This window comes from Nothoprocta perdicaria, unplaced genomic scaffold (genome assembly GCF_003342845.1).
Source record: "Nothoprocta perdicaria isolate Ctin4 unplaced genomic scaffold, notPer1 scaffold_80, whole genome shotgun sequence".
In the NCBI taxonomy this organism is placed as follows: Eukaryota; Metazoa; Chordata; class Aves; order Tinamiformes; family Tinamidae; genus Nothoprocta; species Nothoprocta perdicaria.
This window is the reverse complement of record NW_020456088.1, coordinates 2522899-2656017: the sequence shown is the minus strand read 5'-3', so window position 1 is coordinate 2656017 and position 133119 is coordinate 2522899. Positions and strand designations below refer to the sequence as shown.

General features: G+C 43.4%; 3 protein-coding genes across 3 annotated transcripts in view; 2 read left to right on the top strand and 1 right to left on the bottom strand.

The window, feature by feature from the left end:
* Window positions 1-20434: 20434 nt before the first annotated feature.
* VILL (villin like) lies at window positions 20435-54941 on the top strand. The gene is made up of 20 exons (XM_026051935.1): window positions 20435-20530; window positions 32952-33033; window positions 34087-34161; window positions 37029-37225; window positions 38415-38523; window positions 39217-39327; window positions 40461-40660; window positions 40747-40825; window positions 41671-41769; window positions 43824-43977; window positions 45054-45154; window positions 45436-45573; window positions 46070-46228; window positions 47340-47519; window positions 48067-48212; window positions 48950-49094; window positions 49713-49901; window positions 51927-51995; window positions 52884-53132; window positions 54376-54941. The coding sequence occupies exons 2-20, from the start codon at window positions 32965-32967 to the stop codon at window positions 54487-54489; spliced, it is 2583 nt and encodes an 860-aa protein (XP_025907720.1). The 5' UTR covers window positions 20435-20530; window positions 32952-32964; the 3' UTR covers window positions 54490-54941.
* Window positions 54942-59119: 4178 nt separating this feature from the next.
* PLCD1 (phospholipase C delta 1) lies at window positions 59120-101620 on the bottom strand. The gene is made up of 15 exons (XM_026051937.1): window positions 101521-101620; window positions 95347-95511; window positions 84669-84897; window positions 80870-80999; window positions 77669-77897; window positions 76379-76580; window positions 74440-74584; window positions 73288-73437; window positions 65599-65766; window positions 63628-63784; window positions 63191-63307; window positions 62269-62447; window positions 61858-61990; window positions 60348-60497; window positions 59120-59968 (listed from the first exon to the last, which is right to left on the bottom strand). The coding sequence occupies exons 1-15, from the start codon at window positions 101618-101620 to the stop codon at window positions 59877-59879; spliced, it is 2346 nt and encodes a 781-aa protein (XP_025907722.1). The 3' UTR covers window positions 59120-59876.
* Window positions 101621-124035: 22415 nt separating this feature from the next.
* DLEC1 (DLEC1, cilia and flagella associated protein) overlaps window positions 124036-133119 on the top strand; it is a 37702-nt gene continuing 28618 nt past the window's right edge. Inside the window, exons 1-11 of the mRNA XM_026051917.1 lie at window positions 124036-124068; window positions 124419-124559; window positions 126198-126354; window positions 126986-127096; window positions 127955-128148; window positions 128480-128700; window positions 128969-129050; window positions 129480-129567; window positions 130371-130544; window positions 131281-131417; window positions 132516-132608. Coding sequence (XP_025907702.1) covers window positions 124036-124068; window positions 124419-124559; window positions 126198-126354; window positions 126986-127096; window positions 127955-128148; window positions 128480-128700; window positions 128969-129050; window positions 129480-129567; window positions 130371-130544; window positions 131281-131417; window positions 132516-132608 — 1431 coding nt within the window. The remainder of the gene's footprint in view (window positions 124069-124418; window positions 124560-126197; window positions 126355-126985; window positions 127097-127954; window positions 128149-128479; window positions 128701-128968; window positions 129051-129479; window positions 129568-130370; window positions 130545-131280; window positions 131418-132515; window positions 132609-133119) is intronic.

Genomic DNA, 133119 nt, shown 5'->3' with positions numbered 1-133119 from the left:
ATGTTAACCATTTCGCAGTTGCGACCTGTTGTACGTGAGACAAACCGTGTCATTAGTTTGCATTTCCGAGAGCAGCGATTTCACGAACCAGTTGCCTTAAGTCTGTGAATGAATGTTGATTATTAAAGTGTCTTGTATTGTTCTAAAATCCACATATAATGGACAACCGAACTTCTGTTTCGACATCTGAAAGAACTGTTTGGGTGACAGTGCAACCTCTGCTGCTCTGTACAACCATGCTCTGTATTATGTTTTGGCTCTTGAAATATTCCGAATTCCGGAAAGCACTTGTTCTATAACCAAGAAAAGCATCAAAATGATACTTGGTGACAAGTTTTGATTTGTGCTAGTATTTTAAGAGTATTTTGTATAGTTTCTGTTAGAGATTTCTAATCATGTTAATTCTCACTGCAGAACGAAGACTTTTTTTATTCCCTTTGACATAAAACTGGGAGCATTCTTCTAAGATCAAGTTTTGGCTTTCCTTAGTGTCCCTAATTTGGACACGGGATCATACTACCAGATTATGTTTATTTTGGCTCTATTTGTCATACCTAAAATTCCAAGTTTTAAGCTTGCTTGGTTATCTATATACTGTATATTTAAAGTTATTTAGATTTTAAAAAAAGCAATATAGTTACAACAATAAAGCCAGATAAATGAATAGAATGTTTCTAAAATTTATAATACGGGTATTTTGATTGCATTTTAAATACAAGTTTTTACAAATCAGAATAGGAAAAAGTATTATTTCCTTAATCTCTTGCGCATTCTAAAGTGCAGTTAATGCATGCAGGTCACCAGGGCTGTTACAAACCTTGGTTTTCAGATATATGGCTGGGTGTTATCATAGACCTATTAAAAAGTTTTTTCCAGTTGCTCTTTCAGTGCATCTAAAGAAATGCTGCCTGACCTGAAGTTCTCTTGTCCGTTTTATGTTGGGTTAAAAAAGGTTTTTTGCCTGTATAGGTATTTTTTTAAATTAAGCTGTAAGGCAGAATGCCTTAGTTTCTTGAAATTCAACTGAAGTGTTAATGATTAAATTGCCATTTGTAAACCAGGGCTGTGCACAAAATACTTGCTAACCACCAGGAAATGTGGCAAGTTTTGAATGGACGATCTTAGCAAATGTACAATATTGCTGTGTTCATCTAGGTAGCTTTGGAAGAGTAATTTGTCTGTTGTTTTGCCCTTTGATCTTCTTTTGAACAGCAAAGTTATACATCGAGGAAACTCAACACCTGGCGAGGTTTGGATATCGGTGTGTTCAATCACTTTATCACAGCATGATTTTGATTAGAGTGGTCGGGGACAATAAAGTTTCTAAATGACACTGGTGTGTGCTGATGTTGCAGCTTTTGAAATTTCAGTGTAAAAACAAGAAAAAGTGTAGCTCTGTAATTTACAAACACGTAATCCTATGTTTTGCAGGTTCTTTTTACTAATAAAACACAGTACCGCACAGCCCTATTTGTAAAACAAAACCAAGTTTGTGCCTCTGATTTCCAAGGTGCTGTGATGTATGCTCTGTGCGGCAAGGAGGGCAGGTGAGGCGTGCGTGGGGGAATTGCTTAAAAATCTCTGGGCTATCTATGCACAACCAGCTGTCAGTCTTTGTTTCACATGATATTGTAAAAATCCAGCTGACATTTCCTTTTTTTCTTTCTTTTTCTTTCTTGTTAAAGATCTGTTGGGAGCTTCTTAAGCGAGGAGTAAGCAATGCATATGTTTCATGGGGTTTGTTTTGGTTTTTTTTTTCCTCTAATAATGGAGCTGTTTACACTTTAATGCAATGAACAATCCAGTGATACTTGAGAAACGCTACAGATACCGTGTGAGTGTTTGCAGGAGGGAGAAGTGTTGTCAATCAGGTATTGAATGGTTTCTTTACTGTCACGAATAAAAAATTTTAACAATATAGTTACTTGTGCATGTAATACTTCTCTGGGGAAAAGAACTTCAGCCCCTCTCCTCTCAGTAATAGCCACTGCGTTGATTTGACAGGGACTTTATTCCTGCCATCAGCACATCTGTGTTAGATAGCAAAATCACCCATCTCTATTCCCTTCTCCTCCCCCTTTGCTCTTTTTAAATCATGTGTAGGTCTCCTCATTGACTGCCCCGGCACCTGCTTGTGCAAACAGAGCTGATGAACTAGTGATGAACTCTGCTAAATAAATTGGTGGTGACTCTGGCAGATGTTCCAGCTATTTAGATCTCGTGGATGAGATCATGCCATAATTTGTTTGAGCCTCAAAGCTGTGTGACTTCTTTTGAAGGGTTCACTTCAGCTGCTTGAATAGCGGTTCTTAAAATCATTGCCGTATCCAAATGAATATCTGAATAAAACACTTTATTTGGTTGGAAAAAAAAATCTATTTTGGGACTGTTTAATCTGACACAGTAAGACTTATGCAGAGCCTTTCTTTCTAGGAAAAGGCACATAGTATTGATGCTTTATGAGCAGAAAACCTTAAGCCTGTTTCACTAAGCAGCTGGCTCAAGGTTGCACATTAATTGCAACAAAAAGCAAAACCTGAGACTTTTTTTTTCTTACCTCTGCTTTTTATTCCTATGATCATTTGGAAAGAGCTAAACTGCCTTTGTTATCGGTGGGTCTTTTGATTTTTTGTGTTTGTTTTTAAATAAACATACCAATCTCCATAGCTGCTGCTCAGCATAAAGCTTCCTTTCTCTTAGTAAAGCAAGTATTTCAAAATTCATAAACAGTTAGCTCTTTTATGTAGGTAAGAAAAAGATACTGTTCTGTTCTGGCTGATGAAAAATCAGCATCTGCAGAACTGACTCTACTGTGCTCTGTACATCCATTTGCCTTCCAAGATCTTTTTTTATCTTTTTCCCCTCATCCTTTTTATTGTGCTCCAGCTCAGATGGAAAACCAACCGTCCTGAAACTCCTTCCGGAAGGATGGGGCTCTTCCCAGTGGGATGCAGCTCTGGGTCCCTGCGGTGTCCAGCGGTTTGTCTGGCAAGTGAGTCCCGCTGTTGGGCACCCAGCAAAGCTCTTGTGGGCTCCTTGGGTCCCCCCGCCAGGAGCTGCTGGAAAATAAATGATCTTTGGGTATTGGATTGGTTTTGACAGGTTGGCCAAGCTCCACCCTGGACAGCTTCCAAGCAAGTCGGGTTTAAAGCCTCCTTGAGTGCTAATTGGGAAGGGAGCCGTGGGGAAGAGCAGGTTGTCTTATAATTGTCTCACATGGTGTCAATGCGGCGCATTTCTGATGCACAGGGCACACGCTTGTAACGTCCTGGGCTTAGCAGAGAATTGATTTGACTCAGTAAAATAGAAGGGCAACTGGAATTAACACTGCTTAGCCTTTCAGCGTTTTAAAAAGGTGACGTTTGGTCGTTATTTAGATGAGCAGCAAACAAGGTTGGAGGTGACGGCTGTGTCAGCTTAGTCATGTCCCCTGGACCCTGGGGAAACCTGTCAGCCTGCAATTATGTTCTGCTGCACCTTTCTCTGTGCTTATCATTTAATTTTTGCAAGCAACCATCCTCAGTCTAGTAATGTAGACACATTTGATCAGGATGTACATGAGAGTGCTGGGGACAGAAAAGTATTTGTGTGTCTTTCACAGAAATCTGCTTTGTGTTAGCTGTCAAAAAATGGAAAATTGAAAAAAAAAGGCAATTTACTGTTCAACCTTAGCAGTCATGTCATGGATTGGCCTTGCTCGGACCCATCTCGACTTGAAGGCGTGGGGATGATTTGCCTCTAAGCCAGAATCATTTCTCACCCCTTGGAGAAGCTCTGTTCTTGCAGGTAATCAGGGTTGGTTATTTCATCCTTGCAAAAGCAGCTGTGCAGCACCTATGAATTCCCAGCATTTCAATAAATAGCGCGCTCCAGGATTTTGCGGTTTGCTTCAGGAGCTAATGGCTTCAAAGTTCAGTTCCTTTGTCATGATTTTGTAAGTTATGTAATGAAAACCAGATTTGTTTACAGTGTAACTATAGCTTTGATTTTTTTCACGCTTTGAATTCAATTTGCTAATAAACATTGTACTTTTTTTTTCATCTTCTTCATGTTTGATAAAGCATATATTAAAATCCCCCAGAAATCCCCTTCCCTTCCCTACACTATTCTGCTTAGGGGAAATATTGGGAGGAAAAACGACGACTTTACATCATCAAAGCAGAAATTTCTCCTTGTTCCGCTCCTGTTTGAGTGTCCTAATTTGCTAGGCTTTAATAAAAATCATAGCTTTTAACTGCTAAGCATCAAGGGCTACTTTTTCCAGAAGCATCTTCTGACAGGGCACTTTTTTTTTCCCCGTTTTTCCTCCTAACTTACTGCAAATTTGAATTAAAAAAAATCTTTCTGCTTCCAAGGTTTAGCCACCTTCAGCCTTGTAGATAAATTAGACATGAGAGGGGAGTAAGATAGTGGATCCTGCCATGAGGATTAAAGTATTAAGAAAAAAATGGAAATGATGCAAACTGAATTGGTTTCCTGTACAACTGTGTTGGTTCCTGGTGCAACATCCCTCCTTCTGCATCCAAGGACAGACTCTGGAGCATTGAGGATTCTTCAGGTGATGGATATGGATTCATCTGATTAGTATCTCCCTGAATGTGTGTATTGGAGGGGAGCAAATCCTATTCCCAAAACAGTCATAAACGGTGGCAGGATTTTTTTTTCTTTTTTTTCTTTGATTTTTTCTTCCAATGAAGACTTGATACTGGTCCTAGTGACTAAGCTAAGCTTGGACCTGGTGCCTACCAGTTTACAGCCAAACCACATTTGGCATGCATCTGAGCTCAGTCTTAACTAGGAATAAAATTACTGGTGTCTTAATATTGCAAAGAAAATCCTTTAGAGCGTTGAAAATGTTTGTGGAAGAAACTGAAGAGATGTTCTGCTGATGACTTTTACTGGTATGAATTGGGCATGTGCTCGCATATCCCCCAGGAACGCTGGTAACACATATTTCCATGCATGTTTTTCCCAGGAAAATCGTTCTAGGAATATTTTGGGAGGTTATTTTTCTTCCTAGTCTCTGCTTAATGACCTGTTTTTTTACATGCCAAACTGTGGAAATCAGAACCATGGATACGTGTAAAATCAGCGTGTATTTTTTTTTTATGCAGCTAAACTTGTCAGACGTTATCTGGTGAGTTGGGAAGAAGACTTGTCGAGAGGTGAGCCCCTTTCTTGCACAGTTAGGGACATTTGCTATCTAAAGTAGTTGGGCTAAGACTCGGGGTGGATGAGTATTTTCCCTGTCTCTGTATAGCACAGGCCTGTATCAGTCTTGGATGTCCTTTTTCCTGCTGGAAGGCCCTGGAGATGGCCCAAGGCACAAGGTGACACTGCAGCCCTACACCTGGCAGTGCTCGGTTTTTATTCTCCATCATGTTTAAGGCTCTCCTGGAACTCGGAAGGGTTTGCACTTGTCCGTGCAGGGCTTGGTGGGACCACGAGATGGTGCAACTGAGCTCCAGAAGACAACGCAAGGAGAAGAGGCCTCACCTGGAGGAAGAGCCTCGTGGAGGCCTTGGTCTCCTTCAGTCTTCCTTCAGCTGGAAATCTCCCTCCGAGCTTCAGAGCCAATTCCTTCATTTGCTCCATGAACGCTGAGCTTCTTTTCCATGAGGAACTGGTGTCCACCGAGCTGGATTTGAGCTAGGGGAGCATCTGTACACGTTGTGTTTGCTGTCTGTTTGATCCATGAAAATGCAGCATCGTCTCACAAGTGCACAAAAATAAAGTGAAAAAATCAGCATTTCTTGAATAATCCAGTTTTAAATTTTGATGACCTTCTCTACCATGGTTCCTCCCCCCCGCCCCCTCCAAATTTTCAATCTTCTAAGCATAAAAACTTCAAATTGCTTGGGATTTGGTTGAGGAACATAAAGAGAATTGTGGGTAAATATTGATCTATGGGAGGAGGAACAAATCTGGTGCCAAAATGCCACGTTTAGAAGGAGGCAGCACCTCCAGAGCTGCACCGAGCTGCAGGGACTCAGCTGCATTGGACCGAGACATCTGCCAAAGCTTTGGGGCACCGAGAGATGAAAGATGAAATTCTAGGTTGGGATTCAGATCCAGACATACAGAAATTCTCTTTCGTCCAAGCCTTACATTATTTACAAGTGCATATTCCCCATGACACCCAGAATTAAGGTCAAACTGGATTAATGCAACTCAACCAATGTGGAGAATTTAAATTAAACCAAGCAAAACTCCTTGAGCTGCATCTCCCAGTGTTTGTGGTGAATAATGAACAGCAAAAAAAAAAAAAGGTCAGTTTCTGCTTAATGGATCAATATAAAATTTGGCCCTGGTTTCTCCTTGAATTGCTGCAGTTGTTTAGATGCTTGCAGGCATTTTCTTACTTTTACAGAGAATTTGCGAGAAATACCATTGTCTGAAAGGTTAAAAAATCAAATCCATAATTTCTTGTATCTTCTATGAAGGCTGCAGCCCTTTCTCGTATGGTTCTGTAACATTATGGTACCTTTTGGAAATCCAGGCTTCAGGTGAAAAGGGAATAAATGCATTTCAGCAAGTCAACTCTAAGGTGGCACCAGAAACCAGCGTTGCTAGCTCCGTCAGGTTTATTTAAATTAAACTTCAAAGAGAAAACAAAGCTTTTATTTAACTTGTTTTTCTTAACCAGGCTGTCAGTTCTGATGCTTGCTTATGCTTTTAAAATAACGCAACTGATGTGCTTTCTGTCAGGCAGAGTCACCATTTTTGTACCTTCTCCCACACCTTTAGGGATGTCACTACAGAAACGGGTTTGCAGTTTGGTTTTGGAGCAGGTTGGAATTGTTTAAGCAAAGTGACTGATTTGTCCTAATAGGCAGTGCCCTTTCCTAATGTCTTTTGAACTTCTAGAGCAGTTGTCCCATGAGAACTATTGTGTGACATTAGCAAGGCAGAAATTGGCTCATTACAAACCTCCCTAATTAAAGAGAACGCTGGTTCATCCTCCGGTAAGACAACTGGCTCAATAAATGCATAGAGCAGCTCCAGCAAGTGAAGTAATTCAGGACTTAGTGGAACTTAGCCTAGGGGGAAGTGAAACACTGCCTAGCTCCTGTTCTGGTCAGTGGTGAGAAATCAGATTTGTCTCCAGGTCTGGCTGCCTTTACAGTAGAAGAAGGTGGTCACAGCTTCATAACATCAACGTACGCTTTGTGAGAAATGTCTTGCTCAACGGAGAAATTTGTGCGTTGTTGGCCTAGTTGGAGGGAAACCAACACACTCGCCTCACAGGTGAGAAGTTTGGGAGCAGTAGAGAAGAGATTGTCCTAAGCCACCGACGTGACCTGCAGGAGCACAAGGATGTTGGAATGGGGTCCCTCACGCCCCACTCTGAAGCTCACCCACGATGCTCTCCTCTCTTGTACCTCAAGACACCATGGACTTCCCACATGGCCCCTCTGCAAAGGCTGCTTGCAACGAATCACCCTCAGCTGCTGTCAGAGCTGGGTCACTCGCTGACACGGTGGAGTGCAGACCAGTGGCCACTGGTCTCCCAGGCCTGTGTTTTCAGAAGGCAGTACAAAACCTGCTTCAGGTTCACAGCTCATCTTCCAGTTTTCCAAACCCACTTTTGAGGCAGAACTGCCGAAGAGCTGATGGTGCTCCTTTGCTCTCTCTTCTCCCCAGTGAACTAGCTATGCGTCAGAAACTCCAACAACTTGGGCCTCTCTGTAGGTCGTTATCAGGCTTTCTGTCACCAGAGGCTGAGGACTGTTTGTTCTATAGGCAACTGAGCAAAATTCATATAAGCTTGGGGTCCAAACCACATAAACCTGCACGGAAAGAACATTTCTGGTCTTAGACAACCTTTCTCCACCTTCATAGGAGAGCGATACCGTTTGAGCTCTGTTGTGCTGCTCCTGCTCTCGTGAAGATTGCTTTGCTGTGGGACCAGACTAACTGAAAGAAATCCTGTCCAGTTCATTGGACTGTGTCTTGGTAAAGTTCAAGGGCTTAAGTCATGAGAGAAGTAGATTATTTAAAGCTTAATCTTACTTACATCTCTACATCCCACCTTTTTGTCTACTTTGGTTTGAAGATAATGAATCTAAATCACCCAAGCTGTGACAGAGCTTGAGTTCACTGCTCAAAATAAAACCTCTAAATCTGGCAGGAAATTTAAACTTGCTCCTGTCTCTGCTTCCCCATGGTTGTCAATTCCAGATGCTGCATGTCCCGCCAAGGTGGCTTGTGTACCAGCATTTGCAAACCTCCCATCTCTTGTCTTGTGACAGGGATCTGCTCTTGATGAGTTATTTCCAGCAGAAGTTCTCTTAGCTGATCTGGCAGTCTGGAACAGCAAATTCAGGGGTAAATCAAGGTAGCTGTTGGGGATGGAACAAATACAATCGTCCTGAATCAACCTGATGGCTACGGTGAAGCTCGCCTTGAGCAAGCACATCTCCTGCACGAGGACAGAGTGGGATAGAGGTGTTTGCTCCTGCTGAGCTCCAGCCTGAGGGATCTCCTTCACCCTCACCTCACCCTTTGCACCAAAGCAAAAAGCACCCAAATCAGAGCCTGCAACTCCAGGGTAGGGGGAGCAAGGATTCCACATTATGTCAAGCCCACCATACATTCAACGCTCTAGGGAGGTTTCTGTTCCGTGAGGACAAATAGAGATGGTTGGAAGAGTTTGGAGCTGCTTTTTGTTAACACCATTCTTTTGGCAAAATAAATTGCAAACTTATCAATCCCTATGAATTTTCCATTCACCTTTCCTATTTATATGGTCAGTTGTAGAGCGCTCAGAAAATGTCTGATTATTTTTTAAATTACATTTTCAAAGCTTCAAACAGTTGTATGACTATTTCTTCTGTTCTTAAGTGAGCAACAACAGTAGTCTAATTGCTTTTATTTTCTAACCATCTGGAGACCTGTTCTCTAGATAACCTCTGAATGGCTTTTAAGAAAACAAATCTACCCTGAAGGTTCTTATTAAGAACATCCATGGCGTGGTAGAAAGAGATAATATTTTTAGCAGGCTAATAAAGGTGGGAGCAGAAGGGGAAATGCAAGATTTTGGGTACCTATTGCCTTCAGATCTAAAACAGAAGCAGCAGTTTCACAGCATTTCAATAAAAAACTTGTTGTTTAAGTTGGAAACACACGAGATTAGGAACAATGAAGTCAGATATTTTTTTGATGGGAAAAGGAAAAGATTGATCGTGGGAGAATTCCTTCACAGCATAGGTGGATCCAAGCCACGGGGTGGCCATGGCCAAAGGCTGTGTGTTCTTGGGGGTGTTTTCCCTGCTATTATCTGCTCCTGATGCTGTTTCCCTTTCCCTTTGCTAGCCTTTGTTATTGCACGTCCAGACGTTGGCAATGCTGCTTTGGTCATCCTCCATCTCCCCCATCCTGATCCACGCAGCTCAGCGGGAATTCGGAACAGAAATTGCTTCATTTGTGCTCAAAGCCCCATGGAAAGGAACCAAGCTGCCCCATTCCACGATGTCCTCACCAAGGAAGGAGGGCTTTATGGAGCTTTCAAAATAACCATTTTTGGGTTTTGGTTATTTTGAACCATTTAAAGTGAGAACTTTCTCCTGGGTTGTTTTGGCCACTGTGCTCAGTGAATGGAATTATCTTGCTAGAGGCACAGTTTTAAACACTGTTGTTTTTCTGGGAGAGTTGCTTGCACCAAGTTGAGAGCCATTGATGGGGTCATATAGATTGCTGTGGTCCTATCAATTGATTGATTTCACCATCAAACTGGGAACACAGCCCAACAAGGGGTCTCCAAAGCCACAGGTCAATGAGCTGCCACAGGCCACTCTCTCCAGATGAAACAGGGCATAGATGCCCACGACCAAGGGCTGATGGAGACCACTGCGGGGACCAATTAACCCAACGACACGTTGAAACTGCTGGGATCAATGATAATACCATGAAGGGGGTGTTTTGCCTTGCTGGATAGTTATCCTGAGGACAGGCTGCGAGGAGTTTCATGTACTTTTTCCTCTGGTTTCCTGGTTTTATGTAGCGCTGGAGAGCAGAGGGTGGAGGAGACGTGGCAGCCTCCTCTCCACTGGTCTGGCCTTCAGGTGTTTTGAGAGGTGAGAGTTCCCAGATGGGACTAAAATGAGAGCTGTGAGCAGAAAGGCTGCATTTGTCTCGCCTGCACGGAGAGTATGTGCAGATCCAATGTAAGAGCAGAAAGCGGGAGGCGGCCTGGAGGGGAGCCACGCTGCAGAGGAAAAGCTGGGAGAGGCAGCGGATGGCAAGTACAGCTTGGGTCGCTGTGCGATGCTTCGGCAGGAAAACAGCCACAAGTGCAAAAAAAGCAAACCACATACTACAACAACAACAACAACAACAACAAAACATTTTCCTTCTAGGAATATACTCAAAAAGAATGTCAGATCTGGGAAATAATTGCCAGAGGAACTTCAGTTGCAGTTGTGTTCAGTTTTGGCCAGTGCACTTTAAAAAGAAAAAAATATATTGATAAACTGGACTGAGTGCTGCAAAAGTGACATGGAGAACATGCACAAAACATGTGCTAGGAAAGCAGCGTGGAGAGAGGATTTCTTCCTGATGAGAGGAAAATGGAGGTTGTCAGCATAAATAGTTTTTTAAGTAGGATGTCAGTCAAATTTATGTCAGGTCTAGAAGAAAGAAAAACAGCTTTGTGCTCAGCAAAAAGAATTTTCATCAACACATTGGTGCATACAGCTACATACTAGCTGTAAGGATCCATGACCACTGAAGCAGGATACGTAAACTCATAATAGCTCTAGGTATCCTGCTTCAGTGGACATGCTTCCCTTATTCAAGTTCTCCTTTAGCGGAGACACGGAAAAACAAATCCAGCTGTCCAGAAGTGTACAAATATAAATGTGGCTAGGCATGAATCACACTTATAATCTCTGGTTTAAGTGGAAGCACGTTTTGTCTGGATAAATGCAGTACGCACCGTGCCCACACCGCGGTGCTGCAGGAGATGCCTCTTTCCTTTGGCCTCACCAGCGTCTCCAGGACCACCATGAATTTCTGCTGGAAGAAAAACCCCCTAACTGCAGATATATGCCCATCCATCTCTTCTGGACAGGCAGGAATGATCATCAAAGCAGGTATCGTGGAACTCCCTGCGCCAAACATCAGAGCAGAACGTGAACCTGCTGTGACTTGGTGTCCAGCAAGCGTGAGGTGCAAAGCCCCATGATGAAGCAGCTGAAAAGGTGTCCTTGGGATGTGCAATCCATCCGGGATGTGAAATCCATCTTAGGAGAGAGGGAGATGGGGGAATGTAAGGAAAGAGATTTAAATTTAGGTCATCAGAGAAGATCTAAAGCATTTTGGACTTTGACTGTGGCGACTGAGACCTATGGGTGCCTCTTTTTGCTGAAAATCAATGGTTTTTATGTAAAGTAGAAAATGTTCCAGAGAGCACTGGCTTCCTCAGCTTGAACAATTCGTCACTAAATAAGGAAAAATAAATAAATAAATAAATAAATAAATAAATAAATAAATAAATGGCAGTTCTGGAGGGCTATTCTCCTTTCTGCATTGCCTATGTACAAAAGACAGGAAAACTCTTTCTTCTCCAGCAGGTCAGGTTGTTTGGCCAGCAAGCAGCATGCAGTCCTGTGGAGGAAGCAGAGCCACTGACACAACTGGTTCTTCTGAGAGCTGCAAACAGGGACATTGCAGGGTGTTAACTACTCCATCAACATGATCTGGGAGCTGGAAACCAGTCCATCCTGTTCAAATCCCCTACTCGCACCATCTCCTGGCCTCGGTGTGCTAGTGATGGACTTTTCCCCTGGGAAATGATTCATCCACCAGCCCAGGAATGCAACCCTGAAGGTCACTGCTTGCGGTCGTCTCCCAACAGGCTCTCAGGAGCTGTATTTCTGGACGGATGTAGCCTGGAAAAGGTCCCTGCATCTTACTTACATCTCAGTAAAGAGCAATGTCCTGCCTTGATGGAGCCCTTGCTGGGAAGACAAAACCTCCCCAGACTGTGGGTACAGCAGATCTGCCTTGAGGACCAAGGAGGAGCATCCTGGTGGAGGCTGCAGACTCAGCATCATCTTCCTGCTCCCGCTCGTAAAGGGGATGATGTTTCTGATTCCCAGCAGAGTAAAATTAGAGTTAGTCCCTGCAAAAAAAATGGCCACGAAGCCAAAGTCTCTCTGTGTCGTGATGAGGTCTCTGTGACCTCCCTGGCATCTCTTTACCCTCCGTCTCCGAGCAATTTTGGTAAGAAATGGAAATGCTCGTTGTATTGTGTGGACACCTACGGATCAGAACCTGCACTATTAACTGGCTACTAATGAGCTCTGTGGGACGACATGTATAATGCAAATCAGTGAAGTCATAGGTCTAAAAGAGGCAATTTTGTGAGTTCTGAGGCCTTCCATTTCTACCAGAGCTACTAAGAAAATATTGTGATTTGCAGAATGGTCTCTTTATGCAAGTGCTGCTGGCTGCTGTTCAGAAAAGCCAGGAAACATAGGAAAGAGAAACACTAAACTGGCCTCTTTCTCTTGGGAAGCAGCACAAAGATGCCCCAAATGTGACCTCTCCCTCCCAGGAGAAAGCCCAGCGTAACACAAGCCGTGCTTAGTAAACACTAAGCAAGGTAACCAGGACAGCCCAGAAAAATGCTTTCAGCTCATATGAGCCGCTCACCCAGTGTCGATGCTCCGACCTGCTAACCATGGGTGGTGTCAATATTTGTACTGACTAATAACAGAAAGGATCTCAAAACAGCTAGGTGCATCAGCCTCGATTTTTCCTGAAAATAGCCTCCAAAGCAGAGTATGAGGAAGACCATAGCTCTTTGGCATCCCAGCTTGTGACCAGCATTGCAAGTGCAATGCGGTAGCGAGTGTGGCCCTGTGAGTGGTATGAGGGGCCCAGGAGACCTGGATTTCAGCCCTGGTTTTGACTTCCTGAGGCCCTTTTCTGGCAGGCACCTTAACTCTGCACTATAACATTTCCTAAACCTTGGCTGCATGAATTCCTCAACTGCTGAAGCAGCTGCAACTGCACAAACCAAGTTGTGTTCCCCTCGAGCAGTTCTTGTGGCCCTTGTTTCCCATTTTCTCAGAGAAGAAGACCAGCTGGATCCTAGTTGACAGCAACTGCTCCAGCTCTTGCTGTGTTTGCCCTCCTATTTGGATCTACACACTGTTCAACAAGGAATATAAGGAGATTGAGAAGGCTGCAGGCATCAGAGAAGCGTCCACAGTGCCCAGACCAGGGACTGATCTTCACTCATCATCTGAATTGAAACTAGTTTGAATATCGGTGCCCACATTGTGCTTGTTGCACCGTGTTTGAGTCCCTTCCCGGAGCACAAGGTGACGAACATGTAACACAGGGGTAATGAACCAAGTGTGAGCACGAGGAGTGGAAGGTGCTCTGCACCCTTTGGGCACTCTGAGAAACAGGGAGGGGCAAGATTTAATAAGACAGGTATTTCTCAGCATTTACAGTGATTGGTTTTTTGTTTTCTTTTTTTTTTCTATTTCTTTCCTGGTTGGCACATTGAGGGATGCATTCCTGCGAACAAAAGCTCTCTGCCAGGCAAGCCCTGGCCTTGACCTGCTCTAAGCAGAGACCCATAGGGATAGTCTTGGCTCTGCTTGTTGGTCCCAGAGCTCAGTGGCTTGCGTGATTTGTCATTGGACCCCTAAAGATTCAAAACTCATTAGCCACATTCAGTAGGTCTGAATGTCAACACTTTATGAACTTGGCTCAGCTACTAGACAATCCCTGGAAAATTTTGCCCTACTTCTAGGAAAGCCGTGGGCTGCTGTAGCTATAATTTCGTCGGAGGGTCCTCAGGTATGTCGGCAGCAGATTAGAACTCCAAGATTTTTTTACCTTCCCCTACAGCTTTGTGAGGAAGAGTTTTGTGCAGTCACACAGATAGTCAGATCACTGAAATGAGGGGGATTAAAAATTAATCTCGGAAGAGAGGGTGGAGTTATTTTGTGGGCATTCAGGTCTAGTCACTAAATGTCAATAACCAAGTCACCACGGGGGTGAACACTGCCTGTTTGTCTGAATGCTGAAGAGTAGAAAAATATTAATAGAAAGGGTGGAGACTCCAGTGGTTTTCACCACTGAAGCTCAGGTGTCCTGTAAGTAGAACTTCTGATGCCCCAATTATTTAACCCCCAATAAAACCATTGGGATTATTATTTTTTTTTTTTTCTGGGACTGGTCTTGTATCCTGTGGGAGGCAAACCTAGGTCACATTTCCTGCAGGTGTATGTTTGCTGTTGGGGACCTGGGCCAACTTTCTGGTTCTTGTGTGGAATCCACCTGCAATTCTGCCTGAAATAGCATAATCTCCCTTTGCTTCACTTCCATGTGACATATGAACATATGAGGACAGCTCACTAATCCCTTGTCTTGCTGGTGCATGGTGCAATTCCCATGGAAGGACAGTCATGAATGGCTGGGATTTCAGGGGGTGTCCCTGCCGTGGGACCAGCGGTGACTCTACCATGCAAGGCCTCCTTCAGGCTAAACTTTGCCAACCTCTAACACCCATTAACTAGTGACTGCCCCGCTGAATCTTCCCTAGCTGCTCAGCCTGTGCTATGAAATGCATCCTTGCTGCTAGATTCAGCTGACTCCATAAATTACAAATGCTCTGCTTGATGACCCCTGACCAAAGTGTCCTGGAATTTGCTGGGTTTCGGAGATTTTCACTAGGGCTCGGCAGAGTCCCTGAGGTTTTGTGAAACTCCTAAACTATTTACACAGCTCTTTGCAAAGCTGTCTCATTTGTAAGGTTTGTACTTTCGGTCTTCCTCTTTGGCTTCGTCTTCAAGTTAAGTGTGCATCTCTACCTAGAGGAAACACCTACCTAGAGGAAACACCTGCAGGATGCTCGGTAGGTTGGTCTTCATGACTGAGTCACCAGGCTGGTTCTTGGGTGATCCCAGAGCCTGTGGTGATACTGGTCAGGACACCATATCTGCTTGTAGCCTCTGCATCCTCCATGATTGCATTCCTCTAACGACTACTGGTAATCTCTGTTGCCATTTTAAGATTGACATGATACAGGTAAACAACTCAGCTCAAACTGTATGTTACTCTGCTGAAAAGCGTAGATAATACCATTTTAATTGTAATGATAGCTCTCTGTAGTGCATTTATCTAATATTATTAGTTGTCTAGCTAAATTCTCATTGGATAAATGCCTTTTTTATGCCTAGAAATATTGTGTAGACTAGCTCTACATACTCTAGATGCAGGATCCTGTGGTAGCATAGTATGGACTTATGAATTCAAATGTCTGTAAATCATCAACATTTGTTTTGTAAAGGGGAGAATCAAGATTTAAAATCTCCAGAACAAGACTGTCATTTTATAATAGTCATAAGAAGCTGACAATCCAGATCCTCATCTCAGCAGGCTGTAACTTATGAAAAACTGATGAAAACACCCGGCAGAGTGGGAATTTTGCTCTTCTGTGTATCATTTATCCAGTAAATTACATTCTGGGAAGTCCACCACATTGCCTCGATGTTCATCCCATCAGCCTCCATCATTTTACCTAAAGGGCCCAGTCCTGGTGAATCTTCATTGACACCAACTGCTTCCTTAAAGATTCTTTGCACTCTAGAAAACCAGACCTATTTTCTGAAGCAATAGAAAATGTTTTTTGGTTTTTTTTCTAGCACAAGCATCCTATCAGATAGTCATCCAATAACCCAAGAACATAGCTTGTAAAATATCAACTGCTCAAACGCTAGCTTCAATGGCAGGGTGTTGGGCACTAGATCCAAAGATGATGTAGTGTGAAGGGTCTGTTGGACTTGGGAGCTTCTGGAAATCCTCCCACACAAACAAATGGTCTGAGCATGGCTAGATCCAAACTGGAGGCCACAGTCCCCGTCTTCCTTTATCTCTCTGGAAGGAAGCCAGCACTATTGTTTGCCCATGACACGTCACTATCCCACCTTGGCTATCCGGTTTTCTCAGGGTACCTGTTAATTCTTGGCAGTGGTGTGAGTGAGCAAACGGAGAGGGGCACAGAGGAACCCACACCCTCAATGCACACACACATGGCCAGCCTTCCCCAGAGATTAGAGACTCGCAAGCTGAAGTGAGCAGCAAATTTCCCCTTTTGGGCTGCAATTTTATACCCAGTGATTCATGCATTAACTTTCCCTGTCTGGCAACCCGAGTTTTTTATGGTGGTACCACAGTCCTTACTATCTGTAACTTACCATTTCAGTGGGTCTTCTCCAGCTACCACTACACAGACTTTGACTCTGAGCCCTCAGAAATAGCTGCAAGAACTGTCCTGGGGAGGAAGACATGACTTGTGCTGGAAAGCACTTTGGAATTTGCATGGGGTATTCCTCCTTCCAAAAACGAGAGAGTTTTGCTGATATTTTTAAATGAAATACTTAAAATTAAGAGCAAGTAGAGATTACATTTGTGCCTCCCATTTTCAAGACCATAGATATTTTAGGTTATAGAGAGTCAAGAACCCCTGGAAAATTATACATTGGCACTAGAAGACAAATTTTTCCCCACAGTCCTGAGAGAATATAAACATCATACCCCTAGCTCACAGTCCACAATAATCAGCTTAGAACCGGAGCTACACTAAGATTAGCAGGTAACGAACTGAAGCAACAGGGTACAAGTTTCTTCTGCCTCAGCGCTCTAACCCCTTTGCCAGGGAGATGGCTCCTGTCTTAACCTGCTGCAAGCTGTTGCCTCCAGGAAGGCAAAGTGAATCTCTAGATCTCTCTTCGAAACTATTCCAGCTTGAAATCAGTATTTACCCTTGTGTCCTTGTCTTACCAAGGCCAATCCTTTCTGTAGAATTCAGAAGAGAAGTATTGGCCTGGCCCATCCTGGCTCAACTACATTTGCCATTTGCGTGGCTCTATGCAAAGCAGTGATCATTACCCAAGAGCTGTGATGGAACAGCTCTTCTGTGGAACCAAAACGTGCTAACAGCTATCGGTTATCAACCCAAGCAGAGCGGAAGAGGGATGCAATGACTCAGAGCCACTAAAGACGACAGTGTCTTGGTCAACGCAACGCAATTTTACACCACATGATCTGCGGTGCAGGGGTGCTGCTCACTCAGGTGTTCGGGAACCTTTCTCTGCCTCAAGATTGTTCTATTTTCTGCAGTTAAACATTAACCAGAACACAATTGCCCATCAGATGTGGCTATATGCTCCCTAGTAAGGTGGTGCTTGCCGAATGCTCCCCTATTAAATGGTTTCCATGCCAAACCCTGACCTCAACTGGCCCAGCCTAGGCCGAGAATGTAAAAGTAAGCTTGCTTTTCCTCATAGCAAAGAGCCTTCCTTCAGCCAAAGTCCTTTTGAAAAGAACTGGTCCAAATCCTGCAACTGGTGCTCAGCCCCTTGTATCTGTTGGTGTCCATTTCCTTGCTCATCCTTAGATGCCACCAGAAGTTCTTCTGGGGGAGTAACTTCAGGGAGCTAAAAGTCTCCAGTCTTTCTATGTACAGAACTATCAGCAGGTCCATAAAAGTGTAGATTTTTCTTTGGCCATGATGATATCACAGAGTAGAGAAGTGCCTTATGGAGGGTTAATGAGGAGCACATAATAAAATGTCATATGATTTGTTTTTGGATCAGGGAAAGTTCTCTTGTAATATTATCAGAAATTTAAGCAATCTTCTACCAGTTACAAGTCAGGACATTTAACCTCACATATACAGCTTTGGGTCTTTGCATTGGTCTCTTAAGCAGCCTGTACATTTTTTGATGATTCTGCCTCCTTCTTTTGCTTTTCCAAAGCATGAGGCCCCCCTGTGTTATCTCACGCACAGGGTTTGGCCCTTCTCTCTTCCCCTGGGAGCTCCATACCAGAGAGCAGAATGGACATACCTTTGCAACGTGTCATTTTGCAAACACGATTTTGGCAGAGCCTGTTTCCTCCTACACAGTGTTAACCTTCTCCACAGGCACATGGGACAAGCAAGAGTGAGACAGATGGGGACCTCTCTGTTTTGCACTTTGGCAGAATCTTCCTTCCAGTAGCTTCTTTACGCCTGTATCTCCTTCTAACAAGGTCCTCAATGTTTTAGCACTCCACTGGGTCACTAAAACTGTTTTTCATCTGCCATCTGCACACATGAAAAAAATTCTCACTCTGGGAATAATAAGTCATGGCTCAGGACTGGAGTATGAAAGCGACATGTCATGCATGTGGAAAAAAATGCTGGAAATGAAGACCTGAACAGGAACATCTTGGACCATGTCCTGTTAATGAAAGTCAGCCATTCTGATTTCCACCAGCACTGAGTTAAACTGCTTGGAAATAATATTTTCTGCTCTGTAATTGCATGACATGGCCAGACTTGGAGGAAAACAAAAGTGCCTATAGCTCAGCACTAAATGAGCTTCTGTTTTGTGAAAAAAATGATTTTTTTTCCCTTTGGCGCCAATTGTTCTAAATTGCTTTACAAATATTTCTACAGACTCGGTGTCCTTTAAAGCTCACCAGGATTGTTACTTTTTCACCGTGAAAATAAAAAAGAGTTGGGAATAGTGGAACACCAGCCATGAGATATTTTCAAAATTCCTTACATTACAGGTCTCTCAGCCCAAAAAGGTCTGAGATCTGTGAATACTCTGAGTTTGATCCCACTTCGATATCTGGAGAGATTTATCCAAGGAGCTGATCCATACTCAGCTCCAGTTGTTGTGGGTTGCATGAAAAATTAAGAGAATAGCATGAAAAACTTAGTGGAAAAAGAACTTGGATGGTTCCTGCCTGAGTAAGATTGTGGACTCTCCGTTCTTGGAGATATCCAAAACCTTTTTTTGACATGGTCTTTGACAACGTCTCCTAGCTGACCTGCTTTGAGCAGCATGGTCAAAGACCTAAACTAGAGCACCTCCTGAGGTCCTTCCATACTCATTCTTTCCCACATATCTCTGGCATGATCTTCATGTCATGATCTTCATTCTTATAAAAGAAATAGTCTAGTGACCATTTTCCTCTGCCTCAAAAAGAGGGAGTAGATTTGATATGCTTGTGCCATAGATGAACACTGGAGACAGGAAGGACTGATGGTCAAAGCCCTATTTCCCAAGGAAATGAAAAGAAATCTGATTTCTGAATTTCTCCAAAGATCTAGGTCTAAGTAGACTTGTGCCTGAAAGCACACAGGAAACCAGTAGTGTGAGACTGAGAAGAGAGGCCTATGTGAAGGGCAAATGCCTTCTCTAAACCAACAACCTCAACTCCACAGGCTTCATCTCACTGTAGCAGTGCCTTGGCTCCCAAAGGAAGAGGCACCTGGTTGACAATCGTATCTGAACCTCTCTCTGGAAAACGATGTTCCCTTGGCCAACTGCAAGCAGATCGATGCAAATGTCAGGCAGGAATAGTTGGGGCTGAGAAGACACGATGTGTCTTCAGTTAGCCCACAATCAGTGGCATCATTTTTGGATGGGGACAACTTCATTTTACCCTTGCAGAAACAGTTTGACTTTTCTTAATGAGGAGCTATGATATCGCAATATGTATCCCTGTATGCATTTCTAAACTTCTTACAAAGGAGGGATCATCCTGTTTCTGCTCACGTGTGCTGACATCTGAGTGGGCTGAGCTGGAGGGAAGTAACGAACAGAACCAGAATGAGAAACTCCTCCTTGACTGGGCGTCCTGAATGTCCTGCCATGATGTGATATGTCAACCTCTGATAGTGGGAGACGTAGAGCCCTTTTTTACCATCTGCCATCACTTCTGAGCTGTCAGCTACAGCCTTTCCCAGCAAAGAGGAGAGCTTTCTGCTGTGGGAGGTGGCGACAGCAAACATTGCCAATCTGGCTGGGATTTTCTGGTTTATCATTATTTTTCTCCTGGGAGGGCAGCCCAATTGCATGCTCTAATACTCTGCTATGTGCTCATTCTGGCCAGTAATCTTCCCAGCAATCCTCACCCCTGCTCCACGTTTCCCTGCTGCACAGAAGGCTCCAGCCTGCGGGCACGGGGACGCTGGAGGGAACACGGGAATAGGTTGTCTCCCTTGGGACAAACTGCGTTTCAGCAGCTGACTGCTAGGTCTTCTCCTTGCAAAGTCAGTACCTGGAGCTGGGAACGCCTGGGCCCAACTTTTAATGCAACTCTGAAAATCATAGCACCTCATTTTGCGCAAGAGAGCAAAGAAAAGGGGGGGAAAAGGGAGAAAAACCACTCCAAACGGAGTATTTGGAGAGTCTAAATTCCTACTACTTGCTGCTCCATGAACTGGGAGTTGGTGGCTGTTGGATGCAAAGATTAAATTTGTCGAAACTCCTGTTCCTGCTCCCTCTTTGTCGCTCCGCGAGCCGGGGAATGGGTGTGATCTTGGAGGAGGAGTGTCCCTGCGGTTAAGCAGAGGATTGAATTACCCAGCGCTGCTGTTCCCGAGCTGACAAGGTAGCAGAACAGCAAACAAAAGTGCCTTGAAACTAGCTCGCCAAAGCGGAGAGAGGGCTGTGAGCTGAGCGGCAGGAGGAGGGACCTGCGGGAACCCTGCGCACTTTCCCCCAAGGTAAGCAGCTTCACCGCAACCCTCTCCGCTTTATTTCTGAGGGCCATAACTTCTTTATGTCTAATTTTATTCTGTGAGATATATAAAAAGTTTTAATAGAAAAGAAACCACCAGGATCTCTGCACCAAAAAGAATGAGGCCATCTTGATTTCATGGTATCTAGGACTGTACTTGGATTTGGAATAAGTGGATATCTCAGATCTCTGAAAATCTGGCCAGTCTACATATCAGCCTACACTGCTCCAAGGACACATGCTTCTCGTTTAGTTCTCTGCAGAGAATGGCTTTGATTTCACGCAACCAGCAAGGCGTTGGGTTTTCACCCGGTTTGTTTTATGCTTTGCTGCCATGGGGATATCTGCTTGGAGCTTGAATGCTTTTGCAATGTGGTCATGTTCAGACAGCAAAAAAAAAGTCATTGGAAGTTCTTATGGACAGATCTAGTCGATAAATCTGCTAATGGCTGAACTGCACTGTTTTGCTCTGTAAGTGCAGGGTGTTTTCTTGTCCTGTTCATTTGAGATGCAAATTGCACTAAGAGAAAATTGAGTTGCAATGGAGTTAAGCTGGAGACTTTCCTAGCAGTGTTTTTCTTAGGCGTGTCTATTAAGAGCATAAATATTTAACTCAAAGGAGAAGAGATATGAATTAGCATCTGCAGGAGGTTCGCATTTGTTCAGGGCTGCCCTTGCGCAGATGCAAACAAGCATTACAGCTGCTAGAGCAAACTGGCCCCACAGGAGTCACACTTAGGTGGTGAATCACCCAGGTGCTCTTTACACACGGCAGCTAACTGGGGAGATTAGAGCCCGCGAGGCAGAGATTAGAGAATCGGAGTGCATCCGCCTTCCTCTTCAGCAGGGTTGTACAAGAGCCTCTTGCACGGGCTCAGTGCAACGTGACTGCTGGTCGCTTGCAAGACGCAAGGACGGGCTGCAGCTAGTAGAGTGCGGATCAAGGAAGCGCTGCTTGTTCCCCCAGGTTGCTCTGCCCGAGCCAGGTGAGCTCCCCCCGCTCCCTGCACAAACAAGCTGCCCTTTTCCTGCTCTGGCTCCCTTCCCTCCGGCAGCAGTGTAGGTCTCATGACGTTGTTTGCCAGGTCTTTGTGGCAACAGTTGCCAAGGTCTCCCAGCAAGCAAAGATTTCATTCCATGACTGCGAATGGGATCGTCTCAGTCTTTTGCCTTCCCGGGATCTTGGGACTCCTGCTCTTGAATGGTCAAGGAGGTCAAGGAGGATGAACTGGCACATGTGGAAACTCTCTGTGACTTTCCTGATTTCGGATTTGTTTTCATGGCGGCATGGATCCATCCTGGAGTCTATCCCTCCTGCACTGCCCTTACGGTGCTGTTCATCCCCAGCCAGGGAAGTGATCAACATCTGCCTCGTGCTTGGAAGGGAAATGTGCTGTTGGCCGGGTTAAGATGCTACTGTTTCCAAAATGCTCAGCTCCCTAGCATACAAATCCTGATGGACCAAAAACCTTTGCTTTTGATGGAGCTTCACATACCTTTTTTTGATCCAGATCTCTTTGCAACAAAGGGCAGTGTGAAGCACAGTGAAAGCATTTTTGCTACCTAACCAAGCTTTTTTTAGTTTCTCCTAGAAAATGAGTATGTCATAAATAGTCCTCCTTGAGGTCTTCTGTTCATCATAGAGCTCTCTTGCTTTTTCAGCCTTCTGAAATGTGTTCTGTGTGGCTGAACCAAAAAAAAATCCTGAGTTTTACAGTCTGCTCTTGGAGCTGCTCTGCTATATATGAAAATCCAACAATTAAAGGAAGCAAATACTTTTATATGGATAGCCCATACCTAAAATATCTGTACTACAGTTCTTTGTTTATTCACATCTATTCTTCAGCTTCTGTAGGCCTCTCAGGCAAATATACATTGCACAGTCACGTGGGGATATGTGTACCTAAGACTCATTAAAATTTCTCTTGTCATGTTTTCCCTTTCCACATAATACTACCCTGGAAATGGGCCCGATTACAATTTATCTTGCCTGACTATGTCTTTCCACTTACTATTTTTCGTGTAAAAGGAATGCAGGAGGGGGTGAATATTGTCTGTAACTCTTTGACAACCTCCTGACTGAAATGTCCTCTCAGAGGTATTGTTAATTTTCAACATAGAATGTTGTGCATTTACTCCAGTTGCCTGGATTTCCAAAGACCTTTGCTTGAAACAGAAATCCTACCTTTATTTTTTTTTCCATTCTTATCTAAGCTATTCATGTTTATCAGGTGCTGTGCTTGGTAGAGTAACAGTGAAACTCATTATTTCTCTATGGCCATGTCAAAGACACAAGACATAGGGGATGCTAAATTGCATGGTTGAGCTCTGTTCTAGGCAGTTCCTGTGGAATGAGCTATTCAGAGCAGCTGACCTCTCCCGCCTAAAAATGTCCTGTTGCTGTGCCCTGGAAAGGAAGAACAGGTTTCTGGATGATCCTTTATATAAAACCACTCTTTCAAAAGCAGCAAAACAAGGTAGGAAGCAGGCAGAAATCATATTATATTTTGGGTGGATGAGAGTATAGAAATATCCACCTTCTCTTTGGGACAGTGGTTTATTATTGTATATTTTTTCTGTCTACAAAATAGCTGCTTTAGTTTGAACAAAGCCAACCCTCCTGAATCTTTCAGATGTCTGATACCCTCCTCTGTTCTCAGACAAAGCCCCTGTTGGGCAACAGGAAGTCCTGGAGGAAAATTTTTTTCTTAAGGCTCCTTTAGACAATGTGAAAAGCCCTCTTTGGGATTTTTTTCTTTAACTTATGTCTCAGGTCAACAATTGCAGTGCAGCCTGTCCCTTTTGTGGGCTAATATTCACCAAATGTTTAACCATGACCTCCTGATGGAGGCATCCTCTTTTCCCAGGTGATTTGCCATCTACATGCACTACCTGGGCTGTTCAGTGTGAAGGAAGGTGAGCTTGAGTGTGCCCAGTCAACATGCTGCAATATCAGGAGGGCTGAGCAAGGTCATTTAGTGAGAGTTTTGTTTGCACTCTTTGCAGCAGGCATATTTTGTTCGTTTGGTCTTATGCAGTTAGCTTGCTAGCCGTTCAGAACTGCCTTTATTTTGCGAGATGGGATTGCCCAGTTTCCTGTTGCATTTACATAGCGGGTCCTGCATGGGCTGTGTTTCCCTTTTTACGCCAAACAAATGTCAGTGAGCAGACACAGGTGGACAGCCCCGTGGGCTGGACCTTTGCTTCGTGCCCTGCAGCGTCTGTCAAGATCATTGCCCAGGAGTACAGAGCACACAAGCTCACAAATTTGTGATGCACCAGTACCATCCATCACACAGCTGGTGGGATCACAAGGTCCAAGCTAAGCATCTTCACTGGCCTGTATCCATCTGCCCCTTGCTTCCGTAATCCATCCCATTTACCTCTTTTCTCCCAACCTCCTTCTTACCATCACAGAGAAGAGCCACCAACAGATCATCTCAGGAAAGGACACAAGCAGGTGTTGGGATAGTGGGAAGACACCTCCTCAAGGAGCAGTGAGCTAAAGTGGGGTGATACAGGTACTGACAATTCACCAAGGAAAACCAAGCATGATCTCCCAACCCACTCTGTATTTCCAGACTTAACAACTCTAGTAAGAGAACTCACATAGTGGTTCAGCACCATCCTCTGAATGTGGATGCCTACATTGGATCAGTTGGTATCTCCTTGCCTCGGTACAAGCAAGATGTTCGTGCCCAATAATACAAATGTCCATAAGACAAAGCACAAGCTTTCCTGTGCAGCTGAAGACGTGAAGCTGCCTCCTGAATAGAGCCTCCTGCTTTGTGCCATGCCAGCCAAGAAAATGCAAAAGTACCTACAGAGAGTCCCACTTGGGTACAGGTCATTTCTTTTGCAATCCAAAAACTAGACCTGTTTAATCCAGAAGTCTTGGGTCCTCCGGTCCTAGTTTGACGTCTTGCTTGCAGGTCTAAACTGGAACAAGACTGGAACGGTCCCTTCCATTTGATAGTTAATATTAATCTTGCCACTTGCAAGCTAATGCTCTGGGAACCAGTTCTTCAGCTGGTCTGAATGGAACCACAACAGCCTCCTCTTCTGCAATGCAGTCAGGCAAATCTCCTGATAACAGAGACTTAATCAACAGCACTTTCATATAATGCAGCAGGGAAAACCTGCTTTCTATCTCATGCACACACACATATATGTGTTCATTCACCTATATGCACATATACACAATGAATAAAAAAATCTTATAGGCAGCAAGCAAGGATCATAACTCTTGGGCCAGCTTTTCAAAGGGGATGGTGCAGATGAGCACTAATGCTCACTGTCTGAAAAATGACTCTTAATTTCACAGATAATTACCAATAAGAATGTAAAAACATGCAAGCAAGATCTTTGGGCACAACAGATGGGGCTGGGCCACCATAAGAGAGATGAGGGACAAAGGGAAGGCTAGGCCAAGGCCCAAGTCTGGGCCATAAGCCAAGGTTTTCCTTATGAGACTGAGGTGTCATTGCATCCCACCTGGCTGATATTCAGCAGACTTGCCTTCAATTCTGCGAAAGGGTGGGAGGAGCTACCCTGGAAGAGTCTTCTTCAGACTTAAGTACCTGAGATATCAGACTGAGAGTGGATGAATCCTTGACCTCTTATCTAGTCTTTCTCCAAAGGGATGTAGTTATCCTGCTTTGGCCAGCTTTGTCTGACTCTCTATAAGAAGCAGTGGCCTGATTGTTTTTCCCCCAAGATCTAGATTTTTTTATTTTTATGCATCTTCAAAAGATGAGTGTCAGCTGTCAGCTGAATAAGAACCAGGTCCTCCATTTCAGGTGGGAAAATACCTGTATTGAGGGCCTCAGCTGCTGTACCCTCCCTGTAAACCTCTGCCATTCGGGTGCTGAGGCTGAGGAAACTCTTGTACGCATGACCAAACTTACATGCCCTTTTCCTGGTTATGTCAGCACTAGGTTGTTCTTCCCCACAGCCAGTAGGTTAAATAATACTCTATTCAAATGCTAATGTGGGAGAGGATCATAATCTTTTTCCTGGAGGTGGTGAATAATTACAAGTTTCTGAGAATGTTTCTAACCTGAGCTACTCTGGAATTAAAATGGCTCCAGCTTTGTTTTCCTTCAGTAGGCATCTCTTGCCTTCACTGTGACACGAAGCCCTGCCTTTGGAGTAGCGTTGGTCCTGAGCCAACGATCTTTCCCTTTCACCAGGGTAGGAAGGTCTGAAAGAAAAGACAGATTTGTCCGTAATGAATTGGCAAGCTTCGTGCTTGCCATTCCCTTGGGACGGCTCTGTACCCTTACTGACTGGCCAGCCTCATCGTGAGAAGCCGAAGGTGCAATGGATACCTTTGAAGCAGACTTGAGTCAATCTTCGTTTCATTATCTGAAAGGAGTGCACGTGGCACCTTGCCAAGGGCAATGCTGCTGCAAGGCCCTTGCACACAGCAGGCTTTTAGAGCTTCTTGTGGTTTTTTTTTTCCTCTCTGGTTCAACAAGAGCTGGTAGGTTCGCACTGAAAGAGCTCAGTGTTGCTCACTGGGTCTGATCAGCAGAAGTCACCTCCCCATGCAGGGATGTTGCCTTCCTTGAAGAGCCTGCAGCTTTCCAAGAGATCCTTAAAGAAAGCCAGGAGAGAATGACTTAATGGGAAAGCAGTCAGCCAAAAGCAGGGTGGGTGCTCAGACCTTCTCCACGAGACGTCATGGCCCAAACTATCTGCCTCCATGTTTAGCCAATTTGATCTCCCTTTTTTAGAGCCAGTCTCAGCTGAGCATTGTGGTCTCTCCATTCAATAGCATGAATGTGGAAACTCAGTCTGCATGACTTGGGAGTGGTGGCTGGTATTAAGACTTTGTCATTTAATCGCCGTTACATAGCTCTTATATTGTTGAAAAGTTTGTTTGGACAATACAGCATATTCCCAGTAGAGCAAGGAAAACAGTCAGTTGCTAAAATTTTAAAGGGAAGATGCTGAAATGGAAGCAGTTTGGGAAAATCTGCTCATACAAACCAGTTTCCAAAGACCATCTGCTTGAAGATCAGAGTCCTGGAAAGCTACCAGGAATAAGATCAGTAGAGAAGACAAAGGAGGTTGTAAAGGGAAGTGAGCAGAGATGAGCAAAAATTTCTGGATGGAGCAAAGTGTTGAGCTAGAATTTATGGCAGGTGGAAATGAGGCAGCTGCAGGAACTAGTCAAAGTCATAGGAGATAATTTGTGAGCTGCCTGCCCTTCTAAATCAGACATCCTCCAAGGGATTTGAAGAGACAGATGAGGTACAGATTGAGAGCTTTTGCAACTGAGAAGGTGGTTGTTTCCTAGTAACATCTTACTTCTTTGCTCTTTCCTTTTAAGTAAGAAGCAATAGTATGTTCAGAGGATTAGTGCAAAACCCAACTGCAATATGTGGCTCACAAGGGACTCATAGGATCAGTGAGTTTCAGGGAAAAACTGTATGAGCTACAAAGCCACAGGTGTCAGAAATGCATGAGGGTATTGGTTATAGGAAAGGACACTGCGCCAATGGTCTGCTTTTTGGGACTGCTGTTGGAGTGACAGACCTTGTGTCAGACTGACCAAATTGGTTTTTCCTCTTGGAAACCCAGAGAAGGTATTATGTTCCACTCAGATTCTTGGCCAGACTTCAGTTCAGGAAATTCATCCCAGTCCTCACCTTACTTTGCCTCACTTTGCCTCAGGAGCAAAGAACTGAAAAGTCTTGTCTCCTGTGATGGCAGATAACTGTTTGGGCAAGATTTGTTCTGTTGATCCCTGACAGCCATTCATGGAGAAAGGTGAAAACCTGCCAGTCTGAGCTCAAGGGAAATTTATTCTGAGCTCCAGATTCAGTGCCCTGGGAAGGTGAGCAAGAAATTTCTTCATAACTTTAGTTCCCCTTGCCTAGTGCCCCATCTCAAGCTTTGATTGATCTCTACATATAAGAAGACTTTAAAAGCCATTCAAACTCCACATAATCCAACCAGATGATTTGGAATCAAGGACAGGAGGATCTTTTTTTTTTTTTTTTTGACCTATGGAGGTGTCCAAGCAAAATCCTGAAGCATGAGGTTTAATTGTCTATTGTCTTAATGCCAAATTGAATGGTTTGGGGGTGAGCTGAGGCAGCAGGTCTTGCTGTTCTCCTCAGACCCCGTTAACAAAGCATGTAAGCATGTGCCCTTGCTTTTGCAGACCTCTCCGATCCAAGGCCAGCGAGCACACCCTCACCATTTAGCCATCTCATTTTAAAGACATTAGGCAATGGCAAGCCTGCCAGCTTCCCTAATAAGCTGTTCCAATATTTAATTACCCACTGCGATCAGAAATAGCATCTTATTTCAAGGCTTATTTTACCTAATTTTAGCTGCCAAGCAACAGCCCTTTTCAAGAAGGTTGAAATGTTCTCTGCAATCAGATTTCTCCTGCAGCCATAGGTGCCTGTGCATAGCTCATTCTTCGACATGCTGGACACACTGAGCTCCCGAATCTGGACTTTATGGGTCCTAGAGCTGTCCAGAGCTGTGCTTCTTTCCTTCCTATTGCACTCCAACGCACATTTCCTATTCCCTGCCTGGTCACCATATCCCAGCACATCCGATGTGGACAACGGTTCAGCTTCTCTGGTTGAAAACCTTCTTGTGATTGTGTGAGAGGTGAGGAGTTGTCACCAACACACACACAATGGTATATATGTATGCACATGTATGCGATAGGAGCTCTCACCTATGTAAACTCTTCCTTTTAACCAAGAGACTGGAGGAGGATATTCAATAATGTGAGTGATTGTGTGGCAGCGTGAGATAGAAGTCCCACTGATAGACTTCTATACTAATCGTTTCCATGTGAGATGAAAGACAAATTTTATCTACTATAGTAGTAAAATAAAGGATAGATTAGCTTGCTTGGGAACTCTGCTTCTGGACAGGCACTGACTATTGTTGAACTTTCAAAGAAACAGTTCCAACCAGGAGCACGTGAGCCACACAAGGTAACTCATCCTTAAATGTAATTCCTAGGAGCAAAACAGGAGCTAACTGCTGTCCTTTATGCAAATGAAAAATGGCACCTATTTGGACCCAGATTCCCAGCTACAATGAAGACAATGAAAGCAATTCAGCTGCCTGGTTTACCTCATCTGATGCCAGCCCAAATATTCCCAATAATTAGGCCTTTCAGCCTGGAAAGGCTGGAGCCACAGCTGCTTCCGATTTTTCCAAGACTGTACAGAGCATTAGTCATCTCACTGGGGTTTTTTATTACCGTGACTGCAGACGAGTAAACGTGCCGCCAAAACTCAGACAAGCCAAATCAGGCTTAATTCAGAATGTCTTTTGGGAGTTTGAAACGATCTCCTCTCCCCCTTCTGAGTCCTGATCTTCCCTCCCCACCCAAACAGCCTGAATCTGCTTGAAGAAATATCCTACTAAAGCCTCTTTCTCAACATCTACCAGGCTGACCAAAATGAAATTGTGATTGCTGGCATTTCCACCCGAGTTGTTATTTATTAACTAAGCTTGGGAGGGACCTTGATACTTAATGCATCATCTGCTTCTTGGAGCAAAAGCTCTTCCCTGCACCGCGTTGGTTAGTGAGGAGATGGAAATTAGAGTTAGCAAGCAACCACAGACCTATCTGCCCTGATCCAGAAGCTTTGTTATTTACGTCAAGCTGTGGAAGACTTTGATTTTAGCTCTGAAGCCTTCAGGTTCAGTCCTAGCAGTAACATCCTGCCAAGACATTAGCTATTTCTTTGGTTCTAAGGTCTCTGCCCCCACCATCCAGAAGCATTTTGCTCTTTGCAATTTAATTGATAGCATCTTAATCAAGAGCTGTTGATGAAAGAGAGCAGCTCCAAGGCAAAGGTCCCTGATCTGGTCATGCCTCGACTTGCACTTCCAGCGTGAACTTAACTTCTCTTCCAAGGTGCAGGAGGCTGGAAGAAATAGAGTAGCTGGCCATGGAGGTAGAATAGTGTCTTTGCCTCTACTATCTCTCCTGACCATCTTTCCTGGTAAAAAAAACCCCACAACATTCCTGTGTATGAGGAAGCAAATAACCTTCCCCTAACTGCCTTTTGTCCTTTGAAGCAGTGTCGGCCTTTTTTGGTGTATTCCTGCCCCTGAGGCCGCTGACTCATGCTTCATGTTGGTTCATGCTTCACCTAGCACTGGACAAAACCAGTTTGATTGAGGAAGGAACTGACCCGAACATCACTGTTCAAATCCTATAGGGAACCCAAGTCTCCTAAAGTCTTTTTCTTTCTTGTTTAAACAAGTTTCTAACTTTCTGGGCATTGGGACAGATGAGAATTTTGTACTCCATAAATACTGGATTTTGTGTCTGGGCAAGAGTTGATTTATGAGATCATTTGATTAGAAATCCACATTAAATAATTGAAGAAATGAGCTGTCTGATTAAATAAGTGATATTCCTATTATTTCTAACTTGGCCAAAAACTGAAAGAAACAGGAAAGTCCAAAGAACAAACTGACCTTGTCTGTGTTTCACCTATCTCCTCAGTTTAATGACTAAGGAGAAGATGATGGACACCATCGCTAAGAAGAGTGTGGACCAGGCTAACAGGGAGGTTTCTGACAGAGAAATGAGTCCCAGGAGAGGAAGAGGTTGAGAATACCTCTTTCGAATCAGGGATTTGCATGGGAATCTCTAAAGTGTAGCTGACTTTCAGATGTCTTTATCCAACAGGATTGCCTAAGCTCGGAGGAATCTTTGGATCCTCTGGGTTAAATTCTTTTGTGAGAGAGGTTGGAGGATTGGGAGAAGCGTGAAGCCAGCTGTATTTCACAGCTGGCCAGCTGCTGGTTTCCTGTGCTGCTAGGAAGCAGACAGGACACCTGTGCTTTCCAAAGGGACCACTATCAGTTTTACTGAAAAACTACTTAATGCCCTGAATTCTCATTCATACATAGTTACAAGCATCTTTACTAGTTTATTTTAAAGTTGTTCCTGCTTTGATATTAGACGGGAAGGAAAAATAATGCGCTAAATAAATTACAAAGATGGCTGAGGGAAGAAGACGGCACTGAAGTTTTTCTTTGTCAGGAACCTTTCAAATGCCATATTGGAATGAAAGGAAGATCTTGCTTAAGAATCGTATTTCTGGATTCACTTCCTTAAAGAGAGATCCCACAGGAGGTGAACCATTAAGGTTTTCACTCAGAAAAGTGTTTAGTTCCTGCTTAGGCACTGAAATATATATGTATGTATAAATATATTTTAGTCTGTGTGGGCCTCATTTGGCTTTCCAGGAACTGAGATGAAAAATATGTTTTTTCTCCTTGCTATTTTTCTTCTTGCCTGGAAGATATTTAGAGAAATTGAAAAGGGATGCAGGTTGACAAATTCACTCTTGGTAGATACATGAAGCTGTAAGGGGTCAATTTTCCATGGTCCTTCAGACATGTTTGAAAGGACAATGAGCATTTTGGACTCCTTCTACCCAAGGCTGTCCAACTGTGGGTGCCCTCCCAGGTAGTGCAGAGGTGTCAGGGCTGTGATCTACCACCGTTATAGATACCTGCTTCTCTCTACTACCTGTGGAAGGAAACAGGGTCCAGCAGCTCTGGACGGTGGAAGATCAGGATGGCCCAAAGGCCCTGCATGAAACCTCAAGTTTTGTGCTCTTACTTGGTGCACAAACTTTCCAGAAGAAACTTTCCCACGACTTAGTGGTGCCAAGGGCAGCGTATTTCTTCATGCTATCATAACACAAGCAATAAACACGACTTCAGGCACAGGATGGCCTGTATTTGTGCTTTTCTCCCTCAGAAGGAACTTCTTCCATGTTTTTTCTTTTTTTTTTTTTTTGTCTGTTTGTTTGTTTGTTTTCCTCTGTATCTTCTTTTACTTTTCATTTCATTGTGGCTCAGATTTTGTGCCAAGTTCATGCTCAGCAGTAGTACCATTTCTCCAACAGCAGGCACTTTCTTACAGCTGAACAGAAGCATATAGGAGAGGCCATGGCCTACAATCAGCACAGCTTTGTCATCTGGCGGCAGAGAAAAAATGCAGTCAATCAAGTTGTTTTTAACATAGTACAATAGTTGAGTCTGTTATAAACAAATGTAAATCAGAGGAGCGGACTGCTAAAGCAAATGAATGCAAAACACAGAAAAGAGTGAGCCATGTTTTCTCTCAAAGCTGGGCCCTGATTTGTGGGCAGGATTGACTCATACTGCAACAGCTGATATGGTTGTCACCCCTACACCAACGTCTGTGCCATGGACAGTGCAGGAGAGCTGAGCTGCTCAGGAGGCAACTGTTGGGCCCCACGGGCCAGCCAGCTCTGCCAGCGTATAACCCCGTGTTTTTATATAAGCTGCTTGTGTTTATGATTTGCTTCAGAAGGTTGCAATGTAAACAGCTATCTCTGAGAGTTACTTCTCAGGCAAAACCTGTTATCCAAGCAGTAGGAATGGGGAGCCTACTTCTCGATGGGGAGTCCCTTCCTCTTTTCATAGCTGGCAGATATTATAAAGGATGAGTAGAGACCTTTCCCCTTCAAGAGTGGCAGCTGGAGATACCCAGAGCATCTCAAATGTCCCTAGAGACCTCTCTACAGGCATCTGGCATCTTCCTCTTCCTCATCAGGCAGTAGAACCTAGGGAACTGCTCTGCTGTATGTAAAAAAGATCTCTGGATCATCAGCTGAATCATGCCCTATGCTCTGCTGACTGTTTAGGTCTCCATTGGTTTTAATGGTGTTTAAAACCTGGTTCTCCCTACCCTGAGACACCTACATGTAGCTGTCAGTTTAGAGCTGAATCTCACCCTGAAATGGAAGAGTTCCATTCACTCAGGCCCCTGGCTTCCCCTCCAGTGGCTGCTTTAGGAATGCATGAGTCTTCTCTAGGTCTTTCATGGCCATGTCACCTCTTGTGCAATTGTGGGAACAAAGCAGTACTGATGCCAGGCTGAGCATCTTGCTGGATTCTCTCCACCTGTTTAAACTCTTGTAAAATAATCTTGTACAAGAACAATGGTATCCAACCATGTTTTGCTGGACTGTGATCCAACACTTTGCTTGTTCTACCACCATAAGCATGAATATGCTGGAAGAGTGAGTTCATCCCACCTAACACTTGATGACTACAGTTGAGCTGAACTGCCCTCTTTTTGCAGTTGGTGGAGAGATGAAGATCTCCAGTACCCAAGTCTCCATCAACTGTAAGAGGAATCTAGATGATGAGCTCATGTGTAGATATCTGCACTTGGTTGGATGAATCCCACCTTGGTGAGCCCAGTCCTTTGCAGCGGTAATCAGGAATCATAAGTGTCTATATCAAACAGGTTTGGCAAGTACATCCAAAGCAAACAAGCTTCAGTCTCAGCTTATTTAGTGTTGCATCCAATTATGTAGTTATTTATAGATATTCTGTTTTTCTGTTCTTATCTTCCCTTCCAGCTCTGAGGACAGGATGACAGACGGTGACTCAAATCTTCCAATTATCGAGAGAAAGCTGGGACTCCAGATATGGAACATAGAGGTATGACAAGAGGAGAAGGTTGTGATACATAGTGTGCATGTGTTTCAAGAAAGAGATATTCTTGAAGTTGTCTGGGTAGCAAAATATGGTCCTACAGGACAGGAAGCAGGAGACCCAATTTCTAGTTTTGTCTTCCTCCCTTTGAACTTTCAACATGTTATTGCTTGGTGGTTTGGTTTCCTTCCCTTATATAACTTGGATAACAGAGACTAAGAAACACTAATTTTGTTGGGACTGAATATATTCTGGCCGTGCATCCTCTAGCACCAGAGGCTCTCTTGCTTCTTTGGGAATTGTTGCATAGCTGCTTTAGCAATTTTGAAGTTGGTGTTACTGCTGACCTGAAAAATCTCTCTCGTCTCCCCCTAATTTCCCTTGCACCAATGTTGCCCTTAGTCTTCATTCACTCTGGTCTAAGGAGTCCCAGCCAGTATGGGTGTGCATGGTTTCCCTGTGCAGCTTATTCCACAAACACTAATGAGTGACCTTATCTGGGCATCTCCTCCTTTCCACACAGTCCTTCCTGTCTGAACTCTTCCATTTCCTAGCTGTTATACACAGAAGTGGAAATGGGAAGTTGTGAGTTTCATTAGGATGACATGTTGCAGTGCTAACATAGAGATGTTTGAGCTGCCAATATGGCATTTTGGTGTGTGGCTGCCAAACTAAACCATGATTCATCCTCCTCTAAATAAATAGCTTTCAAAAACCTATCAACAACTATGACAAGGCAAAGTAGTATTTGTATCCTCAAACCCTATCTGGGTTTGGGCTACAGGAGATGTAACCCTAATAGCAAGTAAATGTAATTATCAGTTCCTTTTCCAAAATGACACGTAAGTTGTCTACTCTGGGATACTCCCTGATATTGGCTGGGAGCCTGTGAGCATGTAACTGCCATTTGAGATCCCTGATCCTTTCTTCTCTGAACCTTCATTGTCACCCTAGTGTTTCATGCATCCCAGCTTCCCTGTTTCATACTCATCAACTTCTGGCTCTTGGAGTTCTAGCTACAATCTAAACACTTTTTTTTTTTTTTTTTTATTTAAACAGAATATGAAGATGGTTCCTGTTCCTGAAAAGGCTTATGGGGCATTTTTTGAAGGAGACTGTTATGTAATTCTGCATGTAAGTAGGAGAAATATCAGTAGGCAAACAGATTCTCTAGCTCCAGCCTGATCCCCAGATGCTCTTGCTTGTGAGAGAAGCATTACTGGATAAAAAAGGCTGTTTCTCTGTGTTCACTATCATGTGATGATACACCTGAATTTAACATTGCCTGTTGCAGCAATATTGCATGTTTGTGTAACCAGAAGGACAGAAAAGTCATTAAATCAGCAATTTGCTTAAATGCTTTTTCTTCGGATCAGCTGAATCATGCACAGAGATGGCAAAACGGCCAGTATATTCCTGGGAAACTAAAACAAGGCCAAATTTGTGTGACTCAGAGGAGTAGTTTGGAAGTGTGAGAGATAGCCAGCTGGAGGGCTTTGTTTTCAGTGGATGATATGGGTTATGGAAGTGTGCCACTTAGTGACATATGAGCAGCAGAGAGGGTCTACAGCCCTTCTCTCTCTCCCTGTTAGGACCTCATCCATCCTGCCCAAATTTGCTCCAGATCTATTTATAACAAGCTGAACCAGCTTAGCGAGAAGCATGAGGAACTTTTGAGAACAACCCTACAGTCTGGGCTGCACAAAGTGCCTTGCTTTCCTAAGGCTGTCTGGGAGGATGATGTATCTCAGCGAACTGCTGAACCTCCTTCCAAATCACTTCATATCACAGAGCAATCCAGGTCCCATTAGTCCACCCTATAGAAACCAGAAGCATTTCCCACTTCCTGTGTCAGAGCATCCCCTCTGCAAATATTCCCATGAGTCAAGCAACAGCAAAGTCTCTGCTGTCCCACAATAACCAAAAACACATAAATATACACCTGTAATGCAACCAAGGCAGAGCCTAATTCATGCAATGATTGAATCATATGAAACAATTTGGGTTTCCTGTACCTCACCAATATCTAACCATTGAATAGATCATCAGGTAAGATATTCAGTGAGGACATGTGTGAGCCACTTTTATATTCTTCGTGTGTTTTAAGACAAGAAACTTGAATGTAGGTCTCCTTTGGTCCACAAGTTCATCACTGAAGTATTTGTGTAGGTTGCCTACTTTTAACCCTCAAAAATGTTTGCAGGATAGAGAAAAGGTTGTCTGCATACCCCTAGTGGATTCAGCTTTAAACAGAGTTTTGCACCATTTTAAGGGCCTTGAAATATCCAAGATGTCAATGCATGTCCTGCAGGTATGACACACAAGACCTACATCTCTTCTAGGGTAGTACCTGTAGACTGACTTAGGTGATACAAAACACCCCATATCTCCCCAGGGTCCCAGCTAAGACACTTGAGTCGAGTCTCCTGTTTGTGGATGTAGCATAGACCACAGTTCTTGGAAGATTTCTTGAAAAATCACTTTTTCTTAATTTTAAGAGCTTGATTCAAATTCCTGTACTTTCTAGAGGGTGCTCCACTTGGCTTCTAGGCACAGATGAAAACACAGAGAACCTGTCCATCTTGTGTCTTCGATCTCCATTTACTCTAGTGGAAGCTTTGACCTTTCTCACATATAGGACCCTAAATTTAGGGACAGAACTGAGATGCTTAAAGATATGCTGTGAGTATCTCACCCATCCTGCAGCTATTGCTTTAGAGTAGCACACATGCTATTCATAAGCCACATCTGCTTAGTGCAGAGGTCTTGGATATCTTTTAAAATCTCAAAAAGCTCATAAATGCCATTTTTTTTAGGCAAATGAATCCTCCAGTATCCAAGATATGCTTAGAGCAGAGTAGGAGTGTCCTTGTGAGGCACTGAACACAATCACTAGAGATTTTGATACTCACAGACTCAGCTTACATTGTAAAAGCTTCCACATGTAGAAAAAGCCTTAATCACGCCCGCTTTCTCCCTCAATCTCACATAAAATAGAGTAAAAAAGTGCTCATCTTTCTGCTTCTTGACTGGAGGCTCTCCAAGGGAAAGTTGTCTGCAGGACAATGGGACTTTGATCATATTCAGTGACAGTCAATTAAACAGAGCGATTTTGCCACAAATTAATCATTGGTGCTGAAGGAGACTGGATTGTATTTTGTTCAAGTTCGAGTGTTTTTTACTGTGGTACCACTACACAAAGCAAATAAACAGATCTTAATGTCAAATCCAGTTTATAAAATGAGCCATTATTATCTTTCACAGACATGGATGATAGGGTTTAACAGAAAGTGCTGAAAGATATCTGTCACAACTCACACAACAATAAGCACACCGGTTCTCATACCCCCTTGCCTCTTCTTTCTAGGCTACTGGATCTTTCTGTAATAAGATGAATCACAGCATGCACACATAGGTTCAGCTTCACTTGGAGTTATGTCTGTTTTGCAAGTCAGTAGGAATTCAGGGACAGTCTGTGTTACTTGATAGTGTGATGGAAAAGGAAAGAGAGTACCTCCAGACGAATAAATACAGGTGCATATTGCATTCAAAGAAGTGATCTATGAAAAGAATGTCCCTCAAGTTGGGATGTCAAACTCTACAAAAGTAGGACAGGTTGAACGCATGGATTTTTGGAATTGCGCAGGTGTTCTGTTTCCATGATAACAAGGATCAGAAAAGTACTTAAATCTGCTTTGGTTCGATATGTAGTTAGGCCTTACAGGTGCTCTGCTGAGTCAGGGTCTTGGGGCCTGAGCTGACTCTGCCCTGCTTTGCCTGAGAGTCACTGCACTGTCCAGGCTTTGGTTGTAGGCCTCAGCCCTGCCTCATCTTCCTCAAGGAAAACGCAAGAGTGGAAAATCCCCTGGAAAAGGGCTCTGTGATTGCCTGTTCATGCCAGGTCTTCCTGGCCAGTGCTGTTGTTTGCCAAACTTATATGGGCTTCATCTTCCCAGTGAGGGAAAATGCCTCCTGAATCTCCTCTTTCCCACCTCTTCCAGAACAAAAGAACCTCTCATGGCATCGCTACAGACTTGCATTACTGGATTGGCAAGGATTCAACCCAGGATGAGCAAGGTGCTGCAGCCCTATACGTCATCCAGATGGATGATGTGCTTGGGGGGAACCCCGTGCAGCACCGGGAAGTGCAGGGACATGAATCTGAGACCTTCCAAAGCTATTTCCGGAATGGCATTATGTGAGTACTGTAAAATACCCTATGATGACGCAAGTTGTAGTCCCTGGTGTTTCCTCAGCTTCTGTCTATCCCAAAAACATCAGCATTTCAAAAATTTGAAAAACACGGGCCAGTTTTGTAGTTGGTCAAAATGCAAAAGAAAATTATCTTATAAAAAGAAAACTTAAAAAAAACAGGCATCTTCTCTATCTTAGCAAGTAGGCTAACCACCAGAGTACCCTTCTGTGGGTAAGTACTACTGGATCAGACATGTCTGAAATACTGTTACCTAACCACTGATGAGCCTATCCCTTCTTTCCAATCATTTCCAGGCTATGATGAAATATATCATGCCCTTATGGATAAAAGGATAAAACTCCTAGCAGTTCTCTCTCCTTCTCACACATTGCACCTTTATCGATTCACTTAATGAGAGGCTTGACACATGAACATTCGATTGATTTTCTAAATTGCACTAGGAAATGCAGAAGGGGGATAGAATTGTCCAAAACCCAGTGAAAGGGCTCGAGAGCTTTCTTGGAGGGACCACCTCTTCTCACAATGTAATTGCACCTTCCTTGCAAAGTAGCATGGAAAGGAAGAGAGAGTATCGTGCAGTAACTGGGTTAACAACAGGCATTGCAAAGTGCATGTTCAAGAATGAAAGCAAAACTGGTGGATTAAATCTAAGAAGATAGTGCCTGCATCCCTTTACACTGGCATTTTGTACTATCTATATCAATAGCTTTCTGTTTTACAACTTTTGAATACAAAACCAAATTTTAGCAATATGATCCATACTTAATGCAAAACAAGCTTCTTAATTGAATGTCTGAGGGATATTTCCATTCTGAGATATCACTGCCTTTCTTGATGAGATTTTCAATTTGGTTGTGTCATATTTCCCCTGCCCTCTCTGACTTGTCTGTTCAGCTACATATTTTCTCCCAAGAACACAACACCCATAACAGGTGGAATTAAACCATGAGGAGCCATGTTATTAGTGGAAACCATGAATGATAGAATCAAATAACAAAGAAACACTTGGCATTCTATTTTGGCGAGTCTAAGAGGATATTATCCCTAAATTTTTATTGTCACCATTTTTTTTTTCAGAGGATAGAGGGGTAACTATTTTCTAACTGGTATGAACTCTTTGGGCAAATATTTTCTAATCAGCATGAACTTTTTTTATTCTGTTCCACACCAGCTACAAGAAGGGAGGAGTAGCTTCAGGATTCAGGCATGTGGAGACCAATATGTACAACATCAAGCGTCTTCTTCACGTCAAGGGGAAGAAGCACATATCAGCCACAGAGGTAAGCACAGAAGCCCTCTCTACTTATGCATCATTTGTCCTTGCATCCATTTTCCAGCAGGTTTCCTACTTAGATACCTCATCTCTGCTAAGCACACAGGACAGAGTTCAAGAACTTGATGTGGGGATAGGTATTATCCTAAAAGAAGCCCTATGGTTCGGTGAATGGATGTGTACCACCCCTGGACACTTTCTTTCACAAGGTAGTTGTTCTCACAAAATAATTTGGAAAACTGGAACTCTTGGAAAGCAAGTAAAGACAGACTTTTAGACCACAAACATCTCTCTCTCCTGCATTAATAATCATCTACATCTCTCCCTGCATTAATAATCAAGAATCACAGAAAGGTTGAGGTTGGAAGGGACCTCAAGAGATCATCTAGTCAAATCCCCCTGCTCCATTAGGAACACCCAGAGCACAGGGCACAGAGTGGCATCCAGGCGGGTTTGGAAGATCTCCAAAAAAGGAGACTCTACAACCTCTCTAGGCAGCCTATTCCAATACTAAATTAATAACAGCAGAGTTATTCACATTCACTCAAAAAGAAAATAGATATTGCAGTCCCAGTATCATTACTGAATCTAACTAGAAAAACAAAGCACACCACTGCAGACTGGGGCAAGTTCCCTATGACTGTGACCTTGTGGCTCTGATTGTATCACCAAACTAAGCTGTTTCATTTTCTCATGACAGGTAGAACTTTCCTGGAACAGTTTTAATAAGGGCGATGTTTTCTTGTTGGACCTTGGGAAAGTGTTGATTCAGTGGAATGGACCCAACTGCAACATTGCTGAGAAATCCAGGGTGAGTACAGGTACCTGGCATATTAGAGGTATTTTCTGATGCCTGGAATGAGACCAAACACACACACACACGCACGCACACATGCACACAAATTGACAAATGCTTGCAAAGTGAAGTGAAAAATGTTTGCTCACAGTAGAACTTAGAGATACACAGGTCAGAGAAAAAAGATATCTAATGAGTGATCAGTTCAGCTACAGTTATCAGAGAAAATGCTGGTAGGATTCTACTTTCCTGTCTGCTGAAATCAGAGGCCAGGGATGTTCTCTGCTCAAACCTCCAATCAGGTGTCAGGAGTGTCCTTGGACACATCACTAACTCTAGCTTCAGAAATTCATCTAATTCCCTCTGAAGACGCATGCCTCCAGCGCTCTGCGTCCTGAAATGTGGATAAAGTAGGACTAAAAGTCAGTAGCAACTGTTGATCTAACTGCAATGACTTCCACAGGGGTAACAAAGAAGTTACCAGGACACAAAGGAAGGGAAGCAGGAAGACAGAAGGTTGCTTTGAAGAACAGGCCATGGTTCACTTCAATTCTGGCAATCAAACAAATCACTTCCTAGGCCTAGCAAAGGGAGCCCCTTCCAAAGCTATTGTCATGAGATGATGGAAAAAAAAATACACGTTATCCATTTATTCATGCAAAACTGAGATTCCAGCCTAGTTATTTGGCTTTTAACAAAGCCAAAAATGTTTTTTGTCCGAGAAAACCTTTGTGTTTTTGAATGCTTCAAATATTTACATTTAAAATGTCATCCCTGTATATCCAGGATCCTGCAGTTCTGCTGCCTCTGGCTTCTATTCTGCTCAGCATGTGAGCATCTCACTTCCAGACCATGTTTTTGGATTTGCTTATGTAAAGATGCACATGTGCAGTGTTTGTGAGCACTCCACACTTGTGCCCTACTTGAGCAAATAGCAGGAATGTTTTCCTAGGAGTTAAGTCCATTAGCAGGCATAGTGGGTACATCCACATTTGTTAACAGCTAACTTTGCAAGACAATAGCAGCTTTACAAAACTGTAGTAATCTATCTTAGACTACTAGTTCTCCATCATTACTAGAGGTCTGAGGAAATGCTTGCTGAATTAACTGTGTGGATCTGGATTTATCCCCGTGTGATCTTTGTGCAGGGCCTAGCATTGGCTCGTAGCATCAGGGACAGTGAAAGAGGCGGCCGTGCTCAAATCGGCATTATTGACAACGAGAAGGACTCTCCAGACCTCATGCAGATCATGAAGATGGTGCTGGGTGAGAGGCGTGGGGAACTCCGAGATGCCATCCCTGACACGAAGGCGGATGAGCTGCAGAAGGCAAATGTCCGACTCTACCAGTAAGTCTCAAGCAGAGCCCCCAAACCCCAACCTTTCTTATAGAGGTCTCTGCACAGCCTGATTGCTTCATGGCTCTTTCTTTCAGTGTCTATGAGAAGGACAATGACCTTGTGGTACAGGAGATAGCTACTCGACCCCTGACACAAGACCTGCTCCAGCACGAGGTGAGAGAAAGACTTCAGTCCTTATAGAGGGAAACGCTGCTGTGGCCTCTTCTGTTTTCAGCTGAATACCTATTTCTGTGAGATATCCTATCTGCAAAAAATTATCAGCCCTTCTATCCTTTAAAAGTGCTGGGTGTCCTCTAGGGCACCTCAGCATCCCCCTACAGTCATGGTGCCTGGAGGCCATGAATTAATTGAAGATGCTTTAGCAAAAGGTGACAAACCTGCCCTCTCAGCTAAGAAATATATTAGGTTGTCAATCATTAGAAAAGGAGAGTCAAGGCGAGGTGGGTAGAAATGGACCAGGATTAAATTCCAAGTGGAAAACAGACTTTTTGACCATCCTGTAAGGATATTCCTTATAGGCCCCCTGTCTGAAAGAACTGAGAATAGAAAGGTCTTCCTAGCATCCTTCTGGCTAAAATTCCTCAGAGAATTGCTCCTCCTTGATTCTTTGCTGCACATAAGGAGCAGCTCTTGTGCAGCTGTAATGGCAAGCTGGGAAAAGTGGCTAAGAAAAATACATACTTTATTTCTTGAGAGCTAAAGAGCAGCTGCTACTGGGATCAGAGGTGTTCACAGGTCAATGTACTCAGGAAATCAGGCACTGAGGCAATCATAGCCCATTAATGCACCACGGAAAATCTATCTTCTGTTGCATCTGCTAATGGTTACATCAGGGTTAGCAGTCTGCAAGGCAATGAAAAAAAGTTAGATCTAGATCTCCAGCTGGGGTCAACCTAGATATAAGGCACGCAAGTGAGTGCCTTCCCCTGAAAGAGAAAGTTTATTTACATCTGTTCTTTTTTGTTTGTTTTTTTTTTCTTTTTTCTACTTGACATCAGGACTGCCACATTTTAGATCAAGGTGGTTTTAAAATCTATGTTTGGAGAGGAAAATTATCCAGCCAGGAGGAGAAGAAAACAGCCTTCAGCCGAGCTTTGGTGAGCTGTGATATACTGCAAAAAAATGTTGTGGAAGGGTAACTAAGTGCTAATCTGACCATTCATTATGAATAAGTGTGGGTCTTAGGAACTGGCCTGTGTGATAGCAGGACTTTAACTTTGAAGGGTGGTGGGATGTAGTAAACGCAAAATTGTTCTTCACCAAATTGCAGTAGAAATTGGACCTGTCACTGAAACTAGGAGAAGGAGGTTAAAGACAAGAAAACAAAATACAAAAGAAAATACTTTATTACACGAGACAATTAACTTACAGAATTTGTGACTTCAAGGAATGGTGGATGCTGATGATATTAGCATATGCAGAATGGGATTGGAAAAAGTTATAGTCAGGTATAGTTAGGCAGGTCTGTAAACAGATATTAAAGGGGATAGCATCTTCTGTTCTCTCTAAAAGCCAAGACCCAATATTGTGGCTACTGAGGAGAGTGAAGGGATCAGACAGTCAGCGGGCTTTCTAAAGAGTCTCCTACAGTCACTGCCCAAAGCAGCATGGACCACTTCTTTGACCTGGAAAATCATTTTTTTGGTTCCTAATGAACATTGTGATAGTTCAGGGAAGTCAAAGGGGAATCTAATTGTTCTCTGAAAAAAAAAAAAAAAAAAAAAAAACAGGTCTTATATGTAGATGCTAGAGGTCCATCATGATCAATACGATGAACAAGATAATGTAGATGGGTTTGAGTTCAAGTTGTGTGTGTGAATTTGAAGCTGATATGGGTATCTTCCACTGGGTAGAATGAAGTTTTTCATGAATTCAGACTGGCTTCCATGAGATAAAACCATTACATTACAGGTAGAGTGCAGACAAAAGTAGTCTTTAAAGAACCTAAATGAGTAAGACTTTGGCAGGACTTTTTACAACTTGGCACATTGAAATGAAGAGTGGCATTTAACTCAATTGACTAGAACCTTATTGACTATCTAATGACTTATTTGAAGACCACAAATGACCTCACCTTCAATGAGATTGTTGTCGTGGGAAAGAAAAACTTAGACAAACCTTGACTTAAAATTATCTCTTCATCCCTTCATCCTTTCAAAAGGAGATGTTTTTTAGTAGGCAATCAGCTTTGCAAATTCTGGCCTTGAGCTACAAATGTAGAACAAAAGATATCTCTTTCAGCATGGCAGGTGGGAGGGATGAGAAGACCATCTGCTCTGCTTTTCCCTTGAGGTAGTGTGTGGCTGTGGTATTTACAGCACAAAATGAATGCTCAGAAACCCACACTCCTTTCCTGAACCACGGCTGTCAAAACTGTTCTTCTGGGTCATCCTGGAGCCTGCTGAGATAAACACAGAAGCAGTTACTGAAAACTGAGCAATGACTTCGACGCTCTGGCAGAAGACATGATAATTTTCTTCCTCTCAGATGTATCAAGCACCTATTTTGAAATATTTTCTTAACTCCATAGCTGTCATATTTGTAAGTGTTCATCTCTTCAGAAAATGTCACACATTGTACTTAACTGCCTCCATCCCTTTACTGTCTTGACAAGTCATGTGATTTAACATGCAAAAGGGAGGACACACTTTTTTAAAGCAAGATGAAAAGATTTCAGTGAAGTAGAGAACGCTGAAGAAGAGTGAAGAAGAGAGCTGTGCTCTCAGGTCATGGGCACATGCCATCACCACTCCTTTCTCCCAACTCCTCACTAGAACCTATCTACAGATCTACAGAACCTATCTACAGAACCTGTCTACAGATCCATTGGATGATGTTCACTTCAAGATGAAGATGCCGTTTAGAGACTAGTTTTAGAATGTGATCTAGGGCAGCAACATTGGGACACAGTTCAATTGTCTAAATACAAGAATAAAGACAGAGACTATAAATGGAAGCATGCAGACATCTCCATTTATACGTCTAAATGCAAGTGCCTTGTTCTTGAACTGAATGCTGACATTGGTCATGCTGCTGTGCTCAGCTGCAGGAAGATGTTTTCTCTTTGGATTCGCTCAGTTCCATGTCCTTCTTCTCAAGTCTGTAAAAACGTTGATGTGTTCCAACTAAAGTCCATTTGTTCTTCCACTAGGGTTTCATCCAAGCCAAAGGCTATCCTCCTTCCACCAACATTGAAGTGATAAACGATGGAGCAGAGTCAGCCATGTTTAAACAGCTCTTCCAGAAGTGGACGGAAAAGGAAGAAACACAAGGGCTGGGAAAAGCCTACAGTACTGGAAAAATTGGTGAGTAGATTCTGACAGCCACTACTTGTCCCAGATTTGGCTTCGCTACTTGGTCACCTGTGCTAAATGATACCTGAGGGAATATCATTCACATTAATTGTCTCCTATCCTCAGCATCTTGAAAATGTCCTTTTCATGCCTTATATTTTCTACCTTATTCAGTAGATATAAATCTATTAGTAACTGAACAATGTTCACAACTGCCAAAGCTTGTCATGTCAACCAAAATCCTGTTTATTCCAAATGTAAATGTTGATCAATCTCTCCTGAAAAAAAAAAAAAAACACAAAAAAAAATCATACTTAAAACTTTTTACAAAATTTTCTTTAGAAGGGGCAAATAGCAAATCTAATAAGGAAGTGTTGAACAACATTCTGCTCTCATTTACGCTGCCATTCATCCAGGACCCACCTGACATCAACAGAATTATTCTATACTTACACCAGCGTAAACAACAGCTCAATATATCATGCTCATAAAGTGAAAAGTGCAATATATTAACCCCAGAGGGAAAATAATACTGAAGAGAAGGAATGAGAAGACAGTGACAGACTTTCTGAAAATCTCCATCAATGATAACTTCACAGACACAAATCTCTCTCCTCCTTGCAAGTATTCTCTCTTCTTTCCATCTCTTTCTCTGTCTCGTCCCTGCATACTGTCTCTCTCTATATCAGGGACTGGAGAAACATGTCCTTTTTATTTTTGAAAACAACATTTGAAAAGGAGGGAAATAAGTACAAATTTGGAAAATAATCATAAATTTTCAGTCAAGAGGCAACTAATATTTTTACCAGCCAGTCATCACAACTTTACTAGAATATGCTTTATGGTCAGTTGCTAGCCCATAACATAGATCAGCATCAGTGTGTGCATTCTTGTGTATTTTAAAAGCATTTGCTTACTAGTGGGAAGACTGGCTTCATGAAACTGTTAACCATGTTTCTCTTATGTGTACAATAATTGTGTGTGTGTGTGTGTGTGTGTGTTTGTGGTGCTCAGGGTTTGCATGGTTTATACACTTTGCATGCATTGAATAACTTGTGTTTGTGCTTTGATTGTGGCGCTAAATCCAGCCAAGGTGGAGCAAGTGAAGTTTGACATCACTCAGCTTCATGCCAGACCAGAGCTAGCTGCTGAGCAGAGAATGGTGGATGACGCCTCCGGGGAGGTACAGGTGAGAGAGATCCTTTCTCTGGCAAGTGATGCAATTCTCAGAGTGTTTCCAAACCCCTCTGCCATACAGCAGCTGTGCAGAGCAGTGAAAACACGCTCAGCTTTCCTGAAGAGACATAAATTTGCCCCAGCCTAATTAAGTTGGGGCAACACAGGCTGACATACTAAGGAAGAAAGGAAGACTCGTCTTCCTAGCTGCAGATCTGGGTCTGCTTGCAAAGGGACTGTGTTTTATCTTCATATTAGCTCCACTGCCACTCACCAAGATGTTTCTCTTACTAGGTATGGAGGATTGAGGACTTGCACATGAAGCCAGTGGATCCCAAGAAATATGGACAGTTCTATGGGGGCGATTGCTACTTGGTGCTGTACACATACATGAGATCAGGCAGGCCTCACTATGTCCTCTACATGTGGCAGGTAGGTCAAACCAAAGAAGAGGAGACTGTGCTGTGTCTGCTGGAAGACTAAAACTAGTGTTTTTTAGAAGCTTAAAATTGACAGAAGCAATTTTATCCCAAAATCTAACTGAAACATGCCAAAGAATTCAAAAGTCCTTTGCATATCAGCTATGATCTTGCATATGCTCCAAGCTCTGTCTCATAAGCAACATGGACACTTTGAGCCCAAACTACCATCGAACTCAGAGACGGGAACATAAAACAGAAAGCATGAAGAATTATGGGGCTTACCTTCTCTTCTAGTTTGCAGAGAAAAGTTTTGAAAATGAGGTTTAAAGGGTCAAAGACTAGAATGCAAATTTAAATAATGTAGTTTGACTTCTGATCGTATGATATCATAAGCAGGCATCTCGGTTGTGATTCTAGGAAGCTTGGGACTGTCAGAAAGTTACACTGTGCAGAGGTTTATACCCGCCACCTCATCATGATACGGATGGTATCACTTTCTCCCCTAGGGCCGCCATGCCTCTGTGGACGAAATCACAGCCTGCGCCCTCAATGCCGTGGAGCTGGACAAGAAGTATGGGGATGAGGCTGTGCAGGTGCGTGTGACGATGGGCAAGGAGCCAACGCACTTCCTGGCAATCTTCAAGGGCAAACTCATCATTTATGAGGTAACGTGCATGCATGGGCAAGGTGCAAACCTTGAGCATGGAGTGGTAGTACAGTGGAAGTAGTTAAGAGTAACTGGCTGATATTAAGGAGATGTGTCTGCTAGGACTGTATGGGTTGGTTAGGGAAAGAATGGAAGACTTTGAGCTCTCTCTCTATGGTACTTATCTAGCCACAACAGCTGCACTGTTTTCAAAATCCCCTTTCTCACTAAGTGAAGCAATTCTGTTCACTTACTCATAATAATGGGTAAATACGACGCACAAAGTTAAGGGCTTCTCAGCCACCAGAAGTCTCTGGTGGAGAGGGAACGTTTCAGGACCTGTAATAATTTCCCAAGTAGGCTGAATACGGTAAGTACTTAAGGGAGAATAGTCGTGGTTTGAGCTGGACTCGCCTATCTGCACAAGTCCAGGATTTACATGTGATGTTCTTTCAAATTCTATCCCAAAATATTTCGCAGAGGTGCAATAGAAGAATTGTAATAGAAAGAATGCTAGAATTGCTATAAGTTTCAGATACCATGATCCTTCGGGTTCTGGCCTCCAGAAAGAGTCCCTCAAAATACCCTGCAAAATGTTACATTATTTGAATTATCTCTGCAATTGAATTTCATCTTGTTAACTTTTAATCCACTTCACTTGCTGCTTTGGTTGCGACCATCTGTTGTAGAAGCTTTTTAAATGTCTGGAAAAGAGCAGGATTGCTCTTAACACCCGGTGGTGGTCCAACCATATGACTGCACAGGAGTCATTCAGCCAAGCTCACCACAGTTGAAAATGAGTCCGTGTCATGTAAATGTTTTATCTTTTTTACATGTCAAAGGCATAACCGATCCTAAGGTCTGTTAACATTGAACTTGAGTGCCTTAACAGGAGTTTGTTGAGACTTAGATAACTAGAGAGGAAATTTAGAAGTTATGACATGTTGAATTTATTCCGAACGTTTTTTGTATTTACTGATTTGGTCCATTTGGGATTTATGCAGGCCTGGGGTCTCTCATTGAAGCCGTGTGAGGAGCTGTGCACTCAGTCATTCTCCCCTAGCCCGACCCATTGAATTTTCATGTGATCCTCACCTCCTAGCGCCATCTTTCCCTGTGTTTCCTTGCAGGGAGGCACAAGCCGAGGCCAGACAAGCATGCCCGAACCTACGATTCGCCTCTTCCAGGTGAGGGGCACGGATGAGATGAACACCAAGGCCACAGAGGTGCCAGCCCGGGCCTCCTCTCTCAACTCCAATGATGTCTTCCTGCTGGCAACCAGCCAGGTCTGCTACCTGTGGTGTGGGAAGGTAAGACTGCAATGTGCTAAGGGGGACAACTTGAATCTTCCATCTTTCACAGAGCCAGGGAGGTATATCCTTGAGCAAGCAGTGGGTGTAGCCAGGAGAAGGTCCTTTCTAATATGATCAGCAGGAACACGGTTTCTCTTCACAGAAGCTCCTGCTTCCCAGAACTGTGGCATTCGCTTCACCTCTGCAGGCTCCAAGCCTGTCCAGCCACTTGTGGGAAAATAGCCTGGATTAGGACAAGTTCATCTGACTTATTTCAGGCATCTACCTTAGGATGAGGTGACTTGGGCCCTAGAGGCCATTGGCAGTACAGAATTCCAGGGATTAAGTTTGGAGTTTTAGTGACCAGCTCAGATGGAGTCAGTAAATCTCAGTCCACCTGCCTACATAACCCACTACAGGTTACGATCCTCAAAATCATTAAGCAATTCTAAAACTTTTGAGAAGAATGCGGAGTCACGCTAGTTCTGTCCTACAAATAACTTTTCCAGTCTTCCCCTAACTCTTCCTATTCATCTATCCTAACATTCATCTATCCTGAATGTAGGGTTGCAGCGGAGATGAAAGAGAGATGGCAAAGATGGTTGCTGACGTTGTCTCAAGACGGGACAAGTTGACTATTTCAGAGGGACAAGAGCCAGCAGAGTTCTGGGAGGCTTTGGGAGGCAAAGCCCCCTATGCCAGTGAGAAGAGGTAACAGTGATCTGATTGTTCCTCTGGGTATTGTCATGCAATATTAAGCAAAAGATCAAACTTCTGGAAGATCGTGAGGAAGAATTTTGATACCATATCCTCATCACAGAGTACACTAGGCCAGAATATCCCCCATATAATGGCCTGCCACAATCCATACTGGAAACCCCACTGAGATGTTTCTTTTCTAAATTTTAGATGGTCCATATCCAAATCCAGCAGGCAAAAGTCCCTAAACCATTCTTTCCCTGCAGGAAATCCATCTGGATTTCCTGACTTAGGACATGACTGTCCTAGTGTTACATAAATGACATATTAATTTCCACCCATTACTAGACTTATGGCCAGTCCCAAGAGATGTTAAACTTGATGGTGAGCAACCTGGATTTCTCCAGGCCTCTGGACAGGTGGTAAGTTCCTTTGCAACCCAGTGGGCTGATGTGGCTTTCACCTGACAGTAGGCTCCTCTCCATGAATAGGGAAGGATTCTGCTTTTACCTTCTTTGGGTAGAGAAAGAGTTACCTTAAAAACCGTTTAAGACTGTGCAAGAATTCCTTGAGAACTGACTTTACCAACTTTCAGGCCCAATCATATTACCAGCTCATTCATCATGATCATAACTAGTAGTTTCTGGGCCAGCGGTAAACCACAATGGAAAAGGTTTCCATCTCTCCTTTTTTTTTTTAATTTATTTTAATTTTCATTTTTTTTTATTTCCCTGCCATGTGTGTGAAAGGTTTCAGGAGCGGAACACCCACTACCAGCCTCGCCTCTTCGAGTGCTCCAACCAGACAGGGCGGTTCATCATGACAGAAGTGGTGGGTTTCTGCCAGGAAGACCTGGATGAAGATGACGTCATGCTGCTAGATACCTGGGGAGAGGTCAGCATGAACCCCCCTCCCCTTCCCTCTAGACCTGGCTTAGTAGCTTTTATAATCCAGTATTCAACCCTAACCCTAATCTGTCTCATCTCCAAACCCTCTCTGATGGTTTGATAAGTGGACGTATGTCTCACCTTCTCCATCCAGTCACCAAGCACTTCAGTGAGGTATTATTGTTGGTCCTGTTTCAGAAGTGGGGAAAACTGAGGCACAGGGAACAAAGGCGTGAGCTCTCCTGCCAACAGGGTGGCACCCAGCAACCTTCCCCCTCATTTCCCAGCACCAGTGATGAGAAATTGCTTTAGCTTCTCAGAAACAGACTCCAAGCAGTTTGCTTGGAGAATATCTGAGTTTTTGATCACTTAGGGGCTAGGTTTAACTGCCTTGAAATGTGTGAGAGCTGTTTCCTGAAATGTTTAAGCTGTGAGGCTGTCTCAAAACCAAAATCCTTCTTGATTTGGAGCAAAACTAGGATTAAAATCCCAGGGAACTATTTAGCAACAACAATTCCAGTCTTATCTCCACTTCAATAGGCAGGTAGAGCAAATAGCTGTCTGCACAGGCCCTAACTTCTTGCTGATCTTCATTGCAGATCTTCATTGCCTTCTCTCATTGCAGATTTTCCTTTGGGTTGGCAAATCCTCCAATGTATATGAGAGGAATGAGGCAATTGCCTCAGCTAAGGAGTATCTCAAGACCCATCCAGCAGGGAGAGACTTGGCGACTCCGATAATCCTGGTGAAACAGGGCTATGAGCCCCTCAACTTCACAGGATGGTTCAATGCTTGGGACCCCTACAAGTGGAGCGTAAGTTACTGAGAAAGCCCCATGGCGTGCACGTGTGCCCAGCAGCACTTTAGGAGTGTCACTGTCAATATCCACAATGACATACAGAGGAAAGCCTCGCTGCGACATCTCTTGAACTTCGTGGCTCCCTGGCACAGGGCTACCTGTCCAACTTTTGTTCCTTCTCCAGGAAAAAAAGCACCTATTTGATGAAATAGAGGGCTTTTGCGAATGGAAGTATTTGTGCTTTAATTCACATTGTTCACATTGTTCACATATTCCTTTTAAAAACATCGGATCCCAAATCAGATAGTCTGGGATTTCAGCAAATAAATATATATTTGGGTGCTTCTGATAGTAAAATCAAGTTTAGAGGCTCAACAGAGGCATCCCACATCATAAGGAGAATAAAAAAAAATGTTCATTTTTCAAAATGATATCACAGGGATAAGTTCATGACCCATCTTTTAAGGACAAACTCCAGTAAAATGAAAGATGTGAACAGACAGGTCTCTTCTCCAGATTTTCAGGCAGCCCATCAGAGCCCTGACACTGGACACCCTTCAGAGGTCTCCTTCACCTTTGCATCCTATAGAAAACCCATCTTCTGAAAATCTGATTTATAAATACCACCTATGCAGAAAGAGAAACCTCCCTCTGGAGCTGCCTGAGAAAGACAGAAGTCGTTCCTCCCTCACCCTCCTTTAATACACACAGATTTCAAACCTATACACCTGCCACCTGATGGCACTGGTGTGCGTGAGATAGGAAATAAAAAGCCCCATAATGATGGAGATTTGGGTAAAATCTCAGCTCCCAGGTGATATTTTCCCAGAGCAGGCTTAGGCAGCACAGCTCAGGGATCAGAGATCTGATTTTTAAGAGGAATGTGTGAACTTTGCCAAGCAGGCTGCCTCTGATCACCTCTTCTCTGTTCTTTTTCTCCTGCAAATGCTGGTGTTCATCACAAGCACATTCGTTATCTGGTTGCCTAAAAGGCTACGAGACGAGACCTGCACTGGAGCCTGCAGGGTGGACAGGCAGCAGGGGTGAAGGTTGCCAGGGGCTTCACATTATAGGAAATCTCACACAGAGCTAGTTTTACCCTGAATCTGGATGTGTCTCCTCTTTCTTTGCAAGCTGGTGTGGTGGTAAAAAAGTCTGCCTTAAGAAGCAGGGTTTGGACAAGTAAGATAATAGCTCCCAAAGCGCTGAACTTCAAAACAATGTTAGTGCTTGGAACAAAGGTCGAAAATGTGGGTCTTTTTGATGAATCACTGAAAAACAAGTATACAGGACAAAAAATAAAGGCCCCTGAAAAACATCCCCTGTAGGTAAACTCAGCAACTAAAGACAAGCAGTTCAAACTGTTAGCATCCCAGGAACATCTGGTGTGTGTGTATTTATTGCTCAGTTTTGGGTTTATATCTGTTTGCTCTGCAGTCCATGTGTTTGTGTTGTTTGTTCTTTTTGGGGAATTTTTCTAGATCGTGCTGTTAAGAACTGACATCTCCTGGCTGCTTAGGAAAACACAGTCAACAGCTTTGCCAAAATATCCAGTATATTCCTTTTTAGGAAGTAAGAAATATCTGTTAATAATAAGCCTAGAACTGAAGTTTTCATTTTGAAAAATTGGTACCTTCAGCTGAATTTAACAGGGGATGAAAAGACAGCGGGAAAAAAAAGCTTATGCTATACTTTCATATATTGCAAAATCAGTTTAAAATTTAGAAGATTAAAACCAAGTGGCAGATAAGGTTTCTTTTGGTTTTCGTCCTTCTCTATGGAGTCTTTAAGTTTCCTGTTTTTATGTTTCCATGTATTGTACAAGTGCAGAGGCTGAAAACTGCTTCTTTGTTTTCAAATGAAAGCTCAAATTCAGGCCAAATCTCCTGATTCCAGGAGTTGGGGATCAAACACCAGCTGCTACCATAGATGGCATCTCCACATCTTTAAAATTTATGTGATCTCTCAGCCCGACTGCAGAACAGGAGCATGTCCTCATTAAGGGTGACCTTGTCTTCTCATGTCTCTCTTTGCCTTTAGGATGGCAAGTCCTATGAGGAGATGAAGAACAGCTTGGGAGATGTGTCAGCTATATCCGAGATCACAGTGGTGAGTGGCTCCTACACCCTGTGAGTGGGAAATGTCAGGGCACTAAAACCACAGTGCTCCCCAACCTGGTCACAGGAAGGAGAGGGCACAAGGACAGAGCAGGTACCAGGAGCTCAGGATCTCAGGAGCTGTTCTCCTCCAAGGAAAACCCGATAAGATGTGATTAATAGTCCATAAATATATTCAGATCTCCTGAGATTCTTCCAGTCCTGCAAGAGGCATCTGTTGGCAGGAGACTGGACAGCTTATTTCCAAGCTACACATACAATAAAAGCATAAGGATCTTTGTAAGAGCAGCCTGCAGACCTGGGATCCCAGAGGCCCAGGGCTTTGGCTAGGGACACACAGGTGCCACAGGCTAAGGGGGAAAGAGCCCAGAGGGAGATCCCACAAAGCATGGCCAGCACAAGGTCCCAAAGGTGCCAAACATGACTGTCCCAAGGGATCAGTTCTGCCCTGCTTGGAGTCAGGCTGGAAGGAAGTGTCAACGACTTTAATCCAGGGGAGGGAGCAGGTCGGTGAGTGGTAGTGGGGGAATCTTCAAGCTTTAGGATGGTTAGGTATCTATTCTTACCCTTTCTGCTCCCCTGTGAGCCTTCCCTTGCCTTTTCCCTGAGAAATACTAGGCTATGTAAGTTCCCCTGGTTAGTTATAGAGGGTACAACCAATGCTGTGGTTTTATTATTCCTAATATCATGATATAGCGTTGGTGATGGACTAATGTCATAGGTTGAGCCATTTCCTTGTAGCTTTAGTTCTCCTGAGCTGAATCATGGCCTATACCATGACCAGTCCTTCCAGGCCAGCAGGGAGAAAGAACCTGGGATGATCCCTCCTCTGTTGCACTGATAGAGCGTGTTGTCTTGACGTGTTCTCTTTATTTCACAGGATCTTAATAACATCAACCTGAACAAGAGAAACATCAGTGTGATCAACTCAACTGTTTCAAGTACAAAAAGAGTCTCCTCTGAGTATAAAACACACCTCAACCACAGTGACAGCAACATCTACAGCAACAGCAACTGCAACAGCAGCCCATCTCCAACGTCCAATGGTGAAGGAATTTACTCCCGAGAGGTGCTGATGAACAAAACGGTGGATGAACTTCCAGAAGGCGTGGATCCTGCTAAGAAGGAGGTGATAGCACTGCTGGTTTCAAACCTAGTACTTGTGTTAGCTAATTGCATTAATACTTTAAGCTATTAAATCATACTTCGAAAATTATAGTCATTTCACCTGTGTTTTGACTCCATATTGGACCAAATATTTTAAACTAATGTTTAGAATTAAGAAATCAATTTAGGAAAAAAGGAAGTTTAAAAAGCTGATTTTAAAAATATTTACTTTCAGTGAGATTGTTTTGTAATGGCACTTGACCTCTGTCCTTGGGGGACAGAGCCTCAAAACTACAAATCCTGAAAGACACAGTGGCACTGTGCTTGAGTGTAACTGAGAAAGAAACCAGGAGTTTCATTCTGGCTGGGCCCTAGATTTCTGTTTTCAGTCAAAACTTTTTTAGAAATGATCTTTTGTTTAGTTTCTGTCTGTTTGTTTGTTAGAAAGCTTAAATTCCAGCAAGGACCTTTTTGTAGGGAGGAAAACAGCTGCATTTCTGCTCATTCCAAGGATTTTGTCAACATCTGTAGCTAAGCTCAAAGCAAGCAGAGCGGCTGATTTCCTTTGCTATCTACAGCCCATGATTGATCAGCCCATGTTTTCTTGCAGCAACAGATGTCCTGGCAGGTGCCAAAGTCTGTAGCTAAAGAAATGATCCACAGTTGGACCAGCAGCTCTGCACTGCAGTGGTGCTACCTCTCCTCATATACTAATGATGATATTTCGGCTGATCTTTACATAAGTGCTTTCTTTTATGCAAAATGCCAGCAAAAACCCAATTTCCACTTCCCATAGAGCTTTTCTGAGTAACACTGATAAACTAGCTATCTATAAAACATTCTGTCTTTCTGGCAATGGAAGAGAACATTTTCAGCCAGAATACTGTTTGGAGAATTGCTTTCCCTGTAAGTTTTTTCTTGAAAAACCACACAGTATTTCAGCCAGCAGAACTCCTCTGAAATAACATTAATTGTCATGGCCTTGGTGTTGCTAATGGGGCAGAGTTCCAGGCAGAACACACTAATCCCAAAATGATTATGTCCTTCTGGAATGGTGGGCTTATAATCCCTCTTAGATTTGGGAAGCAGGATGGAGAACAGCTGCTGGGATGTTCCACTTTCTCATCATGAGGACAGGCAGCAGGACAGGAGATGTTTACCTAAAGGGGCCTGCACTGGCATGGTAAGGCAGAGATGCTGTCTAGGGAGGTGTCCTAACCTCTACAAAAACAAATCTGTCTACTTGCTCTCTCTTCTCATTGCAGTACTATCTCTCTGATGCTGATTTCCATGATATCTTTGGGAAGTCCAAGTATGAGTTCTACCAGATGCCCAAATGGAAGCAACAGAATGAGAAGAAGCAATACGGACTCTTCTAAGGCTACAGGGACCTTCTGGCATCTCATGACTCTGGGACCAACCTCGATCTCTTAGGAGCGGCAGGGAAGCAAGGCTGATATTTGTCAATGTACCCAACTTCATCTCAACCAAGCCAAGCCCCTGTACAGTTCTTCAAGCAGGCACTGTTCAGGGGAAAGGTTCCTTTCTCTTTGCAAAATCCAAAACGTAGGATGCAAAATTTTTTCTAGGAGTGACTTTACAAGGTTTTCTTGCCTTTTTTTTTGGACATTTTATTGCTGATAGTCACAAAGACAAGTGTGTCTCACACAACCATAGTGTAGCCTGTTCTCTCCTCTCCCCTAACCAAATTTCCACTTGCATAAGTTCAGGGTCTTCCTGAAATTTGAGTTAGGAATATTAGGAAATTAGAAATTTAAAACTAGGCAGGACCAAGACTACTTGCAGTGGATGTGTAAGTGCTGGGTTAGGAGAGGAGAGGAAGGCACTAGAGGGATAGTGGGGAGTCTTGGGGTCAGGAAAACATACTGCATGGGGTAGTTTATGGAGTGAGATTGGCCAGATCAACTCCTTAACAGCTTGCAGAAGAGATATTCCCCGCAGAAATCAGTTGTAGACTAATATGCACTATTTGATGCAGAAAAAAAAAAAAAGAAAAAATACAAAAAAAAGGAAAAAAAAAGAAAAAAAAAAAGAAGAAAAGAAAAAAGAAAAAAAAATAAAGAAGCTGGCTTGTAAAAAAATATTTAGAACATATTTATTAGCCAATTTATTTTAAGAGGCTGATGAGATTTAAGGCTAAATGCAGGATTTTGAGTGTCAGACAAGACCATATTTTAGTTTTTTCTTCCATTGAGAAGATATCTCCGTTCTCACCTGGTCTCTCCGTCCATAAGCAGGTGCGGGCGAATATCTCTTCATACAGACCAGGGACCTGGAGAAGCCAGGGGGTTTTGGGAAATTACTTTGTCCGACTGCAGCATTCGTCACAGAGCTCCTCCCCTGTCATCTCTGTGGGGCTGGGAGGGCACGTTCTGCAGTGTGAGCTCAATCTGATCAAGAGATTGGGGGGCAATACTAGTGATCAGTGTTTAAGGGATATCACTGTAAACAGAAGGACGAAGCATGTACATTTGAAGAAACCCAGAAGACTTGTTTTTGCAGCTTTATTCCACTTCCAGCCTAATCGCTGATTTCAAATAAACAGCCAACAGCAGCATGAAAACTGTCCTTTATCAGCAGGTGGGGTAGGACAGTGGTGGAGAAAAGCTCTGCAGGGCCACAACTCCTTCAAGCAGCTGGTCGTTAATGGGGTTTGGGACATTTTTAAAAGAAAAGGACAAACACAGGTGGTGCAGGCCTCTCTGTCCTCAAAAAAACACACAGCAGGTGCCTTGGCAGCATTTCTTTCCCTGTGCCGATGCCCCCTGCTCCTGAAGGCTCCTGTTCCTTGCAAACAAGGCCACTTGGCTGCCCTTCTTTTGTACTCAGCAGCTGACCTGATTGTCCATCCCTGCTCCAGGGATGCAGTGTTCATGGGCTTAGGAGCTGCAGTTGACCTAGGAACAAAGAGTTCTCGAGCAATATCCAGGACTAGTAACAGTGCAGTAGTGGTGAAGTGTCACCATCTGGCTGTTCTGGAGGCAAGCACCTTAAGTTTTTGTGATTTTCTGCAGAAATCATTGCAATTAAGATCTGCAGGCTACTTTACACAAGCTGCAATCTCGTCATTACCTCTATGCTCCCTAGCAGCTGCTTGGCCCATCTATGCCTGAGGGCCCAGCGCAAAAAATCCATTGAAACCCTGTGCAGAGTAAGGTAAGAGTCAAGCAGAGACACAAATCAGCCAAATTATCTGCATGATTGCCCCTGTTGTGTTCACACTGGATACAATCAGTGCACATTATCCCTGTTTCAGCCAGCATTGCCACAGTTGGAAGCAGCAATCCACATACAATATTTATATCGCCCCGCTGTGGCATGCTCCTGTCAGCTCCCACATTAATGAGTTGCATGAGCTACTTGATAAAACTCAGCGACTCCATATATAAGCCCTGATTGTGGGCCTGAAGAGTGGCATTCAATCAAATGGAGAGAGGTGGAAATGCAATCGGATTAGGGAGATTAGCCTGGTTCATGACATGTTGCTTTCATTCCTGCTTCCATGATGCTCACCAGCAACTGTGCGTGGAGAGCTCATGCCAGGACTCAGAAAACAGCATGAGACTTTACAAATAAAAGGTCTTTGTGATATTTATGAGCTTCTTATGGGGACAGTAGGTTTTACTGTCTACCTCTGATTTATAAAGGAAATGGCAGTTTCTCACCGGTTCCTCCTTCTCATACCACGTGCTATTTTGCACTGCAATGTCTACTGGATCATGTCTCATTTTTGCTGCTGCCCTGGTGCCTCTTTTCGCTAGATCTCTTCCCTGGAGTGAGGCCACAGAAACTCCTATGCAGCCCCGAGCTGAGGTCCCTCGGCACCAGTGTAGACCATGTTCCTTTGGGGAGAGACCTTACGGTGGTGTCTCCTCATGCTCAGGTCCATCTCAGCTAAGTCACAGCTGGTCCAGTTGTTTTGTCCCAACTCTGTCAGCTGATCTGAGCAAGGCTGTTCACTCTTCCCCAAATCTTGCCTGTCTTTATTTAAACACACAAGAGGCAGAAGAAATCCTGACTTCTCCATATAGTCCATTTAAGGCCTTCATCATGGGTGGTGTGCTCTTGCCCTTGTCCACATCTATTTCTCACCTTGCAGTTCCCCACTCCTCTGTTCTTCTAGTGATTAACCTTATCTGGTAGGCGGGAGGGTAATTAAGTTCACTGATCCAAAAGACATCTAACTTCACAATGCAAAACCCAAGTATAATCTGTTCCTAGACAACACAACTGCTCATCTAGCTCATCACACAAGATTGGTCACTGATATGAGAAAGGGGGTAGAAATGTCACTAATCACACCAGTACTCAGGTGGCATGGTTCAAGCTGCCTGCATTGTGTGGAGGAGTCAAGGGTATCCTTTATTCACACTTTTTATCCAGTGGCTCTTATAAAAAGAGGTGCACAGAACATCCTATCAGCAGGACCAAACTGAGCCTGTCCCCTTCTAACTATCGTGTTCTGCACTGGGCTTCACAGACATTATATGCCAGACATCTGGTCACTGAATGGTCCACAGAGGGAGCTACATGTCCTGCTGTGTCAATATTTGTTGATAAATGTCCTTCCTTTCAGAGCTGGGAGCAGTCAGCTCTGTCCCTGCTCTGTCCTTCCTGGACAAGTGCTGTTACCCTTAGGCTGTGGTAAAGAAGATGAAAGTTATAGTCAGGAAACCACTGGGCTTACCAGGATACCCAGTTTTTGCATCTCAGTGGGCTTTGATTGGAGGTAGGATCCTTGTATGACCTAGGTCTGAGCACAGGAGCAATGTGTGGACATTTGGGGGACTGCTCTGGGGACACCATCATCCAGCTCCAGTGCCCAGAGTGAGAGACTTTGGTTACAACTCAGTTTTGTGGTGAAGAGGAATGGAGACACATTTCAGTCCTCCTCTGACAAACTTCCCCTGGGGAAAAGGATATTAGGCACTTGCTGCACAGAAAATTGTATTTTTTTCCCCAAATGATAATGCTGCAACCCCAGGGAGGTGGTGAAGGAGCAAGAATAACAGTTAAGCCCCATCACATAGGAGGACCACCATGTGGGACCTTCATGGCAGCAGAAGACTGCATGTGACCACATGACACTGCATGTGTCAAGAATGCTCCCACCTTGGCTTTCAGTTGTGTCTCATGATGCAACCTGCCCCATCTTAGAGGTGAGCTGAGAAGCAACCCACATCACTGCATGAAAGCTCTCTCTGTCTTGGTAATGTCTGCCTGGAGCTCTTTGGATCACTGGGAATTAATTCAGTTTGAGCCTTTGAGGTGTGAATTAAATTCACATTTAATCTGGCAGTGGTTTACAACATCACACAGTATCATAGTGAGGAGGAAAAGTCAACGTGTCCAGCAGTGATTACTGCAGCATGACAGACTCTGGGCTGGACTAAATGAAGCCCAGTTTACAGTGTGCCCACTGGTTACTAAATCCTGACTATTTTGGATTAGGAAAGAGATGGGGCAAGGAGCGCACTGGAATTTATTCAGAAGGACATTAACCTCTTTGGTAGCAGCACGCCAGTCTTCACCACCACTAGGCATGATAAACTCCAGAGAGATTTAGACAAATTAAACAGGTCTATCTCCAAATTCACGTGTGTTGCATTCAAGCAAGCCAAAGAGGCAAATAGTGACAAGTAATTGGACTTTTTCCATTTTTTTTTCTGCTTTTAATACTCTAACATATAGTTAGTAACACAGCTGGTACTTCAAAAATATATTATTTTATTTCAACAATATTCCCCTAACTCTGTAGTTGTACTTGGGAAAAAAAAAAAAAAAACCCTTTTCCCATAAATACTGGATTACTGTTCAAAACACTTTTGCCTGCTTGTGCTAAATTATGCCTATAGTGCAATTGGGATCAAACTAACATTTAAAGAGGTTTCTACTGCCACTTCCTCCATGGTTAAAAAAAGACATTTTTTTTTTCTAGAAAAACACAAACAAAAAAGATTTACGGCACTAAAAAAAAAAAAAGCCTTACTGTCAGTTCAGTGTATTTCCACTGTCAGTTGTAAAAGACATTCTCTGAGGTCTCTCTGAGTGGGTTTCACTTTGCGTTAGAGGGAAATCTGCCATTTGGTGGCTCCTTTCTCCTTCACAGATTTGGAGCCAGGCTTTGAATGCACTGCAACCTGGCTGAGAGCCAGGCACACAGGCAGAGTAGTGTTCATGTATTTTTTATTGTAATACAAAAGGTGAGTCAAGTTATACAACGGGGGCCTGTGTAGTGCAGCTTTCTCTTTTAAGAAAGCTTTGTCCCTGTTTGGGACTTTGTATAGCAACATCTGCAGTAGTGTGAAGTCCACTGGTTTCTGACTGCTGGGTTCCAGGGGTAGGGTGTGCTTTTTGGCACAAGTGTTAGGTGTTTTGTCCAGATGACTGCCCAAACTCAACCCAAGAGCTGTTTCTTCGGCTAAAAAGGAGTCCCTATGCTCTCACTAAAAGCAGAATTAAAAATCACATGAATTAAAGTGAACTAAAAACATGTCTGGATTGATGGAACAGGTACAAAATGATTATTCTCAACAATCCCAATAGGATGTTTCCAGCACACAGAAGGGAGAGGTTCGATGGCTATTTCACATCACGGGCCCTATGGGGCACCACATGTTGCTCTGGAGAAGGCACTGGGGACTTGACGGGATCCCGCTGTAGGTAAATATCGCACGAGACGTCGCACGCTGAGGTTCTTCTAGGTCTGTAACAGGCTTCACTGCGCCCAGAAAGTGTTGAGCCGCTAATCACAGTCCTGGATATCGACGTACACAAAGAGGGTGGAGGAGGAGTACGGGTCCCCATTCTTAGTTAGAAGATGGATGTGGCGGTAACCTGGAAGGAGAACCACAGACGGAAAGCAGCCCTTAGTCTTGTCAATAAAATGTTTGCTAACATTTGCCAAGGCCCCTCAGTAACACTTCCCTTTTTGTAGCTGCCCCCAAGTGTTTTGCTCCGGGTGCCTCACAGAACAGGTAGGTTGGATAGGTACAGCTTCAGGCACTGGGAACATAAGGAGGGACCCCCTTCCCTCCTTAGCTGCTGCTTATCCAGAGACTGTGTTGAGCACTCAACAAGCCATTTACCATCTTGGCCAGGCCCCGGAGAGAAAGTCTCTTGGGACTTCCAGTGCAATGGGCTCTAGGCATCACCTAGGGCACAGGAGCTTTTGAAAGGGCTCAGGAGGTGCAAGGAAGTGGGAGCAGGGCCTTACCTTGCTTCAGACTAGTGAAGGGAAGGGTGTACTGCCCAATGAAGTCATTCTTGGTTGACATGTCAAAGTCTTCTACCACAAAACGCACGAGGGCAAGCTCAGGAATCTCTACATCAAACATAAACTCTTCATCCCACTTGGGGTTAAAGCCTAAGCAACACAGAAAAGGATGGAGATCAGAACTGGTTGCAGAAAAGGTTGGAGGTCAGAGATGCTTCCAAACTGATGTTACCTCTGCTTGACTACCAAATTAAGATGACTCGTGACAAAGGTCGTGCAGTCAGTGCTGAGACCCTTGTTCCCAGCTCTGACAGCAATTCGCTATCTGACCTTAACAAATTTTACAGTTTAGGCTGCAGCACATCCTAACTGCAGCAGACAAATCCTAGGCCCACTGTGGACCTCAACACTTGGGTCTCTCCAGTGGATGCACAAGGGCATCTCAAGTAGATGTTGGACCAGCAACAAATTTGTACAGCCTCAAACCAGAGCAGAAGAGAGACAAGAGCAGGGCCTTTATACTGTGGTGCTCTTCTAGAAGGTGCAAGTTTATGCCTCCTCATTCATCAACACCCTGTGCCTCAGTTTCCCTGTCTGCAAAAAGGGTTAACGAGGCATGTCTATCTATGCAAAACACTATCACATACATGGAGAAGATGCTTTACATCTCCTCATATAAGGGCAGTGCCTGAGAGAGCCAAACTCACTCCATTTCTGCTACAGATCAGGAATAGCTGATCTAGACTCACAAAGCAAACACAGCTAAGATTGTAGTATCAGATGATAAGTGCAGGTGCCTTGCAGACTCCCTCCAGGTGACCTTGAGTGCTTTCTGTAGTTTCAACAAACCATTCACCAGAAACACTCAGGAGGAAGGGACACTCTGTTCAAAACCCTGATGCCGTCAGCATAGCCTGTCTACCCTGACAGGCCGAGGACATTAAAACACCAGGCCAAGCCTGCTGGTCACTAAGGATCTGTTGACTATTTGACAGGAGGCAGAGGGTTTTCAGATCACCTACACTAGATCCATGGAACACTCATTCTGGGACGGCAAATTTTATTCTGCCATTCACAGAAATAGATCCACTGGACTGTTCAGATAACACATATCTATCCCTGAATCCCTTTATCTTTTGAAAAAAAGACCTTTAAAAAAAAGTCTGATCTTCCTGATCCCAGGGAAACAGAAACCATGAAATCATCTTAGAAACACATATTTTAAAGTATATGTCATTTTGTAGGATATTTCTGTGTCTAAATGCCTTGGAGGGACAAAAAGTGGACGACCTCATGAAAGAGAAATCCCAGAGGAACATGAATCTGTGGGGCTAAATAATACCACCAGTAGGTTGTAAACAGGGTCCCTGAAGTCAGGCAGGCCCACAGCATGTCCTATACCCTCACAATGTGGACAGGCTTGGATTCACCCAAAGCACAGGTTTTGGTGAGGAACACACTGCCATGTGTGATGCTCCAAGGGAGCTCTAGGTGGAAGAAATTCCCTTACCATTGTTTTCAATGACTTTAGTCTGTTTCTTGTTGTTGTCTTGCTGAATGCCATGGATCTCAACCGTTACCTTAGGATCAACAATGGAGTTTTTGCTTTTGTTCACCTTGGGCAGCTGCTGACCAGAGATGATCTGCAAAAGAAACAGAGGAAAAAGTCAGACTGTCAGAGGAGGGGGTCTACCTGGCAAAATTTCCTTCTCCTTCTGCAGGAGTATAGAACTTGTTGTGATTAGTTAATTTTGGTACTTTATGGTCAACATTGTGACAGGCCTGAAGCAGAAGTTGATCACTGGAAATCAGTTGGGTTAGGATAATGTTGCTCAGGTGGGACCAGTGAAAAAAGGAGGTATAACCTGCAGCCCCCCCAAGGTGGATGCTAGTGATACAATTTTTGAAATTCTATTCTTACTTTAAGCAGAAGTTTCTTCCTTGTTCCCCATGTTCCTTCTGTGATGGATTTTGGATTGAATGTGGTTTGCTCATCCCGGAGGAATTCTGGCTTTAAGACATATCCAGAAAACCCATTGTCCTGGAACCGACCCTGGTAGACATCCATTTCTGTGCCTGCTGTCTGGAAATTTAGGGCCACTGCAATATAAATAAATAAATTCAGTTACTTTCAAGTAAATCAATGGGAGTCTTCTTATACTCATTCTATCCACCCAAAATGGCACTTCTGGATATAAACACTGGTTCTTCGATGTGCACAGATCAGTGATATACCCCACCCCTCACTGCCTGCTTCCCCTGAGGATTTCACACATTCAGCACTATTAGAGGCAAAAAGAGCCATTACAGCCATTCCAGTTATCCAGCTCCTTGGCACTGGGTCAGTTGGCAGTTGAGTCAAAGAATATCCTGAATTTATATCATCTGGTTGAACAATCTCATCTTTCAAATAAACCCATTCATTTCTGCTCAGAAGGCATTATCTCCTGCAGTGAATATAAAGAATTCTTTGGTTGCCTAGTCTCACGATGAAGCCTCCCTTCCAGTTCAAACTTAACAACCTCTTTTGCCATCCTTAGAGCCATTAATACCTCTGCTTGTTAGACCAAAGAGCTCTTCACTACCTGAACTCTTCATAGAGGAGTACAGATTGCTCTTTAATTTGCAGAAAAGATCTTCTAATGGTAATGAGGTAGGCCAGAATATGCTCTATGTAAAGGCAGTGAGCACTGACTGAAGAGCTGATTTCTCTAGATGACCATTGAGCCTCTCTGCCAGAAAGTGGCTTGAGACCACCCATCCACCTCAGTCAAAGTCTCACCAAACCAGATTATGGGTGACTTGGCTATGTTCACCATCTTGCAGCTCCCTGTTGCACTCACCGATCTGGCATCCGACATTCCACAAATCGATCGGGTTATAGTTGGAGGAATCTGTCCTCCAGCCTGCAGGGTAGATCCGACTCAGGTGCCTGATATTGTGATGAATAAAACTGTTTCCTATGGAAAAACAAAAATAAGAATAAAGAAGAAAATGTCCCTTTCAGTGACGGGGGCTCTCTTCTTAATGCCATATATGCAGCTTCTTTGCCTGGAGGGTCTGACTGTATGTGAGTTGCCTGTATAAAATGTCCTTCTTGGTAATAGCTTCTATAGCATAAAGTTTTTCTCACTGTTTCTCATCATGACATGCATTGCCAAAGAGACTGTGACCTACATCTTTGGAGATACCATCCCCCTACACTTGACTATCAGTAGCTGTTGTCTTTATAAGGAATTGGGACAGAGGACACTCCTTTGCCAGGACAGAATGTACATACCAGATTCCTGAGCTAGCTTCAGAGCTTTGCTCTCTGAGAACGATGACATCTCATAGAAAGCCCGAGGGTGATTGGGGTCTCCAAAGCCATTGAAATGGACACTCTTGCAGTAGACAACTGTGTCTGACAGTTCCTTGGCCAGCTTCAAGGTGTCACTCTAAAAACAGGAAATCAAGAGATCTGTGGGAAGTTTCTGCAGTCCTGCTCAGAAATACTCACCATGTCATGTCTGTGATCCCTAAGGTTCTTCAGCCTCTCCAGCTGAAAAGGATGCCTACTACCAACACACAGTGACATCCTTGCTCAGAGGGACAGCAGAAAAGGGAAAGGCTGTCCTTTCCATATCGCTTTTCTTCTTTGTAAAGTGTTAAATCTCTCCACTTGGAACATCAATTGGGAACACCACTGACACCATTTCACCAGTCTGTACACCAGCTGGTCCAATGATAACACCAGCTTCCCAAGCGTTACCATCCAGGATATTTCACTGCATCTTGGTCATCGTTCCTTCTGCAGTTATTTACATGCTGTTATGTGAATGGCTATTACAAATTATCTCATTATATTATGGGGCTCATAAGTGATCAGGGCTGCAAATACGGGAATAACACATCTGGCGTGTATTGCTGAGCTAAGAACAGATTTCATACAGCAGATGCTTTGGTCTCCCGGCACTATTGTTTCATGATGTCCTCTAGATGGATTTTCTCACTTTGTTGGTAGGATACCTTTTCTACTGCTTTCTGCATAATCACTTGTATTTCAGCACCAATGTCCTTCTCCAGAAGCTAAGCTTTACAATTGACCTTTAGCAATGACTTTCCACATTGTCACAGTGGCAAACATGCAGAAAACAATGGGAAGTGAATGATGCTTGGGCTTTCATAGAGCTTGGGTCTGTTTGCCTTCAATGAAGAAGACCCCAGATTGCTTTCACAATGCTCTGGTTCCTGCTACTCTACTGTCGCATTCATTTGTGCAAGGATTAAGTAAGAACTGCCAGCTCCTATTAGACAAGGAAAGAAAATAACAAACTTCAAAATAATACATATTGCCGACTACACATAAAAGAATGAGATGATAAACCCTTCAAAGAACCAAGTGAGTCAGCAAATTGAATCTGGAGGCAATGTCAATCAATTTTAACATCAGTGGGACTGAACGAATTTATGTCAACTAAGAATTTGGTGTCTGCCATACAGTATAAGGCTTTCACAGGCTGCAAGAATGAGCATCCTCACATTGGGGAGTGAAACACTGTTGTGAAAACCATCTTTTTCCCACCAAAATAGTCATCGTGATTATATTAGTAACTTTTCACTCTTTTCTCGTAGCTCTGTAGTTCTATCTCCCACACAGGACCTGTAAAAATGACCAGTGAGCATGAAGGTATCTCTCAAAGTTTGAGGAGATAAACATCAGCTTCTGGTTCGGAACAATGTCATAACGTTTCCCTGAGATACAGATGTCTGCAAATGAGGCAGAGATGGAGCACACATGTTGTCCCCTAAGGCTTCCATAAATACTACAGGGTCTACCCAAGACAAACAGTCCTCCCACCTTGTTTTAGGACAAGAAACCAACCTTCCTCCTTGAATGGCCCTGTGAGATCTCTGTGCTTGTTTCTGGGACAGAAATCATTAATCTAAGCAAGGATCTGGACCGTTACCTCCAATGCTTTCAGTAACCTATTCAGCTTACCCTACTCCTGGTAGAGAATCTGAAACCATATTGGAAACTGGCTTAAATGGGACAAGATTTAAAGTACATTTCTACCAAATCTTTTTTCTTTGAACATGGCACATATTCCACCTAGAAAGTGGTTTGCCACCGCAAGATATGAGATAGGCAAAAAGCTGGGATTTCCCCAGATCCTCAAAGCCTTCTGCAATAGGGAAGAATCTATTTTATAGCTCTTTGTCCCTCTCTAGGTCTCCCAAGTTCAGGAACTCAGCAATGTCTTTGACTCACCTTCCCCTTCTGCTCCACTTCCGTCTTTACAGACTCATCTTCCATTTCAGCTGCTTCATCTTCATCAGAGACATCCTCAGCCTCCAAGTTATTGTTCCCGTTTGTTCCAGTGGGATCCTCTTGCCTGCTCAGCTTCTTCCCTTTCACAAGGATCTTCCCTTTTAATTGCTGCATTAGGAACAATGTACAGAACGGCTGGAAGTTACAAAGGATTCTGACTGCTCCAAAGGAGCAAGGAATAACAGCTCTGGGGTTGTAATCAGGGCAAGGGCCCTTTAGAGTTTCATCAGTTACTGATTAATTATCCGCAGATACTGGTAGAAAGTACATTTGTTCTGCTGAAGCTTTGCCCTGCCTCTGGCCAGCCCCTGAGACTCAACCATGAGTTGAAAATCCTGGATAGTCCATTGATTCTCCTCTAGTACAGACCATTGATCCCATCAACAAGATGACCTGAACATCAGTGCTATTAAAGTTCAAGAAAATATCTTATTCTTTCCAAACTGAATGTAGCGCAGTGAACAAGGGCAATCTGGGGGTCCGGACTTCATGAGAGGTATTTATGACACCATTATTGACTCTCTGTATGGATATTAAACAGCCTCTGCAATGTATGGATATAAATGCTGAACAACTTGGAGAAGTGTGAGATCCATGCATGGACTGAAGCAGTACAGCCCTGTGCATCACAAGGCTATTTAATGAGGAGAGGTCCATTAAGCTTTGAATCAGTGCCTTGTCCCTAGCAATCAAGACATTTTAATAGGGATGGAAAGCACTTGAGGGTGTTGACAACCTAATGAAATATTCACAAATCAGAGAAACCAGAGATCTCTCCTCTTCTATGAGGGACGCCTTCGGCACTGCTACCACAGTGAGACACAAATGAGAACCCTGAAGACACTTACAGACTTAAAAGGCATTTTAGAAGCAATGGTCCTAGAGACCAGCTGCTGAGATGTATTAAGCAGTATTAAGCAGTAAGCAACAGGAGGCCTTCGAGTGAGGGTGAATGTTTGGTGCCTTACTGGAGAAGGGCTGCAGGAGATTTACTTTCTCCTCGCCCACTTCCACTATTTCAAGGGGAACACTGACGCTTTCACACAGCTCTGCTGGACTGCCTTTAACAAAACAAAACCTTAGGTGCTTGCTGCTTGGCCTGCGTAGAGCAGCATATGCCAGTGTAGCACAGTTGGCTGCTCGCCCAATCCAAGGAGCATGTTTCTTGTGCTGCATCTTCTCTCTTGAGCCTCTTTCAATATCTACAGGAAGCTCCCAGGTGAAGCAGAAAAAATGACATGACTCCAGTGCCAGGAATACATGGTGCCCTCATACAAACATACCACCACCATGGCCCAGAACTTGCACCAAATCTGACTGCAGAAGGAAGGTTGAGACCTTGAAATGACTGATTCTGAATCCAAATGAGGCAGAAGGGAGCAGCGCTGAAGAGGGTGAATGCCCAGAGGCCATTTTCAGGGGAGCAGGCATGCCTCAAAAGCAGTTAATTCAGACCAGGAGCACTCCTAGACTCCACTACTTCCAGTAAAATCAGTGGGAGGTCTACTGCGTTTCCTGCTGACACATGGATGCTTTTGGTATTCTTGGCTATGGACAGTGTTGCTTAATCCAGCAAAATGCAATCTCAGAATTAGCAAATAGAATTCCTCAGTCTGTGTGCAGCACGTTCTCCCTTCTTTCAGTGACATCCTGTATTGGCCCCTTCCACCACAGTAAACGCAAAAATCCCCACTGTTCTCAAATGACAGGGCTGTAGAAAACCAAGGATTTTTGTTAAATCAACACAGATTTTTGAAGAATGCAATTGCCTCTTTGTGGGTGCAAGTAAATTGCATCATGTCTCAGTAGACCAGCCTAACCCCTCAACACCCAGCCAAGCTATGCATAAAATTTGGCTTGAGCTGAAATCTGACCCAGGCACCTGTAGAAGCAGCCAAGAGCTTTTTCTTACAGCTACCACAAATGATATGTTTACATTGGGGCACTTTCCCTGTCATGCAAAAGCTGCACAAACGCATCTGGGAGGAGGCTACTGATTACTGGGTAAGAACTGATTGGGAGAAAAGATTAAAAGGAATATTTAGAGCATAGCAATGTCCTCCTTCCCACAACCAGATGATTCTCAACCCACCCAGCTCCTCAGCCCTCTTCTAGGCAGAGGTTTACCTCCCTTCTCCACATGCATAGATGGGAGATACAATGGCTCATCTTAAAGTTTCACTTCAAAACCACTGTCTGTGGTATCCACATTCCACTCTTCTTGCTTCCAGGATCCAGCTCTTTTCTGTGCTTCCATAATACCCACTAGCAGCTGGTGAAATCTAGCTCTCTGCAACCTTCCTGACTCCATTCAATGCTTTGGATAGACTAGTTTAGGGGGTTAAGTTGGTGGAGGGACCCAGAGAAGCACTGCTATTCCTTTGCAGGCCACAGACAACCTCCTGCTATACATGATTTTTCTCTGCATCTGCTTTCTAATGTCTCCTAAAGGATGTTTCAATAAGCTTGCCACTCTTAATTTCACAGCCCAACAACAGAAAACTAGAGATAAAGGTGTTTAGGGCAGATTGCTCGATTCATTATTATGAAACAGAATCCTAACCCATGTTAAGCTATTAAAATTCAGAACAGACTATCTGTGGGAGGTTGTGATTTCCAGCACAGACCACCCTAAGTGACTGAGTAACATCAGCAGTGACAGTACAGCAAGTTGGCCTTCACTTCGGGTCCTAACCACAGCCAATACTGGCTAGGGCTGCCAGTAGCGCCTCCTCAGTGCTACTCTTACCCATGGACTCAGCCTGGGTGCTCAATACGGTGATTACACCATAACAGTGGTCCCTTCAGGCCTTGAATGCTAAAGGAGTCCTGTTGCATTATAAAGGTTTAATATCCCTCATTGCAGGTGATTTCTTTCACATCTATGGGGGAGAGCAGTCCATGTATGACCAGACCCACGACAAGATGCATTGGCTCACTGGGCTCCACAAAATCTCCCTTCAGAGGGGTAAGATTCACACTAAAACAGATGTAGGATGTACACTTCCTGCAGGAGGTGCTGCTCTATAGTAGCAAATCCACCTTGCAGAAGTTGCCACTTGTAAGCATTGTCCTCTCTCATTTCATAATATGAGTAGCAGGAAGCAAAGTGAAAGAAATTTCAGTGCTTATCTCCTTTAATGAGGTTTTAAATCAGTAAATACACAAAGGCAGAAGCACACACATACACTCATTCTAGCTCTCTTAGTTTTCCTTCACGTGACATTAAGTATTTCAGGCCTAACTTTGCCTGAGGGGACAGACAGTTCATCAGTTCAGCTCTGCTGAGCAGATCCCATCTTCAGGAGAAGCACGAGTGTTCCTGAAATACTCAGCAAATATTCTCCAAATAGACCATAAAGCCATTCCAACTGCCTGGGGCAAGCACTAGGTCAAATAAGACCTAAGTCAACAGGAACGGTTACAAGAACACTGGATCAAGAACATATAGTATGGTGACTGCTAGAATAGGGGCAGTTCTTGCCATTTCTTATATACCTTGGAAGCCTTATTGCCTTAGCTCTCTGCAAGAAAAGATCCCTTCTTTCTCCCTGCCACCTTTCTTGTTGCACACCAGCAAGCCTGGCTCTGCAGGTGCAATTCCGACACCCAGATTTGTCCCTTTGGAAGTCTGGGATTTGAGGTACGGCAACCATCTTAAATCAAAGCACTGTTTATTTTATCCAAAGGTGAAAAACTGTTAAGACCAGATCTTCACACATGGGTTCCTCCTACCTGAAAGTGTCTCACTCCTAGTGGCAGCCTGTAAACCATGTACCTATGGCCTGATTTCCTACTTTAATCTTGGTGGGAGAGAGGAGATCCACCTCATCAAACTTTCTGTGCTTTCAACACCTCCTTTAGAGTCAACAGAGAGAACTAAACACTTCTAGGGTGTGATTCGCCCAGCCTCTTTAGATAAACACTTAGGAGGAGGTGAACCACACCTCACACTCCCCTGGTTGTGTTACTTAGCTTCAAAAGGAGCCCAAAGTGACTTGCTAGAGTACATGGATATACAGTACCTGAGCAGTGCCACCTTACATCTCCCCTTCAGGATAAAGAAATCCATCTCCCTAGATTTCAGAGTTGTTAAGACTATCAAATTAGTGTTCATAAGGGAATATATAGACCAGATGTTCTAATTCATATCACACCTCCATCTGTGAGTGTCTTTCAGGCCACCTCTAGGCTGTGGTGTAGCAAGGTATCTAATGAGTGTTTAATACAGAGGATGGGTCTTTAATATAGAGGATGGGAGGAGGAATCAAAAAATAGAAAGAAACACACTATCAAAGGCGATTTTGAGACATATGAGGGAAAAAACTTAAGAATTTCAGCCAAGAAGATGCACTGTAGTCAAGGCCAATAAAGGCTGTGCTAGCATTAGGGAAAGACATGTATGTGGAGTTAGGAATGAAGTCATGGAACTTGAAGCCACACGCACTGTAAGCCAACACAGCATATATCCTACTGGGTGGTATCTACTCAATAGCCTCAGCCCATGGTGCAAAAGCAGATTGGGCAGATGGCTCTTGGGATCAAGTCCTGATTTAGATTGCTGTGACTGCAGCTGGTTGGGACTTTGCTGAACCAAATCTAGAGGCATTTGCTCCATTGCCCTGAGCACAGTGTGCCCTACAGGACGGCCACCCCTGCATTCATACTGGTTGTGCCGTGCTGTGATGCTGCTGCTGCAATGGGGGCAGCTCCTGAGCTAAGAGACTCAAGAAGAGATGCTGAATGTGGGCAACAGAAGCAGAAATGGAGGCAATTAATGGAACAGATGGTGGGACGGTGGAGGTATGGGATAGTGGAGTCCACAGACACAAGCCTTCCTACAGGCGAAAGAAGAGACAGAGCCCTTTCAAGGTCACTGAACTGGGCTGCAGATCAGGGAGTTCATGGTCACACTGCCAAAGCAGGTCTGTTAAGTCAAAGATCCATCCTCACTGAAAACAAGGAAGTCCAGCACAAAGAGTACAGAGCTCTCTTGGATTTCCACTGTATTAGAAGTCGCATGCATTGTTGGTAACTGTTTCAGTCTCATTTCAGTGTTGCTTTCTGCCTCATATCTGATTGGAAAGCACAGATGTGGGGAAAAGGCCCTAGCAAACCTCTGTATAGAGCAGGGATGAGACAAAAGGACCTGAGAAAAGCAGTCAGCAGCTCTCCTCTAGGACCCCAGTGCTGTTCCAAAGCTTTCCTGAAGCTTTTCCATGGCTTTTGAACATCATACAGACTTGGCTTTTTTGATCACACAGATCTCAAATTTGTTATTGGGACCTAAAGATAGTGATTTAAGGGGGATATTTAGATTTCTCTGTATAGCCCAAACCTCCGACCATGTACAGATCCTAATAAATCAGATCGGACAAATCTGCCCTGGGCTGCAGTGAGAGTCATTAGTGTGAATCCAAACTGTGCTGGTTTTCTTTTAATTACTGGTACTGCCCTGCTTACACACTCCACAGCAGTGTGTTGCCTGCTTCTATTTGCAGTTTTATAGCCCTCTTCCTAGTGGCAGATCCAAGTCCCACCCTTTTTTTCTTAAAAAAAAAAAAAAAAAAAAGCTTTCTAGCTTTTCCCATGCCAGCTCTACAAGGAAGTGGAAAATCCAAAAGGTTTTTCTTGTTTTTTTCCATAGTGTTTCAGGTTCAAGGTACTTTCCACAAACGGTTAGCAATTCAGCCCTTCACACTCCTTTGCTTCACAAGGCAGGCAGGCACAGGAAAAATACCAGAGAAAAAAAGTGTTGTTTTCACTACATTGCCAATTTTTTTTTTTAACTAAATGGATCAACCCCTCCACTGGAGCATATTATCCCAGATCTATTCACTAAGGTAGATTCAGGCCCTTTTGTTTCATTTGGAGCCACATGTTCATCTGCGCAAGCAGAGCAGCAGAGATGAGCCCAAGAATGGGAAAAACATCTTTAGGGAGGCTGGGGTCATTTCCTTGTACACATCACACATTTCTTCTCCTGATGTTTTTCTCCTTTCGAGTTTTCATATTATTCCCCTGGCCTGCAAAGCATTAACAGTGCATTGAAAAGTTGTCAGCGGCTTTCCAGCACTAAAGATAAATAACTAGCCAAGAGGCAATACTTAATGCTTTGATTTTCCAACTCTGTACTAGCCTGCAGAGATCTGTCTCCATGCTGGGTGTATCCTCATCCTGGGACAGTCGCTGATTAAAAGGAGGCAACTTTGTGCCAGTGTAAAGGTCCTACTGAAGCAACAGCACCAAAATTATGATTTATCCTATTTCTTGCACCTAGGGAGCAACATGGATCTGTTTACTCTGCAAATCTATTGGGGTGCAACACTCAAACAAAAGGGGAAAACCAGAAAAGAGAAAAAGGGAGAGGGAGAAAAAATATGGAAGATATGTTGAGCAGCTCTTTTCTCTTCCCTTCTCCCCTGATAACTGCCAGCTTTGTCCCACGCACAAACTCCTTCCAGCTCCAGCTAAGCATTCCTGTGTATTTTTTGGCAAATCATTTCTCTAATGAAGAAATGCAATTTAAAAGGAACTGCAGCTACTTTAGCACATGCCTGATTCTGCAAAGTGCCTAGGAGAGAATAAAGAGGTTAAAAAAGTGGAAACAGGCAAATAGTACAATATGCTTTCTTCTTAACCTTTTTTTAATACATCTTTTTCATATCATTAATCCATTTCTACTTTTCATCTAGTTGTGAGATAATAATTTTACAGTGGTGCAAGCCTATTTATGGCGATATCTCTTCTTCTGCCTACATGGCCCAAGCGTGGTTCTCTGCTTTCCCTGCTTCACTGGAATAATGGGGGCATCTGCCCTGCACAACCTCCTGGGTCCCCTTGTCCTTCAAGGATGCTCCACGGTAGCACAGCACTGCTGCCATACCCACCATTGTCCCAAACCAGGCTGTGCTCAGTGTGATGATGCTCTGCTCTTTATTCTTGACACAGTCTGAGGCTACCTGTGTAGGTTTTTTTTTACCCTTAGGCTTTGAGGGAAAAGCAATCATAGCTGTCCTGCTCACCATTCCCAGCCTGGATCTTCACAGCAGAGTATCCAAGGCATTAAAGGGAGAGGGGAATATATGCTGTGTCCATCAGCACAGAGCAAAACTGCCCATCCTTCAGGAAACAGCCAATGTCCAGCCCCATTGCATCAGAAACACAGAGGACTTGTAACCGCTTAGCTTGTATCCTTGTATGTGCAGTAACCTAACTGTGCTTCAGATTATCAGCCTAAAGAAGGCCATATGCAGCTTTGTGGTGATCCAAGAGAGATCCTCAGTACTCAGCTGCCCTGAGACAACCCACAAAAGCAACCTCCTCAAGGCACTAAGTGCATTGCTTGGCTTAGTAAATGGACTAAGAATGCCTTCAGTCCTTCAAGGATGTCTCCTCTGAGAATTCCAAACTGTAAGCAAATAGAATAGGGCTCAATGGGCATCAGCTATTTCTAGATACTCCTATTTCTTATTTCACTGCTACCCTCAGCAAGCTTTGTTCTTCTGTGGGGGCACCTTTCTCCAGTCTAGGTGTATTCTCCCCAACCTGGTGACCCAAAAGCCCAGGAAGAAGATGTCTCCTGTCCCACCCTCAAAAGACAAAAAGTGCTACAGTGGCTTCACTCACCTCTGGAGAGGGGAAGTGGGATCTGTTTCCATCTATCGGTACGACCAAGAGCATGTCCTGCAGGATTGTCGTCATGTGCTGAGCCATGACCTTCTGCTGGTCAAGGCTGCAGTGGTTCTCCAGGGAGATGATGACAGGGTATGGTGAAGTCTAGAAAATACAGTAACATCCATCATCAGTGAAACTGCAGATTAACCCCAGTCTCACTAGAAGTTATAAACTGCATATTTTCTCTGGAAACTGAAGTGTCTAGGGTTCTGCTAAAGTGAGCATTTATTTAAAATGTCATATTTGGCTGCATTGTAGTTATCTCTGTTCATGTCTCCAAAAATGACAATTTAATGGACAAGGCAGTGAGCTAGATCAAGCAACCTGTCACAGACTTCCCAGAGCACTTTGATGAGGCTCCCTGTGCCACCATTCTCCACCTGCATCATGTATGAGCATCTCCCTAATTCAGAGCAAGGCCCAGAAAAGGAGGCTTTGTAAATCACTCGGTTTGCTCCGATCTTTAAGTGACTGAGATTTCACACCACTGAATCCTTTCTTGCAAAAGCCTGATCTGGTTCTCTGTAACCCCCTAGACATTTGCTGAAGACATTGTCGTTGTAGCCCTGAAGCAAACTTGGTGTGGATCTCAACTTAATTGTACTGAAGGAACTGCCCAGCACTTAAAATGTAAGATACCAGACCTGCTCATTTCTTTTAATGCAAGATAGAAGTACTCATACCTGTTCCTCCAATGCTCCTAAACATCGGTACTCCTAAACTAGGGATGTACCCTGAGATATAAAAGCCATGCAAACAACAGGCCCATTTGCAGTTTCCACCACAGTTCTTGTGGTTCTTGAAGTTCTTGTTCAAGACTTTGGGCATTATTTTCATTACAGTGGGATCCAGGATGCAGCTGGTGCTGGTAGATTCACACTCAGTCCCAGACAGTGCACTGCCTAACGAGTAACTCACAGAAATGGATCTCTGAAGAAGGCAGAACACGGATGCCCAGCCAGAAGGACGTATCTTCTACTCACGAGAAATGCTAACGTGCAAACTTATTTTTTATGGTCTCTGCTTAAAGGGCAGAGACATGCTATGTGTCTCAAATAGTGCAATACGAGAAATGTTAGAGGGTCCAAATTCCCTCAGCCTTACTTTGAAAGCATAGTTCTTGATGGCCTTAATGACATCACTGAAGAGGATCTTGGAGGTGAGAGTGTAGCCATGATAAATGACAGGCTCCGAGTTAGGGCCGTCCCAGCAATCCAGTTCCACACAACGGCAACCTTTGGTGAGGGCTCTGGAAACAAAGAACCGAAGTGGTTGGGTTTTAAACCTTCCCCTCCATTTCAAAATGAGACTGTATCAGGCACAGATATTTCTTGGGAAGGTTTACAAGGAGCTTGGGATCCGGAGAGAAAAGAGGAGATTGGAAAACTGGAAAAGCAGATGGAGAAAGGGTAAAATCAGGAGAGCTCAGAGTCAGTGAAGAGAGCTCAAGGCCAAGCAAGGAAAGTACAAAAGGGGTCTGAAGACAGAAGTCATGAAAGTCCAAGGTAACTGACAGAAAAGGAGATAGTGAGTGCCAGATGAGAAAAGATACTCATATCTGTGCCCAGAGACTGTGCCCAAAGATCATAAAATGAAGAAATTACGCAGTGGAAGAAAGACAATAGGTCAAGGTCAGCCTTAGAAGTGAGCTCACAGAGCCTGGATGATGTGCCTTCTTCAACTAGATTTGATAAGACATGAGGGATGAATCCTCAGAGTCAGGGAGGAAGCTATGGGAACTCTGCAATGATGTTTGTTGAGAGCCAGTGTGCAGAACTGAAGCTATAGACTGAATTTCCCTTTGGAAAGTCCTGCCTGTGAATATCCACACTTGCATTTTCTTTTTTCTTTCAAATGTAGTTCCCCCTATATGGACCCCTCTCTAGAAGATCATTTTGTCTCTTTTGCAATAACTCCCTGTATATTTCAGATAACACAGGTCCTTTGATTCATTGCAGTAAGAATCGTGGGAATCTTTTTTTTTTTCCCCTAGTCAAAACATAATTCTGTAATTTTCAGATACTGCAAAATGAATTCATCCAGCTAATGAAAATGCAAGTCGTGTCAGATTTCACTCTCCACTAGTTTAAGCTTATGACTCTAGACAGTCATAATTTCCTGACAGATAAGTAATAAGCACAGGAAGAACTGCAGTTACCAGCCTGCTTATAAGAAATCTTTGTCTCAATAACAGTGCTGTGTATATGTCATGGAAGAAAGAAGATATGGTGTTTGTGTAAGTTAATGGAGGCCACTGCAGGCCCCTGGTCACAAGTTATCAGGCACAACATTCATCATTAAGGTCAGAAGCAGGTAACACCTAATATTCTGTCCAGAGATGCTATGGGAGCATCTAAACTGATGAAGAGAAAAACTGATCTAAACTGATGAAGAGAAATCATGCATGAGCTTCTTGATCATCCACACTTACTCATTAGCTCACATCTCAGCCCATTTTGTGGACTATTGCAGCAAGTTTGCCCCAAGATAAACCTCAGCACGGCTCTAGAAATAGTTCATGTCAGGGACTACTCACAAAAAGCAATATGGATTGTTAACATTATAGTAGTACCCATCATTTTTGGCTCCCTCCATCCCCCTGTGCAGTTCTCCAGCTCTATCCCAGAACTATTTGCATCCTATGAATCCTTAGTACACTTGATCTCATGCCATATTCTGTGGCACACGATAGACTCCCTGAGCTTCACACTCGGAAAACACCATTCTACAGGGCTGCAATCCAACCCCTGTATTATTGCAGATAATTTAAAATTTAAAAAAATACACACACATAAAGAATTTAGCAATTGTATGCCTTATACAATGCCTTATACAGAAGGACATCAGATGGGGCCAAGTGTAAATGCAAGATAAACTGCTATGCAATGCAAACATGGTGAACCTGGTCTAGAAACAGTTCAATTTAATGTGAACACAAACCAGTGCCCACTGCTACATCTCAGGGTTAGAGATCATTTCCTAGTCCTCTTGCACTTATATTATAAATATATCTTGTGTTCACACGTGCACACACACACATTACCTGATATAGGCTTCTGTGCTGCTTGGACCTGTCAGCTGGTCTTCCATGAGATAGGTGTTGTGTGAGGATGACACCAAGTAGTGACTGAGTGGTTGAGTCATGTCCTGGTAAACTTTACTGTGAGATGGGTTGAATATATTCCCATCTTCAGACAGCAGGTACATCAGGAAACCATCCTTGGTCATGGCATTACCTCTTTTGGCTGCCAGATAAATAGACACAAATCCTGCAATGAAAATCTGACACCTCCAGGCTGTGCCATCTTCACCTGGCTTATAACTCTACCTACAAATGCCTAGTGATCTTCAGAAGACCTCAGAGGCAAAATGTGCTCCCTAGACATTCAGCTATTACTAAAGATGTTGATGCTGTTCAGGTGAAGATGATAGCTTCATCAAACCTGAAAATGCTTTTAAAACTCTTTCACAAGCATAGCTCTTTATGGCACTTACTGTCCTTGAAAGGACCTAAAAACTGCCAAGAACAGTATTTACCCAAACCATCTCTAGAGATCCACAGTACAAATATCTTATTCTGCGCACTTCGATTTCCCTTCATGTCCAAATAGAGATATTGTCAAAAAATCAATGAATATATAGTTTGCAAAGAGTAAATGCAGAATTAACTCATTTTGAGGGGAAGTAAAATCTCTTCATCTCAAGAGATGGAACTAGACCTCACTCCAATCTCCAGATCTGACATCTGTAAAGCAGCATCGCCCCTCTTCTGAAGTTATATTAGGACAATGCAGAAAGTCTATGATTTGGGGATAATTTCTTGGACCTATCCTCCCACATGCTCCAGTCTGTCTATTCATTTAACTTCTGAGCACAAAAACAATTGTGTTTGTTCTTCTAAACAGAAGCCACTTTCTCAGCTAACTGCTCAGAGACCTCAACACCTGACAGTTTTCAAAAAGACTAGCTTCCATTTCTGCTTCTGGAGAACAGAAACATCACTACCCACTAAACCTTACAAAGACACTTGAAATCTTATCTTTCAAATAGGTCATCAGAGCCTTTCCCACTGGGATTTCAGTGCTCTATAACTATCTCCTTATCATCTGCTTTCCTACTGAACTTAAGCTGAAGAAGAACAGAGATATTCCCTTGGCTTTCCTGTACACTATTCTTCTAGACCTGTTAATATTTCTCTATTAACACTGGCTTTTCAGAAACAGCTGCTAGGAGAGAAAGACACACACACCTGCAGAAGAAAACAACAGGAAAGCAATTCAAGCTCACCAAGCAAATAAGTTTTTGACCCAAACCAGGCACAGTTCCAACTTACCTCTTTCATTTGGTTCATATCTCTGAATTAAGGCAGGGGCAGCAACAACAGCATCTTCTTCTTGCTGTGTCTCATAGAGGAACCTCACAAGATTCTGGCAGGACATGAACCCTTCAGCATCTGCATACTTTTGGAAGATGTTGTCTATTTCCTTCCTCTCTGTCAGTATCTTGTAAAATTCCTCTATCTCCTCATCCTCCAGAGCCTCTGTTTTGGACTTGTCACAATGCTGTAAACGTAGAGGGGAGAAGGAGTGAAAACCTTCTTTCCTTCTGGCATATGCCAGCCGTAATCTGCACCAGGGCTACACAACGCAGAACACAAAATAATTGGACAAAGTTACCGGCCAGTGAATGAGAAGCAATTGCTCGATGGTTCTTGATGAGAAACTCAAGTCACAGAACAGTTAAAATTATTATTATTCTAATTATTAACTCATCGGTAGGCCTATGAGCACCAGGCATAGCCCTGAGCTCCACTAAAGTAGGTGCTGTGCAGACACAAAGTTAAAAGGAAAGCTCCTGACAACTTAAGAATGAAGCAGGTATCAAAAGGAATTTGTAGACCAAGAGATGGAGAAATACAGGGAAACACTTAACTCAGTGCATCTTAAATGATTGGTAGAGTCCCTGGACTAAAATACTGTAAGTAAACTTAAAAGAGCCTTTGTCTTTGATCTATCGTGACAGACAGAGCCATAGCCCTGGGGTTTGTGTACAAAATGTGTCTCGGTTTAATCAGTCTTCATGGTAATCTCAGTCTAACTCTGCTGATGACCTCACTGATGGCCACAGTGATCTTGGCAGATCCTCAAGCAAGATGATAATGAGAAAATATTCCTCCCTCTGGGATGCCACCACTGGAGTGCTTGAGTGGCAATTTACAGCCCACTTACTTATAAAACCAAATAAAATGATCACAATGTATTGTGTGCTGCTGGCTGAACTAACGGCAAAGATTTTCCCTTATTATTAGGATTTCAAGATCTGCTGGGTGAAAGCTGCGGGTGCCTCTCTGTGATGAGATAACCTGTGAAATGCTTAGTGCTATGGAGAACTTCAAAATAGATTTGAGCACTCCTGGAACCATCCTTTCATTGCTGCCTTCCATGACCGTACCATCCTATGCTGTGATTTAGCAGGTCTCAGCCTAAGCAGAACATGATATTTAGTGACTGAAGAAAGAATGGAAAGAGGGAAACAGGATGGCAGAAACTGCAGAAATCTGGTGAGTGACAGGTTTTCTTTTCTTTAAGACAGGAATATAACATGTGAATACATAACATGATGAGCACCTAGAAAAGTTATGTGTAGAGCCAGTTTGCATTGCATATGTCTAACTCAGATGTGCCTGAAACCTATATGATGAAAAGAAAGAATAATGTGAGACATGCTCTATAGTTCTCTTTCAAATGCTTATTCATCCTTCCTTCCTGTGACTAAATGAAGAAAAAACTCACTAATACAGAAATGATCACCTTCATAAGACACTGTAATGTCTCTCATCCCATCTAAGTTTAGGTAGCATGTAAGCTAGGAAGATAGTTATTTATTTTAGGCTAACTCAGTGGTCAAGTAGAGCAAGACAGACACTTGCTGGAGGCAAGTCAGACAACAAGAGATCTGAATTAATCTCCAGAAAAGCCTCGATATCCACTGGATGTATAGGAAGATTAGAATAATTACCTGTCTAATAAAGGTACTTCAGTTAGTTGCCTGCAGTTAGATGGGATGAGTCAGAGCTTAGTAACTGGTCTTCTAGAGGAAAAACAAACAAACAAAAATCCAAAAAGTAGAAATCAGCAAGTTTCTACTCCTAGAGCTTCCTTCTAACTATTGAAACAGCAAAAGAGCATTGCTGAATGAAGGGGAGACTGTGTCTCCAAGACAAAGGTATATTTTTATATGCTTAATATTTAAAGATGTAGGATTCATCTGTATGAGCTGTCTCAATAGAATGAAGCAAATTGTGCCCCAGTCTCACTGAATTTTATTGTCTTGACCTACATAGAATGAAAAGGAAGAGCAAAGTGACTTCTTCCTGTGTAGACATCTGCACTGGAGACATCTAACTCAGGCAGAAGAATCCCGCTGTTCTTTCAGGGTCTCCTGAGTGGGAAAGAAAGGACAAGATATACCAGCAGTTCATCAGGAGGATTTTGCAAGGAAAAAATCTTGAAGATCTGCTGGCCACCTTCCCCCTTAATCCTTGCAGAATTACCAGAGAGGGACCTCCATAGAACGAGGATTAGAGAACAAGTTCCTCCCTTTAGGGAAGTTCTTAGTGAAACCTTCCCAATCTCCCCTGTTACCTGCTGGTAGGAAGGAGCAGAACTACTGCTCAATGCCCACAACCACCCACCTGCTTACCACTGATAAGAAAAAGCATCTCAGATACTGCCCACCCATGAATTCAAATCTTCCTTCAGACATGGTGAAAATTTGGAATTTATCCAGATAATTTATCTCTCGTAGGCAGGAAGGCTCATCTAGAGAGACACTAAAAACTTAACAACTTAGAAGTTGTCATCATTTCCATTATCTTCCCGTAGCCTTAGCCAGCAAGCCAAATCTTGTGAAATTAGATGTTCCTGAGCAGATTAAATATGCCTCAGGCTGTTAGAGCAACTAGACTGATCCAGGCCTGTGTGCAGTGTCACATATCTATCTTGATTCTGTTTTGCCTTTTTTTTTTTTCCTCATTTGCACTTTTTCTTTTCTTCTGTTTTCAACAGTCACTTGGCACTCTCCTCTGGGCAGGTAAAGATTTGGGCTCACAATTGTAACTCCTCTGATGTCAAGTGTCTTAGGCATTGTCATGTGCTCAAGACATGCAAAACTACCGCAACACCTTTTACTCAATATCCATTTGCATTTCACTATTTTAGATTTCTCACATTCTTCATGTATGTATCTCATCTTTCTCCCAAACCTGGTTAAAAGGAACTTCAATGGTAAAGGAGAAGACCTACATCAAAGATATCTGCATCAGACAAGAAAGATACCTTCATCAGAAGTGCTGTGCTAGATTAACTTAATTGTCAGTGGGAACCTACTGAACACCAAAAAGTCTGAATATTTCCTTGGTGCAAAAAAAAAAGATGCTACAAGTTCATATCAGCTTAGATCTCCAACTAAAGCTGAACACTTTGGGAAATCATGACCTCAGTCAACAGCAACTTTATCTGCTTGTTCTCTTTACCTGGAAAATCTTTTTGGCATGATAGTCATTGACTTCGATGTTTACTTCTTTCAGGAAGTTCTTGAGTTCCTTCAAACTCATCTTGTTGTCTTTGTTTTTATCAGCTTTCCGCAGGCAACTATGAATCCAGCTGCAAGATGATGTAAGGAAATCTCTCCAAGCCAGTACCTAGTCTAAATACCTCCTTCTTAAATCGTGGGGGGCAAAAATCCTTCTGAAGTCTCTGAACCATATCTCCAGCTGCTGCAAATCAGCATGGTACCACTGAACATCTTGCATCATCTTGCCTTCTGCTTTGAAAGGGCAAAAGGGTGCTTTGGCAGCAGCAACACACACTGTAATATGAGTGATCCTGACCCAGGAGAAGCTTTTCACCAGCTGGTCAAAGCTTGATCAACTGTATTTACCCTGCAGGAGTTCCTGGCCACAGGCAAATCATAAAGTTGTCTTATTTCTTTTATAACAGAAAGGGCATTTTGTTCCAAACTGTTAAAAGGGGATAGATGAAGGATGAAAAGAGCTCCCAGGAAGGGAAGACAAAGTGTAATGGATTTGACCAATATTCAATATATCAAGTTGAATACCTGACAGAGAGTCTCCAAAAGAAGAATTCACATTCACCTTCAATTTCAGTATTTATTTAACAGTTTCTACCTCTATTTCTTAGGCTTCGGGGGTTTTTTAAGCATAATCAAACCAAATTTTGTGGATCTTGGATTACCCTTTTAAAATACATAAGATCTATTATTGTATTGTACTGTGACAGTAATTCCTAAGAGTCTAGTTTATTGTACACTCAAGTTATTATGGATTTGGATCAGTTGCTATAAAAACGAGCTTTTCTGTGTGTGATGCCTATTAAATTGAACTGTGTTTCCCATGTTCTTTTAGTTTCTTGGGAAAATAATGTAAGCCAGTTGAGATACACTGGAGTTTTAACAAGAATAAAATATTCTTTTTGCAGCAAGGAACGGCATTTCTTTAATTTGGTTTAACTGTGGAACGAGTAAGAGTTTCCAAAGAAAGACTCCTATTTTTAATATACAAAAAGTCATCCAAGTAAAAATTAGATCTGCATATATGTAAGCTTCTATTTCTCACATAGGAGCCATTACTTCAAGCTCATTCCAAAAAGTTGGTTTAAAAAGTGTCCAATCTCAATATGACCAAAATAAAACTCAGGATTTTCAAAGACCACCTGATGTCTATAGTACCCTAACCAGGCACTTAAAAAATTCCCCCAGAAGAAACATTAACCGACAACCTCAGTGGCTGCAGACGTAACCTTCAAAACCAAGTATTCAGCACAGACACTGCACTCCTGGTATTTTTATGAACTTCTCAGAAATATGTGCAAACTCTTTGTAAATGAGACTATCAACTTTCTACTAGAAACCAAACAGACAATTAAAAATGGCTGGTGGAAATTTCATGAACTTACTCACAACAGAAAAGCACAAAAAACTGGGATGAATGACTCCCAAACAGAAGTAAAATTCATACATAAAAGCCAGAATTGACACAGACAGTTTCACACACCTGAGACGAATAATTCCCTTTAGATTCTAGTCTCTAATCATCCCGGTCACACATACCTCCAATATTTATTAAATAACCTATGCCAGCTTGCTGCAGGATTGAATTTGATGCTTAGTAAGATACTACTGTATGTAGAAGGACCTCAGAAATACTTCTTAAATATCAGGAGGTTTTATCCTTTATAGGAATGAATGACTGGGAAGAACACATAAGCCGCTAAGCCCAGTTCCTTGCAACCACAGGCAATTTCATCATATCACAAGCTGAACAATAAGACAATTTCTATAATTTCCAAATAAAATACTTAAAAAATCTTGCTCATTTTTTACATGTTCTAGTCAAGGTTTCAGTGCCTGGAAAAGATACAAAAAAAGGCAATTCTCTTTTGAAGGGGTACAGGGTAGGGACTCAGCACTTCTTCCTTTACTCTTCTCTTTCTATGCTCACAGATGTGGAGAACACTTCTGAGGTTTAAAGAAGTCCTGAGTAAACACATGCTGCCAAGCAAACACCATGAAGAAGAGACTAAATTTGAAGTTCCAGGCTTTAATTAAATATCATCAAATTCCAAATGAGAAATCGTGTTGTTCTGTAATTCCAGGTTACGTTAAACTGCCTGAGACAAGCCCAGATTGAAAACCAGCACTGCACTGTAATTACTCTTCCAGAAATACAGCTTGTCTGCCGCCTCAGTTAGCTTTGATTCTGCTTTCCAAAGAGAGAGGTTCATTTCCACAATGGAATTTTACAGCCTTCTTCCCTTGAAAATGTCATCATTATTCCATTCCCACTTAGCAATCCCTTCTTAGGAGGAAGTTTTTTAGCAATATACTCAATTTAACATGCCCCAAGGACCACTTTTGGTAGCCCCACACACTGTAGGGTGGGGGCACACTTCACATTCAGAAGGAAAACTGCCAGGATGTTACTTTTGATGCTGGCAGCACCAAAGATTTAAGATTTCTAGAATCCATTCCCTGCCACCCTGGACACTCCATTGCTGACACAGCTGAGGAATGGAATATGAAAGAGCATCTAAAAAGAAACTCATAATCCAGAGGAGAAACACAATCAGGCACATCAGAACTGATAGAGCCTTGCTCCTTTGAGCAGATGGCACCAAAGCTGTGCTGGGGACCTTATTACACACCAGAGAACCCACAGAAAAATGAGGTCTGATGAAAGTCCAGCCTTTATGGGCCATTTCTTTCGTGTCTGCTATACATTACCTAGCTGAGACCCACATGGAGAGAAGTCCCAGATGAAGACAAGACTTCCCAGTGCTTGCCAAAGGCTCAGACTCAACTTGTATGACCTTCTCTTGGCCAAGGAATTTGCAGCATCTTCGTACAGATACTTTGATGCCTACCAAGGCATGGAGCTCACACAGCTTTCCCTCTGTGACTACTCTGTGGTTTCCTTTCTGATAGCTGGGCACCTATATTTTTGGAACTTACAAGATTCTCACATTTTATGACCACTGCTGTTCTGTCAAATGAGGGGAAATCAGCCAGCGGGTTCAGATGTTGCTGACAAGACCTCAGACACAGAGAAGATACAGAAAATTAATAAAAAAATGCACCCATGGATTTATGTCTGCACCGATCTCTTTATATATAGAGATGAGACCTGTGATCGTAAAGGACCTTACTGAGTGAAACCCCAGGGAAAATCTCTTAGCAGAGCCTGGATTTCACCCAACTAACTCTCCTTTTCCGCTTCACTCCTTTTCCATTCTAATAACTGCATTATTTCTAGAGCATTTGCAAACTCTTTTCAGGACAGCATTTCCTCCAAGCTGAGGCAAATAAGAAACAATTTCACTGAAGTCAGTAGAGCTACCCCAGGGTAAAGTTGGCAAACAGAAGAGAGGAATCGGTTCCCTTGCCTTATATTACTGAGAAACATGATAAACAGCACCAGCTTTTCATGCCTTGCCAAGAACTGACTGTCCTGGAGTTTACCGCAATGCAAGTGAGATGAATTCCTAAAGAATATGAAAAATAATGATTGTTTTATCTAAAGCTCCCTGAAAGGGGCAATTCTTTTTTATGCATAGCCTGAATCTACACTTGCGTGCATCAAATAAGGAAAAAAGCATTGGAAACCAGGAAAGTTTCCCAGGTGTAAAATCAGTGTAGGATAAAACTCAGTGCCCAAGATCAAAAGAGAAAAAGAGTTTTAGTCTACTGTGTCCACCCGCAGAGAAAGACAAGTGCATCTTTGTGTGTGATTAACCACTTTATAAGGCAAAGGATACTGTTGGAGCTTCTGTTTCTGGTTCATAGAGTTGCTGTGGGCTATGATTTTCCCAAGGCCGGTGATCCAGTGGTTGGCATCATCCTCCGAATTTGCAATGAGATCCAGGTTTTTCCGTTGGTCTTTGAAAACGATGGAAAAGCAGAGATGCTCTGGGATATTCTTGGCGTATTTTTCCATACCTTCTGTTTTATGGCCTGACCTCACATCCCGAATATCTTCAATGGAGACTGTGGAAAGAAAACAGAACGTCCTGTTAGCAGGGTTTCAGGCAGCCTTATCTCCACTTGGTGATGGATGTTAGAAAATTACACTTTTTTTTCCCTGCAACTTCTGTCTCCCATTGCTAGAGGATTTCCTTCCTTTCCCTCATTCTCTAAATTTGAGTACCAAGGAAAGCTGAAATCAAAAGCAGCAGAAAGAGAAAGAAGAAAACCATACACACACACACAAAAGTCTTTCCTTTGTTCTTTTCCCATATCTTTTACTTAACAAACAAGCAAAATCTGCATCGGATGCAATACTGTGTTATCACATTTATGAGACATAAATGATCCCAAAGACCTTGGCTCTAGTCTGTAAAGCATTGCTGATTTTATCCTAGCCTATATCTGCAAGTTGGGAAAGCAAAGCAGTGCCTTTCCTGATGAGCATCAGGACGTGCAACCCACTACCTCTACCCACTCTACTCCATGAATCTGTACCTGGATCTGTCAGTGAGACCACAATTTTTTTAACTGTCCAGCCTGATATGTTGATGCTCAGAGGCAGGAGCTACCAATTTCAGAACTCTGTATCAATAGTACAGCCCAAGAGAGATACCAGCCACTGGTCACTTTTTTTTCATCTTTCTTATCCACCTATAAACACAGAGGGAAGTTTGATGAAAAGTAGTATGCAAGTGCAAAATATCCACCCTGTTTAGCTGAAGAGGAGAAACTTGTCTTTAAGTATCCATACCTCCTGCTGCTTCATTTAAATTGATGCAGTTTCATTCTTAAAGTGTTTAATTATTTCAAAGTCAACACTGCAGAAAGTTGTAAGTCAGCATCTATGCACACACTTATAGCAGGGCTTCCCTGGGATCATCTAAAATTCATGGATTCATATACAAGTTTCTAAATCTCCTTTTTTTTTTCCACCTTGGCATTCACAATATGCTTAACTGCATAAAATATGTTCAGTTAAAAACAAAAACAAAACAAAACTTCTGAAAAATCTTTGACTATCCAAAACCTACACTTGACATTTGCTTCAAATTTCCACCACCTGCTAGGGTGGCCAAACTTCTTTTGCTAGTGTGGTCTGTGTACAAGAACTTGCCAGAGAACAGGGAAGTGCTTCCTGGAATTGGCAAAAACCCTCTCTGATGATGAGCAATTATCTTTGTGTTTATCACTCAGTAAAGGCCAAAAGTCAACAGTGGATGTGTTTGAGGGGGGAGAAGGAGAGAGTTGGGTTGGGCAGGGCTGTTGTGGAATTATGTTACCTGATCAACTTACTGCCGAGTGAAAACTTATGGCTTCAAGTGCTAAAACTCTCTTTGAATAAAAGGGTTGCAATTCCCCCACAGTTAGGCTGCTGATTATAAGTGTTCCCACTAACTAGCATAGAGAAAAAATAAAAGAGATTGTGCTTTAAGTTACAAGACTACATATCTTGCACCTTTATTCTAAAGGATGTTGTCATGTTTGGAGGTATTAATCTCAATTAAAATGTCCCAAGTTTAGTTAGGCTCCTTTTATTAACATTAAAAATAAATAAATAAATAAATAAATAAATAAATAAATAAATAAATAAGCCTTTTGGAACATGACCTTACAGTCCTGTATAAATACAATCTTTAGAGTGTGAAATACAATCTTTAAGAGTGAGATAAATCACACTCTTAACTACAAGTTAACACCATCTACCCAGGTGAAGAGCACAGATGTAGACACATATATTGCAGATAGTCCATAATCACCTATCACCTGCCAACTGCTCATCACTGCTTTGCTCTTAGCAGCTATTTTCCCCTCAGACCGGTCAGCTAATCTGCTTGTGCAATCAGTCCCTAAACTTGGGGTTGGCAAGCACCTGGTGTTTCCTAGGCTAGAAAATCTGATGTTAAATGTTGGAAATTTAGAATGGATTATTTGGAAACCATTATCTGGCAAAATGAATCTGCTGGAAAAAAAGGACAGAGCTGTGTGGGAGGAAAGAAGATTGCAAATCTGTGTCTGGAAAGGCTGCCTTCTCCTTTATGAGAGGCATCCTGCTAAGAGGAAGATGATGGGGAGCACAGGGCTGCTCCATGTAGAAAAAAAGTACAAGGAAAGCTGGGGAACAGGATCAGTGTCTCACATAATCATGCAAGAGATTAGGAGAGGCACTATCTATGCAGGAACTGTTGAAAAAAAAATAAAGGAGGGAACTTTTTAAAGCTTTCCATAGCCTGGCCCTGTGTACAGTTTTCATGTATCAATAAAGAGCTGAAGCCAAAGGAGCTGGCCCAAGCCATCTGTAAATGTTATCTCTTCCCTGCTCTCGGAAAATGTGAACCCAGCATGAATACATTATCAGTTGCTCCAGAACAGTGGGTGTACTGTGCTAGCAGTCCTGCAACACCATCCCAGACTAACTGTGTGCTCAGCTGAGCTAACTGCAAGGAGAAATCGCAAACAACTGAGGGACAGGGATGCATTTTAAAGCAGAGGATCACTTAGAGCAAACTCCCATCTAACACCTATCACTGCAGCCTCCTTGCCCTTCTCCATCTCGTCACAGCAGAGAAAGAAAAAGCAAAGCCAGCAGACAAGCTGGAAAGTTTCATCTGCTTCCCTTGAGTATTTATGTCTGCAGAAGAGGTGGTTTGTGTAAAGCCCAAAACATGAAGCAAACACAAGAGAGGTTGTTTAATTCCAGGCCTTTAATCACCAGGTCAAACAGGTCGCATCCAAGCCAGCCTCCCCACTGCCGTGGATGCAGCCCAGCTAGTGCTACAGTCAACATCAGGGTTTCTCCCTCTGCATGTGGGCCCACAGGGACATACAGCAGCACTCCCTGAGGTCAGTGAGATTACACTCGTCTGAGCCAGTCAGAGGGAGACAAGAGATCCTTTTTATTAATTCCTCCTTTCAGTTTACGTTACTTAATGTTGCCCTGCTGCACCTCCCTCATCAATCCTCTATGCAGCATCCTCCTCTCATTTCAATGCAGCATTAAGAGCCAGGCCATGAGTCAGGCCTGCATAATGTAGGAGACCACCTTGACAGCCATGACATTTTCCAGCAACCATCATGCGTCTTTTGGCTGTTTGTTTGGACTATATTTCTGCTCCTGTATCTTTCCAGGTATTCAGAGTTATACTTGCAAGCTTGTAATCTGCAGAAGGTCAAGGAGCATCCCTCTTTCAAAGCAAAACAAAATCCATAATTCACACTGACATGAATCTAACCAGACTGAAGAGTCTGCAAGTGTCCAAGTCGAAAACTGTGACTCCAAAAAAACTTGAGCAGGGTCAGAGCCTCACCTGTATCTCTCCCTGACCTGAAAGCTCCTCCCTGAAAGTCACCAGAAGTTATGTCCTCTTCTAGAACAAGCCCTGCATGAAAGGTTCCCTCCTTGCTCCCGCAAGTTCACTGGCTGGTCCAACCATCTTCCACATGGCGCAGCCAAACTCAAACTTGTGCACCAATTTCAACCATACATGTCTATGGGATGGCCATTAGTGCAGGAATCAGTCCTTGTGGAAGCAGATGGAAGTACAAAAGTTCAATCCAAGATAAGCCCAAAACCTGTAACCACAGAGCTGTTAGGCTTCAGGGTTGTGTCCGAGCTAAATGTACTCACAAAGAGCCATTAGGCAGCCAAAAATACATGGGCCGAAGAGCCAGAAGGACCTTGTCAAGATGTCAAATGGTCACAGCATTTGCTTGAAAGGTGAGCCCTAGCCATTGGCTGGCCTGCTCCAGGTTCAACACCCTTCCCTTCCCTAGTCATTGCTCCTACGGTGAAGTGTCTGGACTGTGCTTGGAGTATGCTAATCCCAAAGAATATAGAAAAAAAAAAAAAAAAAAAGGAGGAATGGAGAGAGAAAGAATCCTCTCTTAGACTTCCTTTTGTTGGACAGACAGCCCTTCAAGAGGAAATGCTTTATCAAGAGCTTTATAGAGAAGATGGAGAATGAGGAACTGAACCTGTGTGCCCAGCAAACCACTGAACCTACAAAAGTGCTTCTCCATCCTTGTGGTGAGCAGCCATTGCTGATAAGGAGGAAGAGAAGCATCAATGCATAGGCACTTGGAGGCCTAACTGGTCTTGAATTATTCATAAGGGGAAGGGGCAGGTTTTCACTGCGCAAGAAATAACCCTCAGATCCCTCCCTTTCATCATCCTACTTCCCCTCCAAAAGTGAGTGATCTCTGCAGTGTGGCACTGAGTCACGTTGCTGCGTCAGAGGCTTCCAGCCACTCGGGCAGTTTCAGTAAGTCATTTCTGTTTTCTGGCAAGAAATATAGATGAGAAATGTACCCAGACGGCAAGAGCTTGCACCATACTGGCCCACAATACTGCATGTCTGCAGAGAGATCAAACCCTCCCCAGCCACAGCTCCAACAGAGTTAGACACGAGTTGTTTTAGCTCCTTTCATTTGCACCTGATGCTTACGACTGAGTGTAGTTGGGATCAGGACATTTACAGTCAGCAGGCATTGAAGTACCATAAACTCCCTGCACTGGGAACACCAAAGGTTATCTAACACCTGAGGGATGATTTCCCATGATGATCCACATTTTTTTTTTAGTGTAAACCCCACTGTGCTGCCTTTGTCTTAACCCTAGACACTTTGCTCCCTCTTCTCCCTGCCTGCTGTAGGGCCCACAGTCTCATTTGCTGGTTCCTCATCCATGCACTGTTCCCCTGCCCTCTTCTGACTTGTCCAGCATAGTCTTTTAATTTTGACACCTGCTGCATGTCACCAAATTAGTGTCATTCATCTAATGGGCATGCAATTTTACAGGTCTGCTAGGGAAAAACTTTTCATATAAGGTCTTTATCCAGTTGTATTCTGCCAGAGTGGAGTGATGATGTAAACACAGTGATCTCTATTTACATTCCTTCCAGACAGCACAGTAAGGGCCACATAAACTATTTCTGCACCTGGTTTGTACTTCTCCGGCCATTCTCTGCCCCTAAATTTGGATCTAAGGCTCTCAGCCTGTCCATCTTTGCATTTAAGCATCTTCTGCTACGAAGAATAAGGTCAATAGCTTTCAGCATACTGCCTGTGATGAAAATGGTCCCAGCAATGTATGCAGTGGCCTGATTCAAAATTAAATAATAATAACGATAAAAACGCAACAACAAAAGCCAGTTCTGCATTTGAGATGACTAGCTTAATAGGTTGAGTGATTTTGATAAAAACTAATGAGATCGACAGAGAGACGGTTTTGTTTTCACAGCTGAGACCCGCCTTGCATAACACACTCACATCAGCAAATATCTTTCCAGGGACAAATACACATCTGACCATGAAGCAGTGATTCCTAAAGAAACTGCCCAACCATCTCTAGCAGGAAGCTGTTGGCGAAATCAGCTGCCTGCTGTGTGTATACAGCTTGCTGAGGGTTTCTGTTGACTTTCAGCACTTATCAGATGCACAGAAACAAGGAGAAGTTTTTACTTATTGACATAAGCAGCCATGGGAAGATGCTACATCTTTTCTGTTCTTCTGAAAGAAAGCTCAGTACATTTTTTTTATGGAGGCAATCTTTCATCCCTCCACAAAAATGGCATGGTATGTTCATCACAGGGTAATTTAAGCAATTTAAGGGCATTCCTAAATTTCAAAAGAACTCAAGAATAAGGGGAAAAATTTCCTGCTGAGCACTGGCAGCAGGCCATAAAGTTTTTGTATTGTGTTTAAACCATACAGAAATATCATATTATACAGCTGGAAATCAAAAGCAATAATACTAATTGGTAATTAATCATTAGATCCAAGTATCAATTTCATGTCTTAAAATAATTACAATATTTTGATTTAAAGAGGTGTGTCACTGTTCAGTAATCCAGTAACTTAGCCCACCTTATTCAGTTGTGTCAAAATCTCACTCTTTAAAAATAACAAAACAAAACAAAGGGAAAAAAAGGAGTTTTCTTGCAAAGTTTTTGGCTAGAAATTGAAATATTTCAGCCAAATCTCCTAAATTTGTTTCATGACTAAGCCTGAGCACTCTCTTTGCAGGAGGTAGCAAATCTCCAGCTCCTTCGAGGCTCCATGGTAGTAGCCCTAAATCTAAATCAATCATTAGGTTTTCTCTTCCAGTTTTGAGCACTTGTCTTTTCCACCAAAAGCTCAAAATGCCCTTCCACTGTAGAGTTTTCAACCCTCTCTCCAAAGTCTTAAATTCAGATGATTTTTAAAGGGATTAATGCTGGCTTAAGTGAGCTCACACTAGGGATTTCAACTTCTTTAAGAGAAGACTTTCAAAAATTGATATCAGCTGAAAGCAGCATGTGGCTTTTTGCTCTTTCTCTTTTTTTTTTTCTTTTTTCTTTTATTTTTTATTTTTTATTTCTCCATGTGGATGAGACCTGCTATTTGACCACAGCTGAAGAAGACGGTGTTAGGGATGGTGACAGGTTGCTGTTCCTTTTACATGAGCCCTTGCACCATGCTGGGTCTTCTCCCTCTGTGACTGGTGCAGGGAGATGTTCAGCAGTGAATTGTCACCTAATGGCTGATTCCCAGACCCTTGCACAGACTTTTCCCCTTTTTTTCTGAAAACTGTTAACTTGTCCCTTACAGACTGTTCTGTCAGGCCCAAGCCAATCTCTTTTTTTAAAAAAATTTCTTTTTCCTTTTTTTCTTTTCTCTTTAGGGAAAAACATAGCGTGCAAGACTTTCTTTCCATTTCCCAGGGAGAAAGGGATTTCCCAAGGGTTCTTTCGATTTCCTAGGGTCTGATGAATAAAAGTCTAATAGCCCAGAGAAGCATCTGACCAACTTTAGCTCCACACTATGTTTAAGAAAACAGAGAGCATCAGGTCCTTGTGGACCAGGATCTCTGCGGTTACTACAGAGCAGGAGGAGACACAGCCACACTGCCAACAAGGAAGATCCCAATGCTTTGGGAGTGCTGGAAGCTGCTTGAAGGTGTACATGCTGGACCTGTATTTGGACCTTTCAGCATACAACAGGCCCAACATTACTTCTGTGTTGCTTGATGAGGAGGTTTGTAGCAGGGGCTGCTGCAAAGCAATGTAGGGACAGATGACATTGCCTGCAGGCAGCCATTGCCATGGGGAAAAGCAAGAGTGTCTTACCAGTGCTTTGGAGAAATCGGGTCCTTTGGGCCTAAAAGGAACATAGTGAAAAATAATGGATTATGGATAAGAGGGATAAAAATTTATTATGCTCTAACTGTGTAGGAACTCCCTTGTAATGGCAGCTTAGCTCCTGAAAAGCCCTATGGGGGATATAGCTATTCAGACAACAGCCAATATAAGCTCCAGTTGTTTAAAATAAAAGCACAGCAAGATAAGGACTGTGTCCCTTTGTGTCTGACCTAAGCAACTATCTGTGCCCGGGATAACCCTGATATGTTTGCTCTTTTTTAGTTCAAGATGCTGAGATTCTTCTGCCTCGCCCTGGAAATCTTCAGTTTTATCTTCTATGGACACAACCACACAGTGGTTTACAAACAGCCTCTCTAAATGATTGTAAGCAGTAACTGGAGTAACAGGAAACTGTCCAAACAAAAATATAACCCTTGCCCTATCCAGAGTCCACTCCTCTGAGCTGCCTCCATCTGGCTGCCCTCAGCTCTGCTGAAGATAAGATTAGACCTGCTGCCCAGACCTCCCAGTTTCCATTTTACTCATTCTTTTTCCTCCCTGTGAAAGGCAGTTTATCTGCAGATTTAGAAAGGCTTTGCACTGGAAGACAAAGTTATGGTCTGTTAGCAAGGAAGTGTAACCCTCTAGAGAGACTCACTCTGGAGTCCTTGATCCTGCGTATCAAATCACGATCCCACACTCTTCCTTTGCTTTTCAACTACACACATATGGCCAAATACAAAAGCAGTCACGGTGATACAGCCTATCATAGGACACAGTGTCAGCTGGGGAACTCCTCTCCATATCAAAACCCCGAGCAGTTAATACCTAGTGAACTTGAAAGCCTGAGAATCAAACTCAAAACCAGTGGTTGTTCTGAAAACTTGGAGGTGGAAGGACTCAGAGGACAAACAGAGCAGACCGCTGTGGGGAAATGGACAGTTGGGGACTTAACAGGTGTTGATCCTGTGCTCATTTCCATCACTGACTTCTAGGCTGAGGCATGTCCACAATGTCTGTAAAAAGCATCCCTGAGGTGGCTGAGTGATAGTCAAGCACAGAAAATCAGCAAGTCCAAGAAAATCAATAGAGCTGTGGCCTTGACAGAGGTGGTTTCTTCAAAACGGCAGAGACCACCTCATCCTTGACTGCCTGGTTTGTTTTCCTATCCCAGTGATAAAATGGACTTTCTCTTGGGAGGGACCTATTCCCGTGCAGGCATTATGGAGCAATATGTGTGGGGGCGAGTTGGTAGGCAATATTAGTCCACCTTTGTTCTTGTACTTAGGACACTCCCAGGGCACATGGAGTGCTCCTTCCTGCAGTGTCATTGACACCATCTCCAGAAATGCAGCCGCCTACCTTAGTTGCCACCAGCTAACAAATCATCTGGGGTATCTTGAGTGAGTTAAATCCACACCCTTGCTGACCATGCAGTAACTTCCCACGTACTCACATACACAGCCCATGCGCAACACTCAGCTCAAAGGATCTGATCTTGCTGCAGGCCTCTCACTGTAACTCAATATATAATAAATTATAGTTAGTGCAATTTTTTGTGCCTTTGCCCTGGAGAGGGAAGCAATGGGTTCAAAGAGCACTTCTCCAACTTAGTCTCAAGGTCCCCGTAGTCACGTCACAAGGGCTTGCTAGCTGTGCAATTATTTCAGAGGACTGGAGGTGGGGGCAAGGTTGTTGCTAGAAGAGCACTCAGCCCCCATAATTTGGAAATTGCTGGCACAGGAATTAAAGCTCTGAAAGTCCTTCCTTCTTGACTCACACCCTTGTTTGTTTTGTAACAAGACATTATCTGGGCAAGGACTTGAGTTACAAACAGGCCAGAGGTCAACAGAGCAGGCGCTCACGTTCACTAAAGCCTTCACATTCGTTGTTGCTATTATGAACTATCACATCAGTGCTATTATGAATTATCACATCAGTATTTAAATGGCTCAGCAGAGCTCATGGACATGCAAACACACAAAAAGGAAGAGTCTCTTGCCTCAGGCCTTTCACAATACAGCTAGGTTGTGGAGAAGGAAGGCATATTGTTAATTTGGGGGAAAGATGTACAAAGAGATTAAATGAGCTGCCCAAAGCCACAAGAGAAAAGGGTGGCAATGCAAAGGTCGTAAACCTGATACCTTATTCTTCCTGCTCAAGATCTCATACACCTCAGTGACACTCATTGTGGGAGTGGAGGTAATCTGGAAGACCCATGCCTTACTAAGGCATATTTAGTTGTAGCAAAACAAAAAGTGTAAATAACTAGGACACAGTGCTCTCACATTTCAGCATGCAATAGACTATATTGAGGATTATTCATTTACCTCATCATTTTAAAAGACTGTGATGATCATGACAGAGAAATAGAGCAGAAAAATGTTAAAGGACGAGAACAGATGTAAACAGATACAGAGCTTACCTGATACCACTATTTTAATGAGTGTTTTCCTTTGCCTCTGATGCTGGACACTCTTCTATTTCAACTCAACAGAATTTCCTGGGTAATAAGATCCTAAATGAGGTGATGCTGATGCTAAATGCTTTTTCCTCATGTTCATGCAATGGTGACTGTTGTATCTAGACTTTTTGTCACAGACAACAGTGGCTTAAGTTTTGAGTTCCCAGGGTAAGGAGATGAGAACAGACTTTTCTTTCCAAAGACATCTCCTGTAAGCCTCTGGATCTCCACATCAGTGTGGTTTTTTTCCCTTTTGAGGTTCAATACCAGACTATACCTTGTCCTGCTTTCCTAAGAGCTGCAAGACAGACAAGCAGTGTCCTGGCAGAGCCCAGACCAACAGCCAAAATTCACTGCATGATGCTGCAGACATGCAAAACAAGTCTCACATCCAGAATGCTGGCTGTGAGCCACATTCTGACCACCACAGGGACACGACCACCTGAGGGACATGACCACCACAGTGACACCTGAGTAACCTGAACTCCTGGGAAGAAGTTGGGAACCTGAACTCCTAGGAATCACTGCTGAGCTCAGCATGCTGTTGTTTGTGCAAAAGTTTGTCCCACTTGCCGTTGGTGTGGCCTTCCCTCCACACTACATCATGCCATGTCACACCATGCAGCCCCTGTGGTTCCTACTCTTCTGCTTCATGACATCTTTGAGTAGTAGCTCATCAGCTTGGGAAATGTGGCCAATCCTCACTCAGCAGATTCCCCCCAGCTGTCTCAGAGCTGACACCATCTGTCAGTTTGTGTGCTGCCAAGGTGTGAAGGATCTGGCCCCATTGCTCCAAGCTCTGTCTTCCCACTGCAGGGATAAACGCTCTGGTCGAAGCAACCTCCTGCATAGACAGTGCCTGGTGCATATGGTGAAGAAAATGATACTTACAGGTCTGTGATTCTGGGGTCCTCAGCATCTTCTTTGATTCCTGCCATATGGTTTTGCAATCCTCTTGTAGCTTGTAAAACCGCTGCTTTTGCCAAGAACCCGATTTCACTTTGATCAGCTGGCTGCCTTTCAGAAGGAACTTAAGATCCTTGTCATCTTTCAGGCCTATGGAGGAAACATTGACAGGGTTACAGGAATCAACACAAGAAATAATGTACACAGGGTTGTTCCTTCATAGGACATTACAGGCAAACACATAGAGAGACCACTGCAGTAACAACAGCTCTGGAGAAGACAGCAGAAGACAGAGATAGCAATCTGCTACATAACATTTTATGTTCAGTATAGAAACAGGCCCATTAATTATTCTTAGATGGAGATAACCAAGAGATTTCCATGCTAGAATTCCCAGCTGATCTACAAACATAAAATATCTTCTTCCAAGCAAATATAGGATGGAACAAAAATAAAAACATAACAACAAAAAAGCAGACAAAGAAAAGCTCGGTAATTTACAATTAAAGAGCTGTCAGGAAATTCAAGAGATATCAGCTTTATTCTATCACGGATATCCTTTGGCAGTCACACAGGAATATATACAGATGCCTCTCTTCCTTCTCGGGGAAAACAAGCCCCTTCACTCCACCCAGGAAATTTTGAAGATCGGTGTCACGAAGAATACAACATATATAGATAAGGGCAGTGACTGATGGCATTACTTTTACTAAGTAGGAATGTCTTTCCCTCTTTTTCCAGCTAATATTCACAAGGTCCTTTACATTTATATAAAGTGCACTTTATTTAAATTTACTGAGCACTGCAATGCAAAGGAACAACAACCAGAGCTCTGTCCGTAGGAACTGCAGCAATTTCTCATTTTAGGCTAGATTCAGGAAAACACTGAGACATCTAAACAGGCATCAAGCATCTACCACAACTTTCAGAACAGAGAATTAGCCTCCCACAGTTTGGAATATCTCAGAAGTATACAACTTCTACATACCTAACTACCTTGGAGAATCTAGCCCTTCAACCAACCATTAATTATAGATCTGGAGTGTGTGGGCTAAGGAAGGCCAGAGAATGAAACATGAGAAACATGTTCTTGGTTCTTAGTAATAGGCACCTTGACTCTGACATTGCAAGAAGGGCTATTTCAGGGCTGGTGCAACACCATTTAATTCTGCAGCACTTGTCAAACTTGCCCTGATTCAGTGGGATTTTTGCATCTCGGTGATGCAGACAACTGTCATTAATATTTGTCCTTCAGCTCATTCAACTGTCATTCAGCCACTTGCAACCACCTGCCACTCACTTCCTGGCATATATCCCAGTAAATATAATGCAGGATCATACAAAATAGAAATCCAAGTTAGCCAATGTATGTAAAACCATTTATATGACAGTTTCCACAGTGCCACTGGCTTTTTCTCTTTGGAAGACATAGCCTTGAGTTGCTGCTGAGTAGGGCAAATTAACAAATCACCAAGCATCACTTCAGGTCTGCTTCCAAAGCAAGACCCAATATGAGGTTTAAGAGTTTCCTCTAACCGCAGGATGCCACAACTAAGCTGGACCCCAGAGGAGAGGTAGCTGTTGGGCTGCAGATGACCAAGGTGGGTCATGGCTGCATCAGAAAAGAGCAGCATCATGTGCTCGTAGCTGGGACAGCCTGGCTTCAAGAGAGAAGTTTAGACTGCCAAAAAAGCCTGAGATGTCTGTCATAAATCACTATTAGGGATCTCCATTGCTCACTCACTGAGGAGCTCAAGATGCTTTCCTGATTTTGAAGACGCCACAGAGTAGGCCTGGAGCTGAGCCCGGCTGAGGTGTCACAAGTTGACACAGCAGGGTAGGAGCTGAAAATGTGGCTGTGGCCTCTCTCTTTCCTCTACATTCAATTAGTTATATCATTAATTAAACACCTGCTTGAGCTACAGAACCCCCTGGGCCTCTCAGCCCCAGTGTCTGGTCTAGAGTAAATGTGAGAGGGAGATAGAAACATTTCTGGAAACTTCAGAAAGAAAGTCACAGAAAAAAAAAAGAAAAATACTATTTCCTGCAAGCACAAAAGGGTAAAAGATTCACCCTAGCCATGGGATCTGGGACCTCCTTGATTTTACTAATTTTCAAGCAAATCCATAGATCTACAAGAAGCCAGATCACTCTGGGGAAGAGCAGGCACCACAGCAGCACCGCAGGACCTTGGGTCTCTTAAGCTGCAGTTTTGAGGCTTCCTTGTTGAAGAAAAGGCCTTCTTAGCAGAGGAGGCTTAGGCTTAGTTAATACGTCTCTGGTATCCTCAAGGTTAAGGGGGAAAGTTTCCTCTTTATCTATATCATCCACAAAACTCCTGTTCTGGTTACTGGCCTCTTTCATAGAATCATAGAATGCCCAAGGTTGGAAGGGACCTCAGAGGTCATCGAGTCCAACCCCCCTGCTCATGCAGGGTCACCTAGAGCACGTGGCACAGGGCTGCATCCAAGCGGGTTTTAAAGATCTCCAAAGAAGGAGACTCCACAACCTCTCTGGGCAGCCTGTTCCAGTGCTTTGTCACCCTCACAGTGAAGAAATGCTTCCTTAAGTTCCTGTGGAACTTCCGATGCTTCAGTTTGAAGCCATTTCCTCTAGTCCTATCCCTGCCCACCACTGAAAAGAGGCCGCCCCCCTCCTCCTCACTGCCTCCCTTGACGTATTTATACACGCTGATCAGGTCCCCCCTCAGCCTCCTCTTCTCCAGGCTGAACAGGCCCAGCTCCCTCAGCCTTTGCTCATAGGGCAGATGTTCCAGGCCTCTGATCATCCTGGTAGCCCTGCGCTGGACTCTCTCCAGCAGCTCCACATCCCTCTTGTACTGGGGAGCCCAGAACTGGACGCAGTACTCCAGATGTGGCCTCACCAGGGCTGAGTAGAGGGGGATGATCACTTCCCTCGACCTGCTGGAGACGCTTTTCTTAATGCACCCCAGGATCCCGTTGGCCTTCTTGGCCACCAGGGCACACTGCTGTCTCATGGTCAACTTGTCGTCCACCATGACACCCAGGTCCCTCTCTGCGGGGCTGCTCTCCAGCAGGTCCACCCCTAATCTGTACTGGTGTCCAGGGTTATTCCTCCCCAAGTGCAGGACCCTGCACTTGCCCCTGTTGAACCTCATGAGGTTTCTCGCCGCCCAGTCCTCCAGTCTGTCCAGGTCCCTCTGGATGGCAGCACAGTCCTCAGGGCTATCAGCTACTCCACCCAGTTTGGTATCGTCGGCAAACTTGCTGAGGGAGCACTCCAGCCCTTCATCCAGGTCGTTAATGAATAAGTTGAACAGGACTGGACCGAGAACTGACCCCTGGGGGACACCACTAAGTACAGGCCTCCAGCTGGACTCCGCTTTCCTTCTCTTTCCTCAGATCCCAGCCACATGGGGTATCGTTATGGGCCTAGGAGGAGGATGAGCCATCCTAGGATGACCTGAGCAGAAAAGCAGGAAAGCCATCAGTGCCTTTGGGTGCACATGCACATAAGCGTGTCATGAGAAATACCCACTGACTGCGAAATGGTTGGTTACACAGACGCTCCATGAAGCACGTGTGATGTACCACACTGAACACAGTAAAGGGTTGCATCGATGATGGGCTATGCTGTGTTTAGTACTACAGAAAAAAATGGATGGCCTCTGCTGTAGGCATTGACAGCATAAAGGTGTGATCCAGCATATTCTGCCCATCTATCATGGGCAGAAAGGCCACATTTTGCCTGTGAGAACATCAAGTCATGCAGGCAAAGCTGGATGACCACAGGCAGTGGTCAAGGTCAGGTTCCCCTCCTCCTGGCCAGATCCACTCAGGAAGGACACCAGCCCCATGAGGGCCTGACAGTCCCTCATCCTGCCACCCAACACAGCTCAGCTGGTACGTTAGCATGGACCAAATAACCTTTCCTTCTTCAGAACATTCGACCAAGGGGTGAGAGCTGCCCTGTCATCTGTCCTTGGCTGACGTGTCTATGGAACAAGCAAAAAAGAAGGCACGCTGGGGTATCTGACCTCTTCCTGTACTAGCTACTCACCCTCCAGTGCCAGCCTCAGGGCTTTCCATGGGTCCCCAGGGAAGAATTACATGATAATAATACATCCTGGATCCTTTGTGGCCAGCTAGAAGTATCCTCCTGAGTGCATAATATACATTGCTGCCCAAGAAAAGGCTTGACAGATTCATGCTTCTGTTTTCCCAAGCCTCTGCATGCAGCCAACTCTTACATTGAGACATCATCTAGCAAAAGAAACCTTTGCCTTGCACTTTGCAAGAGCACAAGGGAAAGAAGAAAGAAGGTGTGTGGTGAAACCATGGCAAAGATCAAAGATAGCAGGGAGCCAGAGTCAGAAGGCAGACAGAGAAGCTATGGAGCGAATGGAGACACGTTCACCTCCAAGAGATGATGGGTTTGGCCAGGAGAGGACACAATGGGTGCCACAGCTCCATCAATACCTTGATATGGAAAGCTGCGGCCCCTCCAGGGCCTTTTGGATCAGCAGTAGCCACCCAGAGATGACCACTGCTGTGAATGACCCAACGTAGACATTAAACCAGGCAAATGTGGGCCCAGAGGACAGGGGAGTCCTATTAACTGGATGGGCAAGGCCTGTCCCAGACCTGCTCAGTGACCAGGCAGTGGGAGTTCAAGCTCAGATGACTAAACCAGCCTTCAAGGACAGCTACTGTTTTGGACCCTCCCTCATACACCAAGGCCCTTGGTCTACATCTCCTCTCTGTTCCCATCTAAAAGGCAGATAATGCACTTAATAAAAGGCACTTGGTCAGCTCAGAGATGAAACAGGAGGTTTGATCTGCTAATTGGGCTATCACAACCACCTCTCAGTGGGACAACACTCTTCAATGGTCCTCTGAACTGCTTTCCTCCCCAGAAAACATCTTTTCCCAGTTCTCATTTCAGGCTTTTCTCCTGAGTCGCTCCCCAACACTCTGCTGAGTGGATGAAGTTTGTTCTGCCAAGCTCTGTTTTGCAGACGCAGAAGCTTTGGTTTGAGAGCAACCTGAGTTGCCACCACTCACATCTAAAGATCCCGAACCGCTGTGCAATTGATTTCCAAGTATAAAATAACACAGGGCATGAGGAGGGCAATTGGCACTGAACTAAGTGTCCAGATCCTGCCTGAAACACGCACAAGGGCTGCATCTTGCTCAGCACCCTGTGCAAAATGCAAAACACGCGTTTGCACCCAAAATTGCAACGTGCATTTCAAGCACCACTCTCTGCTCCCTGTGTCACGCGCTTTGTAACCAGAATATATTTACTGCACCATAAAGTTCAGAGGGAAGACTGCCTTTGACTAAGGCATGAGAGCCTTAAGCAAGCGGCGCTGCAGAGAGTGCAAAGTTCTATCCCGCACAAAGAAGCTTTAGACACAAAGACACCAAAATCTTTAGCCTGTGAGTTATCTATCCCAGATTTAGAGCAAGAATTAAATAGGATAAAACACCAGCTGCCACAGAATCAGGTAGCACCAGGGAGATACCAGGACCAGGTTTACAGGAGGCAGCGATTCCCTGAACGTCAGCATTGCTCGCTCAGGATTGCAGGTCTGAAATAAGCGCATGGATTTGCAGCTGCTATAAAACAAGCCTCTTCCTGCCTGCTCCCCCCTCTTCCAGCGAGTGCTTAAGACCAGGCATAACTCAGGCTTGCCGGTTTCAAAGTCAGTGGATGCAACGCAGGGCGCTGCCGAGGGCAAGGGGAGGCAATTCCTGCCCTCTCGGGCCGCCGCTCCAATGCAGACGTTATGAAACTCCCCGGGTTTCCTGTTTGTTTTCTGAGCACTTCCCTGGGCTCTTACAGTGAATGACAATGCACCACCGAGGAGTCCAGGAAAATCAGGCAGGATGCTGCCATATCCAACACCCTCTCCAGCAGCAGCTCCGAAAGCGCAGCGGGAGATTTGGAAAACAACCCTTTGCCACTCAGGTCCCACTTCCTTCAACGCTTCAAGTGCCGAGGAGGTGGTTTGCCCATCTGGAAGGGAGCAAAGGAAAGGAAAAGAAACCTCGGGAGCTTAAGAACAGCCTTGGAGCCGCCTCCAGGGTGGAGCGGAGCCTCTGTGCAGAGAAGAGCAGCGGACGCGGAGCCGGCGCGTGGCAGCGCCGAGGCCGTGGCCGCCTTGCCCCTTACCCAGCCTGGTGCCGTTGAGCGCGGCCACCCTGCGGCTCTGCTCCTGCTGCAGGTTTTCCTGGGAGACGCTGAGCTTCGGCTGCCTCCGGAAGCACTGCATGGTGCGGCGCGGGAAAGGGCGGCCGGTGCCGGGAGGGATGGGGGGCCCCTGGAGCCCCCGAGGGCTTCGCGGGCATCTAGGAGCCTGTTGTCAATCCCGGCTTGGGAGCAGGATCGCGGAGGGAGGGCCGGCGCCGGCGGGGTGGGACCGTGGGAAGTCTCGCCTCCCACTTGCTCACCGGCCACATGCTCCGGCTGCAAAATTACACCCGGCGCCCGCTGGCAGCCACCCAGGTGGAAGGAGGAAGCTTCCCGACAGCCGTGCAGCTTCTATGCATCGTTTCCAGGGGTCCCCACGTGTCACCTATGGATCCTACACAGTGCCTAGGGCTTGTGAGCTGTCAGCTTTGCACAGGGTCCCTGTACGAGAGACCTTGGCTGCTCTGCTGTGCCACTGAAAGCACCTTCTAGCCAGGGCTCTCTTAGCCCAAAATCTCTCCGTAAAAGGCGTTATGGTGTTTTAATTTCCTTTTGTCCAGCTAGAGAGGAGCGTTTTCCCAAGGCGCTTGTGAGCCTGTTCTCTGCCACCGATTTCCAGCGTGACGCGGTGAGTCACTCGCCCTGCGTTTCGAGCACAGCTCTGAGGCTGCAGCCCGACATGGGGCGAAGTCTCCGTCGTTGGCTGTGACACGGCAGCAATGCACACAAGGCACGAGATAATTCGGGTAGCAGGGGACCATTGGAGGTCTCCAGCCCAAGCCACCCTACCCTCCTCTCTACCCACTCTGCAGGAAGCCTTTCCAATGCTCACAGACCAACACTTGGCAGTGGTTACCTGACCAGCACAAGGACAGGGTCGAAAAAATGATCCCTGATATATGCCTCGTATAGAAAACTTGTTGAGGATGAGGCAGGGCCCCAGCATGGTCTCAACACAGCAGTACATGGCAGTCGTGCCTTATTTACACAGAAAAACGGTAAACCACAGTGAACGCAGGGGAATAAGGCTGCATTCTGGCACCTTGCTAAGCGTGCTAGGCAGGCAGCGGGCAGGCCCTCGAGGAGCCCTCCCGTCCCCCCTGAGCCCTCTCCACGCACCGAGGTGGGTATTGGAGCTGCAGTTTCTGCAGAGAGCTGCAGCTCGTGCCCTGGCAAGGAGGTGAGCAGCTTGACGCAATGGCAAGATGATATTTATTAGCTAGCAGGCTCCAAACACGTCCCCTATTTCACATTGTGCTGGAGAGAACTGATCTATTTAAGGAGCGGAGAAGAGAGTCATCTCCTGTGCTTTGGCAGCGGAGTTTGCTTCTGTGCATCCATCTCTCCAGCCCGGCAGCAGCTAATGTCCCACAGGGATCCAGCCGGGAGCACGCTGAGCCCCTCCGCTTCATTCTCCTACTAGCTCCGATGAACGGCGCCAGCAGCACCAGCGCTCAGAGCCGCGCCGGCTCCCGGAGAACATTTTGCTCTCGTCATCCCTGAAGTTTGTGCACACACAAAACACAGCATAGGCCCTTGCTGACTCCCAAATAGGAAGTGCTGCTGATATAGAGACTTTGGAGGGAGAAGGCAGGAACCATGAGTTTGTTTTTAAAGCAGAGATGGAAGCACTGGGCTAGAAACGCCCTGCTCTGGGAAACAATGGGTCAGGATTTATTACGGTCTTGATGTTGTTTAAAGAAACTGGAATATCTCACAAATGAAGCTGGATGGGTATGTGTGGCATTGCATGGCACAGGCCATTTTCTGTGCCTGTTAAATGGTACATGACATGGTGTCACATGGCTGTGCCGAAGGAAGTGATTCCTGCAAATGGCTTCGGGATAAATTCTCCCGGCCTTACTCGGATAACACCTCACTAGGGCTGACACCTGCAAGGACACAAGCCTGCAATTTCATGCACATGACCAGCCTCGCTGAGATCAATGGTAGCAGTCACGTGCGCAGAGTTATTCACATCTATGCACCGAGATCTGGGCTTTGCTAATCATCCTATCGATTCCAGTGGGATTACTCACGGAGCAAACACAGATCGATGTCAGAGCTTGGTGAACAAATTGCAAAGCGCTTTAAAATGAAGGAAACAGACACTTGAGAGAGAAAGAAAGACTGGCGAGTTTGGTAGGAAATAGGCAGTGTGAGAAAACTAATAACACTCAGGCTGCTCATCAGTTTTCCAGAGAAGCCACAAATTAATCTCCATCACATCCCTATGCAAAGGAGGTCAGGAAGCTCTATTACCACTTGACAGAGGAAGCAGCAGATTGGCTCTGAGCTCTGTAGGGCTGGAACCGATCTCCCCACGGCTTTTTGGCAGCCCCAAACGCGACGCAGCCCTGCTGCTGACTGGAGCCTCTTTGCGCCACAAATGACATGGCAGAAGCCAGATGGCAGCTGATGACTTGCCCAAGTTTGTGATAGTTTGGGGCTGGAATGAAAATACTCATGCTGCTGGTGACCTCATTGCATCAGGCATATGATGCAAATTCCTGTGCAGTGATAAATAATGCCTCCGGCGGTTGATGTAACTCATACCCATCTCATTTGTGGGGAGATTTTTTTCCAATCTGAGAGGTCAAAGGTTGTGCCTTGCTCCGTTTTTGTCACCAAAAGGAATGATGTTTATTTTACATGACACTTTTCTGAAGGACACTGTAGTTTCACCTCCCCTCTGATGCTCCTCTGCAGTGAAATGCCATAGGATTATTCACAAAAGAGCAGCAGGGTTCAGCACTTCAACGGCAGCATCTGGCCCTGTGTATCCTCCTCTGTGTATGGAGACTACTCGATCCAACTGCAGCCAGAACTAATGACAGTTTGGAAAAGTCATGGTCCATCTGGTCTATAGTAACGTAAAGCCCCAGTGATGGTGCTTTGGTGTGCATTGTTGCACACCAAGGATGGGTGGTACCTTTGGTGTGTTGGCTGCTTGGAAACGAGAACAATCAGCTGTAGTGTTGGGCAGTGGCTGCACAGAACTTCTCAAGTAAAGAGAAATTGGTTGGTTTCCCCTGTGCTTTTCCAGATCAGTTTCTGGAAACTGATTCACCACCAAGAGATGCCACTGGCTCTTCTGCACCAGCTTAGCCCTTTTTCTCTATGTCTGTGTGACCCAGGAGCAGGGAATGGGTGCTAGGATCATAATGCTGAGGCTTCTGAAGCTAAAGATGCTTCTGGTTGGTTATCGTGGATGCATCTTCAGTCCATGTGATATGTACCAAGTTCCACCTTGTGGTGACACTGAGAATGGGCTTCTCCATGAAGCAGGCAGCCACATCAACAAGCCTATCTCTTCCTTACACTAGCTCTTCTTCCTGTTCAGCTGCCCTTGCAGGATGCTTCAGAGGTCTGGCCAAGTGATACTTGGATGAATCTTGGTGTTTCACACAATTGTCCCTGCAAGCATCATGTCATGGTGTTGTCCTTCAAATCAGTGCCTAAAATGCTGGCAAAAAGCCACATGGTGGGTAGGTTTCTGATGCTCTGAGATTCAACTCAATATTCCTCGGGCCCCTTAGGCTCTGAATGTCACCTAGTGTAAGGTCTCCGGGAGGAGAAACCTGTCCTCTGGCTCTGGTTGGATCAGTCCACATGGCTATGCCGTCTTTCCTCAAAACAGGCTGGTCATATCCATGCTGCCCAGTGGGAAGTGTCCCTGGCCCATGCCGTCAGCACCCAGGAGCGTGCCAGCTTGCTCAAGCCAAACCCGTGCCATGGTGCAAGCTGACATGGTGCAGAGCCCTGGCCCTGTCTACTGGAACCAGAGCCAGGTTGCCTGTTGAGACAAAATGCGTTTGAGGGGTGACCTTTACTTGAGAAAATCTGCATAAATATTTCTGCCATTTGGCGTCTTTCCAGAGATGTCTATATCCACACACAACAGTGCAGTGACCCATCCAAAGCCAGTGCTGTCTCCATGTGCTCCTGATGAAATCCAGGCCAAACTCCTTTGTTACACTCAGGCTCTCAAAGTCAGACCAAAGGATACTGGTCTTTTCACTTGGTTCAGAGTGAGAGGCACCAGAAAATACACAGGCCACAGTAACTTACAGCTTTGCTATGAAAAGGGTGGGAGGAAAGTAATTTAATAGGAGGGTGACAACTTGATAGATAAGATCAGAACCAGCAGCAAGGAGCACCTGTGCAGCTTTGTTGCATAACTGCTCACTATGTGTTAAGTCATATTTCCAGGCAGGTGGTATTAATTAGAGGTTAATTAAATTATGCAAAATCAGGAAAAAAAATCTCTTTTTTTCTTTTTCCTGACTGATTTATCTGGAATTTCTCCAGTCTAAATTTTGCTAGCATTAGGCAGTGAGAGTTGTGCTGTGTATCTGCACAAAGGGCTTTAAGAGCAGTCCGATTTCTGCAGACACATTTTTGATATTGGTTCATCTAAGTTTAGAAGAAACTGTGGGAAAAATTACACTGAATAAAGTAAAAGTGAAATCTCCCTGTTTAACTCAAAGACTGCAGCTTTTTGTGTTGGTGGACTTGAGAAAGGACTGAGACCCTTGGCCTACAGTAAGGACCTTGGAGACACGTGGGCTAGGGGTTAGTCTCACCTATATTCAGATGTCTACAACACTGAAAACACGCCAGTAGAAACAAAAGGAGCGCAGTTCAGCTACCTCAGTCCTTGTAAGCCCAAGATTTCACACAGACACCTGCATTTATCCAGTTGAATCCACCTTGGGTGTTGCAATGTTTGTCCCAGCAGTCATGCTATGATAGTCCTTCTGGAGAGCTGCTTGAAGGCTCCACAGTTCCTGACTTGTAGTTTCACAAATCACTACGTGCTTATCTGCGGGTTTGCGTCATAAATACCTGTTTATAGATTTCTACCTTCATATGAGGGAAACTATACTTTGCTCCCACATCATAGACGCATTTGGCCTCCGGAGCTGCCCATCCAGTTAGCAGAGTTTCAGGTCTTGCCCAAGCCATCTCTTAGCCATGCACCTCTCCTTGCTTCTTCGAGCACTTGGCTTTGATCTCAGCTACCTGCAGCAGTTTTTCAAGTGACTATGTTTCCTTATTCTCCCCTTCTCTTCTTCATTTCAATATGTTTTTCCAAAGCATCAAAACATCTATTTGCCTCTATTCATCTGTGCTGGAGCCTTGCACATTGGCAACAGAGTCTTAAAACCAACTGTATGCTTTAGTTTTACTAAAAACAGCACTCAGAATGGAAATCCAGCAGTTTTTGCATCAAAACAGAAAAGTCCCAAGACAACTTTTACTTGTCCTGTCTGAAAATAGGGCCAGCTTGCACAGCTAATGTCCTGCTAAGTGTCACAATGGCACATTCTGCTACCAGTGGTCATGCTCTGGTTCAAAGCCTTCCATGCAGTGCATCTGTAACATCCTCCGCACCAAGCAGGGTGCTCAAGGGGTGTTTTGTTCATCAGGTCCAAGAGCAGCAATACTCCCTGCTTCATCAGAGCAGATCCCACCTCACCCCCAGCATCAGCAGCAATCTCCACCCACAGGTGCAGGTCCCAAAGGGAGACTCCTCCAGATGCCCAGGGCAGGTGGAAATGACTCATTTGGAAATTTCAGTCAAGCAGAAGTCAGTCCTTGGGACTGGCTGACAGGAGGAATGAGGAAGTGGATGGTTCTCGCCTCGTTGTTGATGCTCGCCCTGGGCTGCCACAGAGCGTGGCCCCTTCGTGGGGCTCTGGCTTCTGGACACAATGTGTGCAGTGTCCCAGATGAAGAGGGCAGTGTGTAAGAATAAGGCATAGTGCAAATTAGTCTTTCCATAGTCTTTGTGAGCACAAGGGCTCCCAGTTTAGGGCCATGCCAGCTTGATGAGTCAAAGTAAAGCTTATTAATAGCCTAGTCGAGTTATTGCATAATAAATGTAGAGCAACAAGAAGCTCCGGTGGCTGACTCAAACACATTCAAAATAAAAGGCATGGATGACTAAATTAAAGCAGTTGCATGGACTCTACAGAAAACGGACAGGATCATGCTCAGTTTCATCCTAAGCCTCAGATCTCCAGCCAAATGCGAAGTCAAAAAAAGCTCTGCAAACTTTTCACACCCTCTCATCTACAGTAAAATCCACTTTTCTTACCTGAGGATATTACATTAAAAATATTTTTAGATTTCTATATAAATTAGAAATATGTAATAATATATAATTTCTATATAAAAAAGAAATCTTTTACTCACTGTCAAATGCTTTACTGCAATGGGATTTTGGGTACATGGCTAGTTCTGATATAGAAAACATATATATTAAAGCTATAGCTTCACTGGATGGATAGAAAGGGAGTCTCAGCATATAGCCATAGCCAAATTTATAAACCACAGTAGTTAAACAACTTCAGAGAAATTACATAGCACAAGTCTGATCCTGCTAACAAATAAATATGTGAGCAACTTTTTGTCTGCGTAGTTGGGCATCCAAGATTACTTTGACACTGTGAACCTACATGTAAAGGAATTTCAGTAAATACATAAACATATATATTTTTAAACTTAGCTCATCCAGCCCTTGTATGCCTTTGTACTTCTAACAAGAAAATAGAAAAACAAACAGCCACCAAATTACTGTTGGTTCCTAGCCCCAGAGGACTAAATAAGACTCACTGAAAAATGACTTTCAAGCCAGAATAGGAAAGATTTTAATAGTTCCAGATGTATTTCTAGCTTTCTTTCCCCAGCGGTTGTATAATGAATGATATACCTACAAAAACGTTTACATTAACCTCTGTTTCACCTTCCTCTCAGATTTCCAACATCTGGGGAAATCAGAGGGAAGAGCTCTTGAGCCCGGGGGAGCCTTATCACATTTCTGCTAGTAGTGCTAACTATTTATATTTAAGAACAAGCTTTTACTCTTGTGTTGATTTGATTGTTTCTATTTTTGCTTCTAGCACAACCACACTAAGAAAATGACCCTCTCATTAAAAAATACGCACCAGAGACTTCCTATTTCTGTGGGATCGCAGTATCCCCTTTCAAACCATTTGCAATAGCTGTGCACAGCCTTGAATTGTTTCTGCTCATCAGAGTGAGTAAAATACAAGGAAGAGATAATAAATCAATAGATGAAAGTCAGAACAGGGAATATAGGATGTTTTCTTGCCCTGTCTATGAAACAAGCTGCCCAATCCCGGTAATGATTGAGACTAAATTCACTCACTGAAAGGGCAGGAAGAATTCTTTCTATTTTAGGAATTTTTTTTTTTTTTTGGTCTTTTTTAGAGCCTGGGAGGCAGCTCCTGAGCTGGGGTGATTTGTTTGAGCCTCGGTGTCTTCTCCCGAGCCCCAGGGATTTACCCAGCTGAGCATCTGTCCCACTCTCAGTCTCACCCAAAAAGGGGAGGAGATTTGGATCAACTTTTCGGGACTCGCATATTCTCATCAGCCAACACATTCTTCCTACCGACACAGCTAGTCCTCATAACAAAGAAAAATCACTTGTTACCCTCCTGTCACAGTGGTCTCATGCTGCAGGGGGGGAATAGGGTGGCAAAGAGGACAGGGGGCAGGAGGAGGAAAAAGAAAGCTCTGGTTTGAGGTAGAAAAGAGCTGAAGCACAAAGACATTTCTCAGACTTACTGTTGCAAGCGAGGAAGCTGCCGTTCGATTCCATTGCTGCAAAATAACGTGCAGCTGCAGAAGGGCTCCAGGAAACAGCTGTGCCCAGATGCGAGCGTGCAGGAGGGGGTGGAGAGCCCGAGCCGCGGGGCTCCCTCTGCTTTCTGCTCCAATAATCCCCGCCGCCAGCTCCCTTCGGAGGCCCGTTCCTTCCCCTGGGCTGGGAATGCCTCCCTGTGATGACTCCTCACGCGATGCCCCGCGCGCCGCCGCCTGCCCCAGCGCCTCGACTGAGGCCGAGCGCCCCAGCCCCAGCGCTGGCCCTGGCTCCTCCCCGCTGAAATCTGGACGTCTTCACCGCGCTGGCCCGGCCTCCCGCTCCTGCTGCCGCTGCCGCTCCACGCTGGGCACCCTGTCCTGCTCGGCCGCGCTCCATGGCCTCCCTGTAGGAAGGCAGCGGCCCCCGCGATCCGTTCCGAGGGATTCGACTCCCTTTGGTGCTCCGTGGCCTCCCTGTAGGAAGGCAGCAGCCACTGTGAACCATCCCAAGGGATCCGACTCCCCTTGGTGCTCCGTGGCCTCCCTGTAGGAAGGCAGCGGCCCCTGCGATCTATCCCGAGGGATTCAACTCCCCTCGGTGCTCCGTGGCCTCCCTGTAGGAAGGCAGCAGCCACCACAAACCATCCTGAGGGATCCGAATCCCCTCGGTGCTCCATGGCCTCCCTGTAGGAAGGCAGCAGCCACCACGAACCATCCCGAGGGATCCGAATCCCCTCGGTGCTCCGTGGCCTCCCTGTAGGAAGGCAGCGGCCACCGCAATCCATCCCGAGGGATCCGACTCCCCTCGGTGCTCTGTGGCCTCCCTGTTGGAAGACAGCAGCCACCACGAACCATCCCGAGGGATCCAACTCCCCTCAGTGCTCCCTGGCCTCCCTGTAGGAAGGCAGCGGCCACTATGAACCATCCCAAGGGATTCGACTCCCCTCGGTGCTCCGTGGCCTCCCTGTAGGAAGGCAGCAGCCACCACGAACCATCCCGAGGGATCCGAATCCCCTCGGTGCTCCGTGGCCTCCCTGTAGGAAGACAGCGGCCACCGCGGACCATCCCGAGGGGCCAGACTCCCTTGCCAAGGGAAAGGCCTTGAAGGGAAGCCACTTCCCTGGGGGCTAAAAGGAACCAGTATTCTGGGGAATATTTCTTTTTCCACACACACACACACACACAAAAAAAAAAAAAAAAAAAAAAAAAAAAAAGACACCACAAGAAAGAAAGAAAAGCACATACGTCAAAAATCATCAGTGTAGAAATAGAAGCTGTAACCACAGCTGCTCGCAGAGGCAGCGCCTCAAAACAACAGAAATGTCCCCAGCTTTGCAGTGGAGACAGCAGGACAGAAAGCAGGAAAAAAGCCTCGCGCTGTCCCCAGGCTCTGAGCTGAGCTGATTCTCTACAGCCTGTCCCCTATGCTCAAATTAGGTACTTTTTGAGTTGTAGCACGGTGATGCTGGTGAAGAGGCGGGAGGGAAAGAGAGGAAATGCAGTGTATAAAAATACAGTTTCCCTCCACTTGAATGTTGAGAGGGAGGTTGTTGTGTGGTTTGGTTTTGTTCCTGGTGATTTTGGGTGGTCTCGATGCAGACGCTTGGTGGAGCGGTGGGAGGATTCAAAGCCCTTGTCCCTGCATGGATGCAAACCAGGCAGCTCCACAGCCGGGCAGGAGAAGTCCCCATGTGACAGTTACACATCTGGGAGACATTCAGTGAGAAGCCATGTGGTCTGGTCCTAGGGCTGCTAGTGCCTCCATGCCAGGGTCCCAGTGGCAGACAAATGGACAAGAAACATGGGCTTGGACAGGGATACCACCCCAAGGATGTGTTCCTGAGTCAGTTCCCAGCAGGAATCTTAGGATTCCTCTTAAAAGCCCCAAGGCAGGGGGACTTCCAGAGGAGGCCAGCGAAACCTGTTCCCCTTTCCACATGGAGAAAGGAGCGCAGATTTGAGGGCATGGGAGGCCAAAGGATGAGTCAGGCTGGAAACTCCAGGGAAGTTGAGGAGATGAGGGCAGGATCCTTTTCACCTGGGAGGAAAGGTAGAAAAGAGTCTGAAAATCATAATGGGGAATGACATTACAGCAACTCCTTTGCCTTCCTCAGCTAGTCTATAGCCCCCACCACATGCCCAACACAAGCCCTTCAGCATCCCAGATCAGCTGGCATAAGAACCTTGCTTTGATTCCTTCAGACACTAATCTACCTATGCCCCTCTGTAGCACAGGGGAGATGTAAGAGGAGCTAATTTGCCCCGTAAATAGAAATTTGCCCCATAGAGAACACAGTTGTCTAGATACAGTCCCTTCATGCATCTCTGGGCATGACTACAACAAGAGAGGAGCAACTGCAGCACTGTGGTCACCACCATTACTGCACTGCCTCCATCTGGAGACTGTCAAAGCTGGGGATACCGGTGACAAACACTCAAAAGCTGAGACTATGTAGCACAGGTCGTATCAGAGCCTTGTTCCAGAAGGCAACAATCCTTTTATCTCTACTGCTAGAGACGTGCCATGTGCACTTAGTTACCTGAAACCCATATGCACTTGGTAGAACAATTAAACCAAGGTGGTGTGAGGTGTTACTGGGCTCCTGTAAACAAACAAACAAAAAAAAACCACTAATAAATAATATTCTAAGAATAATATAGCAAATTAAGAATCTCATCTCATTTTGGTTCACTTTGCTCTCTGCATTCCTGTTAAGGTGGGTCCTTCTCTGCTTGGTTAAACAGCGTCACAGCGGAGTGACAAAGGTTTAAAATTACAGATAAAACTGCAAAGGGTCATCATTAATCCTGAAACACCTAGAAAGTGATTCACTTTGCAATAAACCATGCAGTTAAGATAGGCTGTGACTGATTGTTTCTGTATCTTCACTTGCCTTTTAAAAGCAGTCTGAATTTCTGATTGCTTCAGCTCTCTGAGCACAGCTCCAGTTTAAGCTCTATCCATCAGCTTGCTCACACTCAGCTTTATGGTTTTTCATCTTCAAGGTCAAACCATGACTTAGAAGGGAAGAGCTCAGTGTCACTGAAATGAAATAGCACCACTTTGCACATATTGTCTCTGCTCACAGAGGCAATAATGGTGATAGGCAGCAAATTTAAATAAGTGCCATCTAGTCTGAGCAGTTTGGTCTTGGCATCTCTAAGGGGCCATTTCAGTTCCTTTTCCAGGCACTGAAGGTTATCCTTCTCTGCTTTGAAAATGTGATTTTTTTTTCCCAGTTAGATAAAAACAGAGCTGAACTTTATAGCTTTTACTGCAGTGTAGCTGACTGAGGTGAATGCATAAGTTCTGCCCATTGCTGTCTTAGCCTGATTTACCCCATGAAAAGATTACAGTGCGTTGCCTCCCCCAAGAATTTTCTGCAGGAGTTTCCCTGCGCTGATCGGTTTAGAGGAAGAGCACATCACCTTTGCAGCAGAGAAGGCAAAAGCTAATAGAAAAAATCTTTTTTCTTAAATTCTGTGGGTATTTTATTACAGCAAGGGCTGTATTTATTGCCTGAGGACATCCTGCATGTGTCACCTGTCAGTAGCAACTTCACAGCCAAGTCCAGCTTCATGTCTATCAGGTTTCTGGGCATTGAGAGTTTCATTTTTAATGGCTCACATTTAATGGCTCTTGGAAGACCTGGGAAGCAGCTTTGTTCCCCTGCCTTTGGTGTCACAGGTTTTATTCTCTGAATCATCCTGCCAGGCCAGGGAGGAATGTGAGGAATTCACTGCAGCCTTCTGGAAAGCATCTCTGGCAGCCTTCTCACTGCAATCCTTGGAGAGGGGATCTGAATTCCAGATGAGAACGACACTCCTGGGATGCCCATACCTGTACCTGGACTTAAGCTCCTCCTCACTTCATAAGGAGAACAAGGTCAGGGTTCAAAGAGTACAGGAACTCTAGAAATAAGGAGAACGGCACCTCAGCCAGGCTTAGGAGCAGGCAGCTGCTCTAAAGCTCCTCAAACTCTGTGTTTAAGGTGTATTTTGTGCCTGCATTTAATTTGAGCAAAAAAAAAAAAATCACAAAGCCCAATTTGAGCACTCGGCTCTTTTCTTACCTACGCTGTAATTTCTTGAGATCTCTGAGAGGTATTTCTAGGCCTGGAGACACTCAGTAGTCCAAATGAAGGCTGCCCCTTTTCTGATGCCATGCCATGACACTTTACCGAGGACTAACCCTTAAACCCAGGGTTCACCTTGACTAACCCCCTTGCTCTCCAGCCATAAATATGAGCTTGGAAAGAGTTCAGTGTCAGCTCGGCATGGTGAGGAACCTGCATCCTGAGAAACCTGCATCCTTCTGCAACACAGCTACGTGCAGCAGCGCCAGGGCCACACACTGAACTGGTGTTGTGCAAGGCTAGTGAGCTCCCTCCTTGGTCTTACCTGCACCCTGTTGCCTTCTGCAATATTTGTGCACACACAACCCAGCCCATGGCACACGGAGCATTTGCAAGGTTCAAAGCCAAAACCTTCTCCAGGTTTTGACTCAACAGGGAGCCATAAATCACAGCGAACCCCGAGCGAAACAAAGGTTTAGCTGCTGAGTGGCTCCGCTCTGCAAGACTGATTCAAGTGTTTGTTTAATTGTGGAAGGACCTCTTCATCTCAGAGGAATGCCACGCAGCTCGATCACCAAGTATTTCCTAACAAGATGCCTCTTGGCTCCCTCTGCCTTTGGACTCTCACACACACCCTCCTCATAAGGCAGAAACATTCCCAACTGCATTTCCCAAAGATAACAAGAAGGTGCTTTATTTGCTTTGGAAAAAAAAAAGAAAGGAGGCAGAATTCCTGCTGCTATGATGAGGCAGGATCAGAGGAAGCATTTTGCAATTATTTGCCCATCTGGGAGCATTAGTAGCTACATATTCTTTTGCCCATGATTGTCAGCAGAAATATTACTGAAACCATCACAAAGCAGAATGTCCTGTTGGTGTAGCATTACTGCACAAGTGGGATCTTAATTTTTCAGACCATGTTATGGTCCAGCCACTCACTGAACCATTTTTTCCCTGCCATTTCCCATGCTATTCACTGTTTCAGGCCATTGCTTGGTTGTTAGGAGGGTCTCTTGCCATGCTCAGATCTACTGATCTCTCTGTGTCGAACTCTGATGCAAATTAGCGGTGAGTAGAGAGAGAGGAAAATGAAACATTCTCAGCTGTTTTATATTTTGGGAATTGTTCAAAGCCTGAAAATCAAAAATATATATATATTTTTCTTCTTCCCATCACCTAGATGAGTCACATTTCACATTATTCTTTTATTTTTATCAGCACTGTCTCTCCTTAGGTGGACACCATTCTTATGATAAATTGTTGCCTTCTCTGCCTGGGGAAGGTCTGGAAATCAGAGGGCTGATCCTATCACTGACTCTGCTCCACCCAGCATTTCCTTATGGGCTGATTTTCCTGCTCCTGGCAGGTCTTGGAGCACCACCTCCAAGAACCAAGTTGTGGGATCGCAGCCCGATGGGAGCTGGCAGAGCTCAGCACCTCGGAGGATCAGGTTCCATTAGGAGATAAACTGGAAAAAGCTCAGGAAAGAGATTTATCCTAAAGGGACAGGGAGATTATTTGGGTATGTGGAGGGCTCACCGGACCTCACAATTTTGCTTGCACAGTATCATAAAGTTTAGAGAGTGAAGAAGGCAACCAGATTCCTCATTTGTCACCATGGATAACAATTGCCAGGGAATCTTCAAATGGAATAATGCTGATGTGCATATCTGATTTTAAAATATTAACCACAATGGTTAGTCCTGCTCTGCAGACCAGCACTGGAAAATGAAGCAAAAGATACCAGGGATGTATAAAGCAGCTAAACCAGTCCAACAAGGCTCACACTGATGTCAGACTGAAAACTTTTGTGGAAAGGGAGAAAAGATTGAGATTATGAGATAACCTGAGATTTTGAGATAGGAATCTGGGATTCGGTATTCGAAACCACTCATTGTGAATGTAGGAATTTCACCATAAAAAAAAGATGCTTAAATAATCTGATTTCTGGCTAGCAGTACTAAGCATGATTTCAGCATAATTTTATCTTTACGTGATTCTAATTTATGTTGAAAGATGTATTTCATATTCACTTAATTTGTTTCACTGCAAGATAGATTTAAGAGTATTTGAAGTTCTTTTTGTGCATTTTCATACTTTAACATCTTTAGATTGAATTGAGCTTTCTAATGTTGAATTCCCTGACTTCAGATATTTTGATTTGGTGACAATGAAACATTTTTGTCAGAGATCTGCAGAGAAAAGTCCAGTTAGCCTTAAACAAGGCATAAGGGAGGGCTGGAGTGCAGATGCTTTGTAAGGCATCAGATCTTATATATTAGACTCCCAATGAGACTCTCATATAAATGTTACTATATACAATTAAATGTGTATGTTCTATTAGCATTTCAGTTGAGTGCATCAGTAACAGCACAGAGCACCACAATACTAGACAACTGATTTATGACTGTCTGAATCATTTAGTGAATCTGACCATTAATAGCAAGTTAATGTTGAGTGAATGGAGAAGCAATAACTTCTTTAGGACACCTCTTTAGTGACATACCTGACTCACAAGGTTCTGCCATCTTTGTCCATTAAAGGCTACTTCAAACACACTCCTGGTTACAACGGATCTGACACCTGGGGCATCACAACCACTAACATCCAGATTAGAGAGTATATTTCAAGTTCTGAAAGACCACAATTGTTAGGCCAAGATATCCTGCTTTACATGCATCTTGAATTCTATTCACTAAATGCAACTAATTGCATTTTTTTCAGCATTGCTGGTTCACATGAACTTTAAATGCATGGAAAATCTGGAATGTCTGAGTGAGTTAGAGCTAAATTTTTGAAAATCCTATTATGTTTATGCTCCTTATGCTTACACCATTCATGAAGGTCTTGTGATTCCATGGTGTGAAACGTGGGTAATCTCAGTGATGTTGCAAGTAAAGCTTTCTTACTTTTGATCCCCAAAAATTAAAACTTTAATTTGTTTAAGCACCATAATGTCAGACCTCTCTGCATCCCTGTCCAAAAAAAAAAAAAAAAAACCCAAAACAAAAAAACATGAAGAGTGTGGCAATTTTCTTACATGGTTATATAGATTGTTAACATGTTCAGAGCAGATGCTTTTGCTTTTCTGCTTTTGCAGAAGGTATACAAGGAATTCGCATGTCTCCTGGGTCCTAAAAATAGCCAGCACCTTTGGTGTTAATTTATAATGTGTATAATGTGGTGTTAATTTATAATTTATAATGTATGTTGCTTTTTGAAAGAGAGACGTAAGAAAAGGAGAAGGATACACTAATCACAATGGACACTCAAAAAAAAAAATCACCGAGGTAAAAATCTGTTACTAGATGAATTTTTATATTAATTAATTCCAGAGACTGTGAAAGAATGACTTGTAATATCTTGTGAAGCTTATTCAAAAAGAGCTCTAATTTATCCTTTTCTGCTCTCTAGTTTAGGTGCAATTCATAAGATGAAAGTTAGGAACACAGTTCAATATACCGTTAATGAAAAAAGAGATGCCTTTGGAGAGGATGGAGAGAACCAAACTAAGATGTTGGTGTATCTTAAAGCAGACAAGGTAAACACACGTGGGACATCTGAAATCGCATGGCATATCTTTTAACTATTAAAGAGAGAATAATAAACCTTTGCTGTATGTGCTAAGCAGAATTGAAGTTCATATATAAAGGTGCAACTGCTACTTCCAAAACTCTACTCCTACATTTTCAAGCTGGTAGAATTGAGTGCAATGATATTCTTCCAACTGGCAGTATTACCTGTTTTTTTTGAAAACAAAACACCAAGGGGCATAGAGGGTGCAGAAAGAACGATAAAAATCTCCCACTGAGGAAGTATTTCATTGTTTTTTTTTTCTGCAGCTTCATCAGTTCTGCAAGCCTGGTGCAGGAGAAGCACAGAGGTAGAATGACTCATTTCCTTCCTGCTCTGGCTGGAGGGCACCTAAACCAGAAAACCTTTCACATAGACTCACACCTCATTTCCATTCGAGGTAGGCCCAATCTGTGCAACTGCAAGCGGATGTGCCAGTGGAAACAATATAGAGAAATTAAAAAACAGAATGATAGAAGCACTGTTAGAATGAACTACTAGGATGTAGTCTGCTCAGAGTCTGTGGTCTGTAGAACAACCAAAGACAACCCTGGAGCTATCTTCTGGGCCTTGGCTTTCATTTTGTAGCACAGGAGGCACCTCCTTAAGTTCCTCAGAGTTTCCCCACCGAACTAATCCAAATTATCCTCCCAGATACCCTCTGCTCACTTCATGATCTTTTAATCCTGAATAATTCATCCTCGCCATCCTCTTACCCAAAACTCGCCTTGATTCAGAGGCTTGTGGAGCAGAAGATATGAAGCCCTATGGACAACTACATTTCCACAAAAAATTTACTCAAATCTGACACATTTCTGCTTATATTAAGCCATAAACCTCCTCTCCCCTTAGATCAAAGGTGAAAAGGGCTGCTCTGAGGAAGCTGGAGACAACCCAACAAACCAGTCTTGGATGCTCATTGAAAAGGTTCAGTTTGAAAGTGTTGCAATAGTGTGGTGCCTCAGCGCATGAAAATCTCGTTACCAGTTTGACATGATGGGACATGTTCTCTGCTCTATACCTTACAGTCTTCATCCCCAGTGAGGAAGCAGATCTAGCCCTTTTAACTGAACAGTGTCAGCTGCAACCTAGGCTGGAATGTGTTTTTGAAACATTTTGCCCTCTTCCTAATGCACCAGGGAAAATGCTGGACTGTATATCGGTGCTTGCAGGTGTGTATATTTTTAAGGCCAACTGCAATTAAAGAAAGAATTTGTCATTTTTGTTGAGCTTAAAAAATGTGGAAGAATTCTCCCAAATGTTACCATTTTTTTTCTCTTGTGTTGCAAAACTGGTTATTTTCAGATCAAAATTAATGCTGTAATAGACTACTTACTAAGCTGTAGTACCAAGGGTCAGGTCACACTTCAGTTGCTAACTTGTCATTGATACTCTTGGGAAAAAAAAAAAATGCACTGCTCCTTGAACTTGAGGACTTGAACAGTGGTACTCAGCTGCCTAACAGAGATGTCTGGTGTCATTTCAAGAGGTGTGTGATGTCCCACTTGGCCTTCAGCTTCCAATTCATAAGACTGTGAGTCCCTCAAGAGACCTTGTGTCAATGTCTCCCAGGCCTTTGCAGATGTGCTATGTACTTGGGCTTACTTGTCGGGCACCCATGTATAAGCAGTTGTAGGGAATGCTGTCCTAAGAAAAAAATCTTTCCTTTGGGAGATCTTTCCTTATCTAGAACCTCAGGAGTGCTCCTATGTTAGAAAAAAGCTGAGAAATGTTCGAAGACTATTTAACTAATTCCTAGAATATCTTGCCTATAGATATTTTACCATACAAAGGTAAGTAAGAAGTTTCATGAAAGAGTTATTAGGTGCAGTTTAAAGCAGGGCATACTGATGAGACCAGTAGTCATTCTATGACCTTCCCAATGGTTAAATGGTTTCCTGTCCTTGTCTCAGTGCCCTAGGAGGGCCATTTAGATGTCAGTGGATGCGGGTAAACAGAAATACACCTCTATTGCTTCATGACTCTGCGGGCACAGTTAAGGGCAACCTGCCAGCCTGTGCGGAAAAGATGCTGATTTTCTAGGCAGGTATCACATCATCTGATCAGAGGTCAGCAGCACTCACAAGAGGATGGATTTTCTTCCAGAGCACACCTCGTTTCCCAGGTCACGCTCCTACAGACACTATTTGCAGTTTGAGTCTTCCATTTCTATAGGAGCTAGGGCACAGCCCGGACCTCACTCATGAGGCATGAATAGACAATAGGAACAGCTTGTCCTGAAGAAATCAAAGCCATTTTCTTGCCACTTCCATTGCTAGGGTCAGCTCACTGTAGCCGTGAGGCCCGAGACTGCTTCTCTGAAGGATCATGATCACTCACTGCTCTTTAGTCCTCCCACTGGGGTGTCCTGCCTCCTCCCTTTGCCTCAAACATGCTCCTGTGCCAGCATGGTTGGAGTATGGACATGAGACTGTTCAAGAAATGAGGGTGAAGGAATTACTAAGCCCTAAACAACAGTTTAATTCTTCACTCTTAAAAGACTTGGAGCGGGGGCAGAAGAGGATCTAATGTCCTCTTTTTACTCAAGTCTGCCAGCAGGAAGAAAGGGCATGGTTGCCTAGTGTGTTGCTTGCCTGCAGTGTAGTTTTGGATAAGATTACATCAGTGCAGTCCTAGAAGCTTTCTGTTGCCTAACACCACTCCAGCACCTTGCAACAGAAGACACATTGTTACTTCTGCTCTATTTTCTTATGTCCTATTCTACTTGTGGAAAAGCTCTGGAAGTAGATTTGGTGCAACACATTCATGTTGTCCCATTGTGAGCAGTCTCCTTGAGATGATCTTCTGGGACTAAAGCCTAAATCAGTGGTTTTCAGCAAGGTGAAAATGACTTAATGCCAAAGAAAAGTCTAAGATGCAGCTCTACTCAGATTCATCTGAAAAACTTGCTTTTCACTTGGCTTGACAACTCCACCAACTTCATTCCCGATGTTCTCAAGTGGCCACTTCTATCCTCCAAAGCGCCTGGAGAGAGGGAGTACTAGATTTAATAGTTTATACTAAATGTAAGCTGTTTCAATCTGAGCCAGTCGGGATCATCATCTTAATCTGATTTATTTTGTTCATTCTCTTTTTGAAACAGAACTGAGAGCTGGGACGAAACGTAGATGCAAGCCCATATATGTAAGGGTGTTTGGGTTTAGGGTAGCTTTCAGGACAAGCAGGGAAGACTTTGTAAAATACTGAAGCACTGGGAGAGCAAGAGATGGTCCCTGTTTTCTGACAGCTATGATTTGACTGAACAAGCCTGGCTGGGTAAGTCACAAGTGGGCAAAAGTCAAGTACGATGATCACAAAAGAGGGGATCCCAAGGGTAGGAAGCAAAGCAGACCTAGCAGACCCAAAGTTTCTCCTCTTTGAAGGTTTCTTTTTTTCTCTAGACACCCTTACTGTTGGGTAAGGAAAAGGACAACCTCCACAGGGGAGGTTCAACCCCAGAAGGGTATGAAGGAAAGACAGAACCAAGCTTCCTATTAAAGAAATCAACAGCACATTGTTCTTAGTACTAAATTACCTCTTGAGGATTTCTGTCCTGCTGTACTGGATTGATTCCAGGACAAAAATTAGCTCATACAAGACTAGTCCATGTGTCTCTATGCAATCATGGAATTTAAAGTATAGACATACAGTGACGAAGAACAATATTAAGCATCAGTAAAATATTGTTCTTACTGTAAAATCTTTAAGAGCTGAAGTGATGATGTCTGTGGTCCACCATGTAGCTCATATGCCAAGAAACTGACTCATTTAGCAAAAATAGCACTGAAAAGTGTTTTTATGAACATATAAAAATAAATTGCCAAGGGAAAAGAATAACATTTTTCTTTAATTTGGAGATGAAAGGTGCATCATTAAGCAGATGGCAGATTTTGGATTGCAAATTGAGCCAAAGGTTGGTTTCATTGTTAGTTTTCACAGACTACAATAAATAAATAGATAAATAAATAGATAGATAGATAAGTGGTGCCCCAGCTCTGTTCAGAATCCCTTGTTCTGCCCTGCTTGAAAGTCCCCATGTCACATTGGGACAGTGCAGTAAGGCTGGATCCCTGTGGAGAGGCGTAGCCCTTTTCCAGTTTTAATTAGAGAGTGAGGTATCTGCCTAAACACTGTTGGAAAGGAATGAATGACTCCTTTGTGTATACATTTTCCACATGCTCTCTTGCACGTTGGGTGTGTCTGTCTTGTAAGATCCCATGTGACTTGAAAGAAATTATGAGTATTTTAGCAGACATACAGCAATACCCACTGACATGTTTCAGTGAGGGACAGTTTAAGTTCAAAGAAGGGTGAAAACTGGAAGGAAATGAATGAGTTGACTCTAAATAAGTTAAGCAAGACAAGTTCTCTAAGAAGATAAGTAACTAGTATATCTGAAGAGAAGCCCAAATTTGGTAGGACAAGGAAGTACTGCAGCATGAGACACCAGCTTTCAGAATCTGAGTTATTTGGCATTTGAATCTAAAAAACAAATCCCAAAAGATAATTTTTCTAGTTGTCATGTCTGAAAGTTTTGCTAGGTTTTAAAGTCAGACCGTAAATGATATTTCATCTCCATAATATACATGATGACACTCAAAGAAAACCTGTTTTGAGATGATACTTGCTTGGGTGAATTTATCTCTGCAGTATTTAGAAGGGGAAATAATGTTGTTTTGCCAAAGCAGAGAATAAATACCCTTTACCCAGTGTACATATAAAAGAATATACCAGGTGTATTTATTATTTAAAGTATTTTTAGCTTCTCAGTTATCTGATCAGAGGCTTAATAAGGTACTTGTTTCCCAAATACATGGAAATCTTAATATGACCATTGGAGGGCAGCAATGTCAAAGTGAATCATACCCCCAGACTCCTTATGGCAAGTGCATTGTAACACCCAGATCTAAGGAAGAAACTATTATTTCTGCAACCTCAGTGGGAGTATGCAAAGGAGTCTTCCCTAGCAAAAGACAGGACCTTACTCTCCTGCATCTAAAAAATGCCATGTGAAGCCTACATGACATGACCTCTCTCCAGGAAATCCTAAAAATGTTTGTAGACTTGAGTATCCTAAAGCTTATGGACTGGATTTTTTCACGTGTCATTTTATAAATATACATATAAATATGCATGCATATATATATATATACACACACACACATATATATATATGGATTATATTTGTGTTTGGGAGATATAGATAGATCAATTCCAAATGAATGCATAGTGTTCCAGTAACATAGTGAGGGGAGATAGGACTTTCAGCAGAATTTTAACTTTGCCTTTTATTTTTAACAGAGTCCTAAATTTTGTAATTTCAAAGAAAATTTTTAAATATCATGTGTTACCACATTAGTGAGTTCTCCCTCTGTGGGGAAATCCACCAACATTAGTAGAGGTTTTGGGATTATTATGAAGATTAGCGTAAGAATTTTTCTGTAAGTTGCTTTATTCAGTGAAAGCACACTATACTTAGTCCAATGTTACCTATACATTTAATGAATGCATGTTGAAAATAATTCAGGATTTTAATTAGTCAAACACAATTGTCCTTTGCTTTAAAAATCTGTAAAGAAATATACTGGTTGACTTACAAGGTTGGGTCTTAACATCCTTATACTTAAAATATAAGAAAGAAAAAAATGAATTAAAAACTATTTTTTTTTTTGTACAAAAGTGTAAGATGTAGTTCTACTTTGCAGTATGGCTTTGTACATGTCACCTCTTACCCAGTTCTTTAGCTTCCTAATTTTATCTGAATCACATCTGGCCATTTTATAGATACATATTTTGCTACTTCTTACTACTCTCAGTTTTTGCAAAGCTAAGAAACAGAAAGTCAAAAATTTCTGCTGAATATCATACCTGGTAATTAGAGAAAGTTTCTACACTTGGACAAGCTCTGCTTACAGCTGTAGGCTAAACCTTCTATTTGGTATCTTTTTTACTATTTCCTACATATGTGATTCTCCATTCAGCCTTAGCAAGTTAAATATATTAGAATGATGATGAAGAAGATGAGATATATACAAACTGTTCTTAACTTTTAAAGTGGTTATATGGAAATGTGAGTATCTTAAGTGTGTTAAACAAACAGCTGAATGATGAGAATAGTGGTGTCTCTTTTTTAAGCTTAAGTGGATTTATGATGACAGCAGCAAAAGATCAGATCAAAAATATATTCAGTGCTAATGTATTAGGGAAAGTGAAATATGTAGAGCTCCATATTTGCTTTTAAACCCTCTCTTCCGATTTTGGGTTTGACTGTGGAGCAAGCAGGTCTCAGTCTCATTTTCTGATTTTATGGTACATTTCCTGAGCTGCAAATGGAAGAAAAAGGCATCTGATTTCCAAGCTGGGATGATCTGCCTGGCAAGCTGTTGAAACGCAGTGAGGATGAAATATAGAAAGCTTTTTCCACGGTCAGTTTTCATACACATATCTATACTGCTTTAAACGGAAACATCTGCTTTACTGCTACTACTCCAAGGCTTTCTTAAACTCTAGGAAAGAATCCTTAAAAAAAAAAAGCCTGGGTTTTATTGGGATTCTGGTTAGCAGACAGAAAACTTGGCACCCTGATCAGAGAATCATCTCAAAATGTGAGATACTCCAAACAACTAGAGGCAAGAAAACACGGATACCTGCTCTAGCTCCTGTCAGAGGAGAGCTATAGCTCCCAATTTAGGCTCTTCCATGGGATTATGGACACGCCAGGGGGTTTTCCCTGGGGAAGTTTCAAGTTTTTTCAGGCAAACAAAAATGCAACAAGACGCATTGTCGGGGAGAGGGAATATAATAAATAAAAGGAGCCTGGAGAAATGAAGAAAGGCTATGCCGGGAAGGCAGCGGAGACGAGCACCGTTTCCAAGGCCAACATCCCCCTGCTCGGCCAAGGCAGGCGGCTGTTGTTAGCAACCGGCGTACACAGAGCCGCGGCGCGAGGGGCAAGCGGCGGCCTTGGCGCCCGGCTGCCCGCCCCAAGTCCCTGCCGCCGATCTCGGCCCTTGGGGGCGGCGGGACGAGCGCCCGTCTTTCCCTCAGCAGCCGGGGCGCTTGGTCTGGTGGTTTAGTTGGTGGGTTATGAAGGAGGTTGCAGCTGGGGAGTGTTCAGACGTGGCCGCCCGGCGCCGCCGGCCCGCGCTGCCATCGCCTGGAGGCAGAGGCGGCAGGAGGCCTGAGGCGACGGTGAGAGGCAGCAGGGCCGGTCCCGGCTGCAGAGACGCCAGCCATGGCTCAGCGAGGCCTCTGCCCCGGCACGCAGGTAACACCCGGCTGGGCACCGCGTGTCCATCACGGAGCAGCTAACTGAGCCCCTTGGAGCACTTTCCTGCAGCCTGGAGAAGCCCCATCCCAGCTCTCCTGGAAGCAAGAGGAGACGCTTGGGTAGCCCTGGCATCAACGGTGCCATTCAGTGACCCCAACCCAACCTGCCTTGGAGTTTCTTCTCTCCAAGGCTCATTCCACAGGAATTTTAAAAATTGCTATATTTAGAATGAGTTCTGCAGAACTGAGGTTATTTAATCATTCTAGCGTGCTAGCCTGCGTCCCTTGGGATTTGCTTTGTTCCTATCTCTATATTTAAGCACTAACAGCCTCATTTTCTTTCTTCAGGACATTTCCCATTTGTTGAGCAGCACTTTCAAGGAGCTGTACACCGGAGATGTGATAGGGACGGACATGGAGACAAGTTTGATCAGGTCCCGCGGGGGAGAAGACGTTTATCACGAGGCTTTCGTGGAGGAGCTGCAGAAGGTACAAGTCAAAGCCAAGTCCGAGCTCAGAGCTTTGTTCACATTTACTATACATACATGTTCGTTGCTGCTTTACAATTTCTAGGTCTTTGGGGTGAAAAAAAAGCTTTTTTTTTTTCTTTTTCCTAGAATTGACATTTTTATGGGCAGTCTTTTAGGTACAGAAACTTAATTGAAAATGTTTTTTCCCACAGGATCATTCCCTTCAATTGGCATTATCTAACCAACTACACAAACTATTCTCTGTTCTAGAAGCTTCCTCAGACACGAAGTAAAACCAATCACCCTTTTTAAGCCTATTCTGCGACTTAACTTTTCCATATAATTGAAAGTCATTGTGTTAGACGTCCTCTCTTAAAATAGCCTATTGTCATGTGTTGCCTTTTGAAAACAAATGCTGCAAAGATACTTAAATATAGTTCTCCCACCCCAGTGGTGCACTATGATGCATAGGTCATTAGAGTTTTTAAAGTTATTTGAAAATATCGGTTGAAAATAAGAATAAAAATAAAAATTACTTATATTAATCATACTGCTCTGATAGTTGTTGTCAGTGTGTGAGTGGAGGCTATTGCTAGGAAGAGCTGAGCAAAATCTATTTTGCTTCATTTGGTTTTCCCTTTTGAGTCATACTTTCTCAAAGGTTATCATACCTGAAAAAACTGAAGTTTTATATTTCTTTTGCATTTTTTATCAGTGGACACAGGATGTTCTGAGTAATAAAATTTGAATACTATCTCCTGAAAAATAAGATTCACCTCAACTGGCAATACATATCTCTAATATGTATGTTACAACTGCACCACCCAAAGCTCTTTGTATCATCAAAGGAGAAAAATAGGCCCTTTTTTCAGGCATGATTGATTTGATCCATTTTAGATATCTGCTTCGGCATGTCATGGAGTCATATCCTGTATTCTATTGATGGTGGAGAGATTCCAGAATGAGCAGGATAGGACGAAGCATTGATTTTAGCTGAGATGTATCTTGCCCTTCCTATTTAAAAATATTTCAACCATAAGATTAAACCACATTACAAAAAGTTTTTCAGAAAGCTCAGTGATGGGCTACAGATGTTCTGAGACCAACATCTGTACTTTTCACTGACACTGCTCCTATCTATCGCTGTGTTCTGCTGAAATCTATCTTTAATTTGGTGCAAAACCTCTTTGAGGCAGGATCTTCTTTTGGAGTTGTGCTTGTGAATCACCTAAATCTAAAATTTGTAAGGAAAAATAAAGTATCACTACTGATATATTCTTGGAAACCATCCTAATGTGTAGAAGGGAACACTTGCTTTAAATGTAATCCTGTGCTTTAGGCAAAACACAGTGAATTAACTTGTTCCACAGAAGGTGAAAGACAGTTTTCTCTTGTTCTGAGAAGCTCATCCTTTACAACATTCTTCTTGTTGACACATGAAAGCTGGGTAGTACCTCTTACCCAGCACAAGTTAATGAGAGAAATGAAGGTGTTTCAGCATGCCTATTTATTCTTGTAAACTAGTGATGTTTTACCAGGCACTCTTTATTTCCTGCTCAAAGGCAAATTGAAAACATTTATCTGTAAGGACATCTTTAGTAGTCTGTGACAGCTCAAAACTACAGCTATTTCTCTACATTCCCCACGTCCATGACAGCTTGTTGCTGAATATAATTGCCGACTGACAGAAGCTGACACAGTAGAAGAGAACATCATTCAAGCACAGGAGCGAGCAATAGCTGAAGAAGAAAGAGCCCTAAATGTGCTAAAAGCAGGTGCTGGGGAAGCCTTCCACAAAATAGGATTGCCACCAGGTAAGGATTATGGAAATATCTCTTCCCAGCGCATATTGGCCAAGCCAATGTTTGCCTAACTCATTGATAGGACTGAAATCAAAAGGAGTTACATCCACTTAACATGGTAATAAATTGTTTGGCCTGGTCACTCTCAAGATATTAAAGTTCGTATTAATTTCTTGCCACCTTAACATTATTGGACATATACATACTTTACTATATAGCAGTGACTAACAAAGATGAAGCATTTCTCCAATGGCTGCACAGAGTAAGAAATGGTTAAAAAAATACGTCACCAGAAAGTTTAGTCTGAAATTATAGATGTATAACTATACACCTATAATAGATGTATACCTATAATAGATGTATAGGTGTATGTATACCTATTATAGGTGTATATATACACCTGTATACACCTGTTATACATCTATTATAGGTGTATAGTTATACATCTATAATTTCAGGCTAAACTTTCTATATACACCTATAATAGCTGTATATATAGGTATATAACACCTACAATTTCAGACTGAACTTTCTGGTGATGTATAGGTGTATAACCTATAGTTGGTTGCATAAGCAATTGTGTTGAGGAAGACGAAATTGTCTTAAGGAACTAAGTTTTTTTTTTTTCCTTTTACTATTGCAGTGGCATCCCCTTTCAGGTGGATTGTGAATAATAAACTTCTCAGAAAACATCATTTCACTTGCCCTGAAGATTATATTACTGATAGGTTGCCTATTACTAGAGCACCCAAAGGTAACTTTTAAAGCAAAGAATAATTTAGAATTTCAACTCTCTAAGAAAGAACTGAAGTACTGAAGAAAGTAGTAGATCTGTGCATACTTATGCAGTTGTCTGTCAAGACAGAACTCTGGTATTATAACCATAAAATCTCATATCTCAGGAATATTGTCAAAGTAAAACTGGAAAATTAAAAATTCCCCTCCTGGAATTAAGAGATTGTTGGATTTTAACTCATTTAAATAACAATTGTAGTATGTGGTAGTTACACATTTTTTTTTATATTTCATTTCTTTGGACTCAAACACTGTGCTGATTTAGACTCCTTTACCTCTATTTAGTTTCTTCTTTTATGGATGCAACAGCCAAGGTGAAAGGTCTCAGTGTCATCAAAATGAAATATTTCAGGAGAGTGAAAAAAAAGCTCTTCTGAGTAATAAAAAACATAGCCAGAAATCTAAAATTGCAGAGTAACCTTTAAGGTGGGAATTTCATTGTTCCAATATAGGGATGTGGAACTACACGGGAGCTTCTATTCATGTCAATTTTCTGACATTTGCAAATTGATCTGAAGTTGTTGTAGGCTGACGAGGATATTCTAAAGTCCTAATCTCTTGAAAGATTAGTATAACTCTCAGTGTTTATATGTTTACTTTCTGTGCTTATTTAATTAATATTTGTAAAAGCTTTATTATTAAAACTCTTTGCATCATTTGTGCAAAAGAAACTATGAATATCAGTGAAATTCTGGAGGGTTAATGGTGTATTATTTACCATCAAAAAGACTAAAATAAAGCCATCTATCTGTACTTAAAATAAGTGTTTATAATTAATTCTTTCTCATATAGAATTATATTTTTCCTTGACCTACAGGAAAATCAGAACCTGGCTATATTAAAGAGACGTTTAGTTTTAAACAGCACATTTCTTCAAATTCAGAGGACTGGATGCTTACAGAGACTGCACACCTCCGTAAAAAACCTGGTAGCCTGCCAGATGTTTCATTATCCACATTAACACTGCCCTCAACTCCAGAGCGTAACTACTCAGCTAAAAAGATAAGTAAGGTATATTTTACAGATTTACTGGATTTGGTCTACCAGAATTGTAGGATCTGTTGCTGTTTTTGTAACAGAATGGGTTTTAGTGCATGACTAGTTTGGCTTCTTTGATCTGATAAGAAAAGAGAAATATCACAGAATCACAGAGTGGCTGAGGTTGGAAGGGACCTCTAGAGATCTTCTAGTCCAACTGCCCTGCTCAGACAGAGAATATGGTATTATGTAGTATTTTTATATGAATTTTCAATCTTGTTTATTTATTTGTGTATAGACTTCCTCAGGGAGATCTCAAAATTGCTGTGCTAATTTTGTGCCATGGTCTCTTTGCTTTTCAAAGAAATTTAGTGCCTTGCAGAAGCCAGCCAGGAAAGACAGCAAGCATGGAGCAGACAGAGGAAGCAAACATGCTTACATTGCCAGACCTGAGGAGGGACTCAACTACCTGAAGAATCCCCGCTTTTTCCCACTGAATGCTCTTTACGGAGGCAAATCTCTTGTGATTTCTCAGGAGAAAGTGGACCAAATCATAGCCCTAAGAAAGGCACAGGATAAGAAAGGGTATGTAGCGTAGGTAGTTTCTTGATTCGGAGCTGGAGCCCATGAAGAGTTCACTTTAGTATTGCTATATGCAAGTATTTTGAGCTGTATATCTTTATTTAGTTTCTCAGGATACAAGATATCCCACTGACATTTTGTTTCTTTCGTAAGTGTTCATTTTGCCATTTCTTGTTTTATCAGTATTTAAAGAACAGTAATTTTAGAACCTTTTAAGAATAATTAAAGAACAATTTAAAGGACAATGTTGTATCTTTTTTCTTTCTTTCAGTGATACCTCCTTTGTTCCTGTGTTTCTTGCTAATCCACCTACTGTTGTGTTTTCTGATTATGAAGTTGGTCAGGTTTATGAGGTAAGAACTTACCTCTTCATAGAGAGTTAATTCTGCCACTGAGAAGCATTATTTCTCAGCGTGATCTACATTTTTCACCCAATCTCTTCACCTTCTGTATTTAATGAAAATCTGAGTTTCATTTTCATATTGAGGTCATGGCTCTTCAGCTTCATTCAGGCTACATTTTCATTCCTTCCACTGGCAGTCTAAGTAGTGAATACTGCAAAGGACCCTTTTCAATCTCTGCTTGATTTCAGTAGTATTTGTTTTAACCTTTATCAAATAAGCCAAGAGAAATTACTATTTTCACACATCTATGGTATTCCTGTTTTTAAGACCTATTGTAATGACAAACTAGCTGCTACTGGCAGAGTCGTAGACAATTGCAATCACTGTAATGAGTATTGAAAATTATGATGTGATATTATATTTTCTTTTTAAATGAAGATGACAATAGAGCTACAGAACATCACTTCAACATGTCACCATCTAAGACTTATCCCTCCCTCTACTTCAGCATTTGCCATTGGACCAGGTGAGTGTTTTTTCCTACCTTCAAGAAATTTTATGAATTTTTAGGAGGTTTTATATTTGGTTCTGCTATCTACAATGCTGTGGGTAAGACAGTAATACCACTCAGTCCTCAAGAAACTGAAGATTCTGTTACATCTCTAGGATCACTCATATGCAACTTATGGGCAGACTCAAATGTTTTAATGAAGGATTCCAGAAGAAAAACTAACATTAAAATATTTGGAGTTAGATTGAAATGCATCCACAGAATACCAACACTGAGTCTTACCCCAAACTCTCCTAGGAAAAAACTCAGTATCCATTGAAATCAGGAGGGTCCAACAGCAAGAAATAATCCACTTAAATTGCATCAAGGAAGATGAAGTTAGATGGAAGGTAAAACATAAATCTTTCTTATAGTAGGAGAGCCAGGCACAGAAATAGACTGTCTAAGGAGACTGTGGAATCTCAGTCAAAATATTGGAGTAATTTTTAGGACAAGTTATACAAACACATGTAAACATTGTCCATGGTAGAGGAAAAACACATAATTTCTGCAGGTTTCTCCATATTCTATTTTCAGTAATTATGAGAAAAAACATACTATGTTTCAGACAACAAGTCCTTCTTTTTCAGGTCAATAGAAGGTATGCTAGTACACTGAATATGCTGGCAAGCCCTGTATTGTCGTTTCTTTTGGCAGCTTAACTTAAGCAATGCATGTGGACAGTTTCTACAGGTCCTTTTCAGAAAGAGTTGCAATTCTCTCTATATATTGCAAACTTGGAGGGTTTAATTCTGAGTTTCTTTCATTTTTTCCTCAAGGAAAATTCCCAGGAAAAGGAGGAATAGTTGCTCCTGGAATGTCATGCCAGTATACAATCCAATTTATTCCTGAATATCTAGGAGATTATGAAGACTGTATAACAGTGGAGACCCAAGCATCAGAACCTCTTCTAATACCAATCCAGGCTAAAAGACCACCCCCAGTGCTAACATGTCAGTCATGTCCTATGTTTCTCTTAAGCTAATTCTCTGTGTTTCTCTTAAGTGTAATGGATTTGATTTTTCATTAGACTCTCTCCAGTTTTATTGTGCAAAACAAATATGGAGAAAGAAGGCAGTGCATTTACTGCATTTTAAATATTAAATAACTATTAAAATGTAATCCTGACAATTTTTTCTTCAATTATTTCTCTGCCACAATGAGCTCTTTTCACTGTAAATACTAGTGATCAGGAGCCACTTGCTTAGGTTTGCAAATTCCCAAACTGCTACGTGTGAATACTAATGCTAAATATTAAATATTTAGTAATAAATATTGGATGCAAATCATTAATATTCATTAAATATTATATTTGTTATATATTGTTATAAGATATCAGCAAAGTTCACTTCTCATATATCTTCAACAACCTTGTTGCAACAACCAGGACTATTTTGCATAAATTTTGCTTTCATTTTTCATAGCTTCACCTTTCTTGTGACATCGAGCTTTTTTTTGCAAAAGCATATTTCTTATTATCATTATTCAGTGAAGTCCTTAAGTGGGAAGCACCATTTACATTTAAAATGCTGTTGATCTTTCAAATGAAAAGAATTTGGGACTTTTTATAGTTGTAATGCCTAGCTGTATTTATATTCAGCAATTTCTGCCTTTAAATAGTTACAAAAGAACTGGCATTGCCAGACTTTGTTGTCTGTGTAGTTTGATTTCCTTTGTTATTCATTGCAGTACCTCACATTATAGACTGTGGTTCTTGTCTTGTTGGAGGAATAAAAGTCATACAGATTTTGTGCAGGAATGATGGATTCAGCACTGGCAGGTTCTGTATAATGCCAAAAAAATCTTGGCCATCTTCTAATTTCAGGGTGAGTGATTAGAAAGAAATATTAGATACAGTATAGGAGTTTGGACACATGAGATCTTGTGAGCTAGTCATGCTACATTTGCACAGAAGTCATAAGGGCTCTGCTGGGTACATCTGTACTGTCATATTCCCTTGGAGATTCCCATTTATCTTCAAACTGAGTCTTCCTGGCTATCCATGCTTCTTACTTGTGTTCTGGCTTGCCTCCAAAAGGAGTTGTCTGGCTGTGGCAAGGTAAACTTAAGCAGAATTTAGGGGACGGAGGACAACTGGCTTGAATTTTAACCTTACCCATACAGGAATGAGAAATGCAGTCAGTTCGAGCACTGCTTTAGCTATTTTCCTCCCTCTCCCACCAAAGATTTCCCTTATTGACTTTGCTACACTTGCACTCCTTTGCATCACCCTCTTTTACTTCTCTGTATTTATCTTCCATCACAAAATATGCTCTATGTGATAGAAACAAAAAAGATGGAGTTGTGTCAGGTAGATTGGTCTTTATCTGTTGGAGGAAAGGCTAAGGGGAATACCTGATGTGCCAAGTTGTACTCCCTGAAATGCTTTGGAAAGTCGACTCAAGGTCAACCAGAAGCACAGAGGGACACCTGTGCTCAGGCTTGTTTCCTCTGTGAACATTAATATCAGGTTTCCTGAGAGTTTCATTTGTCCTTGAAGACAGCATCTTCCATCTGTCCACCTTCAGTAAGGTGGAAGCATAGAGCATGCAGAATTTCTTCTAGATAAACCATATTACTTTTGAAATCTGTGAACCAACAACAATTACAGGAAGGGATAAATCTGTGATGCTGCAGCATATCACTTGGTTTAGGTTGCTCTGTATTGAAAAAAAAAAAGAAGATGCATTTCATAGAATCATAAAATACTTGAGGTTGGAAGGGACCTTTAGAGATCATCTAGTCCAACACCCCTGCTCCAGCAGGGATACCTAGAACACGGGGCACAGGGTGGCATCCAGGTGGGTTTGGAAGATCTCCAGAGAAGGTGATTCCACAACCTCTCTTGGTAGCTTGTTCCAGTGCTCTGTCACCGGTATTTACAAGTATTTTAACTTGTAAATATTTTCTTTTTCTATTTCTAGGCTGTTGCAACTGTTGGCTTTGTGATCCAGGGTCCGTTTGGGATCCGTCCTGCATATTTTGAGCTAGCTCCAGCACAGAGTACAACAATAGAGGTTGGTAGTTGCTGCTGTATGAAATGCTTGTACATCACCAAATACAAGACCCAGTGTATTTTGGGCCTTGTGAATTTGGTTTTACATAACTGAAAATGCTCAAATCTCTCTGTGCAATTATGTCAGAAGAATTGCAATTGTGAATGTTTCTAGGGGGTCTTTCACTGTAACTTCCAAGTCTTGCTTACACCTCTCAGAGACCAGTCAGATCTTCCCTATGCAAAGAGTTCTGTTAGAGAAAATGGGAACTGGATAACAGGAGAGTCTTTATGTGACACAAACTGGGGCTTCAAATCCAAGTAAAACTGCCTTGTGAGATTCCTTGGAAAGAACATTTTGGGAAAAAACGCTGTCATTGCAGAGTGATGAAGGGGACACGTGCAGCCTCCAGCCTTGCTTTTCTTTACCTGCTGCTTCCACCAACAATAAGTGGGCTATGCATGTGAGGGTAAAGGAGAGAAGAAAAGAGTTGACTCTCTTGACATGGGGCTGGACTTGAAGATAATCCTGG

Coding starts and splice junctions, on each gene's coding strand:
- PLCD1 (XM_026051937.1), bottom strand. CDS start 101,620: ATGCAGTGCTTCCGGAGGCAGCCGAAGCTCAGCGTCTCCCAGGAAAAC. Junction 81,000..84,668: donor CAGAAACAGAAGCTCCAACA/GTATCCTTTGCC, acceptor ATCATCTTGCAG/CTGGATTCATAGTTGCCTGC. Junction 74,585..76,378: donor AGCACAGAAGCCTATATCAG/GTAATGTGTGTG, acceptor CTTTGTTTCCAG/AGCCCTCACCAAAGGTTGCC.
- VILL (XM_026051935.1), top strand. CDS start 32,965: ATGACAGACGGTGACTCAAATCTTCCAATTATCGAGAGAAAGCTGGGA. Junction 38,524..39,216: donor AGCACATATCAGCCACAGAG/GTAAGCACAGAA, acceptor TTCTCATGACAG/GTAGAACTTTCCTGGAACAG. Junction 40,661..40,746: donor GCAAATGTCCGACTCTACCA/GTAAGTCTCAAG, acceptor TCTTTCTTTCAG/TGTCTATGAGAAGGACAATG.